Source organism: Cornus florida, unplaced genomic scaffold (genome assembly GCF_030987335.1).
Source record: "Cornus florida cultivar Cherokee Brave unplaced genomic scaffold, ASM3098733v1 CherokeeBrave_3.0.0_Hap2_Chr02, whole genome shotgun sequence".
Taxonomy (NCBI): domain Eukaryota; kingdom Viridiplantae; phylum Streptophyta; class Magnoliopsida; order Cornales; family Cornaceae; genus Cornus; species Cornus florida.
Window position 1 is genome coordinate 33,981,226 of NW_026775572.1, and position 144,179 is coordinate 34,125,404.

At 36.0% G+C, this 144,179-nt stretch overlaps 4 protein-coding genes, 2 long non-coding RNA genes and 1 pseudogene across 16 annotated transcripts in view; 5 read left to right on the forward strand and 2 right to left on the reverse strand.

Annotated features, from left to right (window-relative positions):
* The first annotated feature begins 37,674 nt into the window (after positions 1 to 37,674).
* LOC132294623 (uncharacterized) lies at positions 37,675 to 42,558 on the forward strand. Its single transcript, XR_009478129.1, has 2 exons — positions 37,675 to 39,563; positions 41,919 to 42,558. It is a non-coding gene; the product is annotated as an uncharacterized LOC132294623 (long non-coding RNA).
* Positions 42,559 to 42,700: 142 nt separating this feature from the next.
* On the reverse strand, positions 42,701 to 48,364 carry LOC132294622 (uncharacterized). Its single transcript, XR_009478128.1, has 3 exons — positions 48,108 to 48,364; positions 47,023 to 47,560; positions 42,701 to 46,938 (listed from the first exon to the last, which is right to left on the reverse strand). It is a non-coding gene; the product is annotated as an uncharacterized LOC132294622 (long non-coding RNA).
* A 1,563-nt stretch (positions 48,365 to 49,927) lies between these two features.
* LOC132294625 (cullin-1-like) lies at positions 49,928 to 60,703 on the forward strand. Of its 8 annotated transcripts, XR_009478130.1 has the most exons (11): positions 49,928 to 50,121; positions 50,502 to 50,573; positions 51,049 to 51,211; positions 52,695 to 52,794; positions 53,057 to 53,242; positions 53,386 to 53,433; positions 53,512 to 53,715; positions 53,822 to 53,899; positions 55,151 to 55,220; positions 56,097 to 56,562; positions 58,821 to 58,907. XR_009478130.1 is itself a non-coding variant. In XM_059792532.1 (10 exons), exons 3-10 carry the CDS (start codon positions 51,081 to 51,083, stop codon positions 60,482 to 60,484), a joined length of 888 nt encoding a protein of 295 aa, XP_059648515.1. In that variant the 5' UTR covers positions 49,932 to 50,121; positions 50,502 to 50,580; positions 51,049 to 51,080; the 3' UTR covers positions 60,485 to 60,703. The 8 variants fall into 8 exon arrangements, 7 of the variants coding, with proteins under 7 accessions (XP_059648517.1, XP_059648519.1, XP_059648515.1 ...); XM_059792532.1 differs by lacking the exons at positions 55,151 to 55,220; positions 56,097 to 56,562 and adding an exon at positions 60,431 to 60,703 and having other exon boundaries at positions 49,932 to 50,121; positions 50,502 to 50,580; XM_059792530.1 differs by lacking the exons at positions 55,151 to 55,220; positions 56,097 to 56,562 and adding an exon at positions 60,431 to 60,703 and having other exon boundaries at positions 49,932 to 50,121.
* Positions 60,704 to 72,346: 11,643 nt separating this feature from the next.
* Positions 72,347 to 74,185, forward strand: LOC132296021 (non-functional pseudokinase ZED1-like; annotated as a pseudogene).
* Positions 74,186 to 77,980: 3,795 nt separating this feature from the next.
* LOC132294626 (sucrose nonfermenting 4-like protein) lies at positions 77,981 to 99,574 on the forward strand. The gene is made up of 13 exons (XM_059792538.1): positions 77,981 to 78,948; positions 79,135 to 79,222; positions 84,895 to 85,077; positions 86,876 to 86,983; positions 87,098 to 87,157; positions 88,227 to 88,316; positions 89,759 to 89,893; positions 90,347 to 90,491; positions 90,588 to 90,761; positions 91,366 to 91,429; positions 91,808 to 91,877; positions 98,747 to 98,864; positions 99,033 to 99,574. Exons 1-13 carry the CDS (start codon positions 78,824 to 78,826, stop codon positions 99,122 to 99,124), a joined length of 1,452 nt encoding a protein of 483 aa, XP_059648521.1. The 5' UTR covers positions 77,981 to 78,823; the 3' UTR covers positions 99,125 to 99,574.
* Positions 99,575 to 103,277: 3,703 nt separating this feature from the next.
* Positions 103,278 to 132,291, reverse strand: LOC132294627 (DNA polymerase zeta catalytic subunit). 2 transcript variants are annotated; one of them, XM_059792539.1, is made up of 23 exons: positions 131,990 to 132,291; positions 131,631 to 131,713; positions 130,985 to 131,042; positions 129,770 to 129,819; positions 129,557 to 129,669; positions 128,362 to 128,404; positions 126,593 to 126,661; positions 123,046 to 123,169; positions 122,740 to 122,907; positions 122,565 to 122,656; positions 122,056 to 122,475; positions 118,051 to 119,806; positions 116,379 to 116,612; positions 115,847 to 116,190; positions 113,558 to 113,700; positions 111,501 to 112,092; positions 108,660 to 108,806; positions 107,593 to 107,868; positions 106,723 to 106,830; positions 105,977 to 106,182; positions 105,171 to 105,474; positions 104,147 to 104,764; positions 103,278 to 103,610 (listed from the first exon to the last, which is right to left on the reverse strand). In XM_059792539.1, the coding sequence occupies exons 1-23, from the start codon at positions 132,099 to 132,101 to the stop codon at positions 103,437 to 103,439; spliced, it is 6,234 nt and encodes a 2,077-aa protein (XP_059648522.1). In that variant the 5' UTR covers positions 132,102 to 132,291; the 3' UTR covers positions 103,278 to 103,436. The 2 variants fall into 2 exon arrangements, with proteins under 2 accessions (XP_059648522.1, XP_059648523.1); XM_059792540.1 differs by lacking the exons at positions 129,557 to 129,669; positions 129,770 to 129,819; positions 130,985 to 131,042; positions 131,631 to 131,713; positions 131,990 to 132,291 and having other exon boundaries at positions 122,740 to 122,911.
* A 6,609-nt stretch (positions 132,292 to 138,900) lies between these two features.
* Positions 138,901 to 144,179, forward strand: part of LOC132294628 (vacuole membrane protein KMS1-like) — a 7,252-nt gene continuing 1,973 nt past the window's right edge. Inside the window, exons 1-3 of one of the 3 annotated variants that reach the window (XM_059792542.1) lie at positions 138,901 to 139,205; positions 143,512 to 143,723; positions 143,886 to 143,955. In XM_059792542.1, the coding sequence (XP_059648525.1) occupies positions 139,121 to 139,205; positions 143,512 to 143,723; positions 143,886 to 143,955 (367 nt within the window). In that variant the 5' untranslated portion in view covers positions 138,901 to 139,120. Of the gene's footprint in view, positions 139,206 to 143,511; positions 143,724 to 143,876; positions 143,956 to 144,179 lie in introns of all 3 variants that reach the window. The other 2 variants (XR_009478131.1, XM_059792541.1) reach the window with 2 other exon arrangements.

Sequence of the window (144,179 nt, forward strand, 5' to 3'; positions counted from 1 at the left end):
AACCTGACAGTGATCCGTATATAACTGTGCAAAGAATTAGCAAATCAATTGGGGTTGGGAAGCATTGATATAACCAATATTTTTGGTGATTTGCCTAAAATTCAGGGGCTTACTTTCTATGCATTTTTCGTGAAGTTTTTTGCAGCAAGTATGGTACTAAGGAGGTTTCCAATTATGTTTAACCAGCTGAAGTATATTCAGTAACATAAATTGGGATTTAAAGACGTGGATCAGATTTCGTGCCTTATTTGCTTCATTAGAAGTTCACCAAATTTTCAGATACTTGAAATTTTAAGGGGTGCTGCAGTTACTGTCAAAACCGATGAGCTGGGTCTAGTTTTTGATGCCTTCACTTGAAGAAATGATAATTGAGCTTACTGGAAAATTAGATGCTACTGATAAATTTAAGATTGCAAGAGAATTGATGTGTTTCTCTCGAGCATCATCAAGAGCAGAAAAGATGTGGGTGGACTGAAGAGCCAATTAGTTGGCAATCCGAAGAGATCATACATTCGGTAATAAACCCCAAATCTGCCATGACGAAGTTGGAGACATGCTCGACCTCCGAGATGGAGTCGCTGGTGGTCCGGATCTCATTATCAGGTGTGTCGTCGTTCTCGGACGTGTTGGAACAGGTGGAGGCAAGGGAGGATCGGGCAGAGACCAATTCGAGATCCAAATGAACTTGGTTCATGGATAAGATCTGATAGAACTCCTTCTGGAGTCTTTTTATAATGATTTGCATGAGGTTTTGGGCTCGCACGAGCATGTCGAAGCTTGAGATCGGTCGATTTTTCATAACAACCGTCGCCCACAGTTACACAAGCCACCATCGCCACGGCGGCCTAGACTGTCACTACCAGCCAAGTCCGCCGGTGCACCGGTGATAGGTTACAGCCGCTTCCTCACGACCGGACCGGAGTTCATCCCAGCCGAACCAGCCGTCCGCCGCGGGTTCGCCGGCCATTTTCATTAGCGCCGGCTGCATCCTCACCAAGCTCGCAGATCTGTTTCATCGGCGGTTTTCACCTCACCAGCCGTCCATCTCTGCCGCGAGCTCGCCGGCCAACTTCATCCTGGTCAAGCCATCGCCCACAGGCAGCTCGCAGTCCATCACAGTTTCTCCTTGCTCGCCTCCTCTGTTAATTACTAACTTGTACCAATTATATATATATATATATGTGTGTGTGTGTGTGTGTGTGTGTATATAGCCTGGTCACTGTTTGGCTACAAATGCAAAGCTATTCTAGTTTTGGATTAGTCCAGAACTAAACCCGCTTGGTAACCTCATTTGAGAATTGGTTCTGTGGTAACCCAGTTCTGGAAAAAATAAAAAAAAAAAATAAAAAAATAAAAAAATAAAATTTATGTTGCCTATTCGAATTAGGGACTCATTTTGGAGCATTCAAAGCTTTGTCTTCCAAGATAGCTTGGTCTTCTAAGAACCAAAGAAGTTGGGCTCTCAGGTCGGCAAAGTTCTTCTCAGCAGTCCATTTTTTAAGACTAACGGCGAAATAAAGGCTTTCAAAAAAATTTTAAAGATGGGTTGCCGCTCAACGCCACAAACTTTAACAGATTCATCGGCCGGGCATTTCAAACATCCCAGGCCTTATCAGACACGAATCTCTCTAATCAGATAAGTTTCCAACTTTAATTTTTTACAGTTAGGGTTAAGCTTTTCGTTATAAAAATCTTTATTAAAAATTAAATTCATATTAAATATATATATACATATATATCAATATTATATGTATATTTACACATGATGCAATCATATTTTGTTATTCATGTAAACGCTCATTATACATAAAGATTTATGACTCAGTTTGAACCAAATTGCTTATTCAGCACACTCTATTGAGTAAAAATATAAAAAAAGAGGCCACCTGAACTTCTGTCTTTGTCAACACTCAACAGATTATTTAGTCTCTCCTTCTTCGGTTGTGATCAGTAATCACTTTTATTCACACTTAATTTGCATCTCTCCTCATATATATATACATATGTGTGTGTGTGACTGTCAATATTATAGTAGATCTATGAATTCATCCCTTTTTCTCTCATCGAGGATTTTTAGCATTGCAATTTCAGTCATATCCACTAGCTGTCTCGCTCATGATTGACTTTGATTAGACTTTTAGATTATATCCATTAGTTGTTCACTGAAGGTTGATAATTGATCAGAACCTTAGAACCACAACACTTTATATTGTTGGTTCAGACTCTTCAGAGGGATGCATCACTTCATCTATACTCAACTGAAAGAAGATTTTAACCCTCTACATTGACTTCTGAAATTTATAATTAAATAAAGATCCGAAGCCAAAGGCATTATTGAATGTACAAGTTGTGCTATTTGATCTATTACTTGAAGTCCTAAAATGTTTCATGCATTAAGTAACTTCAATGTACTTGATAAACAAGAACGAGTAAATACTTGTTGCTAATTAGAATTACAAATTCAATTGTGATACATAAGAGGTTCTTAAAATTCTTACTTTCCATCAATAAGTTGCTATATGCTACGTGTAATCATTTTTACATGCTTCTGATACTTTGCTTACGAATAACTTTGTATTTGCTCTGTGTTCGTAGGTTGGTTAATGTTTAGGTTTGATTTATGTGCATTGCAATAAAGATCGATCCCCAAGTGAAGTGGCAAATAGTCCAACTATACAATTATACTATATGTAGCGTCAGAGCGCCAGAAAGTGGAGGCAAGCTTAACCACAAAAAGTCTTGGACCTTAAGAGTCTGTAGATACCAGATACCAAAAAAAAAAAAATTTCCTCTAAAGCACAATGAGCTGCCAATGAAGAAAATTCATCTTCGGACCTCAAGAGTCCGAGGACTTCAAATTTTCTCTAAGGCACAACGAGCTGCCGAGGAAGAAAATTCATTTTCGGACCTCAAGAGTCCGAGGATTTCAAATTTCCTCTAAGGCACAATGAGCTGCCAAGGAAGAAAACTCATTTTGGGACCTCAAAAGTCTGAGGATTTCAAATTTCTTCTAAGGCACAACGAGCTGCCGAGGAAGAAAACTCATCTTCGGACCTCAAGAGTCCGAGGACTTCAAATTTCCTCTAAGGCACAATGTTTTCGGACCTCAAGAGTCCGAGGACTTCAAATTTCCTCTAAAGGCACAACGAGCTGCCAAGGAAGAAAATTCATCTTCGGACCTCAAGAGTCCGAAGACTTCAAAATTCCTTAATGCATAATGAGCTGCAACAGGAATAAAATTTCATGAAAATTACCTCAAATACATCAAAGGTTAAATTTTCATGAAAAAATTCTCTAAGGTACAAAACAGTGCCGATGAATAAAATTACATGAAAATCACCTCAAACTCAAATACGTCGAAGGTTAAATTTTCATGTAAACTCCTCCAAAGCACAAAGAGTGCCGATGCGTATAATTACATGAAAATTATCTACATCGCCGCCATCAAACGAGACATATTTTTCTTTCCTTCATGGGGGCAGTACCTTCCATGACGGGGGCAGTATAAGCAGCCCTAAAGAGATATTAAGAAAAGAAAGCATATTCTCTCTTTTTTAAGCCCAGACTATCTGGCATAAATACAGTTCCTCAGGCTCATGGCCGAGGAACTTACAACCTCGGACCTCAAGAGTCCAGTACATTACAGTTCCTCTCAGGCTCATAGCCGAGGAACTACATACCTCAGACTTCAAGAGTCTGGTACATTACAGTTCCTCTCAGGCTCATAGCCGAGGAACTACATACCTCGGACCTCAAGAGTCCGGTACATTACAGTTCCTCTCAGGCTCATAGCCGAGGAACTATATACCTCAGACTTCAAGAGTCTGGTACATTACAGTTCCTCTCAGGCTCATAGCCGAGGAACTACATACCTCGAACCTCAAGAGTCCGATACCTTACAGTTCCTCTCAGGCTCATGGCCGAGGAACTTACTACCTCGGACCTCAAGAGTCCGCTACATTACAGTTCCTCTCAGGCTCATAGCCGAGGAACTACATACCTCAGACTTCAAGACTCTAGTACATTACAGTTCCTCTCAGGCTCATAGCCGAAGAACTACATACTTCGGACCTCAAGAATCCGATACCTTACAATTCCTTTCAGGCTCATGGCCGAGGAACTTACTACCTCGGACCTCAAGAGTCCGGTACATTACAGTTTCTCTCAGGCTCATAGCCGAGGAACTACATACCTCAGACTCAAGAGTGCGATACCTTACAGTTCCTCTCAGGCTCATGGCCGAGGAACTTACTACCTCGGACCTCAAGAGTCCGGTATATTACAGTTCCTCTCAGGCTCATAGCCGAGGAACTACATACCTCAGACTTCAAGAGTCCGGTACATTACAGTCATAGTCGAGGAACTTACTACCTCGGACCTCCAGAGTCCAATACATTACAGCTTCCTCTCAGGCTCATCGCCGAGGAACTACATGCCTCGGCTCTCCAGGGTCCGTTCCATTACAGTTCTTCTAAGGCTCAGCACCGAAGAATACTTCGCTTCAGACCCAAAGTGTCCAGTTCAGCACGTTTCCTCTAAGGCTCAACGCCAAGGACTGATTCGCTTCTGATCCTAAGTGTCCGATTCAGCAGATTTCCTCTAAGGCTCAGCGCCGAGGAATACTTTGCTTAGGACTCTAAGTGTCCGGTTCAGTACATTTCCTTTCAGGCTCAGCGCCGAGGAACTGTACACTTCGGACCACAAAAAATATGAGGTCCTCAAACAAGTGTATTTTTTTGAGAAACAGGAGGACATTACTGTGCAACAAAGCGTATGCAATGTAAGGGCAGTCACAAATTCCCATAACAGAGTAGAGTCAAAAGTGTCCACCACAGTTGGACTTGGAGTTGGAGGAATCGAAGGGTTGAGAGCTGCAGGAACTGATGAGGTTGGAGCTAGATGATCATCCTGATGAGACTTCACCATTTCAGCAAAAAGCACTTCAGCTTCTTGGGCTTGTGGACCCTCAGGATAAGGGAAGGACACTTCCATGTCAGCATTAAAGGCCTCCGGATCGTTCAACTTGTCTCCCGAACCTTGTACAAAGCCAAACTGAAAGGCCTTAGCCCTGGACAAGCGCACCAAGGTAGAGTAACGACCTTGCATCTACTTCCCAGCAGTACCACGGGTGCCAATTGCATTTTTCAAACGCTGGGCCTCAGCTTCCAGTGTCTCCACCTTAGCTTCAGACACGGCCAAACACTTCTTATCTTATAAACATCCCTCGTTTCAGATGCAATCTTTGCATTCATGGCTGCATACGAGACCTTCTTTTCAGAATTGCCAAAGATCTTTCTCCAACTTCTTGATGGAGAGAAGACAAAAAGAAATGAAGAATGACGAACCTCAATGGCTCGAACATGAGCAGATGGAGGCAGTTATTCCAACTCCATATTACATTCCCCGAACAACTGCTAGTGCTACAGAGGGGTCGGTAATCATAGAATCACCAGAGTGAAGAACTGATTTATCAGCTCTAAATATAAATGGCTTCCAAGGTGCTCCAGTCTCTGCCATGACAAATGCTCTAACCTAGTGATGTGACAAAGTGAAGAACGTAAGGAATGAAATGAACGCAGTAAAAGCGGAAGTAACTCTTATGGAAACCCTTTGGTCAAAATATCAGTAATCACGCCTCAAATCCACTTCTTACGAAATTGGTAATCGTACAGCTTCAATTCCCTTCTTATTAAGAGTAGTACTCCAATTAAAAAAGGAATTGGGGGCTAAGTGTGGAGGGAAAAATCCCCTCCAATGAGAATAATCCACGTCATCATAAATATAAATATATCCTTGATAAGTTTATAAAGCCCACCTCGGTAAAACCCAAATTGAGTTTGATACTAGTCCAAGATCACTGTTCACAAGCCCAATACTATTGTTACTTGACCTTCAGCCCTGTTGAAGCCCGAATTAAGAGATTATCAGCCCAACATGTTAATATTAAACATCCGGCCCGTTATTCAAGCCCAGCTGGTTGAAGGTATATTCAGCCCAGTTTTTCAAGAATGCACAAGTCCTATTAGTTGAAGGATTTACCGTAGAAAGAAAATTCTGAGATAGGAAGTTCTGTACAAGGCAAGTTCTATGTATGAAAAATTAGACAACGGAAAGAACTCTATTAGTAAATAATGTTTATATAGAAAGAATTGGAGGGCAAGCAACGCGAATCCTACCATAATTTTACAATCTTTTGTATATAAATAGAGGCTTAGACCTCCAATAAAGGAATCAAGCAATTTTACGCTTCGAGATATATTGTTCTTGTTTATTTTTACTATTGATTGAGTGAGTTGTTTTATTTTTCTTAATCATTATTGGTTGAGCGAAATTTTGCACCTACATATACAAATTTATAAATACTCACCTCTTTTTAATAGTATATATAGAATTGCAAAGACTTGTTATTATAAAATAAAGACTTCAAAAAATGTCAAAAGATAAATATCTATCAGTTTTATTGATATTTAACGAATAAAGAGGAAAAAAAGTAATAGCTATCATGTAAATAACTTGGGTTTGTTGAATTAGCTTATTAGTCAACCAGAAAACAAATTGGAGGCCCAGGCCTAGTTTACTTGTACACTTTTTGGTTGGCTGACCAACAACTTGAGTACGATTAGTCAAGGGATCAGTTCATGTTCATTTGTTTAATAAACGGTCCAAACTTAGAAAAAAAATTTAGTGAAGCTCAAATATCTCAGTGTCCGATTTATTTGTTCATGAACATATTCGTTAAAGGCTGGTTTTAAACTCTAAATAAATAGATATATACACACACAAACACTTTTGAGTTCATTTAATATTTACTTAACCTACGTTAATAATGGCCAAGTTCAAATCCAATCCAATGCAGCCCAACTCAACTTTAACTTATAACACGACATCCATTTAAAAATTATGGATAATTTTACTCACCCCCATTTATATTTGGTCATTTTTCTTCTTCAAACATTTTTATTCAGAATCTCATTGAAGTTTCTACCTTTCACTGCTTCCGATGAAGTTGGATCTTCAATAAAAGAATAAAAAAATTTTGAAATGGAAAGAAAATAATCAGATCACAATATTGAACAAAACATGATTGAATTAAAAAGAAGAAAAATTTAATGCTAACTTTTGAGGGGTTGGTGTCTATTGTAAGTATGCAAGTTAACACCAATTGGTGTTAGGGTGGTCTACGTGAGCTGTCATTTAGCAAAACAGGAACCAAAAATACCATGCCTGCAAAATAAAGTGTTGTGGGTGAGGTATTAATATACACACAGACACATTGTTTGGTTGCACCTCAAACTCTGTAATTTGAAGTGGCTAATTGTATTGATAAGTAGTTATTAATATGAAAACTTATTTTTTGTAGGTTCACTTCTTGAGAAGGTGAAAGCTTACTGGAATGAGTGAAATCGAAAAAGGTAATTTAGTAATATATTATTATTTTGTTAACCAGTTTGCATGATAAAATTGGAAATTTTTTTTACACATAAAATTGGTGCAAATTTTAATTCACTAAGAATTTAGGAAGCAATTGTACGTATAACTTATCTATTATATATGTACACACATTGCTGGGAATTTTGCTGATCTCAGGTGTTTAGCTTCTAATTTGTATCAAATTCAAGTTTTTTTAGTATGTAGCTTATTTTGTTAAATCAATCACCACTTAACCTGAAAATGTTCTGCAACAAATTTACAGTGGGAAAAAATCCATAGTAATTAGGATACTCGGGTGGTGTTGACTACTTTGAAAAATTCATGTAATTTTACTTACTTTGTTGAATGTTTAAAATCAAATCCGTCACCATTACAATTGCAAGAATATAGTCTACAAATCATATTTTTTAATTAATTAGAAAGTCCAAGAATTATATAAAGTTATTTTACTTTTTATCATCCAATCAAGCCTAAGTAAACTCAGTCATCATACTAAAATAAAAGGCCTAAGTCAAATATATCTAAGTCAAATATATCTAGGCCGGTTCTGATGACGTGGCAGTCTATTATAATTTATTGTTAAGTAAAAAGTATTTTAAGGAAATAATAAATCTTATTCAATTATGGTTTTAACTTAGCTTAAACACCATAATGACATATAAACCGTGATAATATCTTGAATCAATAAGAATTGAACATTCAAGCTATAATCCGACTCATAACTCCAGGAGTCAATTTTAGCCGTCCACATTAGTTAAAAAAAACACAACTAGACAAATCTTCAACCATTCGATACTATTTCTAAAAAGCACACAGATAGTCATTTTCAACCGTCCGATTCACTTTTACTCCCTACACCTGCATGCTCTTATGTGATAGAAAATTAGGGCAAATCATTTCAACCCTCCCCAATCGCCTCCATCTCTATACTTGTTCTTCCCCCCCCCCCCCCCCAAAACTGCAAACTACAAAATCTACAAGAAGCAGAAGTTCAAAACCCATATATTTCAGTTTATCTATCCGTCTGCAAGAATCAAAAGTTCAAAACCCATATCAGCATATCGTTTCGATTGTTCAAAAAATCAAAACCGATATCTTTCATTTTCCATCACCCGCTGTTCCAGATCCGGTTCGCCGTTCGCAAGCTTCAGCCGCTGGCTCTCAACTCTCAAGCTTGGCCCCCTCTCTCTCTGCAACTGCTAACTTGTATGTATGGGTTTTGTTTTAATTCTTTTTTTTTTTTTTTTTTAAATCAACTAATCAAGGTCTCTAACTCTTGTTTTGCAAACTAAATCCGATTTGGTGAAATTTTTAAGATCTTTTTTTAAATATATATATTTTTTACAATATAAAGTAACAAAATTTGCGTTGCATTAATCTACATTTTATTTCAGCAAAACAATTATATTTTTTTATTACTATAACTTCTATTTATGTTTTTTCTTTGTTTTTTCTTTGTTGTTGTCAAATATATCTACAAGAAAATTTGAATTTGGGAATAAAAAAAGAAAAAAAAAAAAAAAAAAAAGAATCTCAATTGGATTAGAAATCTGCAGAGATTGAATCTGAAACAATTTTTATCAACATGCAAAGCTTTTTGAAGATGGAAGTCTTTTCAGAACTAAAATAAAAATAAATAAAAATGATACCAAGAACTTTGATCAGCAAGAGTACTTAATATGGGGTAAAGCTCTAAAGTTACTTCTTGAAAATTAAAATACGTACAAAAAGCATGCTTTTGAGTGAATTCCATGGTGTTGTTGGAAGAGGCTTGCCGTGAACTACCTCACACTCTGCTTCCGCTAGTAGATTCTCAAATAGGATGTGTAAATTGGTCAAAAGAAGATATAGGGTACTGAGTGGTGAATTGTTCAGAAATAAATTGGTAATTTTTTCTTATTAATTATCCAAATGAGATTTTCTATACCTTAATCAGTCAATTGTCTAAAGAAACATTGTTAGTTAACTAAAATTGAATTAAATAAATTGAATTGTCTGATACTAATAATGTTTTGTTTCACATAGAAATACAATACGTGTAATGCGCAAATGATATATTCAATCTTTCTGCCATATTTTTATTTTCAAATTTTAGTGGTTGATTTTCCTTTGTTATTAGAATGCAGAATATGAGGATATTGATCTATTATTTTGAAGATTATTTCTAAACTGATGCATTGTACTTTGTTATTGGATTAATTTAACATAAGAGCTGAATATAACATGTGCTAATCACACCTATCCGTGATAACACCTCTTTCTGCGAATAGGTGTCCAACATTTTGACTGAAAGCATGGTTTGGTTGGGTTGGGTTGGGTTGATACATGATACAGATAGCAGAATATGAGGATATTGATTTGGTAATTTTGAAGATTATTCTTAAACTGATGCATTGTACTTTGTTATTGGATTAATTTAACATAAGAGCTGAGTATAACATGTGCTAATCACACCTATCCGTAATCACACCTCTTTCTACGGATAGGTGTCCAGCATTTTGACTGAAAGCATGGTTTGGTTGGGTTGGGTTGATACATGATACATGATACAGATAATACTTAAATGGTGCTGTATTAATTGTTATGAGTGAGATTGTGAAACTTCTTCCTCACAACTTGAATGTTTTCTTATTTTCAGGATTAGCATCGGTCCTTAACATTTAGCATGAACAAGGTTCAAGAAAAATGCCTCATCGATCATCAGGTTACAAATTCTTATTTTTTCTAAAATTTTAATTGGCATTTTTAACTATTGGTTACGTTTATTTATTCATGTTTTACGTACTGATTTTTTTTTTTTTTTTTTTTTTGTTTCTACATACATATATATAATATTGTTATGATGTGATGCTCAAACAATTTATTAATGAGAATTAAAGATTTGGAAGTTTAACTTTCAATTTCAGAATATATGTTTTACAAGTTTATTAACGCTTTTAAAACATTTTCTCTTTTGTCCTAATAATATAGGTCTCTCTTTTGAAAAGTTGATGGGAATGAGTGGAGTAGGAGAAAAAAATACGCTTTGTAGTTGGAAAAGAAGTAGATGGAAAAGAAAAGTGTTACTTGACCCCAATTAATGCAACGCCCCCAATTTGCCATCTGATATGGCTGAGTTCTGTAATCTTCTTGATGATGGAAGGTTTGATGTGTAAGTTAATTTTGTGTTTGTTAACTTTTTAATTATTTTTATTTTTCTAAATAAGTTTTGTTAATTTATTTTTTGTAAACGAATGTTTTTTTTCAGGGATAAAATGTACCTTTTACCTCGCCATTTTTCTTTGATGAGTCATTTGAAGCGGATTGATTTCTGTTCGAGGGTTTTGTCTGAAATAGATTCTCTAGATTCTCTCGTTGCTGTCCATGTACAGAAAATTGTGTTGGCTATGAATGCATATGATTTCAAGATGGGGTCAAAAGCGTATGGTGTGTACAAGTTTAGAAATTATCATCCAGACAACTGTGGTCATTTGACATATTTAAGGAGTCACCACTTGGTTCGCCTGAACACTATGAGAGGGCGAATAATGCTACACGTCCGCGTATGTCTCCGTATTCTTACTTGAGGTTAAATTTTTTTATTTTTTTTGTTTTAAGTCTTAAATTTTTTTATTTTTAATCTAAAAGTACTATTTGTTTATATTAACAGCAACTGGATAAGAATGCAAAGTATGTTGATGATTTCATTTCAATGATTTTCCCTAAATCCATGGTGCTTGTGCAAGCCTTAATGAGGATAGAACAGGTACTCGAAACCTTCCTGTAAGGTTTTGACATCACGCTGATCAAGCTGACTTCCTCACCAATAATGCAATCCCTCATGAGGGTCGAACATGTTCTAGAAACCTTCCTGTAAGGTTTGACATCACGCGGATCAAGCTGACTTCCTCACCACATTGTTTTGATCTGAAGCTGACTTCCTCACCACATTGTGATAATGCAAGCCTTCATGAAGGGCGAACATGTACTAGAAACCTCCTTGTAACATCACACACTGATCAAGCTGACTTCCATTGTTTTGATCTGAAACTGACTTTTTAAGAGGAGTTCTTTATTTTTATTTTATTTTTTTTTTTTTTTTTTCCTTTAGAGATGAATATTTGAATATATATTGAGAAAGGATAAATTTGTTTTATTTTGGGAAGGATTATATGGTGATGTTGAATTGAATGATTTTTTTGATGTCCTTTCTTGGGTTATGGATAGTTCCTTACGGTTGCAGACCTGGAGTGAAAGCTTCATTGCACAATGCTAGTCTCTCTGATCATGTTCATTTCTTGATTGGATGTCATGTGTGTTTGTTTATACCATTTTCCTTTCCTAATATTTCCTTTCACGCAAAGCATAGCTAGCATTAGAGACGTATTATATCCATCTTATGGGTTGTAGTAGTGCATAACACGAGTCTTTCAGAGTTGTATTGTTCTTCTTGCATTCCTTATGTAATATATATACCTTGTGGGGGGAGAGTTATTTTGTTCCAAATGGTCATTTTACTTCAGCTTATTTCTTAAATATTATTTTATTATATTGATACAAGGTCGTTTTAGTCCTTTTGAACAGATAGGCCCTTGTTTGGGTGTTTTTACCACACAAAGGAGGTATATATATATATTTTTTTTAATTTTTTGTTGCACAGAACAAACGGGTTGGGACTTTTTCAATTCGTGTGGCTATAACTGACAGATAACAGTCCTTCAGCGGACTAAAGAATCTCAAAACAAGAACTGGGGATAAATTAAATTGAGTTGGAAGTAAAGTATGTTACATAATCCATAATAACATACAGCAGCTACAAATGACATTAAGAACATACAACAGCGACAAATGATTCAAATAAGTAATGAAGCAGGGTGCCGAGACCACCAAATCCCTCCCTTGATCAGCAAAAATATTATGCAATTCTATCCAAAGTTTCATTCCTCTTTCAATGTAGATAAAGAGGTTGATGAGCATTCCATTGCTACAACATTCATATGATCGATGATAGAGAGGTTGATGAGCATTCCATTGCTACAACATCCATATGATCGATGTGCCTAATCAAAATCATGAGAATTTATTAGTTCAGTTCAAGTTAAGGATTTTATAAATTGTGGCTGCGTGGATCCCCATGCGTGTATGAGAGGGGGAGGGTAAAACTATAATAATTCAACTAGATAAATAAGGACAATAATACTCAGCCCACTCAATTGTTCAATATAATTTAAACACATGTTCAAATTATTATTATTTTTGTTTTTAAACAATGGTCATTATTCAACTTCTTACTGATCCAATTCCAATTTTTTTTCTTTTCCTATATAAAATTTTTAGAATCCCTTAAACCTTCTTTTAACATGACACTCTTCTCTCCCTTTCCCCCCTCTCTCTCTTTCTCCACAAATCTATATACACAACCTCAATCTGAAATCCTAGTCTATCCACATCAATCAAACACAATTTCTATTCAATTTGTAAAACAATATACAAACCAATAGAAGCATCAAACACAACTTCTATTCAATTTGTAAAACAATATACAAACCAATAGAAGCTTGACACAAAACTGCACAAATCAGAATTTGCAGTATTCACAAACTTTTAATCTTTTTTTTCCTTTCTTTTTTTTTTCATATTTTCCACCAACTAGAGAAAGGGGGGAAAAAAATAATTATTAGCCCTATCAATTGAAGGTGTTGGGAACTTGGAAGGATGCAGAAGTATCGACTCTAACAAAAAATAGATTGACGATGCAAGATATTCATCATTTCTTTCTCTCTCTAGAATTCTTACATTTCAACCCCAAAAAAATTCCCCCTCGCTCTATCCATTACTTCTCCTATTTATAGATACTTACAAATATTGATGGACTGCTAGATCTAGGCCCGTTCCTCTGTGAGTTTTGGTCATCTTTGATGGGCTATTCGCATTCGGCCCATATGGCAGTGTCTTTCTATTGGCTTGACCCATCTGTACGGACCGGATGTCGCGTTTGCAGGTCATATCCGGCCCATGTCACTTCGGGCCTCCTCAATTGCCCCCATAATTACCCCTTGTTTAATAAGAGGGTAATTATTGAAGGCGTCTCATCATGATGTTGACGGCTCGAGAAACCCATATGGGGGAACAGACGGTCAAATCCGGAATCAATGTTCCGGGGCTCGATGAATTTCTCGCCTTCCTGACGCTTCGGCCCTCGAGTCCTCCTCGCCTTTATAAGGCTCTAGAATACCACTTCATGCCTTTTTACCGTCTCCATCATCAGTCAAATCTCTCGCTCATCTCTTTAAAACAGTGCTAAATTTCTTCCTGTGAAATTCTTCAAGAGTCATTCTTCCAGCGATCTTGCAGTGCTCTTTGTTGCTTTCTACCTCAGAAGTTAGTTTTGTTCTTTTTTACTTTCGGCAGACTTCTTTTTACCCTTTTAGATCCTTCAATCACTTCCACCATGGTTGTAGATCTAGATGTTCTTCGTATGAGACTTAGACTTCCTGACAACATCCAAGTTAGGGTTTGCCCTAAGGATGTTAATATTATGACCAGTGCCGGCCTTCTTCCCGGCGAAGTTTTATTTACAAACCTTCAACTGAATGTCGTTAGGTTCCATCTGCACCCCTTCTTTAATTATGTCTTCAGTAGACTGGGGATATCCCCACTGCAGGTAAACCCCAATTTCTTTAGAATCATATCCGTTATGCTACTGTTGATTCGTGACAGAAGTCTGGACCTTGACCTCATAGATCTTCTTCTGTGTTATAAGGTCAGTAAGATCCGAACTAACGAGCCATTCTACCACCTCTACCCGATCGACAAGATGTCCATATGTACGGATACAATCAAATCTGAAAAGGGTTAGAGGGATAACATTGTGGGCGTTAGTGGGGCCTGGTCTTCGCCGGCTGCAGAGGATTACCCAATCCCGAGCGCCTTTGGCGTCTGTTCTGTCTCCTCATATAAGAAATTCAAATCTCATAAAAATGATTGTCCCTGCGAAACATGTGTTCCTCGCTTTTGTACTTTCTTATGTCGCTCTTTAGGCATACCTTATGATGACTTGAGCTACAGTGTTTGCAGGGATAGGAGTAATTACTTGAAGAAATACGTTCTGAACGATATTCCTTCTTGCTCAGACCTCCTCACTTCAGACAACCTTCTAGCGCTCTCATCCCTCGGCTATACCATGAGCAGGCTTCAGATTCCATCCTTTGGTAGGAGGAAAAATACTCCCCCAGCCACCTCTGCTGCTGGAGCAACCTCTTCTCCTGCATCAGCCTCTTCCTCAGCCACCATCTCTGACACCATCCCGAGTACGGTGGCCATTGATCCTGTTGTCAGCACCCCTACTACCAACCCGAGCGCGTCTCCACAAATCACTACTACCCCTGCTGCCGCTGGGGGTGCTCGGGACAAAGAACGAGGCAAAAGGCCTCATCCTGACGGTGGAGTCAACCTTGAGGAGGAACCTCTTATAAGAAGGACCCGAGTCTCTGGGTCGAGTGCTCTCTTGCATCGCCCAGTCAGAGCTCCTGCCCCCTCCGGGCCTGTTGCAGCTGGTGCCTCTGCTTCTGCTTCAGCTTCTCCTTCTCTTCCTGTTTTACCACCATGGGCTCCTCGGTACACCCGAACGGATGGGACGTTCGTGAAGCCGAACGAGACCATGTTAAAGGATGGCCAGACCGCCATGGCGTATTATAAGAGCATGTGGACTCCGAAAGACCTTGAGACAGCGAAGGGTCTGTCCCAAAAGGATGTGTTCAGCCGCTTTCCCCAATCTGCCATGGAGGTGACTTTTATTTTCTAACTCATGAATTCTCTCATACTATTTGGTCTTGCCTTCGTCCGACCAGGCTATCGGTTTAACCAGTATTCATGTATATCTATGCAGACTTTGTTCGGTATGATGGCTATGCAAAAGCAGGTTGAAATGGGGAACGCCAGGGCCCGTAAGTTCTCTGATAGCCTGGAGGTGGCTAATAAGGAAAACGACCTTCTCGCCAGCAAGAATACCGAGGTATTGGCTCAGCTTAAAGAAACCGAAAAGAAAGAGATGTTCTGAAGAAGGAAAACGACTCTCTTCAGGATGAGAAGGATGCCCTCCAGCTTGAGAAGAGTGTCTGGCAGATTGAACGTGATTCAATCAGAGACGAAAAGGCAGAGCTCCAGCGCCTTCTGGCTGATGAACAGTCTGCTCGGATGGCTTTTGAGAAAAGAGCTCTGGACGAGCGCAACGCTCTGATTGATACCATCAGCAGAGTGAATGGTGGAATACTGGCTCTTCATGCTCGGTTCTCAAGAGTCGGAGCTCTTAGATATGCTCAGGGATTCCGAGATGGTTTCTCCGACCGAGTTCCGGCTGAGGGACAGACCAGCTCAACTCCGGATGAGATTGATAAGGATTTAGGGATTGATCCTCTGGGGGTCTATGTTGACCCAGAACCCACCGAAGCCGAGCACATATTTGATGAATGTCAGGAGATTGCTTCCTCTAGGATCACTACAGCTCCTCCTACCGTTCAGCCTCTAACCGCTCTTCATTCGTCAACTGTGGTATCTCCCATAGTCACTGCTGACGTTGGCCCCCAGCAGAATGACTCTGTTATTCATCTTGATTCCCCACCTCGTGAGGGTGAGATGGCTGACGGGACCGAGGAGGCAGATCGGCACAACCAGGAGGCTGTCGGTACTAAGGCAGCTAGCTAGGACTCCTCCAGACTCTTCGATTCCATACTTTTTTGTAACAATGTGACTTGAATATTTTATTTTTTGTAACTCCAATGCTTATCATGAATGAGATGACAGAACTCTTTTTTCTCTTTTTTCTTTGTGCTATGCTCTGTTTAAACCCATTTTCAATATATATATATATATATATATATATATATATATATATATATATATATATATTATATTAACTTTGTCGTGTGCGTGTTTTTGGCAAGTGCCTGGCGTTCGGCTTATAGTGCCAGCTGCCACTTATCTTGCTTAAGTGCCTGGCGCTCGGCTAGAATGCCACTTGCCACTTGGCTTTTCATTTTTTAGCAGGTGCCTGGCGTTCGGCTTATGGTGCCAGCTGCCACTTATCTTGCTTAAGTGCCTGGCGCTCGGCTAGAATGCCACTTGTCATTTGGCTTTTCATTTTTTTAAAACCCTTTGAAAAGGAAAGTTATTTTTATAAATTTCAGGAATTTGCACATTCATACGTACTTGATTGACAACAAGCAACACCCAATAAAGCCGAAACTTAGCTTTTATTGGTAGTACCTCTTCAGAGACGTGGCATTCCAAGGCTTGTTGACCAACCTTCCCGCCATGGTCTCTAACGTATATGCTCCCTTCCCTATGACTTCCGCAATTCTGTATGGGCCTTCCCAGGGTGGCATCATTTTTTTGACTATCCCCACCTTTCTTTTCAGAACCAGATCGCCAGGGGCAAAATCTCTGTGTTTCACTCTTTTATTGTGACTATTCGCCAATACTTGCTGGTATGATGCTAACCTTATTGCTGCAGCGTCCCTCTTTTCGTCTATCATATCGAGGTTCAATCTTAACATTCTGTCGTTCTGATCTCGACTCCATGCTAAGCTTCTGATAGTTAGGACCAAGTGCTCAACCGGTATAACCGCCTCGGTACCATATGCCATTGCAAACGGGCTCTCCCCAGTCGGCCGCCTTGGGGTGGTTCTGTAAGCCCATAAGACGTTCGGGAGCTCATCCAACCACTTCCCTTTATGGTCCTCCAGCTTCTTCTTAATGCAGGCGAAAATTGTTCTGTTTGTAATTTCTGCTTGTCCATTGGCCTGGGGATGACTTACTGCAGCCAACTTCTGATTAATTCCATACTCCTCCAGCAGCTCTCTTACTTGCTTGCTGTCGAGGTTCGTGCCATTATCCATGACTATTGACCTTGGAACGCCGAAACAGCAGATAATATTGCTCCAAATAAATCGTCTCACATGAGTCTGAGTCACGCTTGGATATGGTTCTGCTTCCACCCACTTAGTGAAGTAATCTGTGGCCAGTAGCACATACTTGTTCTGAGCTCTTGCCGTTGGCAGAGGACCGACCACATCCATCCCCCATTGCGCGAAAGGCCATGGCGAGGCCATTACGTGCAATTCCTTAGTTGGTTGGTGGATCAATGGTCCATATCGTTGGCATTTATCGCACCTTCGAGAGAACTCATCCGCATCTTTTGACATGTTTGGCCAGAAATACCCTTGTGTCATTGTTTTATGCGCTAACGATCTTCCCCCAGAATGATTGCCACATACGCCTTCATGAATAGCTCGCAACACCTGCTGCAACTCTGCGGGGGTGACACACTTCAAGTATGGGCCAGAGTAGGACCTTCTGTACAGCTGGTTATGCACGATGGCGTATTTTGCAGCATTCTTTTTTATTTTCCTAGCTTCATCCCTTTGCATAGGCAAAACGCCATCTCGAATATAAGTGATGATGGGGTCAATCCAACTCGGTTCATACGGTATGACATTGACTTGCCAAGGGTCAGAGTCCAAAGGTTCTTCGAAAATAGATGGCTGGGTCAATATTCCTATTGGAATCACCCTCGCCAATGTTTCACCAGAACTCGAAGCACTACATGCTAACCGGTCCACATCTGCATTCTGTTCCCTCGGTAACTGTATGAATTCAATCTTTGCAAAGTCCTTGGCTTTATGCAGAACGGCAGAACGATATGCCTCCATCGTGTCATCCTTGGTCGCGTACTCACCATTTACCTGCCGAACAATCAACTGTGAGTCACTATAAACAGTCAAACTTCTGACCTGTAGCTCTCTGGCCAACTTTAACCCATTCAGCAACGCCTCGTATTCCGCTTCATTATTGGTGGCTCGGAACTCAAGTCTGAGTGCTTAACTCAAAGAAGTACCCTCTGGGGTTTGCAGTTTAACCCCAATTCCTGCCCCCATCTGGTTAGAGGAGCCATCCATATAAAGCTTCCAAGAGCCGCACCTAAGGTCTTCTTCCGTATCCTCAGAGTCACATTCGAGCAGGAAATCGGCTACCGCTTGTCCTTTGACAGCTGTTCTCGGCTCATACGTTATGTCAAATGAACTTAACTCTATGGCCCACTTTATCATTCTGCCCGAGAGTTCTGGCTTGTGCATAAGCACTCTGATTGGAAAAGTTGTTAGAACAGCTATAGGGTGGGATTCGAAATAATGCCTCAACTTTCTTTTTGCGTTTACAAGTGAAAGTATCACCCGTTCGTCCTTCGAGTATCTTCGTTCTACCTCGGTCATCATTTTACTGACATAAAATACCGAGTGTTGCACCCCTTCCTTGCAACGAATCAGAATGGCACTTGTCGCAACACTAGATACTCCAAGATATAGAAATAACTTTTCTTCTGGATCCGGGGCTGACAGGACCGGTGGATTCTGCATATATTCCTTCAAATAGGTCAATGCTTGTCGCTGCTCATCTCCCCAGACCTGTCTTCCATGACTCCGAATCGTGTCAAAGAACGGCTTGCAGCGATCTGACAACTTAGAAATGAATCGACTTAATGCAGCTATTCGTCCTGTGAGGGCTCGCACCTCTCTGATCGTCTTTGGCTCGGCATTCTTAATCAAAGCATCTGCTTGAGCGGGGCTAACTTCGATGCCTCTGCGGTTGACCACGTGTGCCAAAAACTGACCGGAACTCACACCGAACGAGCACTTGGTTGGATTGAGCCTCATCCCATATCGCCTCAGCACATCAAATACATCTTGCAGATGTTTCAGATGATCATCCTTCTTCCTACTCTTTACCACCATATCATCAATATAGGCTTCCACAATCTTTCCTATTTGATCCTTGAAAATTTTGCTAACAAGTCTTTGATAAGTTGCTCCCGCGTTCTTTAGTCCGAAAGGCATAACTTTGTAGCAGTATGTCCCTCGCTCGGTTACAAAAGAAGTTTTTTCTTCATCTGCCGGGTCCATAGGGATCTGATTATAACCTGAATAAGCGTCCAGAAAGGTTAAAAGCTCATACCCGGTGGTGGCATCCACCATTTGATCAATCTTTGGCAGCGGGAAGCTATCCTTTGGACAGGCTTTGTTCAAATTGGTGAAATCAATGTATACTCGCCATTTCCCATTCTTCTTTTGCACGACAACGACGTTGGACAACCAATCAGGGTAGTGTACTTCTCTGATGAATCCCGCATCAAGCAGCCTATCAACTTCCTCGGCTATGATTTGGTTGCGTTCTGGAGCAAATCTTCGTTGCTTCTGTTTTACTGGTTTGAAATTGGGATTGACATTCAAGGAATGACAGGATACGGAGGGATTAATTCCAGGCATGTCTAGGTGACTCTATGCAAATACATCGGCATTGTGAGATAAGAAGTCAATTAGCTCTTGTTGCTCTTCCCTGGTCAGTCTTACTCCTACTCTGGTAGTTCGCTCTGGCCTGGACTGATCGATCTGCACATCCAGAAGGGGCTCTTCGGTCAAGTCAACTGACTCCTCCACCCTGTTCTGCTTGGGCGGAGGTTCCTGTAATTGCTATCTGGGGCTCGCCGATCGGACGGGCACCTTCCCTTTCCCAGCATACTTTAGTGTGACGGAATAACACTCTTTAGCTGCAACCTGATCCCCACGAATGTTTATCACCTTATTTCCATCGGGTCCGAGGCACCTCATGACCTGATGCAGAGTTGAGGGTACACCTTGGACTCCATCCTCTTCCCATCAGGAGATTGTACGAGGGGTGAATCTCCACAACCACAAAAGTTTCCATAAGAGCTCGTTCTGCAGCTTGAACTTATACTTCCACCATTCCGACGGGCTCCACCCTCTTGCCATCGAATCCTAACAGGGGATTTCCAGTGGGCTTGAGCCTCTCTGGTTTAATCTCGAGCCGATCAAATGTGTCCCTCGGCATGACATTCGCACTGCTCCCGGGATCGATCAGAACTCTGCGCACCAGGCAGTCCGCCACTATCAAACTGACTACCAACGGGTCTTCATGGGGGACTTGAACACGCTGCAGGTCTGTCCTGTCGAACTTTATCTGTATCGATATGATCTGTTGGTGTAGAGTATTCACACTGCTGACCCTTTTCTTCATCTGCGCCTGCCGTAGGCGCGCTCGGAGTAGCTCATCTGAATCTTTGCTGGGCTCGGGTCGACCGTGGATAGCATTGATTATACGAACTGGTTGTGAATTGTGGGAGCTTTGTTTATGACTCCTTTTTATTTATTCCATCGGTCGATTCTGCTCTGTCGCCGAGCCTTGAACATAACTCGCGAACTCTCCTCTAGCTATCAACATCTCCACTTGCCTTCTCAAATTCCTGCATTCGTTAGTCTGATGACCGAAATCGGAATGGAAAGCACAATGTTTAGTCTGATCCCTCTGTTCGAGGGGTTGCCTAATTGGCAGTGGTGGATGAAACTTATCTTTGTTCTCCTGATATAGCCTCGCCAGAGTGACCTTCAGCGGAGTGATCAGCTCTTCCTCCCTGGACCTCTTTTCTGCCTTCCAGGAGGTCTGACGTTGCGGCTGAGCCTGCTTCTGCCTGATCTTTGCCTTGGACTTTTCCTCGGTCGACACGAGCGACGCTGTCCGAGCATTGGCTGCCTCCTCTTCCTCTAGGCGCACAAAGCCATCGGCTCTTTCATTGAGTTCATCCATAGTCGTCAGCATGTTCACTACCAGACTGGTATGGAACGGAGTGCCACGTGTCATGGCTAACTTGAAGGCTTGAACCACTGTAGAAGGGTGGCATTCGATCACCATACTCTTAGTGAGATTAAACCTGGTGAGAAAAGCCTAGAGACGTTCATCTTTGTGCTGTCTCATTGTGAATAGGCTCGAGATGTCCTACGGCGGACGCTTGTTCCCATAGTACTGGCTTATGAACCGATCGCACAGGTTTCGGAAGCTACCAATGGAGCTCCTAGGCAAGTTCTTGAACCAGCTGAGCGCCGGTCCAGCTAGGCTTGTAGGGAAACATTTGCACATTAAAGCGTCGTTTTTCGTATTCAGGGCCATCTTCAACTGGATATGGTACACATGATCGATCGGATCAGTTGTTCCGTCAAACAGAATAAAGACTGGCATAGCAAACTTCCTTGGATGCGGGGCATTCAAGATCTCGTCAGTGAATGGTGAATCAACCGTCCGAGCCGCGGATTGGAGTGCTTCATTCTCTCTCTGGAACCCAGTGGTAGCTCTGTGAGCTATGGTTCTACTCTCCGAACCGCGATGAGTGATTGTAGCCATGGAGGGCCGGTAAGACGGATTGAATGACCGTTCCTCTATGAGCTCTCTTTGCCAAGGCGACACAACTCGGCGGCGATCAACCTCTATCACTTCTTCTCGGTTGAACCTTTCCCGATGCGGATCGAAGGTCATGGCTTCGTTCTATCTGATCTGCTCATGTCTCGGATCAACGTGAGTCGATCCTTCATGATCCTCAACTCGACGAGCATTTGGCGGCAAATCGTCCATCCTCCTTTCATCACGGTGGAGAACTGACTGATTGTTCTCGTCCTGCTCGCCTTGATGCGCGATATTAGATTGAACACCTCCTTCACCGACCGGAAGTGGACGCGAAACCGTGGGTATTTGCTGATGTTGCATTCCAGCTTTCAATTCTGCATTCTCTTTTTTGAGAGTCTCGATCAAGTTCATCAATTCCTCAAGCTTCGTTTGCTGGACAGCCTCCATCGGATTGGAGCTTTCACCTATCATTATTCCTGAACGGAGTAAAGGCATTAATCTCAAGTTCGTGAGTAGATCTGAGCTTCGTGAGTGCGAATTTTTTAGATCTGGTTTCGAATTCTCCGAATTATGCTTACGGTTGACGAGATCTGAATTGTCCGAATTCTAAATCCGTCAGATCCTGCCACAATTGAACAACTCGTTGTTACGTAGATCTGAAGCCACTTCCGCCAAAGCAACAGGAACTAAAATTCCTCCAGAGTAGGTCACAATGGCTCAGATCTAGATCCAACTCCCAAAGATCGAGTTTCGTCCCCACGAATTGGTCTGAATCCACGCGATATTGATCAATGATCAATCAATCTTCAACGTTTCCCACAGACGGCGCCAATTGACGATGCAAGATATTCATCCTTTCTTTCTCTCTCTAGAATTCTTACATTTCAACCCAAAAAATATCTCCCCCTCGCTCTATCCATTACTTCTCCTATTTATAGATACTTACAAATATTGATGGACTACTAGATCTAGGCCCGTTCCTCTGTGAGTTTTGGTCATCTTTGATGGGATATTCGCATTCGGCCCATATGGCAGTGTCTTTCTATAGGCTTGACCCATCTGTACGGACCGGATGTCGCGTTTGCAGGTCATATCCGGCCCATGTCACTTCGGGCCTCCTCATAGATCTACGAGAAAAATTAATTCTAAAAAAATAATAAAAAATATACAAGAAAAGCTCTATCCAAATATAAAATCAAAGTTTCATATAATATTTGAAGCTCCTACTCCTTTTTCTTTCCCTTTTCCTATTCAACACTTGATACAGTATATTCTTTAAATAAATTTAGTAATTTTCAATTTGGGTATAGAAACAATTATATTCTTTTTGAAAGAAAAAAAAAAAAAAAAAAAAAAAAAAAAAAAAAAAAAAAAAAAACTTTGGGACTCTATTTAACTTGTAAGAAAATGAGTAATGATTATTTTTAAAAAATTTTAAATTTTAAACACGTATCTAAATTCTATTCGCCACATCAGCTAGGGATAAACTTTATTTTATAGTTTATTATTTATCTAGTCTAATGAATAAAAAAAAATCATCCTTTCCAAGGAAACAGCACCAGATTCCATCTTAATGTGGCAAATCATTATCACTCAGCAGTCAGGTGGATGGATGCAACAATGATATAATTAATTTCCATGGAAGCTTATTTTTGTAATACCAAATGAAGAAGATAATCAATAGAATCATGATATTTAGCCAAAATTCACAAAACGTAGACTTTTTTATAGAAGTTTATCATTAAAATACACATCATGAAAAGTTTAAACACATGAGATTAACATCATAAAGATATGAAAATAATAATAATAATAAGTAAATATCGCAATTTATTATTTAAAATTCTAACTCTAATGATACTCCAAATATCACATTAAAACACATTTTGAAAATGACTACCACTCCTATTGCAAAAGTTTATTCCATCTTTCACTCACATCTCATCCCAGTTGTCGCCTGTAGAGCTTTGACACTATGTAAAATAACTTAAATACCCTTTAACTTTATCAAAATAACTCTATAACTTAAAGAATTAGATTAAAAGACTAAATTATCCCGAAATGCTTTGCAAATTTACCATTATCTAAGAGGGTAAAGGTTGGATGGTGCATAACTGCATACATGTATGAGTTTCTGTATATCTATATTCTACATATATTCCAAATTCCTCTCCTCTCATTCGTCAGAAGTCAAAACAGAAACTTAAGCATATTGTCACGAAGTAATTCCTAAGACGCTTAGAGGATGGAAGACACGCATGCTGGTTGGCAAAAAGCAGAGTTTGATTGGGAATGGTTCCAAGGAAGGGGCGTGCAGGAGCACAGGATGGTACCTCTTCAGAGTTTAGGCAAGTGAACTCGGTTGAGTGCGAGGAGTTTGTCGCTGGTCGTGGACTTGACTATGAAGAAGGGAGTTGGCTATCTCTGCATAAACTGGCTTGGAGCTGGAGCCGTTCCCCTAACGAGGCCAAGGCAGGCTGAAACCAGTCAGCATGTATCCTTGGGAGGGTAGGTCATGGTGGCTGACCAGGGCGCTTGCGCTAGCTGAAGCAACGCCTTAGTGCCGCAAGGGCCGTGCCGATGTGCCAAATCTCTAGGCTCGTGACAAATGGTATCAGAGCAGGACTTAGGGTAAAGCATGGTGGGGTGCCCTCTTGTCGATCCGGGGGGGGTCTGAGAATGAAGACGGTGCACTGAAGTTGCGTCGATGAGGAGGAATCAATGCAGTTGGGGGGAGAGCCTCCACTTCCCCAGGAAGAGGCGTTCGTTGAAGTTGCGCACTGGAGGGCCGGAGGGCCGCGCGCACCAAAGTTCGTGTGAGCTCCTTGGGTGATGAAAACCATGGTGAAGGGCGGGCATCAAGTCGGAAGGAGGCCATTTACTTGCTCGGGATGTCGCGGAGATGGCATGAAGGAGAAGAATCACGTCCTTGAAGAATGGAAGTCCCCTTGGTCCGAGGCCTATCATTGGGCGAGTGCAGTGCAGGGAGCTGCACAAGGAAGTGATGGTGGGAGGTGAGCATATTGCTTGGAGGCAGACTTTGGAAGGGAGTGGACGCAGTAGTGAAGCGCCGTACTACGACGAGGGCGTCACAGGATTTGGGTGGGGGAAAGTGTCACGAAGTGATTCCTAAGACGCTTGGAGGATGGAAGACACGCATGCTGGTTGGCAAAGAGCAGAGTTTTACTGGGAATGGTTCCAGGAAAGGGGCGTGCAGGAGCACAGGATGGTACCTTTTCAGAGTTCAGGCAGGTCGACTTAGTTGAGTGCGAGGAGCTTGTTGCTGGTCATGGACTTGACTATGAAGAAGGGAGTGGGCAATCCCTGCACAAACTGGTTGGGAGCTGGAGCCGTTCCCCAAACGAGGCCAAAGCAGGCTGAAACCAGTCAGCATGTATCCTTGGGAGGGCAGGTCATGGTGGCTGACCAGGGCGCTTGCGCGAGTTGAAGCAACGCCTTAGTGCCACACGGGCCGTGCCGCTGTAATACCCCTAGTTTTCAAAAGGATAAAATGGGAATTTAATTTGGATTTTTATAGCATTTTTTTTTTATTTGTGTGATTTATGTGGTTTATTTGCTTAGTTAATTTAGTGTAAATTTATTTTAAATTAATTGGTACATTCTAATTATTTAATTCATTTTATTTAATTGGTTAATTGAAGTTATTTATTGGTTTTAGTTAATTGTTTACTTGTGCTTAAATTTCCTTATTGGTTTTAAATAACGTATTTTATGTGATAGTTTATTTGATTTAATTGTGTTATTTACATAAGTGCTGAAGTGGATTAGTTTGTTAAATTGTGTGTGTCGTGTATATTAGGGTTTTATTCTTTATGTAACTTAGGGTTGTCGACTTGTGATTTAAAGGGTTTTAGAATTAAGGTTTAGTGGAAGCTATTATATATATACTGTATAATCCAACTTAGGATTTAGCCGTATATATATATGCTTAGTTTATGTCAGCTAGGGTTGAAAACCCTAGAGGAAAATAGAGAGGGTCTTGAGAGACAACCCGTGAGGCTAAATGAGAAAGAAAGGGTTGCTTCTGGATGGAACTAAGAGCAACGGAGGGGTTGAACGGCAGTTGGGAATCGTCAGAAAACGTAGAGTCGGTGGTTTAGGTTTCAAAGCTGCAACCGAAGGCAAGTTTCATTATATCTCTTTCCTGTAAACTTGTGTTCTGTGCATTCTAAATAGTCTCCAGGAACCTAATTAACTTTTAAAACAGACTTGTATACATATTAGATTAGGTTGTAATCTGTGTTATGCTTATAAAACTGGAACTGTATTTTCTTGCATAAATTGCTTTGTTTCGGTTTTAATTTTTGTCAAGCAATGCTAGATGAGAGTTTGGGGAGTTTCTAGGATTGAATGAACTTGAATTGAACCCTAGGAATGTAACAAAAATTCTGGAACAGAGGGTTGAACTTCGCCGGACGCAAAGAAAACAAACAGATGAAGCATGAATTGTTTCAATCATGGTTTAAGCTTTTGTCAAATAATTCGAACTGGAATGGGAGAAGTTTCTAGGATTGTTAGGACTTAATTTGAACCTTAAAAATCTTTAACAAAGTTGGGACAGAGGACTGAGACTTGGCCGGACGCGAAGAAAGCAACACAGAGGAAGCAGAGAAGGAAAAACGAAAGCTAGAAAAGTGGAGGCGGCTCCACCTTTCAATGGAGGCGGCTCCATTGAAGTGGAGCCGGCTCCACAAAGTGTTGAGGCAGTTCCAATGTGGGTGGAGCCAGCTCAACTTAAAACTGGAGGGGGCTCTAATTTTATAAATGCCCAGAACATGATTTTTGGACTGCAGGGGCTATAATGCAATACTGAAGTTTAGTTGGGGGTTTTAAAATAATATATATAATATATTTAAGGACCCATGAATATTGGTTTATAATCTGGAAAGGGGTATCATGAATTTTTAAAAGAAATCTAGGCATGCTACCAAGTAAGGAGGATGACTTAGTTCCCAGTTTGTTGAGCAAACTAAATGGACTAGAATGAGAGTTATGTTTTAGATTTTATATAAATGATGTTTATGTATAATTTAATGAAGCCCAGGAATGTTGGTTTTACGGTGTAAATGGAATCCATGAAATTTAAACAATAATTTACATGTCGTCAAATATGGAAGTTTGAGTATTAGTGGTTGTTTTAGCAAATTAAACGATCTAGTATTAAAAATACTATTAGGACTTCATATAATGTACTCCGTCTAGACTTCTGAGTGCCATTATACCAAGTGTAGGAATTATGATTGAGGATTTAATGGATGTCATGAGATTTAAACATTTATTTGCATGCCGTCCTGGATATAAGAGGATTTGTTTACTAGCCTTTGTTTTATAATAGTTCAAACGGGCTAGTATGGAAATATCGGCTGGAAATTCTAATATAATGTGATCAGTTTAAAATTATGAAAATCATTATATCATGTTATGGATGTTAATTGCTGAATTAATATATTTCTTGTTCTGTCAATTGTGGGGAATGGATAGTTTAAATTGTTTATTATTACTATAGTAATTTGAACGAATATTTCGTGATATTATTATATACTAGATGCATAATAGGATCTTAACAATATCTGTTTTCTATTATGCTGGTTTCTGGATATATTTGGTGTTCATTTGAATGTGCATTATCTATGGATCATATGCGTGTATGTACCGGTATGGGACGGTGACATACGTAGGGACGGATTAGAACAAAACGCTAATTCCAACCTATTCATACATAAGGAATGGATTAACTAAAACTGTTAAATCCTACATGGATGCATGTCCTGTCAACTAAAACAGTTGAACGACATAATGGATATTTGTTTTATCTTTCTGTAGTAGGAAGGATGGGAATTTTATTGAAACATTTAAATCCTAAGTAAATGTTGTGTCTTGGCAATGAACATTTGAGCGGTACTTCATTTGGTTTTGGTCGGAATTTATATATATATTTATGTTACCACGATATGAGCTTGACTCTCAAGATCGATAGTTAGGGAGCGTATATGCGTTGGGATGCATAACTGGCTATGATGGTTTGATGTATGCCCTGCTAGGTCTGCTAGTCAAGTTGAGACAGACCTGTAGTCCCGGGGAAGTCCTGTAATGTGGATATATTTATATATATGGACTATTTTAGATATTGCCGAGCTATCTATGATGTATCAGCGTATCGAGTTTATGTACGGATTGTAGTATGATGGGACTTGCATGTGGGCCTGACCCACTCTTATTTTTCAGGTGTTCGACAGTACCAGGCTTAGAACTTGATCGTGTTGATGCAGATACAGACACTCACTCTTCCGACTACACAGGATTTTCTTTCTTACTTTAGTTTTGGATTTTATTTCTGTAAACGTTTTATCAGTTGGAATTCTTAGGGGTCCACTAGATGGATTCCCGAGTTGTATGGATTTGAAGGATTTAAATGATATTAATTTATTATTTAAAGTTCGAGGATTTTTATTTTAAATTTCTTTCAGCGTATTATTAATTTATTCTTAATTCAGTTTTTATTCCTGCTTATTTACATATTAATTGTTTGGTATCCCTCGGATCTGTGCTCGGACTTGATCACCCGTGGCTATAGAATCGAGGGGTATCACAGTTGGTATCAGAGCACTCCAAGTTCTAGTGTCCTTAGGAGCGTCTTTCGTTAGAAGTCTTCCGCGTTGCGTCTATTAAAAATAAAAAAATAAAAAAATAAAAAAAAAACTTAGAGCCATTTTCGGATTCGTTGTACTCTTTTACGGTTCATTAGGAGGAGCAGCTGCTGTCAATTACATTTCATAATTATGGAATGATCAACACTAAGAGGAGGATGGGGTCCAAGGCGACAGCGATACAGACCCAAAGAGGTAGAGGAGTACGTTATCGAGTTCTCTATCAGAAGTAGAACTCGGGATCAAAGGTTTAGTTTCAGTTGGTGTTACTTTTGAAATATAAGTCAACGAAGTATTTAGGAGTGTGTTTTAGGTTACCGTATAAAGGGACCAACACGATTTTAGTTGTTCTCATAAACGAAACAAACGAGGATTAGGAGTCCGAAGAGGATTCTAGTGGAGGAGATTTTAGCATACCCAAGAAGGAGGGTATTGAATCCTTGAAAATCAAGGATCGCGCAAGGGTGATTTAGTTCGCTAATAGTATAGTGAACGATACTAGTAGAGTTGGCATGGATCGACCTACATATAATTAAAGTTTTGTGTTCCTTTAAACGAGGTAGAGAAAGAGAACTCTTCAAGAGTTTAGGATCGGATGGAGTTCTTATCGGAACGCAGCAAAAATTATATAGCATGTTCCGGGGAGTAGGGGGATTAGGTTGTGACGATCTAAGTTGCTTTATATAGCTACATTGACGGGTTGCATTCCGTGTATAAGGAGGTTGATGGTTAAGCCTTTGGAATTTTCTGAGGCAAATGGATGTTGTTTTGAGCTATGGTTTGAGCTTAGGTTTCGAGGTTGGATGATTACCTCTAGAACTGAAAAAGGAGATTGTGAACCAATCGGGTAAAGTTGATTTCTTAAAGAGATTTTCTTTGCTAGGAGGAACGATGTTTTACGTAGGGTTCTATTATGTTTTTTTTTGTATGTATTATGTGTTTCATTTTTCGTAAATTATTCAGGATCGGGAATGCGGTTTAGTTGGGGACACAAGTGTGTGATCAGCCAACTACCGTTTTTGAGGAATAACGTTAGTTACGCTAGGATTTTGAGCTTGTGGTCATAGGATTTGGTAAGTATACCTACCTTAAGCCAATCTAATGAACCTAGACATGTGTGGTTATGGTATGTTTTTAGGATGGGGTAAGTAGACCAGCAGTTCGAGTCAAATGATATAAATTCATTTGATAAACTATAAAGCCACGATAATTTATCGAAGGAGATAACTTTCCTGAATAGCTTCTCGGTAATTTTAAAAGGTATTCCTAAGTCAGCAGGAGGATCTTGTAATGGTTTAGGTATTTATTGGAACGCCACTGACTGAGGCTAGTAGACGGATTAACTACTCATCGGTTTATCCTTAATCAAGAATTTGGTTCATGAGGGCGTGTTGTTAGAAGGAGTTACTGGAGTTACACATTGAGGATGAAGTAAAGTTTCTTGATTGGCATAAATAATGTGAAAATTTTTTTTTAGGTCACAGTTCGCAACAAATAGTTGTTACTCGGAAACTATTGACTAATTGGAGGATGAAAAGTGTCCATATGCGTTTGAAGTTAGACAAATTGGAAGGAAGGTGTAAGGACTGAGGTTCACAACTCTTAGTTCCTCATGGGGCTTGGCGGAAACATGATGCTTCGCAAAAGGAAGCAGATGTTGGGACGGCAAGTAGGAAGAGGGACATAGTGATTTGTCTCATTGTCTGATATCTAGTAGGTAATCTACAGGGATCGTCAGAAATCATTAGATCCTTGGGGCAATTCTCATGCTAGCGCAGGACTGACAGAGTAGTTTCCATGGATCTAGATGAGAGATTACTTATTCTACGCAAGGGTTAGGATTCTGGTTGGGATATAGGTTAATTGATAAACTTATAACAGTTTCTTTTTGTCTATTTGGAACTGGTAAGATATCAGTTCATACAAATAACACGGCTTACGAGACGGCTTAGATGGATGGATGTGGTCATTCACACTTTGCATTAAATTTCGTCTGGTGGTTACTCATTATAGTAGATAAAAGGTGTTATGTCACAGGAATTTTCTGAAGATGTTAGAGCAACAACTATGCTTCGCATTTCTAGATGGGAACTTTGATCAAAATACTATCGTTGATTATGGAAGATATGTTTCGGATATTTCTCTTAAGTGTGAATGGGAAATTGAAAGTGTTACTTCGTTTTTCGGTTATTATCTGTGTTAATTTGGCACAGGGAGGTTAGTGTGACCACATTTGGGGTTTTGGATACTACGTAGTACAGCTCTCTCACTTGTTGGTCTAAAATGGAAGCAAGGTTATATAATAAGACCTTGACTTTATTTAAAGGATACATCGGAGAGAAATACTCTCTTTTGTAATAATTGCGCACGGTTTGGAGGCGGCAGTTGGATTTTGTAATTGGTTGAACTCGAGTATCTGAGTTTTCTATCAGGAAATGGTTGGTGGTGATGCTTTCTGTATAGGAAGTAATGTTTTTGGAGGACGGTCAGTTTTACGTATGGTACTGACTTTTCACGGATTTTGGTTATTGATTTAGGCATTCGTCTATTTCTTAGCGTTACCAATTTAGCTAGCACAGGATGCATAGAAATTTTATGCGTCTGTTCTATGGAACTTGGAAGAATAAGGATTGTTCCCATTCGCTAAATATTCGGTAAGATTGGGTCGTTGATAGATACAACCTAGAAGTTGTATATCTTTGCTATTTCTTACACATAGAAACTTGGTTTATTGTTTGGATATGTTGGAATTTGGTGGAGCCATATAAAGAGGCTGTGCCACACGAAAACGGAAATGAATTTTGAAAAGATATTAATTCAGAGTTTCGTGAAGTCCGAGGAAGGAATTCTTTTTGTTAGGGGGGAATAATGTAATACTCCTAGTTTTCAAAAGGATAAAATGGGAATTTAATTTGGATTTTTATAGCATTTTTTTGTTTATTTGTGTGATTTATGTAGTTTATTTGCTTAGTTGATTTAGTGTAAATTTATTTTAAATTAATTGGTTCATTGTAATTATTTAATTCGTTTTATTTAATTGGTTAATTGAAGTTATTTATTGGTTTTAGTTAATTGTTTACTTGTGCTTAAATTTCCTTATTGGTTTTAAATGACGTATTTTATTTGATAGTTTATTTGATTTAATTATGTTATTTACATAAGTGCTGAGGTGGATTAGTTTGTTAAATTGTGTGTGTCGTGTATATTAGGGTTTTATTCTTTATGTAACTTAGGGTCGCCGACTTGTGATTTAAAGGGTTTTAGAATTAGGGTTTAGTGGAAGCTATTATATATATACTGTATAATCCAACTTAGGGTTTAGCCGTATATATAGATGCTTGGTTTATGTCAGCCAAGGTTGAAAACCCTATTCACGTAGTAATTCTTGTGAGGAAAGCACGGAGGGAAACTTGAAAGGAAAACAAAGAGGGTCTTAAGAGATAACCCATGAGGCTAAAGGAGAAAGAAAAGGTTGCTTCTGGATAAAACTAAGAGCAATGGAGGGGTTGAACGGCAGTTGGGAATCTGTCGGAAAACGCAGAGTCAGTGGTTTAGGTTTCAAAGCTGAAACCGAAGACAAGTTTCATTCTATCTCTTTCCTGTAAACTTATGTTCTGTGCATTCTAAATATTCTCCAGGAACCTAATTAACTTTTAAAACAGACTTGTATGCATATTAGATTAGGCTGTAATATGTGTTATGCTTATAAAACTGGAATTGTATTTTCTTGCATAAACTGCTTTGTTTCGGTTTTAATTTTTGTCAAGCAATGCTAGATGAGAGTTTGAGGAGTTTCTAGAATTGAATGAACTTGAATTGAACCCTAGGAATGTAAGAAAAATTCTGCAACAGAGGGTTGAACTTCGTTGGACGCGAAGAAAATAAACAGAGGAAGCATGAACTGTTTCAATCATGGTTTAAGCTTTTGTCAAATAATTCGTACTGGAATGGGAGAAGTTTCTAGGATTGTTAGGACTTAATTTGAACCTTAAAAATCTTTAACAAAGTTGGGACAGAGGACTGAGACTTGGCCGGACGCGAAGAAAGCAACACAGAGGAAGCAGAGAAGGAAAAACGAAGGCTGGAGAAGTGGAGGCGGCTCCACCCTTCAATGGAGGCGGCTCCATTGAAGTAGAGCTGGCTCCACAAAGTGTTAAGGCGGCTCCAATGTGGGTGGAGCAGGCTCAACTTAAAATTGGAGGGGGCTCCAATTTTATAAATGCCCATAACGTGGTTTTTTGATGGTTTTTGGACTAAAGGAGCTATAATGCAATTTTATAAATGCCCATAACGTGGTTTTTTGATGGTTTTTGGACTAGAGGGGCTATAATGCAATACTGAAGTTTAGTTGGGGGTTTTAAAATAATATATATAACATATTTAAGGACCCATGAATATTGGTTTATAATCTGGAAAGGGGTATCATGAATTTTTAAACGAAATCTAGGCATGCTACCAAGTAAGGAGGATGACTTAGTTCCCAATTTGTTGAGCAAACTAAATGGACTAGAATGGGAGTTATGTTTTAGATTTTATATAAATAATGTTTATGTATAATTTAATGAAGACCAAGAATGTTGGTTTTACGGTGTTAATGGAATCCATGAAATTTAAACAATAATTTACATGTCGTCAAATATGGAAGTTTGAGTATTAGTGGTTGTTTTAGCAAATTAAACGATCTAGTATTAAAAATACTATTAGGACTTCATATAATGTACTCCGTCTAGACTTCTGAGTGCCATTATACCAAGTGTAGGAATTATGATTGAGGATTTAATGGATGTCATGAGATTTAAACATTTATTTGCATGCCGTCTCAGATATAAGAGGATTTGTTTACTAGCCTTTGTTTTATAGTAGTTTAAACGGGCTAGTATGGAAATATCGGTTGAAAATTCTAATATAATGTGATCAGTTTAAAATTCTGAAAATCATTATATCATGTTATGGATGTTAATTGCTGAATTAATATATTTCTTGTTTTGTCAATTATGGGGAATGGATGGTTTAAATTGTTTATCATTACTATAGCAATTTGAACGAATGTTTCGTGATATTAATCATATACTGGATGCATAATAGGATCTTAACAATACATGTTTTCTATTATGCTGGTTCTGGATATATTTGGTGTTCATTTGAATGTGCATCATCTGTGGATCATATACATGTATGTACCGGTATGGGACGGTGACATACGGAGGGACGGATTAGATCAAAATGCTAATTCCAACTCATTCATACATAAGGAATGGATTAACTAAAACTGTTAAATCCAACATGGATGCATGTCCTGTCAACTAAAACAGTTGAACGACATAATGGATATTTGTTTTATCTTTCTGCAGTAGGAAGGATAGGGGTTTAATTGAAACATTTAAATCCTAAGTAAATGTCGTGTCTTGGCAATGAACATTTGAGCGGCACTTCATTTGGTTTTGGATGGAATTTATATATATATTTATGTTACCACGATATGAGCTTGAGTTTCAGGATCGATAGTTAGGGAGCGTATATGTGTTGGGATGCATAACTGGTTATGATGGTTTGATGTGTGCCCTGCTAGTCAGGTTGAGATAGGCCTGTAGTCCAGGGGAAGTCTTGTAATGTGGATATGTTTATATATATGGACTATTTTAGATATTGCCAAGCTATCCAGAATGTATCTGCGTATCGAGTTTATGTACGGATTGTAATAGGATGGGACTTGCATGTAGGCCTGACCCAGTCTTATTTTTTAAGTGTTCAACAGTATCAGGCTTAGAGCTTGATCGTGTTGATGCAGATACAGACACTCACTCTTCCGACTACATAGGATTTTCTTTCTTACCTTTAGTTTTGGATTTTATTTTTGTAAATGTTTTATCAGTTAGAATTATTAGGGGCCCACTAGATAGATTCCCGAGTTGTATGGATTTGAAGGATTTAAATGATATTAATTTATTATTTAAAGTTCGATGATTTTTATTTTAGATTTCTTTCAGCGTATTATTAATTTATTCTTAATTCAGTTTTTATTCCTGCTTGTTTACATATTAATTGTTTGGTATCCCTCAGATCTGTGTTCGGAGTTGATCACCCGTGGCTATAGAATCGAGGAGTAGCACAGCCGCTGCGCCAAATCTCTAGGCCCTTGACAATATGGTGTCATCACAGCATACATGTATGAGTGTTTGTATATCTGTCTATATATATTCCCTATTCCTCTCATCTCACTCATCAAAAGTTAAAATACAAACTTAAGCACAATCCATATATATATATATTTACATGTATGATTAAATATATGCTCGCTGCCACTATTTTGGTATAACCTCTCCTCCATCTAATATAAATAATGCTAAATCTCATCCTAGCCGTCACCTGTAGAGCTTTGACACTGTATAAAATAACTTAAATATCCTTTAATTTTGGCAAAATAGCTCTATAACTTAAAGAATTAAATTAAAAGACTAAATTATCCCAAAATACTTTGCAAATTTACAATTATCTAAGAAGATAAAGGTTGAATGGCGCATACACGTATGAGTGTCTATATATGAACTTTTCCTTTCTTTTGGGTCATCAAAACAACTAAAGATTATTTCGTTCTAAGTTCAGATGCTCTTTTTAATTTTTGTGTTTAAATTTGATATAGGTTTTTCGAAAAAGCATCAACCAAGTGGAAGCCTAGAATCCAAAGACAAGAAATGGGTGATCGCTGGAATTGCCATTTTTGTTTTGTTTTTTTGTTTTTTTTGTTTTAGGGTTTCTCTATTTTAGTTGTTTAGATTTATATTAGATGAGTACAGTATATATTGGGTATTCTAGTTTAAATCAAGATATTTGCTTAATGGGTATTTTTTTTATTTTTAATTTCTTATGTTTTGTCTGTTGAATCTCGTCACCGGAAATAATGGAGTTTATGGAATTGGGACCACAATTGGACTTTCGGAAGAGACAATGGCATTTAGGATCATTAAAGATTTCTAGTAATTTCATTCAAATAATGCCAAAGGTTAATTTTTTATTTATTTTTACTTATATAAAAGAGAATGTACAAACTGGCTGGGCCAAATATGGACCAAACCACAATAGTGGGCAATCCCAGAACATAAAAACATTGTCAAACAAAACCAACCCAAGGCCCAAAATAGAAACGAAAAAGACATTTGTAATCTAGGAGCCCTAGGCCCACAATGGCCCAAAGCAGAAGTAAATTGACATTTGTAGTAAGCCCAAGGCCCACAATGGCCCAAAACATGGGCTTTCTCATTTGGTCGTCCGAAACTCTATATCCATATCCGTGTAAGATATGATTTTGTATTGATAAAAGTGAGAAAATAGGGAGCTAGAACTTTAATATTGTATAAGTGTGTCTATATATATAATATATATATATATATATCCGTGGTGTGCCTGCAAAAAGACATAGCAGCAGTGCAGCACACTGGCACATTGTAAAATTTTCCCTAATATAGCAAGTGATGTACAGAAAATGAAGCGCGGGAAAAGTAAAAACGTAAGAAAATTTTGAGAAATCATAATTATTAATAGGTGTAACATACGAAAGAGAGATTTGAAAAATTATACTCAGTACGTTACAATAGTACAATGATGGGTGAGATTATAATATCGTTTATGTAATCCTATTAAAAAACACAATTGAAAAATTAATGAAATAGTAAATGTAATTGTTGAAAAAGTTAAATATATAAAGTGGAATCTATTGTCAAGAGATAGAAAAAAATAAATAAAATAAATAAAGCTACACAGTTAACGAAATGGGAAACTATAACCTTTCAAAAAAAAAAAAAAAAAATTGGGAAACGGTTTTGTCCATTTATGCCTGGTTTGATGGGACGTTTTATTTGTTAGTGGAGTAAAAGAGAAAATATTTTAGAAAAAAAATATAAAAATTAAAAAAGCAAAACTGAAAGGTTAAAGTTTTGTAAACGTAAACAAAAGCCTAGTGTTAAAATATATAAAAAGTTTCAATCAGGGAGAAAAATAATGATCTAGAATATGATACCTTCAGTGTATGCACCACAAGCAAAGTCCAAATTCACTTTTTATTATGAACGGTCTTAATCCAATATACAAAATTATAAATACTCACCTTCTATTATGGATTCTTTTTAATTATGTATACAAATTTATAAATACCCACCTCTATTTAATAATATATATAGAATTGCAAAGACTTGCTATTATAAAGGAAAAATTTTAAAGAAAGTCAAAAGATAAATATCAATCAGTCCTATTGATATTTAACGAATGAGGAAAAAAAAAGTAATAGCTATCATACAAGTAACTTGGGTTTGTTGAGTTAGCTTATTAGTCAACCGGAAAACAAATTGGAGGCCCAGGCCTAATTCACTTCTACGCTTTTTGGTTAGCTGACCAACAACTTGAATATGATTTTGGCTGACCAACAACTTGAGTACGATTAGTTAAGGGATCAGTTCGTATTCAATTGTTTAATAAACGGTCCAAACTTAGACAAAATTCTTAGTGAAGCTCCTGTCCGATTTATTTGTTCATAAACATGTACGTGAACAAGTTCGTTTAAAGGTTGGTTTTGAACTCCAAATATATATATATGTATACACACATACACATACTTTTGAGTTCATTTAATACTTTTGAGTTCATTTAATATCTACTTAACCAACTTTAATAAAAGGCCAAGTTCAAATCCAATCCAATGTAGCCCAACTCAACTTTAACTCATAACACTATTCATTTAAAAATTATGGGTAATTTTACTCATACCCCTTTAAATTTGGTCATTTTTCACCTTCAAACTTCTTTACTCATAATCTCATTGAAGTTTCTACCTTTCATTGCCTTCCCATGAAGTTGGATCTTCAATAAAAGGAAAAAAAAAATTGAAATGGAAAGAAAATAATCAGATCACAATATTGAACAAAACATGATTGAATTAAAAAGAAGAAAAATTTAATGCTAACTTTCGAGGGGTTGGTGTCTATTGTAAGAATGCAAGTTAACACCAATTAGTGTTAGGGTGGTTGGCGTGAGCTGTCATTTAACAAAACAGGAACCAAAAATACCATGCCTGCAAAATAAAGTGTTGTGGGTGAGGTATTAACATGCGGAAAGTGCAGAAAACACCCTGTATACTTTTTATAACACTTTTACTCCTTATTTGAAAAAGTGTGCAGTAAATATACCTAATCTTTTAAAATTGTACAAAATTACTCCTTTGTCATAAATCTGACATAAATTAGTATTGTAATATCCATTTTACCCTTTTGTCCTTCCTAAAATGCCCATGCAATCATCCTCCGACATACCTTTTCATCGAAACTTCCTCCCTTGATGATTCTACGGCTACAAGAGAAAGAATTCCATAACCTTGGGCATAACAACATGATGAGACTATTGGTCCGAGCCATACATACGGATGAAAATGCCAGTCCCAAGCAGCTGCCGTCAATCCTTCCTCTCATCGCCGGTTTCTGCCAAGTCAGCCACCGCAGTTCGTTGCCGAGAGTCCCTCCAAGCTCGCCTGTTCCGCCGCCGCCAGTGTTAAGAACGGCGGCGGGGATTCGCCTTTTCCAGCGAGGAAGCGGTGTTGAGGATCGGCCGTGGAGAGTTCGGCCCACCATCAGTTCCGTGCGAGCTTCTCCTTGCTCGCCGGCCATCTTCAACCTCGCCGGTCCGTCACCGCCTTGCCAGCCGTTCAGACCCTCTGAGCGGCCGTCGGTCAGCCGAGCTCAGTCGATCCTTAATTTGATTTGGGCGATCGGGTTTAGCTCATTCGGTTCTCGATTAGGTCTTCGCAAACTGATCGAATCAATTTCAATATTCATATAAAGATACAAGTCATCTCCTTCGATTCTCAGCGGTTCGGTTTCTTCTCTACTCTCTTCACCAAGTTTGATTCTTTAATACTTCTCTAAAAAATTAATTTTATGCTAAATGTGTATGTGCATTTATTTATTTCTATATGTCGGCATATGAATAAATATGTTTTTTTTTTATGCATATGAATTTATATTTGTTTGATCTTCGTTGTTTTTTTGGTTTTTTTTCTTGGTATTTTCTATGTCTATTAAGCCTAGCTGAGCTCTCGTTTCCACTAGTTGACAATTTTTTGTCCTTTGTTCTCTGTTTAGTCAATTTACATGTATGTGCTTCATATATATAGATTATGTTATAACCTATTACCAAAGAATCAATTTTATATTGATATACATACATGCTCACAGTGTATGTAAAGGAAGCAGAGCACAAACCTAACCATATTAGCTACATGATGACAGGGACTATGGCGATGAGGAAGGATGACGATGATACTTCAGGTACTATGATAGTTACGGCAGTGGTGACATTACACGTCGATCTCGAAGGGTAGTACTTCGCGTTCATATCCGACGCGTCGGCGATCGTGGTGGATTGGTTGCTGGGGACGTCATCGGTGAAGACTTTCATCTTGCAGTTCTCAAATCTCTCTCTCAATCACCAATTTCTTGGTTCTGGCTCGGAATCATGGGTTTCATCATCAGTTCTGGCTCGTCATCGGCATCGTGGCTCAACGTCGTCTGGAGGAAGAGTAGGGGCGGCCTGAGGAATCGACAGTGCTATTCACGCACAACACTTTCCCCTCTTGCTCAGATGGGTTCATCGGGATTGGTTACTGCCGGCGACTGGTCCATCTTTTTGTTTTTCCAACTGGGCCGCCTCTTTCTCTCTCTCTCCCCTCTCTCACTCTAACAGTCGCCTACCATACACATATACACACCCTACACATATATGCATACAGTTTTTGGGTTTGAGTTACTTTTTTGTGGGTTTGTTAAAGGGGGTTTAGATGAGTTCATCGGGAAACATGGGGATTGGCTTCCACATCAAAGGCCCTCTACTGATGCAAATAGGTAGGGTGTGCAAGGTCCTTTTCAGTCTTTTTACAAAAAAAATTATTTTTATATATTTTATAAAATTATTCAATAAGGGTAATTTGGTCAATTTAGATTTTAAATGTGTCAAGGGACCTAATTGCACCAAATTGAAACTTGAGGGATGTGATATGCACTATAAACATACTACAAGGGTGTTTTCTGCACTTCACCCTATTAATATACACACAGACACATTGTTTGGTTGCATCTCAAGCTTTGTAATTTGAGGTGGCTAATTGTATTGATAAGTAGTTATTAATATGAAAACTTATTTTTTTGTAGGTTCAATTTTTGAGAAGGTGAAAGCTTACTGGAATGAGTGAAATCGAAAAAGGTAATTTAGTAATATATTATTATTTTGTTAACCAATTTGCATGATAAAATTGGAAATTTTGTTTACACATAAAATTGGTGCAAATTTTAATTCACTAGGAATTTATGAAGCAATTGTATGCATAATTTATCTATTATATATATATACACACATTGCTGGGAATTTTGCTGATCTCACGTGTTTAGCTTCTAATTTGTATCAAATTCAAGTTTTTTTAGTATGTAGCTTATTTTGTTAAATCAATCACCACTTAACCTGAAAATGTTCTACAACGAATTTATAGTGAGAAAAATCCTTAGTAATTGGGATACTTGGGTGGTGTTGACTACTTTGAAAAATTCATGTAATTTTACTTAATTTGTTGAATGTTTAAAATCAAATCCGTCACCATTACAATTTCAAGAATATAGTCTACAAATCATATTTTTTAATTAATTAGAAAGTCCAAGAATTATATAAAGTTATTTTACTTTTTATCTTCCAATCAAGCCTAAGTAAAAAGTATTTTAAAGAAATAATAAATCTTACCCAATTATGGTTTTAACTTAGCTTAAACACCATAACGGCACATAAACAGGAATAACATTTTGAATTAATAAGAATTGAACATTCAAGTTTCATGATCCGACCCATAATTTCAGGAGTCAATCCTAACTGTCCACACTAGTTAAGAAAACACAACTAGACAAATCTTTAACCGTTCAATACTATTCCTGAAAAGAAGACGATAGCCATTTCCAACCGTCCGATTCACTTTTCCTCCCCACACCTGCATGCTCTTATGTGATAGAAAAATAGGGCAAATCATTTTAGCCTCCCCAATCGCCTCCATCTCTGTATGTGTTCTCAACTCTGAACTTGCCCTCTCTCTCTCTCTCTCTCTCTCTCCGCAACTGCAAATTACAAAATCTACAAGAATCAGAAATTCAAAACCCATATATTTCGGTTTATCTATCTGTCTGCAAGAATCAAAAGTTCAAAACCCATATCGGCATATCATTTCAGATTGTTCAAAAAATCAAAACCCATATCTTTCATTTTCCATCGCCCGCTGTTCTAGATCGGGTTCGCTGTTCGCAAGCTTTAGCCGCTGGCTCTCAACTCTCAAGCTTGCCCCCCTCTCTCTGCAGCTGCTAACTTGAATGTATGGGATTTGTTTTTTTTTATTATTATTTTTTAAAATCAACTAATCAAGGTCTGTAACTCTTGTTTTGCAAACTAAATCCTATTTGGTGAAATTTTTAAGATCTTTTTTTAAATATATATATTTTTTTACACTATAAAGTAACAGAATTTGCATTGCATTAATCTACATTTTATTTCAGCAAAACAAATATTTTTTTTTTTATTTCTATAACTTCTATTTCTGGTTTTATTTTTATTATTATTATTTTTTCTTTGTTGTCAAATATATCTACAAGAAAATTTGAATCTGGGAATGAAAAAAGAAAAAAGAAAAAGAAAAAAAAGAATCTGAATTGGATTAGAATTCTGCAGAGATTGAATCTGAAACAGTTTTTATCAACATGCAAAGCTTTTTGAAGATGGAAGTCTTTTCAGAACTAAAAAAAAAAAAATCATAACAAGAACTTTGACAAGCAAAAGTACTTAATATGGGGTAAAGCTCTAAAGTTACTTCTTGAAAATTAAAATACGTACAAAAAGCATGCTTTTGAGTGAATTCCATAGTGTTGTGGGAAGAGGCTTGCCATGAACTACCTCACACTCTGCTTCCACTAGTAGATTCTCAAATAGGATTAGTAAATTGGTCAAAAGAAGAGATAGGGTACTGAGTGGTGAATTGTTCAGAAATAAATTGATAATTTTTTTTATTAAATTACCTAAATAGGATTTTTTATGCCTTAATCAGTCAATTGTCTAAAAAAACATTGTTAGTTAACTAAAATTGAATTAAACAACAGTTGATTATGGTTGATATATTTTGATTTAGCTGGATCCGGCCTTGTGATACTAATAATGTTTTGTTTCATATAGAAATACATATATTCAATCTTTCTGCCATATTTTTATTTTCAAATTTTGGTTGTTGATTTTCCTTTGTTATTAGAATACACAATATGAGGATATTAATTTGTTAATTTTGAAGAGTATTCCTAAATTGATGGATTGTACTTTGTTATTGGATTAATTTAACTTAAGAGCTGAGTATAACATGTGCTAATCACACCTATCCGTAATCACACCTCTTTCTATGGATAGGTGTCTAACATTCTGACTGAAAGCATAGTTGGGTTGATACATGATATAGATAGTACTTAAATGGTGGTGTTTTAATTGTTATAAGTGAAATTGTGAAACCTTTTCCTCACAACTTGAGTGTTTTTTTATTTTCAGGGTTAGCATCAGTCCTTAACATTTTGCAAGAATAAGGTTCAAGAAACATGCCTCCTTAATCATCAGGTAACAAACTCTTACTTTTTCTAAAATTTAAATTGGCATTTTTAGTTATTGGTTACGTTTATTTATTCATGTTTTACTTATTGATTTTTTGTTTTTATTTTTGTTTCTACATACATATATATAATATTGTTATAATGTGATACTCGAACAATTTATTAATTAGAATTAAAGAATTGGAAGTTTAGTTTTCAATTTCAGAATATATGTTTTACAAGTTTATTAACACTTTTTTAAAACTTTTTCTCTTTTATCCTTATTAGGTCTCTTTTCTGAAAGAAGAGAATTGATGGGAATGGGTGGAGTAGGCAAAAAGAATACCCTTTGTAGAGGGAAAAGAGAAGTGTTACTTGACCCCGTTTGGCATAAAAAAAATTGATGATCTGGAAGAACATGCAGCGCATGTATGTATTCTTACTTGAGGACTATGGTATGTTTTAAATTCTTTTTTTGTTTTGTTTCAAGTCTGAAATTTTTTTTCTTTTTAATCTAGAAGTACTATTTGTTTATATTAACAGCGGGTAAGAATGACTAATCAAAAAAAAAAAAAAAAACTGGGTAAGAATGCAAAGTATGTCGATGACTTCATTTCGATGTTTTTCTCTAAATCCATGGCGCTCGTGCAAGCCTTAATGAGTACAGAACAGATACTCGAAACCTTCCTGTAAGGTTTTGACATCGCGCTGATCAAGCTGACTTCCTCACCACATTGTTTTGATCTGAAACTGACTTCTCACCACATTGTGATAATTCAAGCCTTCGTGAGGGGCGAACATGTACTAGAAACCTTCCTGTAAGGTTTGACATCACGCGGATCAAGCTGACTTCCTCACCACATTGTTTTGATCAGAAGCTGACTTCCTCACCACATTGTGATAATGCAAGCCTTCATGAAGGGCGAACATGTACTAGAAACCTTCTTGTAACATCACGCTGACTTCTATTGTTTTGATCTGAAACTGACTTTTTAAGAGGAGTTATGAATATTTGAATATATATTGAGAAAGGATAAATTTGTTTTGTTTTGGGAAGGATTATATGGTGGTGTTGAATTGAATGATTTTTTTGATGTCCTTTCTTGGGTTATGGATAGTTCCTTATGGTTGCAGACCTGGAGTTAAAGCTTCATTGCACAATGCTAGGCTCTCTGATCATGTTCATTGCTTGATTGGATGTCATGTGTGTTTGTTTATACCATTTTCCTTTCCTAATATTTCCTTTCACGCAAAGCATAGCTAGCATTAGAGATGTATTATATCCATCTTCTGGGTTGTAGTAGTGCATAACACGAGTGTTTCAGAGTTGTATTGTTCTTCTTGCATTCCTTACGTAATATATATACCTTGTAGGGGGAGAGTTATTTTGTTCCAAATGGTCATTTTACTTCAGCTTATTGTTTAAATATTATTTTATTATATTGATACAAGGTCGTTTTAGTCCTTTTGAACAGATAGGCCCTTGTTTGGGTGTTTTTACCACACAAAGGAGGCATATTTTTTTTTTAATTTTTTGTTGCACAGAGCAAACGGGTTGGGACTTTTTCAATTCGTGTGGCTATAACCGACAGATAACAGTCCTTCAGCGGACTAAAGAACCTCAAAAGCCAATGTGACACATTTTTTGTGTTTTCCAAAGATGGAAGCACCTGAGATGGGAAAAAGAGAAAATTAAGATATGAGACCAACTCTTAACACAAGTATATATTTGTAAACAACATAAGATATAAAGAACAAAATGAGTAACAATTAATTTGTGGACAACATGAGATACAAGAAATGAATTTTAAAAAAGGAAAATATGGAATGGGATGAAAGTCGGCGAAAATTTAATTTTCAAAGTGTGGTATTTGACCTCGAAATGCTGCATAAGGAACAACTAATTCAATAATTCCAAAAATGAGCAAAGTTGACTATGAAGCAAGCCATCAAAAAAGCAGATCAAACAAATTGATCAACCCCACAGCCTGAATTAAGGTCCTATATATATATATTTCTAATAAATGTACGCACAAAATTTTGCATTGAATTTGCTTCTTTTCTTTTCTTTTTTTTTTTAGTTAAAAGGGTAAGCTTGTATAAAAAGGAAGATAATGTACATGGGGTCCCAAAGAGGACAACACAAAAAGCCAGGAGGCAACAAAGCACAAAACCAAACAGAGTGAACAAGTGCACAGATCAGAGGCATAGTCAACCACCATACAATGTAGTTCCAAAATCAGCTTAGGAGTGACTGGGCAGTTGCAAAGCTGCATCCCTGCATGAACAGAAGTTGGAGGTCCTCCCATTTGGTAATCTTCTTGAGGTCAGCAGAGCCTCGATCTGGTGCACTTCCTGATTTGCTCAATGATCTGATGTGAAGTGGATAACCTATTTCTAAAGGCCCTTCAATTCCTTTCCAACCAAATGAAATAAACAGCAGCTGAGACTGAGAGGAGTAACGTGTGGACCAAAAATCTTTTTGAACGCCAGATGGAGGTACACCAAGCAATCAGATCATGCCAGCTACTAGGCCTGATGTAGAACCCTTCACAATGTTGAATGTAACACCAAATATCCTTTGAAAACTTACACTTAAAGAAGAGGTGATCCATTGACTCCTCACTGGCTAGACAAAGGTAACAGGTATTAGTGTAGTTCTTATGTAACATTGGTTTAGAATCCAATGTATACAACCTTCCTCTGAGATCGAGCAAGCCAAGCAATGAAACCATGCTTGGGAACATGGTGCTTAAACCAGATGATATGCTGCCATGGAAATGTTGGTTAACAAGGTATTGGAGGGAATGTTGGGACAGACCGTAGTGGCGGGGTTCATCTATGTTTCCTACAATTTCAAAGTATGCGCCTTTTTGACACTTGCCTTTTCAGGAGCATGAAAAATCCTTTCTTTCTAAAATCAGCTCTAACTCATTTCTCTTCGATTAGCAGCACAAATTTGTTTGATTCTACTACTCCCTTTATATATAGAGGTAGAGAAATTGTACATGGATGAGAATTCAATAATCTATTGGAATCTTAGCAATTAACTACTAATTTCATTGGTCAAAAGGAATATCGAAAGGACCAGAAGGGCGTAGGTTGGAGGTGAGAAGTACTTGATGGTATGAGAGAGGGAGAATGAATTGGTTTGCGAGGGTAACCAGAGGACCTTATTTGATAGATTAGAGGGGAGAGGCGAGCTCTGTAACTGGGAGAGGAAGATATGGGATTGGAAGAATAACATGTGAGCTATTGAAGGTGGGACAACCCACTAAAAATTGGAAATTAGACTATCAACTTTGATAAATCTAACCAGTCGAAGGATTTCCACTTCAAAGAGGTTGATCTGAGAAGTGATAGGACCATTTGGTAACCGTAATGCATCCATAACATAGTGTCAGTGCCCTTCCTCACTATGTGCTTAATAATTCATCTGGCCATATCCCTCAACTTTAGAATTCTTCTCCAAAAACCTGAGCTCAGTGCAGAGGACCTAAGACTCCAGAAACTCCCAGCTTTGATCAAGTATCTGAAACACCAAGCCACCCATAACCTCTCTTTACTCCTATCAAAAAGCTTCCAAAATATACTTCAAATTTGTAATAATGTTCGACATTTCTAAATTTGGAAAACCAATTCCACCCTGAGCTTTAGTCCTACAAACCACATCCCAAGCTACCTTTGCACCTATCCTCTTCATTTCAACTCCAAACCACAGGAAACATCTCAAGATTCGGTTCACTTGATTAATCACCTTTTTGGGAAAGACAAAATTTTGAGCCCAGTGAAATTGGATTGAACATAAAATGGACTTAATGAGAATTGATCTACCTGCAAAAGATAAGAATCTTGATGTGCATCTATTCACCCTAGTAATTCTTTCAACAAGAGATTGACAGTCTGTAGAGTTGATGGCACTTGAGGTCAATCGCAGTCCTAGGTAAGTAACAGACGGTGTCCCAATCCCAAAATGAAGGAAAGCCATAGTATCAGTCTTGGTTTGGTTGTCAACCCCTGCAAAGAATACAAGGCTTTTGGAGGAGTTGATACTCAAGCTTGGCAATAGAAGAACTCAACAAGTTCTTTTGATGTCTTGTGTGCTGAATAGTTTGATCCACTGCAGACGCGTCCTTCTCTGCTTTAGTGGGACCCCAAGAGAAGCCAACCTTCTGATCGAACTATTCAGCACAAAAGACATCAAAAGAACTGAAAATTGATATCAGTCTCTGTTGAAACTGTGTAATCAACAAAAAGGCTTTGATGAGAATTGAAGTAATATTTATTGCTTGCTCAGACAAATCTTATTCTATAGCTTCGCGATATTAAGCTTAAGCATAAAGGTTGAGATATTAAGCTTAAGCATAAAGGTTGGAGCTTAAAATAAGGGAAAAGAAATCAACTGTTCTTTTATATTTTCAGCTCAAATATTAGAACACCTACTGAATAGTAAGGACTCAATTGTTTTTAAGAATTAAACAGATCAATGGACTCATAGAAATTCAAATAAGTGTAGTACCAAATGACCATTTCAATGTTTGAGTTTATAAATTTCTTAAAGATGGTCTGCATTTTGAAATTTCGGTCTAGGCCTCTACTAAATTGCAGAGAAGGAACCTATGTAATTAAATTTAAATGATCATAAGTACTCGATTTACCTGTTAAGGAAAAGTTTTGAAATTACCATAACCACATAAAACTCATGCCAACATGCGATTGCAGAATTCAAAAAATTAGAGACAACTGTATCTCAAAAAGACAACTGGATCTCAAAAAGCCTACGATGCTCAATATTTTGCAGTAGTCGAATGATGAAAAATATATATTTGAACAAAAATATATATTTGAACACTCTTGAGATCCATAGATGAAAATATCATTACTGGTGACAAGTGCAAGAGAGAAAACATTACCTATTCACGCAAAAGAACAGTAGTTGTTGCATTCACAAATGGACAGCAATTGTTGCATTATCTCAGTGCCTGCATAAAGTTTACACCAAAATAAGAATCACTTAACCAACTTCTAGAAGATAAAGAAAAGTATAAATCAAAAAGGCAGAATACCAGTCATTAAGATTCATCACTGACAATCTAAGCTTCGGAAAATCAACATCGGGTAAGAACACCAACTTTGTGAAACAAAACTGATCAGATTACTAGTTACAAGCTGAGTTCACATCAGTGTGTTTATGAGCAGCAGAATTTTGCTGAATTTTCCGCAATAAGAATCGTATAGAGTCATTTGACCCCTGTGGCAAACAATCCTGGTAGCTAAAATAGATAAAATGAAGGGTATTACTAAGACACATTCGAGAATACTCTGCATTAGTCCTCAGGACACTGGTTAAGGAAACTCAACAAGTTCTGATTTTTCTTTTGATAACAAAAAATAAAAATAAAAATAAAAAGGGGAAATTCAGCCAAATATGCACAACAAACCAGGATTTAGAAACCATGCCAAGCCAATGGTTATGTTATGACCTGCATTAAGTGTTGGTAGATCATGTCAATTGCAGGGCACTAAGCTTCCTTGGTGTATGCTTCTAACTTATCCCACATTCCGTTTAGAGGAGAAAAGGAGGCGAACTCCATGTACAAGATTCTGCACTAACAATAAGGAACCAGATTAGCCTCTTTCAGTGATTTTTATTTTTCTTTTAGCAAGGAAAGTTTTAGATACAAATACCAGTCTCTGTTTAATAAATGCAAGGCCCGAAATTTGCATCATCCATGAGTTCATGGTCTAACCACGTTCAGCATGGTATTTTTTTTCCTGCATCAGCTTAGGTGGTCGAAACCAAAACAACAAACACCTCCCTATTCTATTTTATACAACAACCCACGGGCGCGCACCACTTAAATGTTCCAAAATACAATTTTATATACTAGCATCCCGTTCGTCAAATCACAAATAAGTGGCCAAAAACATTAATTTTGACAAGCTCGGGCTCAGCTAGGCTCGAGCACGTGAATATATATACATATATATATATTAGGTATATTAGCTTCTCGGTATAGATAACGAAGGAATTTGCAACTGACAATGAGGTCTGGTAACCACGCCTTAAATGGATTTCCAACAAAATAAAATAAAATAAAATAAAATAAAAAATTTACCACCATCTCCATCATGTTCACCTATTACTCACCGAAGTTCTGTAGTCATCGTCATCTCCTTCTCCAACTTCAAAACCCAGCCATCAATCTCTCATCCATCAACAATATGACTCCGTATTAGCTTGGGATTGAGTGAGAGAGCTAACCTAAACGTGGGAGTTGACCGTGGATTCAAAGTGGGTGGGAGTCACCGGTGTAATTGAAGAACAATGAGGGTGGAATTATGGGGCAGGGGAAATGGACAGTGGCTTCTTGCGGTTGTGATTTGGTTAGGGCTTTTTTAGTAACCCTCAAAATGTAGTATATATTTTATCCAAGGGCTGAGATGAAAGATTATTTAAATTAATGAATTTTATTTTTTATTTGCCAGATGGACTTCCCAAATACATGTACTATTACTAATTGAGCCAACGTAAGTATGAATGAATTTGACTAAATTTGTATATATATATGGGTTAGGTTCTTATATAAAATAATTTATTGTCAAGTAATTTATATAAATTTTTTTTGATGGTTTGTTATAATTATACGAGACTCTTTTTTAATTTGAGAATTTATTCAGGACGTGTTCTAATAATGAAAATATCATATACAAGTTACTTTTCTATTATGGTTAACGTTAGTTAAGGATGAAATCTGTTGACGTATAAATTTTATTAAAATTCTTATAATATCCATGTCTCTATCCATTGATATATATATATGTGTGTTTGAAATATAAAGACTTTGTGAGATTTGTAATTCAAAACTTATTGTTTAGAACTAATGAAATTAAATTTTATAAGATTTGAAATCTCAAAACATACATCCTCAAATTATAAAAGAATTAGTGAAATTTGATGAAATTTATAATTTGGTTAATCACAACTTTATGAATCCAATCAATAAGGGTAAAATTGTAAAAATGTTTTTTTTCTTTCAATGATTGAATTATAACTTATGACCTCTCCTAAGGTTTGATATAATTGCAAATACATCTGAGGTTTGCATATTTTTTGCAATGCGTCCCATGAGGTTTGCTTCATCTTGCAAAGACTTCCTCTCCATACAAAAATTGATATTCTTTGTCAAAAAATTTAGTTGAATGGATCAAAATGCCCTTCAAATAAATAGCAAAGACCCTAACACCCTTATTGTGTTATTAAATTACAAAAAAAAATATTCGAAGAGACAAAATTGACCTTTTCTCTCTCCCTTTCCTTTCTCTCTCCATTCACCCACCACCACCACCACTAACTCCATTGCCATTTCCAAACCCGGACCCTTACAAGATTCAATTAAGCTTTTACAATTGTATGAAAATTCAATGTTCATCTCAAAATGCGTCGGTGTTGGTGGTGGCAAGTGTATTGGTGGTAACTCCAAATTTAATAGATTACTTTCCCTAAACTATATATATATATAACTTTAGATATACATATATACGCACTGGTAGGAAGTTGAAGGAACCCCACTTGTAGGACTCCTCATCGAATTGGGTGATTTCGTTGCATTCATCGTTAAAAGTAAGTTTCTTTTGGAGTCTATAATTGTTGATCAGCATTTGGCAGCAATTTGTGGAGGTAGGGAGAAGAAGAGAGATGGTGGCGTGGTGGTTGCTGCGGCGGCCATGGAGTGGGTGGAAAGAGAACAAAATCTGACATAAAAGAGAGAAAATTGTGGGATTGCAAGTGTAGAGGGCAAAATTGTCATTTGACTTACTCAAATATTTTGACATTGTTAATAATATAATAATGAGGGTAGATAAGTTAATTTACAACAAAATTTGACTTGGGGAGGTGTTTGCAAAAAAATGATACACCTCATGTTTAGTTGCTTATAGTCCAAACCTCACTGTAATTTGCCCTATTTTTTTTCTTTTCTTTTCCTTTCCGAGCTTCCAAACAAATTGTATAAAGAAGGTGCTTCTGTATTTTATATTATATCCCGAAACGCACGCGTTTTGTACAGAACACACATGTATATATAACCTTGCATCTCGCTTATTTCGCGCCCTGGTGGTACATTCATACAATCCCCAATCGCCCCTACCATAAACCCTAGAAAGTAAACACTAAATCCTTATCTCACTTCTTCTTCTTCGTCTTCTTTACTTCTCTCCCAATTTGTTATTCCAATTCATTCAATTCCATTACTGTTTTCACTTTTCACCATACATGTTAATATACATCCATACATACATACATCTAAATATATATATAAATTTATATCTGTAGTGGAATATCTTAACCAGTGTTGTTATACTATTAAGTCATAGGCTACTGGACACTGTCACTACAAAAACATCGGAAGGAACTAAAATTGCATCATATACAGGGCATATATATGTGTGCTTATGTATGTGCGCGCGCGCATATACTTGTATGTTTTTACTTGTACACAATGTTCAATTGATTGCTAGAATTCTTGTTTTTGGTGTTATCTAGGGTTGCATTGTCCTGGTATTTTGCAAAATTGAGGAATGAGGTACAGATATATTCGTGTGCGTGCATAAGCTTGTATGTGGTAACTCCTACTCAATGTTCAATTGATTGCTATAAATATTGTTTTTGCTGTTAAATTGGGTTGCATTGTCCAGGTATTTTGCAAAATTGAGAAAATAATACAAAGATATATGTGTGTGTGTGCATATGCTTGTATGTGTTAACTTATACACCATGTTCAATTGATTTGTAGAATTTTTGTTTCTGCTGTTAAATACGGTTGAGTTGTTCAGGTATTTTGCAAATTGAGAAAAGGTTACAAAGATATGTCTGTGTGTGCGTGTGTACTTGTATATGTTAACTTATACGCAATGATCATTGATTGCTAGAATTCTTGTTTTTGGTGTTAAATAGGGTTGCATTGTCCAGGTATTTTGCAACTTTGGGAAAAGAGTACAAAGATTTATGCGCGCGTGTGTGCATGTACACAATGGTCAATTGATTGCTAGAGTTATTTGTGTTTGGTGTTAAATAGGGTTGCATTGTCCAGGTATTTTGCAAAATTGAGAAAATAGTACAGAGATGTGGAAGCTCATAAAGCTGGAAGAAGGATTGAATGTATTGGAAGAGGCCATTGTGAAGGCTAGGCTGCTTCTTGATGGACACCCCACTAATACACTGTTCACACCTGAAGAATACATCAAGTTTTATGAGTATCCTTTATAAAATTATAATGATTTATTTTTTTTCAATCAAAGGAACATGGTCACTATACTGCAGTGACTAAGATGAAATAATTGGTCACTTGTATTGCTTTACAGTGACCATGTTCGTTGAACAACAATTAGTTTTAGGTTTAATTACTAAATTATACTCAATTGGTCATAATTGTATCTCAAGTTCTTGGATTGGCTGCAGAGACCCTTTTCTGCTATCTAACTTTATTGTCTAGGTGCATTTTGTAAGCTATATCATGGTTCATTATGTTTGTTGTTGTTGCCTCAACTTTAGTGCTTTTAACTTTCTGGGCTTTGATAATAGAACAATAGTTTTAATTATTTTTCATTCCATAAGGGATTAACACGGCACATGAAACTGTTCATCCATCCTAAATTCCTAATTTACTTTTATGGGGAATGCCCTTTCTATTGTTTGCTCGTTTCTGCATGATCTATCTAATTCCTAAATTGAGGTAGTAACCTGTAGGTATCTCTTGGCTACTATGAATTACTCATTCATTTCAATGACTGGATTTACTAAAGTTCATTCATTTTGTACACCAACCTGTAGATTCCAAAGCATAAGTATCCAATTCTTACTAAGGTTAACCAAAAGTATGTTGTCAGCAAACAACATACGTGATGGAACCTTTTTATTACCATCAATTAAGAAGGACAAAGGTTCAGTACTGACCCTCTATTTATGCTTATTATAACTGGAATTTCTTCTGGCCAGCAATACATCCTTGATCAAGTTGGTACATAACATGGTTATATGCTCTAAACCCACTATTCATGTCTTTGTAAACACATGTCATATGTTTATTCTGCCTTTAATGACTTTTTTGTTTCTGCCTATGTCTTTTCTTTAGACCTCTCTATCAATTGGTTGTGTTAAGGGATAGCTTCAATGATTGATTCCCCTTTATCTATTTGAACACACCTGAACACAAATATGTGCATGTTCTTGTTTCTTTTTGTAGTCATTACTCAACTGCTTTCCCAAATTTTGCAGTATGACACTATGAATACGTTGTATTTTATTCTTATATAGTTTCCCACGTGTTTATCCTCCATTTAAATGTTACTTTCTTTCATATTATACGTTGTTTTAACAACCAGGCCAAACCATTCTTCGGCTAAATGTTGCTGCAATTCTTGAGATGACCTCACACCATTGGTATAGAGTCCCAGAAGAAAACCATTATTAAAATTCTCACCCATCATAGGCAGTTATACTTCAAAGCCTTGTTTAGGCTTATTACTTAATCTTAAACCTTTGAAAAGGCTTAAGAAAATAAAACGATACATGAAATTGTTACCCACAATTTCAATTGATTTTTTCATGGAGTTTGGACGATACATACTCAACTCCGGATATATAGTTGGCTCATCCTTGTATACTACACGTGTAAATTAAGAGCATTTTGGGTCTTGATTTTTTTTGTGTAAAATGTAAATCCTTTACTCTTTTTAGCTGTGTTTATTTCATGTGTATTCAGCATGATCCTTATGACTATTCAATTCAGCTTTATGAAAGATTTAATAGAGCTTTGGAAGAGAGCATTTTTTCAAGGGTGAGATTTCAGGAACTGAGCTACTCGCATCATAGGTTTAACAAGGCTTAAAGACTGAATTTGTGTTTTTCTCGCTGAATTCGGCCAAGCACATCTAATGTGCTCTCATATGCTCAGATCACCTGTACTCTTTTGCGTTCCTACAATCTATAATTCTCTCAACTATCCAATTAAGCCGTTTCTAGCATCCAATATTTCTCTTTTTGTTGAACTTATAATATATATATATATATATATATATTTCTTTTTGTTGTGGTCTCAGGTTTTGCCATCTTTGGTGGACAAAAATGATGCCTCTCTGCTAATAGAACTCTTGCGCATGTGGACAAACTACAAGGTGATGACAAAGTGTCTAGGAGGATTATTTCTATACCTTGATCGCCACTTTCCAAATGGTAAAAATGCTGCATCACTCAATGATGTCTCGGTTCAGTGCTTTCGTGATCTGGTAAGTCTATTGTGACAATGTGCCTAGAGTAGTTTCCTCGTGTCTTTTCTGGTTATCATAAATTTTATTTTCCTTTATATTTTACCTTGCTCTTTTTAGATTGATTCTTTCTACAATATAATTAATTGGATTTTCTATTTCAGGTCTGCAATGAGTTTTATCAAAGATTTCAGAATGCTGCAGTATCCCTGGTAAGTTGAGGTGACATATTCTGTTTATAACTCCATTCTCTCCTCAATGACACAAGTCTGACTTGATTTTGCCTATAGATCGGGCAGGACCGTGATGGGAAATTGATTGATAGGGACTTACTGAAGAATACCATGACTTTTTTTATGGAAATTGGGGGCTGTGGAAACACAAGCTACTATGACAATTTTGAGAAGGTGATGCTTGCAGATAGTGCCGCCTACTACTCTCAGCTAGCTTCAAACTTGCTCATCTGTAATTCATCCGCTGATTATGTTATGAAGGTTGTTATTGCTAGAACTTCTGCACTTGACATAATTTTTACATGCCATATATGTACCAAACAATGATGATTACACATAATGATTTGTCTTTTTTTGAATGCTTTAGGTTGAATGGTGCTTGAATCAGGAGGAAGAAAGAGCTAGTCAATACTTGTGCCAAACCACAGTAGAGAGGCTACTACAGGTAGTATGGTTGTATATATAGTTTTTTGACTGTGCTTTCTGATTTCGTTTTGATAATATATATGTAATTGTAACAAGGTTATCATGATTGGGATCCTACATTGGATAAATGGAGGGTCCATACGATTGGATCGAGGATCGTAAGATCATAAAAATGAGGGGAAGAGAAAGGAAAAACTAAAATGATTTGAAACCTTAAAGAAGTCTTTAGGAACAGGGGAAAAGCATTTTTGAGTGAGAAATTCAGCTCTCTGTGTAATAGAGTTGTGAGCACCAACCAATACTCAGACAAATTGAGAGGACCACTGGTAGGATAAGCCTTTAGAATGACCAACTTATCTCCAAAACTGATTAATGGTTTGGGGTCTTAATTCTTAAGTCCCAAGTCAGAGGTCATGGTTTCGAGACTGGTAGAGAGAAAAGAAAAGAAAAAAGAAAAGAGAGGAGCACCGGTACACAACAGTCCAGCACTAGTACTTGCAGAAACCGAGAGTTTAGCACCAATACACAAAACTTGAGCACCGGTACCTCAATTTTTCTGTGTTCGCAAAACTAGTCTCTCTAATTTTCAGAATGTGTCAAATTTTCTAATTGTTCAAGAACATCTCCTAATCAGTTTTGGAAATAAGTTGGTCTTCCTAAAGGTTTTAAAGTAGTATATTATCACTTTTTAGGATATTTCTCATACACACACGCATAGACCTATATCAAATACATGGTTTTGAGAGATTTATTGACGTAGGACACATTTTCTGGTGCAGTTTCGATGAGACCATCTTAACCCGAGGAGACCCATTACCGATTGGAGTCAGGGCAACGATTAATCTCCACGAGCTTAGCTTGTGATGATATAGTTTTTTGGCCAAACTTTATCATTTAGGGCCTTGAAATTGCATTTTTAAGTTCTACAGGAAGTCTTTTGAATATATCAGAATTTTTGTTAATGGTCAAAATGGACTTGAATTGAGCTGATTTTTGGTATTTATTAGGTTTTATCTCATATTTTTTATTCATAATTTTTAGAAATAGTTTCATTTTGGGCTTCTAATTAGGTTTCCTTTTGCTGATAGGTTTTTTTGTACTAGTTAATCATTCATCACTATTAATAATAATTCATTTTATTTGTCTCTAAACTTTGTGGTTTCGAAGTTGTCTTATTGTTCCTTTGTGAACATTCAAAGCTTTTGCTTCATTAGTTGGTATCAAAGCCTTGATTCTACCTTGGTATGATGACAAATGATGGTAATGGCAGCAACTGCTTTGGCGACGAAGATCGCAGAGTGCAGGCCCTTTAGGCAGACATGCAAGCTCATGAACTGCAGGTTTATGCTTATGATAATTATAAATGATTAATCTGCTCTGCAATACATGCATTTAACTAGTATAGAACACCTATCAGCAAAAGGAAACATAAAAAAGGGATAAATTACACTGACCTCCCTGAGGTATGGGCAAATTACACACGAATAGAGCGCTTGGCCTTTATTACTTTTACCTCCCCTAAAAGTGCAAAATGTCTTTCACACCCTTATCTAATTTAATAATAGTTTAATAAAAAAAAATTATCCCTCTATCACCCTTTTATTTTTTTTCCTGCATCTTGTAAATACTATATTACCCTATCTAATTTTTTTGTTTAAAAAAAAAAAAAAATCAAATCTCATTAACAAAAAATATATATATTTTTGTAAAATTTATTATTTAATAATATAAAATTGGTATGAAATTGATAATTTGCATTTCAATGGCTATTTTTGTGATTTTCTATCAAAATCAAAGGTTATAGGGCTTTTTAACACAAGGAAAGGACAACTTAGTCATTTTTTAAATTTTCATTAACAGTAGGGGTGTCGTTGAGCACACTCGCCAAGTCTCAGGGGAGGTCAAAGTAATAAAAGCTATACACTCTACCTATGTGTAATTTGCCCAAACATTAGGGAAGGTTAGTGTAATTGACCCTAAAAAAAAGCCCCAAATGGCACTATCTCTAAAAATTACAGAAAAAAAAAGGAGATATAACCTAATCACACACACACACACACACACACACAAAAAAAACAAAAAACAAAAAAAACAAAAAAAAAAAAAAAAAAAAAACAAAAAACAGATAAATACCAAAAATCAGCCCAATTCGACCACTAATAAAAATTCTGAAATATTCAAGAGTCTTTTTATAGGTCTGAAAAATGTGATTTCAGGGCCCTAAATGATTGAATTTGGCAACAACAAAAATAGAAGAAGAAGAAAGACATGGGCCACAAGCAGAGCTAGTGGGTATAAATCAATGGCTCGATTCCGATCAGGAATGGGTTTTCTAGAGTTGAAATGGTCTCGTCGGAGCTGCAACGGAAAACGTGTCCTACATAATTTCTCGTATACTCTGATATATGCGTGAGACTTTTGCGAGTCTGATCAGTTTTTTCCATACTGCATTCACGGACGCGAATTTTGTTGTCTGTCGAGATCATTTCAGAAGCTGTGGTTACCAGAAAATGATCTGGAACAGATGCATCTGTCCTTGCATTCTGTAGTGTGAAGGTTTGGCAATCAATTGTTGTGGAAGAAGGTGGATCAGAGCTTGCCTTAATGGAAAATGAGGAGTAAACTTGGGAGAGCAGGCATAAGTCTGAGTTGCACAGCAACTAGGATCAAAAGCCCCGAGTGGTAAGCAGGCATGAGACTAAGACATCTGCCTCAACTGTATCTAATCTAGTTGGGTACAAGTCTGTCTCAAAGTATGAGGTTTTCTTCAATCCATTGTAGTTTAATTTGCCTGGGATGGAGGTCTCTATGTTTTTTTGCATATTTGTTTGATTGATTGATTTATTACAAGGTTTAAAATCTAATTGATTATGTAAAATAAAATTTAAAAAGCAACAGATACGTGTTACGCTCTCTAGGTTTTTATTCTAATAGTACATATAAGATTTCCACGTTCATGAAATCATAATCCTGAATAATAAGACATCGTTCTGAAGAAAGAAGGAAAAAACAGGACATTCTTCATGAAGAAAACAGAAAGCTGCACAACACTGTTCATGAAGAGTAAAAATAAATTGAAAGAAAAAAAGAAGGAAGAAGATGCTGGTTATAAAGAGGGACTTAACATCCTTCATGAAGAAGATAGAAATAATAGCAAGAGGACATTTGTTTATTTTTAACAACCATCTACTCTGAAAGCTTAAACTTTTAGAAATAATAGGAAGAGGACATTGTTTATTTAAACTTTTAATGTAGTTGGTTGTCAACATGGTATTAGAGTGGGAAGGTCCTGATTTCAAACCTCAGCATCAGCCTTATAATTAAAATTGAAAAAACTTGGACCAAAAGAAGGCCACATGTGAGGGGGCGTGTTAGGATTTAAATATTAAAGTTACACCCTCTTTAACTGCTTAAGCTTTTAGAGTAGTTGGTGGTTAACATGGTATCGGAGCCAAATGTCTCGAAGTTCAAACCTCATTGTCACCCTCATAATTAAAATTGAAAACACATGTTGGATCAAAAGAAAGCCACATGTATTTCAAATTTAATTATCAGGATGAAGGTGAGCTTTCAATTTTAAAGTTGATGGTTGTTAACATGGTATCAGGCAAGGTCCTATGCTTGCCTATGTTCAAACCTTATTGTCACTCTGACAATTATATTAAATTTTGGACCGTTGGCACAAATAGAATATAAAACCCACAGAAAATATAGAAAAGCCTTACAATATGGTTTGTAGGATCCTTAGTAACATCTTGAACAATCCTATGACAATTCAACCAAAGTCCTACTTTATGTGATTTTTTATACAATGAATCAATTTGAGAATTTTAGATTGTATATTCATCCGGATCAGGATCCTAATAACCATGAGTTAGACTAGACTAGTGGACCAACTGTATCGTTATCAATTTGTAAAAAAGTTGCCAATTTATATAATGTGAGAACTTTTTTGGTGATTTTTCTTTTTGTTTTGTTTTCTTTTATTTATTCTATTGTAAAATGTTCAAGGCATATTGAGGACTGAAGGGCTTTGTGCTCCTCTGAACCCTCACATGTAAATACTACTCTATGTTTGGCTTGGCAAATTTTTTCATTTTCTGTTTCCCCCACTTGGTCTTAGCAATTAAAGATATCTGATTTGGTACTTTTCCTTCCTTTTCTAGAGTTAAAATCATCAACTCACTTTGACTGGTGCTTTCTTGGAAAACCCAGTAAAATTGCAAATTGGAGGGACTTTGTATTCATGGAGGCAGTATCATTTATAACTTTTATATGCCTAATGGTTCAGGAGTTGCTAGCAAGGTGTCCAGATGTGCTCTTTTACCGGCCCTTTAGACATGCTGAAAATTATAGCTTTATTGATCTCATTGTGGTGGATTATCGGAATATGGTCATTCCCTGGGTTAAATGTGGAAAGTAGCGTGGTTACAGGAATTGCAATTAATGAGAACAGTTGGTGATCTGCCGGCAGCCACATGGGACTCAGTGGAGGCAGCCTCCACTGGTTCTTTTATTTTTAATTTTTTTGCATGCTATATAATAATTGTAATGTTAGCCCAATTACTCTTTTTTTGTGACCCTCAAAATTCTTGCGCATCTTTTTTGTAAATCAGCCCCTTGCCCTTTCTGTTTTCCCTCTTAAACTCTCTCTCTCACTATCCCCCTCTCTATGCATGTACAGGTTGACTTTCAAATGACTTTCTTGCCAACAATAAATGCATGACTTTTCTGGTTGACTTGCAATTCCAATTTTGTTTCTACTTAGTTGTAGTTGATATGGATTAACTTGCTTCTAGTTATATGCAGTTTGGACGGAATCGTTGTCCCTCTTTGTATTATCACTATTTTCGTTGATGCTAGAGTTGCCATTTTTTTTTCTTTGTATTATAAGATAATCTGCATTCTCCTTCTTCTTCTAACTCTTATTCCTTATGCAGGTTGTGCAATGGCAATTGATGGTTCAAACTGCAAGCACACTGATGGAAAAGCAGAAGGCTGAGAACAATGAACAAGCAACATATCAGGTTTACCTCGGTTTATATATTGAACTTCCTACCAATCCGTTTTTAGTCAATCAACTAGTTTATCATTTCCACAATGTTTATACTAGTAGGGAATGGAATTGTATTGCAAGATTATGGGCTAATCTAATTTTACGACATAAATAAACTTGGAATTTTACATCTGATGGATAATGGCACATTAAGAAATTGACACGTGCCCATATTTGCATAATACTAAAAAGAGAAATAAGAAATGGATCAACCATTTTTAAGGGAAAGCTGGGTCTAAGATCAAATTTATATCTATCGTAACTTCATCCTTCTTTAGCCATAGATGATAATGTTTTGTGGTTATCTGACTTGGCATTTTGCTGTTACGGATTCAATGTTAGAATCTCCTTCCATTACCAGGGACACTTTGGTGTCTTTGGAGAGAACAAGGATATATAGACCTCATCTGTCCAAATATTTTTTGCAATAATCAGTGACTTGATCTCCGATGAGGTCACCGCCGATCGGATCATGAAGAGTTGCAACTGTATGAGCTTTTTGTCGAAGAATACCTCATCCACTAGGAGCAACATGACAGAATCTTCAAATCTGAACTCGAAATACCCGATGTCCTTGCCGTAACTTTTGGATTCCACGTTTGATCTGGTGGATCTACTGCCTTTTTAGAAGGAGAGGAAGGCTGAATTGGCAATCTTTGAGATCTCCTCGTCGGCAAACTCGTGGCTAAATGCAATTTGAGGACTCAACCAACTGTCCGACGAGTTCAGTGTTGAACGAAAGTCCAAGAAATTTTCTGGTTCATAGTATAACAGAAGGCCAGAGATGATAGAGACAAATCTGAAATGCGTTTGATTTTGAGACCCGATAACCCATTAAAAATGAGTTTGACGCTTTCTTACTCATCCTTTTTAATATAAATCATTTGGGACACGTGTTAATTTCATATTTTGCCACCCCACCTATCAGGGGAGATTTCCTTCTGATGGGTTAGGAGGCAAGTATTGTCCACATATGATGATTCGCGAAGGTGCTCTGGCATCTCGTGTGCTATAACAGTATCTATGTGATATTGGTCTATGCCCATCTTTTATACCATAGGGATTTACATTGCGCAGACCAATTTAACAGCATCAGCAGTTCTATAATTGTTCTTCATAAAAGCTCTTTTTATATCTTTATTTTTACTGTAACCTCCCCATTACACTTATCAGCTTCGCTCATTGACCTTTATGGCATAAATCCAAGTTGGTTTTTTATGTTAGCTCAACAGGAGCCTAATGTTTTCCCGACTGATAAGCGTATTCATCATATTGGTTCTGGTGAATCGGCTAGTTCTTTAGGGTACTTTCATATTGAAGAATCTGATGACTGGTGCTTGCTTTACATTTTTGGCTATATTAACGATTGATACTGGATTTTACTCACTCAATTTTCTGTGTGTCGTGTCGTGTAGTTATTTATGCATGTGAGATTCTGAGGATTGCATTGATATTCGCTTGGATGTTACGGCTAAATATTTGAATTTCTTGTAGGAGCTGCTGTCCAGATGCGCTAGCTTGGAACTTGGAGATGGAAGCTCGGCATAACTATCATAGAAATAGTCCATCTTGTTGTAAATTCATGTCTTTTGGTAATTCGGAGGAATGTTATTGTTGGTGAAAAGGGCGGTGAAAGGGCAACAAACAGGATTAATGTAGATTTCTACACGATAGGCCTAGTAAAGAATTTAGTTAATTTTGGTTCGTTAAATACATTGAAAAAACAGACGGAAAAATCTCTATAATCCTAGTTGTTAGTAGAACAAAGTCTTGAGATGTTTTGTTGTGAAAATGTTGTTAACTCGTGTATTTGAAAACGCCTTAGCACCTGGTTTAACAGCTTCTGCTGCAACAAGCACCAGTATATCTTGTCGGGGTGATGATTTAGTAGCAGTGGGCGGTAAAGTGGCTGCAACAAGCACCAGTATATCTTGTCGGGGTGATGATTTAGTAGCAGTGGGCGGTAAAGTGGCTTTGTTTTCTATTATTCCGTTAGGAACTGCAGATTTTTTGGTACATCACATTCTTGCATTTACGATTCATGTGACGGTATTTATACTCCTGAAATGTGTTATATCTGCTTGTAGCTCCTGGACAAAGTTGCCTAAGGCAGCATCCGTCAACAGAAAAGACTTTTTAAAATCCGATCGGAAGATTCAACATTGTTACATAAATGTGGTACTGTTCCGTCATTGGCCTTTTCATTTTATCATATGTTATATGGTAAGTAAGAAGGAATTAATATCTCATTTATTAAAATATATTGTCAATAAAAAGTTAATTTATTAGGACACTAGAGAATGTAAATCATGCAACAGGAATTTATTTTCTATTAGCATGTCTACGCAAACTATTCTCAAGTATCGGAGAAGATATAAAATTTAAATTTATTTTCAAAGGTGGCAATTATTTTGGGACCATTATGAGACAGTAGTATATTTGCATCATTGTTTTGGGACCATTATGAGACGGAGTAATATATTTGCATCATTGAGTTTGTAGGTGTACAATACATGTGTATAAACCAATAAGGATTGGGGATGTGGAAAATTGGAAATATTTAATATTAAAATAATTCATACTTTTCGAAGTTATAATTGAAAATATTGAGAATTCCCTGAAAGAGGAATATTGGAAAAGCTTTCAAGTGAGAAAAAGTGTACACTAAGAATATTAAAATCACTTAGACATTATTTATAATTGTTATGTGATTCAATAATTTTTCAAGAAAAAACGGAAATTAAAATTTGGTATATCTGAAAATAATTCATGAATTGCACAATTTTTTTTTAGTATAACTCGGGGCATTTAGCAATTGGGACTCATCTGCTTGAGTAAAGAGTAAATAAATTCAATAATTCAATAAAAATTTTACCGTGCTGATTATTTATTCTATTTTTGGCATAAACACTAAACGATATTTATTCCTCCAACACCCAACTTTTCCTTTGAAAAAAATAAAATTATACCATTTAAGCTAATTTGCTAGCCTTGTTTGTATTGTTATTTGTTGCTACTGTTATAAGGGGAAACTTGTCCCACATCGAATTAGGATGGGAGAGTAATTGGGTATAAATAAATGGGTGTGTAACACTACCAAACAACTTAAGCTTTTGGATAAATGGGTAAGCCCCCACCCGTTACAATTGGTATCAGAATCAAACCCAATCTTTGATCCAATGCCACGCCAAGCATCGGGTCCGGAAGGCGTTTGGGTGAGTCACCGGGGTAGGCAGGGTGGCCCAACCGCAACGAGGGCATTGCGAGTTCGGGTTGGGGGAGATTTGTCCTGCATTGAATCCGGATAAAAGGGTAATTGGGTATAAAATATGTGAGTATACAACACTATTTAACAGTAGCACCCTACTGACATGATCTACTTTTTAATCTAGAAAATGGTTACATTGATTGACTGGTAAGCTAGTTAGTTATATTGACTGGTTGCACCCTTATTCTTCTTTTTCATCGCATTCTAATGCTTAATCCAAATGTTTTTCTGGTTGCCATACTGGTTTTCCCAATATTATTGGATGGAATTGCCTAGGTCTGGGGTTTGTTTATACGGTTCAGCAACTTAAACATTTGAAACTTCAGTATTCTTCGGATATTCTTGGTGTTCTTGAAACCAAAAATTTGCAGCGGACTTTATTTGTTCAAAAATTGTTGGGTTTTTCTAATGGTCGCTTGGTTGAGCCTGATGGGATTGCGGGTGGCCTTGCCCTTTGGTGGACTGATAATGTTCAGCTAAGAGTGGTTGATAAAACACATTTTTTTATTACCGTCGCTGTTCTATCCCCTACTCAACTCCCATGGTATTTTGCCATTCTCTATGCTAGTACAACGAATAAGGAACGAGCGTTGCAATTGGAATATTTTATTAAAAGCGCTCGCTATTGGTCTGGTAGGTGGGTCCTGATCGATGATTTTAATGATATTTTATGTGTTTCTTAAAAGCATGGGGGAAGAGTTAAGAAAGGGTGGCAGCTTTGATGATTTTAATGATCATTGTGCTATGATGGATATCAGTTATATGAGTTTTCCTTTTACCTGGTCTAACCAAAGAGATGGACCCGCTAATATTCAGGAGCGCTTGGATCGAGCTTTAGCGACTAAGGATTGGCTATCTGTTTTTCCTCGGGCTCAATTATCTCATCTTTCTGTGGTGGGATCCGATCACTTTGCCTTGCTTCTTGAACTTTTGCCTGTGGTCTGACCTCGGAAACGGCAATTTCACTTTGATGCTCGCTGGACTTTGTTGGACGATTATAGGCAAATTATTGATTCAGCTTGGTCTGTTCCGATAAGTGGTTCTTCTCAATTTCAGTGGGCTCAGAAATTATGTCACTGTAAAGCTGATCTTATTCATTGGGCTAAGCTCAGAAACCTTAATTCCAGAGCTCGTATTGATAGTATGGTTGCTCGACTTCGCGAGTTGAAAGCTATAGTTTCTAATTACTGTCATGCCGATGTGGTTCAATTAGAAAATTATTTAACTTCCTGTTGGTTAGAGGAAGAATTGTTTTGGAAGCAGAAATCTCGCCTCCCTGTGGTTGTGAGAGGGGGATCGTAATACAAATTTGTTATCATGTCACTGCTAAGCGGATGAGCACTCAGTTCAATCGGTGTTTTTGAGTTATTTTCAGAGTTTGTTTCAGTCTTCCTATCCTACAAATGTTGATCAGTTCTTACGATATGTTCCTGTACGGATTTTTGAGGAGATGAATGCCAATATTTTGTTGCCCCCTCGGAGATGGAAGTGAAGCAGGTAGTTTTTTTTATGCAACCGATGAAAGCCCGTGGACCGGATGGAATGACACCACTGTTCTATCTGAAATATTGGGAGGTAATTAAAAGGAATATTGTTGGTGTTGTTTCTAGCTTTTTTGCTACGGGGAATTTGTTATCCAGTTTTAATCATACTAATTTTGTTTTAATTCCTAAGACTCCCTCTTCGACGCAGGTTATTCATTACAGACCAATTCCTTTGTGTAATGTGTCTTATCGAATTATTGCAAAAATTATGACTAACCGCTTAAAAGGGATTATTGGCTCCCTTATCAGTGATTCCCAAAATGCGTTTGTTGCAGGTCGTCATATTACGGATAATATTTTAATTACTCATGAAATTTTGCATTATTTAAAAATAAGAGAAAGGGGAGTAAGGCGTGGTTGGCATTGAAACTTGACATGAGTAAAGCTTATGATAGGATTGAGTGGGAATTTTTATTGCACATGCTGTCTAGGCTGGGCTTGAATGATCATTGGATTCAAATGATCACAACTTGTATTTCCACGGTTTCTTACTCTTTAAAAATTATTGGGAGTTCGGTGGGTTTTTTCAAACTGTCAAGGGATTTGCGTCAAGGTGACTGTAATACCCTTAGTTTTCAAAAGGTTATAATTGGAATTTAATTAATTGTTTTAGGTGCATTTTAATTGATTAATTGATTATTTGTTTTATGTGCATTTAAATGTGATTATATGGCTATGTGTTTAATTGTAATTGTTTATTTATTTTAAATTAATTGTTTAGTTATATATTTTAAATTACTTGTTTAATTGTTAGTTAATTTACTTAGTTGACTAAGTGGTGTTTTATTGATGTGTTTTATTTTATGGCTTGTATAATTTATTTGTGTTATGCTATATGCTTAGTTGGACTTGATTGGTTTAAGTTTTATATGGGTCGTATATAGTTTAGGTTTAGGGTTTTACTTTATGAGGTTGGGGTAGCTGACGTGTAAGTTGATTGGAATTAGAAGTAGGGTTAATAGCAGCCTATTTGTATAGAACAATATACGTCTGCTAAGGTTAGAAAACCCTATGCACGTAATAGTTCTTGAGAGGGAAAAACATAGGGAGCTTGAGAGGAAACTGTGAGAACCACCAATTAGGATTTCAGTCGTGGACTGAAGGTCATATCAAAGAGGAAGGAATGAATGGCTTGTGGGATTGAACCGAGCAGTAGGAGGTTTACTAGTGGTAGGCAATCGTCAGAGAATTTAGAGACGATGTTGAAAGGTTTCAAACCGAAATCTAAAGGCAAGTTTCATTTTATCTCATTCCTGTAAACTTGTGTTCTGTGCATTTTCTATGGTCTCCAGGAAGTTAATTAAACTTTAAAATGGATGTGTTATGCATAATAAATTAAACTGTAATCCGTTGTATGCCTTTGTTTAAACTGTAACTGTTTTACATAAACTGTTTCGATAGGTTTTAAACTTTGGTAAATTAATTCTTAATGGAATATGAGGAGTTTCTAGGACTGTTTGGATTTAAATTAGACCCTAAGAAGTTTAAAAACAATTCGGACAGAGACTTGGAACTTCGCCGGAAGCGAAGAAGAAGAACAGAGGCGGAAAAGCTGGGCTCTCAAGGAGAGAGCCGGCTCCCTAGGTGAGAGAGCTGGCTCTCCATGAGGGAGAGCCTCATGGAGAGCCGGCTCCAAGGGTGCCAGAGCCGGCTCCCTTGCTAAAATACCCTTACAGGGTGTTTTCTGATTTTAGGGGCTTAAATGTAAATTCTAGAAATTGATGGGAGGTTTTAATTGTTTAGAATTAACCTGTTGAAACCTTAAAATAGTCAGTATATGCTAGTGTGTTAATATTAAGGGACATCATGATTTTTAAAGATTAATATGCATGCTGTCCAGGAAGGAGGAGGATTTAAATTGCTAGTTTGTTTTAGTAACTTAAACGGACTAATATGAAAGTTATTGTTAGGGTTTTATATCAATGATATATATAACATATTTCAGTTCTAGGAATGTTGGTTATGCTGTAGTTATGGACATCATGTAATTTTAACTAGTAAGTTGCATGCTGTCTGGAGTTGTAGAAGTTTTAGTTGCTAGTTTTGTGTTAGCGAACTAAATGGACTAGTATGAAAATATTATTAGGAATTCATATAAAATGTACTATGTCTAGACTTCTGAGTGTCATTATATCGTGTGCAGGATTTATAAATTGAGGATTAAAGGGACGTCGTGTGATTTAAATATTAATTTGCATGCCGTCAAGGATTGAGGAGGATTTAAGTACTAGTCTTTGTTTTAGTAATTTAAATAAACTAGTATGAAAGTATGGTTTGGGAATTCTAGTATAATATGCAGTTCATAATTCTGATAATCATTATACCAAGCTATGAATGTTAATTGATGAATTGTTTTAATTTTTGTTTTATCAATTATGTGGATATGGATAGTTTGAATTGTTTAATATTACTTTAGCAATTTAAATGTTCTATAATTATAATCATATATTGGATGCATGATAGGATCTTATCTATATATGATTTCTATTATATTGGTTTCTGGATATATTTGATGGTCATTTGAGTGTGCATCATTTATAGATCATATGCACTGATATGGGACGGTGGCATATCAGGGACGGATTAGATCAAAACGTTAAATCCTACCTGTTCATACATACGGAATGAATTAACTAAAACAGTTAAATCTTCCATGAATGCATATCCTGTCAACTAAAACAGTTGAACGACATAACGGATGTTTGTTTTATTTTTCTGTATTGGAAGGATTTATATATATACTTATGGTACTGTGATATGAGCTTGAGTATCAGGATTATGGTTAAGGTGCGTATATCGCAAAAGATGGTTAACTGGATATTGCTGATGTTCCCTGACAGGAGATGTACATGGCCACTCGAAAATGTAATTTACATGTTTCCTTCTATGCAGACTGAACTACACTATAGGCTAGTGAGCATCCTATAGTGTGTATCTATATCTATATGGACTATTTTAGTTATTGCCGAGCTGTCTAGGATGTATCTGCGTATCGGGTTTATGTATGGATTGTAGAAGAATGAAACTTGTATGTGAGCCTGACCCACTCTTATTTTTCAGGTATTCGTCAGTACCAGGCTTAGAACTTGATCGTGATGAAGCAGATATAGTCATTCACTCTTCCAACTACGTAGAATTTCCTTTCGTATTTAGTTTTGGATTTTGGTTATATAATTTATTTTCATTTGGAATTATTAGGGGTCCACTGGATGGATTCCCGAGTTGTAAGGATTGGGAAGATTAAATTATATTAATCTATTATTTTGGAGGATTTTATCTTTAGAATTCTTTTCAGAGTATTATTTTATTTTTAAATTCTTTTGTACTCTTACTTGTTTACATATTAATTGTCTGGTATTCCTCGGATCTGTGCTCAGACTTGATCACCCGTGGCTCTAGAATCGAGGGGTATCACAGTGACCCTCTATCTCCATATCTCTTTATTATTAGTGCTGAAACTCTTTCTCTTACTCTTTTACCAGCCCAACAAGCCCGGTTGTTATCTGATATTTATATTTGTTGGGGCGCTCCGTCTATTTCTCATCTTTTTCTTTTTTTTTTTGCTGATGATTCTATTGTGTTTGGTGCTGCAATTAAGGAAGAAGTTTATGTTCTAAAATGAATTTTGGCATATTATGAAAGGGTCTCTAGGCAGCAAGTGAATTTTAGTAAATCATCTATTTTTTTTTTCAACGAATACCCACGGCTCGGTGCGCCGTTTTCTTAGTCGATCTTTGGGATTGCGGATGCAAGGTTTGCATGGTCGGTATCTTGGAGTGCCGGCAATTTTGGGAAGATCCAAGTAGGATGTGTTTCAGTTTTTGCTGACCAAAATCCAGGACCGTTTATCTATTTGGAAGGCGAAGTATTTGTCAACGGGTGGGAAAGAGGTATTGATTAAGGCAGTGTTGAGTGTTTTACCTACGTATGTCATGTCCTCTTTTAAACTTCCCATCACATTGTGTCAAGATTTGATGAAGCATATTCGTTCCTTTTGGTGGTATAATAAGGATAAAAATTGGGCAATTCATTGGATTCATTGGGATCTTTTTTGCTGGAGTAAGAATTCGAGTGGTCTTGGGTTTCGCGATCTGGAGGCTTTCAACTTAGCTCTTTTGGAGAAGCATGCTTGGCATTTTCAGGTTACGAAGCAGGGGTTAGTGTATCAGTTTTTTAAGGCAAAGTATTTTCCTTCTTCGTCGTTTTTGGATGCTTTATTGGGGTCCAATCCTTCTTGGGGTTGGCATAGTGTTTGGTCTTCTCAAGCTTTGTTGCATCAGGGTTTACGATCGTTGATAGGGAATGGTAAATCCACGCATATTTGGGATGATCATTGGGTCCTTGCAATGCCGCAGAAACTTTCACCCCCCCTGTTTCTGTTCGTTTCTCTTATGTGGCAAATTTGATTGATCCTGCTACGTCGTTGTGGAAAGTGGATGTTTTGTCTTAGTTTTTCCCTCCTCTTATAGTGCATGAAATTATCAAAATTCACATCAGCCGGTGGGATAAACCGAATATTGTCATTTGGGCTCCGGAGAGGTCGGGTAAGTTTTCAGTTCAGTTTGCTTATAGATTGGTTATTTCAATGTCTAATTTTTCTGGGGTTGCTTCTATCAATTGTTCATGATCTTCCATTTGGTGGTGTTATACTCTGTCTAAGGTGCAACACTTTCTTTGGCGATGTTGTCTTCATGCTTTATCGGTTCATGTTGCTTTGTTGGCTCATGGTTGTGCTGTGTCTCCTTTTTGTCCTCGTTGTGGTTTACATGAGGAATCTGTCGTGCATCATATTTTTTCTTGCCCTCATTCTATCCAAGTATGGAAGTTATCTCTTTTGCGTCTTAATTTTTTGGATTATTCTTTTACTTCTTTCCGGGTTGGATGGAGATTTTTGGTGCATCGGGCTATGATCTCCTCGGAGTTTGAGAGTGCGCTTAGTTTGATTTCCTTTTGTGTTTGGGGGTATTTGGAAGGCGCGAAACCGGTTGGTCTTTAATTGGATTTTATAGCGGCCTGAGGTTGTTGTGCAGGAGGTGGTTGCCGATTTTTGGGAGTTTAAAAATGCTAGGTCCCTCTGTTCATCCTTAACTCCAGTGCATGGCAATACTTTGGTGGATTCTTGGAGTCCTTCTCCAGCTGGAACTGTTAAGTGTAATTTTGATGCTACGTTTTGTCGGCAGTCTTTGATGGGGGGTGGAAGAGCAGTTTCCGTGATTCTAGTGGTACTGTGCTTAAGGCGGTAATTTTTGTACCTTCTTCACTTCTTCTTCTTTGCAGGCGGAATCTTTGATGTGTCAACGTGCTATCTATTCTTTGTGCTTTGGAGTTGGGTTTTTCTTGCTTATGGTTTGAATCGGATGCCAAAGTTGTTGTGGATGGAATGTTGGGTGTGACGACTTGTCTATCGGAAATTGCTCCTATTTATTTTGATATTAATATGGATCTTCGGAGGTTTTCGTATGCCACTTTCACTCATGTGCGTCATCAAGGTAATAGGGTGGCTCATGCTTTGGCAAATCTTTCGAGAGACCTGGGCTTGGGACGGATCAGGTGTTGAAGATGCATGAAAATATTATCTCTCAATTTGGACAAAATAGCTTTACACTTCAAGAATTTTCCAATCCCTTTTCCCCCCTTTTCAATCTATTTATAGACTTACACATCATTCTAGAAGCTTCCTAACTCTCTCTTCACGCTGGACTATCCTTCTAGGCTTATTTAGGTTATGGGCCCATTTCATTTTCTTTTAGATTGGGCTTCCAAACTGTCTCACTAGTCCTAGCCTTGACAAGCGAAGGTTCGGTTCGGACCAAATACTCTTTTTTGACCCGTTTCTGGTAACTTGGATCGTACCCGGCCCAAGCCGTTTTCTCTTCCTCCTTCAGTTGTGCCTTTTGCTTTGACGGATGTTGGGCGCTAAATGTTTTTGGGTTTTTCTGGGCAAATAAATAAATAAATAAAGAGCTAGTTAGAAGGGTAGTTGTAATCTTGGACCCACATATACAGTACCACTGTACCATGATCGATCTCTCTCTCTCTCTCTCTCTCTCTCATAGCTAGAAAGTCTGGTTTCACATGAACTAATTGTGCATTGAACATCCACAGGTACTTTCTCTTCCTCACCCTAGTTGGAATTTCTTTTTCTTTTTTTATTGGCTTTATTAGGTTGAAATGAAGTTGAGAACAAATTCAACATTAACATAATCGGACACTATGGTTTTGGATTTAATTAAATTCCTTGTGCTTTTCTGATCGTAGAATTTATTGATACATGTAGTAAACTTGTTCAGCTCTTTACTTTACTTCTGATTATGATAAAGCATATTGTTTTTTATTCAGTTTCCTAGATGCTGCTTCTATAATATTGACATCGTAGGCTAATCAAAGCTAGGTCTAGTTAGTTAAGAACTTGGTTACTTCACCCAATCAGTCCTCTTCTGCAAAAATGTCATTGAATTATTTTTTTAGATAAAATATATTTTTTATTTTTATTTTTTAATATTTTTGTAAAGGTATATATTAAAGTTGAGGTCGAGTCCATCGAACGGGAGCATAAAATAACTTGTCGAAAATTGATCAATAAATTATTTTTATTAAAATTTAATATTTTTTTTCTTCGTAAATATTTTACGACAACCACACACCAAAGAATAAAATAAATTTTTTTTAAATATTTTACATCCAAACAAACAAACCTAAATGATTTTTGCTATTGACTCACTCAATGAAAAGCTCTCTTTTGGAGATGCAAAATCAACAGCTTTTGGAGATCCTCTACCCTTTTTCACCATCCTTTGGAAATAATAACCCCACATGGTTACTTGTCAAAGCCAAAAATGTCCAAGATGAGAATACCAACACAATTTTAAATTGAATTTAAAGTTTTAGATTTTCAATTTTTTTTTCCCCAACTTGAATGTGTAGATAATGGGGTTCTAGAGTTTTTCACATTTTTGTAAAGAATGGTTGAGTGTTGTAGGGAGATGATGATTCTAAAATTGATATAATTTGTAAATTTGAAAATATTTTAAAAGAATATACGGATTGTAAATATCTAGAGAATTAGATTGAAAGTTCTATAAAGTAAATCTTGATCATTGATTATAATGTATCATAAACGTTCATCTATGAAGGAGATGGTGTTGTGGTCTCATTTGAGGTATTAAATAGTGGGTGAGTAGTTTTGAACAATAATCTTTTTTTGACAAATACTTAGTAACCGAATGGTGGTAAAAATGAACGGTTGCTTTTTACAACCAAGTGCCTACATTATCCTCCCTAAGCATTTTCTATCAATATAGTTATTCTCCAAACACATGAAAAAATGTTTTTCAATTTTCTCTGCACCAAACTAAAGGATTCATCATTTGAAACACATGAAAAAATGTTTTCCAATTCTGTGAGGGCAAATCAATGAAAGAGATGTTGACGGCACACACAAATTTTGTATATCATATATTAAGTGAATAAAAAAGCATGGAAAAAAAAATTGCAATAGCAACTTATTTTGGTGTCTCACTGAAATTAATATCACGTGTTGCAAATAAATTACCCATTTCTATATCACATGCAACTAAAAATTTTGCTGTCTCACCAAAAATACCCATTTACATGTCATATCCAACTAAACCAACAAAAACATCCCAAGTAGATGGAGATAACTAAATTATAGTGAGGAAAATGTGGGTCCTAGACTCATACAAGGGTTATCACGTACCTCTCTATTCTTTTTAATAAGAGTTTTCTTAACCACCAAAAGAAATACTTAGAATATTTTTAACATACTAATATGGGATGATTGTGTTGCCTTGATCATTTTAATTGAGTTATTTTAGTAATTAACTGATTGTCTATATCTTCACTTTTTGAATGATATTTATGCTCACAATTAGAGGCGAAGTCAGGATTTAAATTCAAAGCGGCACAGTAGAGAAAAAAAAATTGAAGAATTTTAACAAATAGAAGGAAAAATCACAAATAAGAAGAAAAAGGGAAAGAAAAATGATAGGAGTTTGAAAGAAAAGAATTAGAGCATGAATGAATAAGGAAAATTTGGTTTTTTTTAAAAGGAAATTAAAGAAATTTAAAGAGTAAATGAAGAGAAAAAAGAAATATTTAAGAGAATTTTTGAAATTTAGGGGAGGCATAATATACAAATGTCTATATATGTATATGTACAAAAAATTATAAAATGCCATATATATTATATAGGGAGGGCCCAGGCAAGGGGGCATATGCCCCTAGGCATATACTGGCACACCAGTAAATGGCCAAGCTGGTACAACCTTTCCTCCCTCGAGACGAGAGAATTCGAGCTTGGCCAAGCAATTCGCAAAATCTTGAAAGGCTCTAGGGTGAGCTTTCAAATGCAAAGTCCTATACCCATAAGTTGTTTGGGCTCTTTAAGCTTGTTTGCGTTTTTTTTTTGGCCCATATCCTAAATTGGAGGCCCTAGGTTTTGAGCCCCATTGTCGCGTCTCACATCATTTGGGTTGGGATGATATTTATGCCCGACTTTCTTAACATTTTCTTTGGATCAGCTAGCAAAGGAACTTTCGACAAACCAGTTGGGTACCCAAGCTGTGGTTGCATTCAAGAATGAAGAAGAAAAGTAAAGCGAAAAGGGAGGCCTCTTTCTTGAAGAATGGAAGAATGTTATTGGAGCAGTTGATCGTCTCTTTTGGCGGCAAGTCTAATCTTATCCACAACTTCTCTGCCAATGAGCTCAAAAAAGCTACAAAGAACTACAATGAAGGCCTTGTTTCACAAGTGAGAGTGATTACAAAATGTACAAGTGCTCTCTCCAAGGCCAACCTGTACTCATCAAGAAATTCAACAAAAGCCAAGCAAAGCTCCAATTTGTTATCAATGACATTGCTATTGCATCACAGATGAGTGTCCAAAACAATGTACTAAAGCTCTTAGGATGTTGCCTCGAGGCTCAAATTCCCACTCTCGTGTTTGAATATGCAGAGAATGGAACTCTCATGGACAGTATCTGTCATCCCATTAAGACACATTCTCCGGTTTTACAGTGGAAGACGAGGCTAAGGATTGCCATGGAAATAGCCAATGCTATTGCATATGTTCACAATGCATTTTCGAAACCCATAGTGTATAGGGACATAAAGGCCTCGAATATATTCTTGAGTGAAGACAATGTAGCCAAACTATTCGACTTCTCGCATGCCGTGTCCATTCCTGAGGGCGAAACACAGGTGCAGGACTCGGTTGGATGGCCAATGGGACTCGTCGCACCAGAGTACTTGGCTACTGGTTTTTTGACTGAGAAGACGGACATTTTTAGTTTCGGGTGGTTACTACTTGTGCTTTTGACTGGACAAAGCAGTTTTGGCCTTGACCGTTCGAGCAATCATGGACATATTACACTAAAAGATTGTGTGAAGCGCCATGTTGAGAACAAAAGTTTTAATGAGATTATTGATCCCAATATACTGGGAGAGGGTTGTGGACTAGAGCAAGAGCTGCAAGTGCAAGCTTTTGCAGAACTTGCCTTTAGATGCTTAAGCAGAACAGCAGAAGATAGGACAACAATGATAGAAGTTGCAAAACAACTCAAGAAGGCTCAGCAATGTGTCTCCCCTCACTTGCTTTTACTCCATGTGAGCGTGTGTTTTTTTTTTTTTTGGGGGGGGGGGGTTGTTTAAATTTACTTTATTATACTTGTGATACAAAAGTCCTTGTGATTCTACCTCCTAGGCTAGGGGAGAAATTGTTTATTTCTTCCTTTTTATTGTCTATATATTTGATCAAATTTCTATTACGGTGGATTTGAATGTGAATAGAAATTAAATGGTTTTTATGAATCTACATATTAGTTGAGGTTCTAAATTATTATTATTATTTTATTTTATTTTTTAATTTTTTGTGGGAAAGGGGAAACACCATTGTCTCTTATGCTATCACTCAGTTCTAAGATTTTTGAAGTGCCATTTATGGCTTCCATTTCTTGTAAATTTGTAATGACTCGTAAATATAGGTTTGTGATGAACATTATATACATATAGTACATGGTTGGAGCAATTCAAATTACAGATTTTTTTTTTTTTTTTTTTTTTTTTTTTTTTTTTTTTTTGGGTTTTGATAGATACTGTGATCCATATTTCCCGCCTACGCTTACTGAGCTTCCCTTTCTTGCTCTCCCCCCAAAAAAGGGACTTATACGAACCTAATACATAATTCTTCTCAACGGATGCCCGCTCTTACCTCTCCACACTCCTGTTCCTGCTCCAGATCCCTCTCTATGACTCGTGCTCTATCTTGCTTCCGGTCTCATTCTGTGTGACTTGGGTACAAATATGAAACTTCTACATTATTAAGGCCTAAATTGGTACGTAGAATTTAGAATGTGAACACAGCGATAACTTGTTCTCGGAATCTGGACAGATGGGGTCATTGAGTAGTGAGGAGCACTAAAAATTTTCATGATTTCACAAGTGATCCGAATTGCGCGCTCTTTCCATTTGTGGGTAAAGAAGCTTTCATGGACAATGCTTGTACATAAATAGTACTATTAACATTCAGAGATGTGTTTGTATGTGATAAATTGGCTAATGGCCAAATTTGAAGTCAATATATGAAGCAGACAGATGAATGCAACTATAGTGTCAAGAAATGATTCAAAGTGCAGATCTTTAGATTTCCACTTTTTGGATGAAACTCTAGAATTCTCAGTTGGGATATGGATCCAAGAATCAATGACCAGAGATTGGCAATTTCGTTGAAAAAACACCCTAATAATTTTATCAGCTTTTAATCTTAGATTTTAGTCGCATCTCTCTAAGTATAGAACTCAATTTCAATCTTGACAATCCAAGTACATAGATCTCAATTCAAAATCCCTATTTGGTTTGTCACTTAAGAACTCAAAAAAGAAAAAATTGTTTTCCGAGAATTATAGTAGACATTTATTTGAAAATAGACTATTTTTTTAACCAAGTTTTCAGAAAACAGTTCTCCGAAACTCTCAACTAAACCGATTTGTGTACAGTTATTTTATTTTCAGTTTTCAAAAAAAGAAGACTATTATTAGAAAACTAAACCAAGCATTTACAGTGTCCCAATCTAATTCTAGATTCAATACTATATATCAAGACGATTCACACAGTTCACAGTTAATATCTATTTGATTCCAACTCAATGCAATCCAATTCCATTTAACTCTAAATCAATGCTATTTAATTCAAGTTCTAGTTAAAGTCCCTACTCAATTCCAAAACTAGTTTATTAAAAGCAAATCAGCTCCAGTTTGTTTAAGGTTCATAAATAGATTTCAATCCAAGTTCAATTTTTATAAATCAGTCTTGTTGATGATAATCAAATTCTGAATCAAATCCATTTCATAAACCAACTCAATTCAATTTCAACTTTAACTCCAAATCAATTATCAATTCAAATGTTGAATTTAGGAGCACTAAATCAACGCCTTAAATTTGAAAATAGATAAAATTTATCAACAATGTATTTCTAGTTCAAATTCTAAAAACTCAGTATCATAAGTCAAATAAAGTCCATAAATATAGAGTTTATAAATCAATTCAAGCTCATAAATCACGCACTGTGATCCAGAATCATCAATTCAAGCTCGATTTCCATTTAAATCAATCAAAACATTTAATTTTCTTGATAATAAAAACAAGTGTTTCATGTCATTCCTAAACAAAAATAGGGAATAAACTTGTCCATTGAATTTTTTTTTTCTTTCTAAAATTTAAACGTATAGTGGAGTCTCCATCAAAAGATATGTTCTGTGCAAATCTTTATAATCAATCAAGAAAGTACAATTTTTTTTTTACTGATTAGTACCGTTTTGACTTGTAATTGTTTCTAACCCATTGGTCCACAGTATCAAACAGTGCATATAAAAGATTCCGTGTAACAACCCATTTGGACCTCTAGGGAAAGAATATCAAACAGTGCGTATAAAAGATTCCGTGTAACAACCCATTTGGATCTATAGGGAAAGAAGTTATTCATTACAATGTTAATGTGGTGTAAAGGACATTACAAATCCTACATTAAATTAAAGAAGACTTATAATACAATCAAAAAGCTCAAAATCTGCTTTCATGAAGTGTTTGTACCCATCTTTAAAACCACATCTCCGTTGTAACCGTTGAAACGAATAATTTCACCTTCTATACAGGGACGTTAATGGAGCGGGTTCAGCTGAACATTCATTTTTTTATAATCGTCTCACGAATGAAGTTCTTTTTCTAAAGTTGCCATTGGAGTCGGGCCTAGTTCAAAGCAACTCGATGTATATATTTTTTAAGAAAATAATTCAAACTTGAAAAAATTTAAGATAAATTTTGGAAATTTTTTTTAGTATAGTTAAATATTTAACAATCATAATTACAGAAATGTTGTTAAAATTTAAATTATCATAAGAAATAAAGGAGGAAGAAAAATTATAGCTAATAAAAAAATATTTATCATTAATCGGATGGGTTCGGGCTTAATGAGTTTTAAATTCTCTTCCAAATCCACCCTTAAGCATATTAAGATGATCTCAAACGTGTCCCAATAGACGAGGCGGACGAGGCAGAGTCCCAACATGGGGAATTAGATTGACATCCCAATGACCCTATATGTCTACTCTCTCCTATGCCACGAGACTGTCTAGTGCATAAAAAAAAAGATCAAGTTCATGTAACTACAATCTTTTTAGTCCCAATTAATAATAGGTCAAGTTCCGTCCTCTTGGATTAAATATAGTGTTTTACAAATTGTATAAACATTTATGTCTAGTTTTATATTTTTATTTATTTATTAATTTTTTGGGGGGCAAAGATATAAATATTACAATCTGCTTGAACTTGAGCTCATGTTCAAAAACAATGGGCAGAGAGGTCCATTGGTTTTTATTTACTAATTATTTATTATTATTTTTTTGGAGGAGCAAAGATAGAAATAATACAATCTGCTTGAACTTGATCTCATGCTCAAAAACAATGGGCAGACAGGTCCATTGGTTTTTACTTTTTACTGAATGTTAAAACGTTAAACCTATAAGTGATGCACACCAACGCACAAGCGCATTTTCATATTTTTTATGTTGAATTATTCGAAAATAAATTTTGGTTACTAAATAAGATTTTAATTTCTATTCAAAATATTTTAAATACTAAAATAATTATTTCCGCATCGCCTAAAATTATAACACCTAAAATATATTGCATGCCAACCTGCCATTTAACTTATTACTACAAGAAGAAAAGACTAGGCCATCATATTCATGAAACCATTTAACTTATTACTACTACCACATGAAAAGACTAGGCCATCGTATTCATGAAAATCAACGGTGCCCATCTGCTTAGTTCCATCAACATCACACGCACAATAGTACTGGCACTACTCTATAATCTCCCCAATACAATACCCAACTGCTCAGCAAAACGACAAGTCATAATTAATGGCAGTTCAGTAACTTCACTCAAAAAGTGAGCAACGAAAAATAATAAAATACTGGAGATCACATAAACTTCTTTCAACACCCTTTTTTTCTGTGTACGGTATTGGTTAAACCCTCCAAAAGGCACAAAAGGCATCTCTTTCTCTCTCTACCCCCCTCTTTCTCTCTCCACACGGCCCCAACCAATCATTACAGAGTGTCCCAAGGGCCCCACCACAACGTCTCTCCATCACCGTCCGATGTAATAACACACACTTTTTTTTTCTTTTTCTCTCTCTACAAATAAAACAGTAGAATATTAGGTGATTTATGCACCTCTACGTTAATTGAATTCTTTGACCTTAGACACTAATAATTGTCGCATGTTATGAAAGAGAAATTATAAAAGGTTTTAAAATGAATTATTATGTATTTATTAATTACTTTTCTCGTATTTTAAGATTTAAAAATTTATATTCTTTTGAAGTTATTTAATAATTGTCTTTATAATTGCACACATAATACTTGTAATCTTACATACGTGCAATGGAGAAATTGTATGTATGTATGATAAATTATATAAGGGTAAAATTGTAAGTGCCACGGCTGCACTGTATGCGCTTTTGATGGTGAAGCACGGATGGCTCGAGGGTAAAAATTATATACCTGTAAACTGTCATCATGGACCCACAGATTATAGTCCACTCACCCAATTGGACCCACCACATGCCTCCTTTGTAACCGTCTGATCTGATTTAACTTTCCCAAATAAGTTGTTTCTCTCTCTAGAAAAAAGAAGCAGAAAAAGCTGCGAAAATAGTCCATTATTGAATATTATTATTATTATTATTCGCGTTTTCTTCTGCTTCTCCATATTTTCTCTCTCTGAAAATCTCTACACTCGCGAGATTGCCGGACTTGGAAGATCCAACATTGTCGACTCTGTGATTTCTGTACAAGATTAGGTTTTCTTTTGCATTTTAGGGCACGTTTTGGTACATTTCTTTACTGCGAATTCTGTTGAAATCCGTTCGATTTCGTTTTGTTTTCTCATAGGTTTTCGTAATTTAGGGTTTTTTATTAGATTTGGTTGGAAAATCTTGCGTTTGGTTCATCAGAGCTCGAATTGGATCGCTTTTTCTCAATAATTCATTTTTGATTGGTTGAATTTTGATGGTTTTTGAGTACCGTTCGATTTGGTAAAGAGTGGTTTGGAATTGTGAACCAGAGGAGCTGTGATTGATGGTTTGCGAGATTTGGAGGGTGTTATAGTGGGATCACTATAGAATTGGAGGATTGTTGAGGTGGTCATTGTTTCAGTGTATTATTATTTTTTTAATTTAGTGTTTGCTTCAAAGATCGTGGTGGATATAAAGGAGAGTTTGGTTGTTGATTTTGTAGGGTTTTGTTGGGTTGTTTGATTTGGTGGCTTTGCATGTGTAATTCTTAAGGGGTCCTCTGCTGTTTCGTGGAGGATCCCGAAGGTGGCAGTTTTAGCTGTTGGTTCTGTAGTGGGTGTATAAAGTTGAGATACAGTGTTGTTTAGCTTCTTATGGTGAACTAAGAAGTGGATTTTGGAGAGCAGATAAGTGGGAAGGCGTGGTAAAGAAATTGTTTTCTGAGGATTGGTTTCGGTTTTCGAAATAATCTTTGGGAAAATGTTTCCTTCTGGTGCGGACACTGGGCATGATGCCAGTGGGGTTTCAGGAACGGTATTGATGCCTACAAGGTTCGTCTGGCCTTACGGGGGAAGAAGGGTGTTCGTAAGTGGAACTTTTAACAGGCAAGTCACTTGAATGATTCGGATTTGATATTGATACTACAGTCCCTGTTATGTTGATATCTCTTTGGTCATCTGTACTTTTCTTTGTTGTATTTCATTAACTTATGGTTTTTTTTTTTTTTTTTTTGCACTTGATTATGGTTAATATGTGATGATGGGTTTGAATTGCAACTCTTAAATGCGCAGGTGGTCAGAACCTATAGCAATGTCTCCAATGGAGGGCTGCCCCACTGTATTTCAGGTTATATACAGCTTAACGCCAGGATATCACCAGGTCAATATACTATTATGATTAATAGCTATAATTTATCGAAAGAGCATTGTGATTTATATTCCTATAAATAATATTTATTGTGTGCTTACTGCCGATTGCAATCTGTTAAGCATAGAGGGGTACTCGATCAATCTTACTGTACAAATAGTTGTGTATGGTATTGTCATGGTTATATATATATATATATATATATATATATATATGTTTATATTTTGCTAGCCAATCAGCCCAATGAAAATAAGTTCCTATATAATTAGAAAATCTGGAATTTGTATTGGGGGCTGACAGATAGTTTTAGTTTGGAGTTACCAATAATGCTTGATACTTTTTAAATGTGTCGACTTTTATGGTTGATCCATATTTTAATTAAATTGGTGCTTTTATTTTGGAAAATTATTTAGATTCAGCTTAAACGTTTAATATCCTTTAGTGAATTGTCCCAGCTAACTTCAAACTATATATTTAGGGTGCACCCACATACAGGATTTTCTTTTGCATTGGCTATATAAGAAACATCTGAACTTCTCTTTTTTACCTTGGTTATGTAGAAAGTACAATGAGGGGACTTTTTTGGATGTGAAATGTAGTTCTATTTTTCCCTTACCTTAGCCTGCCATTATATGCATTTTCCATATCAGTGATCTTGCTTTATTTAACCACCAAATCATATTGTTACGAAGGATTCCTATCTATTCAGACATGCTTTCTAAGACAAAATTTTGATAGAGGTTTATCTAGATAGTTTTTTTAGTCACCGCATAAAGTAAGCACTCATGAAAGGGTATTTCCATCGAAGGTACACAGGAGATAATGAAAATTATCCGTTTTTTCTTTAGTATTAGAAATTTAAAATAGGCAATGTTTCCTGACATTTTTGCTAGCTAAATAGGCTTTTGCTGAAGTAGTACCAATCCTTGACATTGTCTCAAAGATCTTAAAAATGCACTTAAGATTGGCAGAGATATTAAGAGAAGCTTTTAGTTATAAGACGAATATTATGGTTTTGAAGAAGAAGGTTTATTTGGCAAATGAAGATGATAATTTTCTCTCTATATCCGTATGACCTAGGTCGCCTGAATTCAGGTATGGGTACGTATTGAAGTGTTTGGCTCACCTAATAATTAAATCCTAAGTTACGGTGACTTGGCTTGAGCCTAAAATCTGTGACGGTATTTTTAATAGTTATCCGCCAGGTCTCCTCGCCAAGAGCTCCCCGGTGATGACAGAGTGAAGCTCATCTTATGTAATACCCTGGGGATGAAGATCGGAATAACTGAAATTTTTAAGTAACATTATGTTTTTTTGAATGATGCAATAGAATCAGGGGTTAATTTATAAATGCAAAGAAGTTGGGTACAGAAAATTAGAAGGTTTTACAATTATAAAAGAATGATATTAATATAATTAAGGTTAATCTGAAAATACAAAATAGGTTGTGGAATAGAAATTTAGAAAGATTTTTATATTATATTGGAACATTGCTTGTGAATCGTGTTTTACTTTTCTTTTCTCTATGCAAGAATCTAAAATCGTCTAAGAACAAAAGTTCTTGAAGGGCTCCAGCAATGCGATCTCCATCTTCTTTGTGATCCTGTTGGATATTAGTTATCTCAAATTTTTGCTATGATTTTGGTGATCGTTGACCACCCTGCTCCACGGTGTACTTTGGCCATTGAAATCTCTAATTTTAAAGAGTTCTAGTAAGACACTATTATCTATCTGAGGCAAGTGGAGACTGGTGTGTGACACATATCTTGTGCTTGTATTAGTGCTTTGTTACGGCGATAGCTGCAAAACTATATTTTGGGTATGTAGGCAAGTATGGGTAACAGAGATTAAAACAACATGGGAGCTCAATCAATTTTCTCTTCGATAGTTATTATATTCTCTATGCTTTTTCGCCTTAGAAACAAGTCAATTGAGGACATCAGTGCAACTTGAATGACAATGGTGGCAGTGGTCCAAATCAGAGAATTCAGAGGTTACAAGCAGCTATCTATCATGCCATCAAAGAGAGCTGCATTTTTTGGGGTATGTAGTCAAGTATGGGTAAAACAGATTAAAACAACATGGGAGCTCAATCAATTTTCTCTTTGATGGTTATTGTAAGCTCCGTGCTCTTTCGCCTTAGAAACAAGTCAATTGAGGTCATCAGTTCAAGTTGAATGAAATGGTGTCAGAGGTCCAAATCAGAGTATTCAGAGGTTACAAGCAGCTATATATCATGCCATCAAAGAGTGCTGCATTTGATCCTTACCATATTCTTCTACCTTACTAACTCTTGCTTCCCTTTTGTAGAAGTTACTCTTCAAGCTTATGGTCATGGAGAATCTTTTGATGTAGAAAAAATCCAGATTTTTTTAAAACAAAGAAGTGGAAGTATTGTGTGGTATTTACTTAGTTGGATTCAAATGTTTGGGGAACTATCAAGATGTCTCCCTCAATTAGGCCTAATGTATATCATGTAATCCCTGAATTCTAGTGGTACACACAAATTAATTTAGTTGGGCTCCGAAGTAAATCAGAACTGAACCGATCTGAACAGTTCCACAGATTTTGGAACCAAACCGAACTATAGAAACCGGAGGAACCAAATCAAACTGGACTGAAACAAACTATAAAAAACCAGATTGGACATGTTCAATTGGGGAGAGAGAGAGAGAGCAATTGAAAGAATTAGCATACAACAACTTCACAAACCATATGAGAACAAAAAATGACCTTTAAAAAGATGAACAATTCCAGATCATAGATTGAAATAATCAAACTCGAGTCTACAAATCAAGCCATTAAACTGATGCAATTAGATCGGCAAAGATATGCATGTTCAAAGATATTTACATATATATCAGAAATTGTATATGGAAGAAATTCGGAGCTTACTGGAATGACATTGAACACTCCATGGATTAATATCCGTGACTTTGTTCACTCAAAAATTCAAGATAAAGTAGAAGTACTACGAGTACCAATCAATTAGGTCTTGAAGATATTAGCTTGGGGTCTAATCAAAATTCAGAAGAAATGGATACTAAACCCTATAAGTGATTTGGAAATGAGAGATATAGATAGAGATGGGGTGAGGTTTGAATTGGAGAAGAGAGAGAGAGAGAGAGAGAATTGAGGCACGTAGCAGCTATGCTACCTGGACTCCATCCATGTCGACAAGGGAACATGGACATGGGTGCGGCACGGCTATTTGTAGTACTGATGAAGAAGAAGAAGAAAACGAAGAAATTACTAAGCTCTTCTTGAGATTCAAATTTGTAGGAGTCAAAAGTGCAACCTCAATGTTTTATCAAAGGTCCTCTTGCCATTATCTTTGTCAAGAGTCAAAAAATATTGTCCGAACCATGTTGGAGGTGGTATCGTTGCCAATCGAGATGCTGGGCTTTCACCCTTTCGAGAATGCAGATTGGGCGATGCAAACGAAGAACTGCAAAAAACCTTTATTTGTGTTTTTAATGAATCATTGTTATAATTTTACCCTTAATTTTTCCTAATAACAAAATTACCTCGTTATTTTATTTTATTTTTTTTACAATTCCCAATGATTTTTTTTTTTCAATTATACCCTTCTCTTAATTTACGTTTAAATACTTACCCAGCTTTATTTCAAGTACTATTTGACGTGTTCACGTATCCTATATTTCAAGAATTAGAAGTGTCTGATGCTTAGACACGCACCTGTATCCCATATCACGGGGAATCAGTGAAAGGAAGAGAGAGCTGGGTTATACAGAGTAGAAATCGGAGGATAAGTCGCCAGAGAGATGGAGGTTAAGGGGCTTCGTGTGAAATGGAGAGATTAGGATAGGTTAGAGTATATGAGTAATCTGGTGTTTTGCGGTTTGAGTATTTGAGTAATTTGGTGTTTTGCGGCACATGGGGAACAAGATTTATTTACCAATTAGAATAGAACAAATGGACATGCATATATAAGTTACGGATCTTGCGGTTCAGTTCAGTTCAGTTTAGACTGTTTTTTCAATCCTGAACCGTGAACCGAAGCAAAGCTCATGGTTCCTTGGTTTTTGGAATGGGAATTGAACTATTAGCTCTCAGATCCTTTCACCAATTTTTATGGTTTTGTGTGCACTGCACCCCTACCTAATAAATCCACCAAAACCATGAGGGTTACCCTCATATTACTAGTGGATAAGCTACTTCTTGAAAATTCATTAATACATGTTTAGTTGTGCATGAATATTTTGGATTGTAATCATGAAATGTGGAGAATAATGTGGTCTGTAAATTGTTATTAATTAGGGTCATGGGCTACCAGGTGTGGTCCCCATTAATCGAGGGTGCTTGGAGGGGTGGACTGGATACAAACCTGACCTTTGGCTTTGTTTGCGCTAAAGCAGTTGCTCTCAGGATTCAGACCCACTTGAAAGCCCGAGAAAAGCCGTTCTTAATTATAGCACATAATTTTCCGTTGTAGTTTTATGAGTTTTAATTGTATATTTGATCCAATTAAAGTGTATATTGTGCTGATAAATATATTTCTATGCATGGTAGCATATTCGATAGATAATAATATCTTGAAATGTTTTCTTTGTACGAGTTCTGATCTTCTGCGATACCTTCTTCATTCTTATGTTGGGTACAATGGAGAGCCAAAGCCTTGTTCTGTATACCTGTATTAAGACGCTTTGACATGTGATGAATTGATTATTTGTCAGGTCTCTTGATGAGTAAAAATTTCCCGCTTAAAAGTGTCAAGTTATCTTGCATGTATGTGCAGCACATAGGTAGAAAAAAAATGCCATGTACTCAGATGTTTTCCAAAAGACCAACAATGGAAATAGTTCTCCAACAAGCCAAAAAAGTAGTACTTGAGGCCAACTTCTTCAATTCCAAGGCTGGTATTTGTACCCATGTTGGACGTACCATGCTGCATTCCAGCCAAATACACCACCAAAGAAGAAAGGTGACACCACCTGCACCTCTAACGCCTATCTTTTCTTTCCCCTCATTATGCTCTTTTCTGACCTCACATCATAAAAAGTTTAATATCATTCACAACACACAACCATTACCCTTTATGCTTCAATGTTTTCTTTCCAGTACCCATCTTTACAAGTAGGATTTACTTTAAGCATATTTCTACAAGCATCTTGCTTAAGGCTTCCATCACTACTCAATTAAGATAAGGAGAGTGGATTTTCTTGGCTGAGTCTCCTCAAACTTAAAAAAGCCTAATGGACTGTCATTGATCTTTGAGATAGAAAGTCCCATCCATCCATTGGCCTTTCCTTAATATTGGCTAAAAAACCCTATGTACATGATTGTAGGTCTTCTCTTTATCTTGGTTTGTGTTAAGGCTGCCTGGGAAGCACTACATCATATTTGCGTTTATGTAAACCTTTTGGGGACTGCCAATTATTTTGTTCTATATGAAAATAACTATTGGATAAATAAACTCACCACGATTTCATATTTGCTCTTAGGTACATGCAAATAAAATGCAATTTATATGATTGAAGTTGGTATATAACAAGAATGATACCTATAAACTTTGTTTGTGCGTAAGATGAATTCTGCAGGGTTGTTACATCAAGCATGCTATGCACAGTGTTCAATTTAAGAACTCTTCTACTACATTTATTGACTTGTAACTTTATCCCTAGTAATAATGTGTAGGTGTGTTGTTTTTTATTTACATGCAGTTTAAGTTTTTGGTTGATGGAGAATGGCGGCATGATGAGCACCAACCCGTTGCAACCGGAAGTTATGGGGTAGTCAACACCATTTTCCTAGCCAGGGAACCTGATATGGTTCCTGCAATTTTTAGTCCGGAGACACCTGGTAGAGCTAATATGGATGTGGATGGCGATCCCTTCCTTCGTCTGGTATGAGACTTTTTTAACTCATACGACTATAATTTTTTGCTAGCTAATGTATTCTCGCAGTGGCATCATCGTAGCTGGGGCTATTTTCCTTGTGTTTGGCATTTTCCTTTTTGTGAAAGGAACTTATAGGGAGTTTACTTCAACATGCTGAAGGAATCACACTTCTAAGTTTCTCATCAAGATTCCTTGTGTGAAAGATAACACTTTTAATGATGCAGATTACCTCACCTTGTACAGGTGTAACTTTCCCAGCACCCACACAACGCGCACCCCCCCCCCCCCCCCCCCCCCCCCAACCCCAACCCCAACCCCCCCCAACCCAACACACACACAACAACAACCCTCAATGGATACAACTGATAAGTAGAATAAGATCAAAGCCCAATCCCCAATAAATAGATTAACACCCAATCAAAAAATATACCCTAATCGGAAATATTAAGCTCTAGAAATTGAAGAGCCGCTATGCAAGTATCTGAAGCAATCACATTAGCAGTCCTTTATGTACCTCCATGCAATCTAGCATTTCTTTCCCTTCAATTTCAAAGAAAACTCTAGCCAATTTCCTCTTCAATTTCAAAGCTGGGTCATAATTAATGAACCAATTTGCTGCCAGCTGGAAAGAAACTGTTTGAAGCTGACCATGCCATTGACACAATGAAGCAAACCAACTCCAAATAGATCTAGCCAAAGGACAACTCCAAAATAAGTGATCCAAAGAATCTTTATCCCCATAACAATTATGACAATAAGCTGTAAGTGTTAAACCCCGTTTCTGCAAATTACCAAAAAATGGAATAGCATTCTGCATAATCAGCACAGCAGGGTCTACAATGGCACCATACCAACTGTTTCCAATCTTCCCTTTGTCCAAGGTCTTTACAAACATTCCAAACATTCTTAAAAGAATACTGCCCATGTTTCCATCTGATGATGTCCTCACCTCCCGTGAATCTGTAAGTTCTAAAGAAATTTATAACAAAAACAGGCCATGTGGAGGGAACTGACCATTGATCATCAACCGACAAGGCTGCAATAAGAGCATTCCTTAAGATGCCATGACCACTGAACGGTCTGAATCCATATAACTCAATAAGTGATCTGCCATTGAACCAAGGATCTTGGAACAAATTAAAATTCAAGCCATTTCTGGAACTCAATGTTAGCAAGCAACAAATTCAGCCCAAAAGAATGCTCTTTTCAAGTACTTTATCCCTGAACCAAGAGACCCATAACTCCTCCTTGGACTGGATAAAATTACAAGCAAGCATACATTTAGAGGCTAAATCAATACTGTGAAAGCTTCTAATACCAAACCCTCCCTCATTTTTCTGGCGAGTTACGTTTTTCCGTCTACGCAAATTAATAGGGTTGTCTGAAGAACAACGCCAAATAAATTTTTTAACTTTCCTATCTTTAACAGTGTCTGGAATAGAAAAAACTGAAGCCCAAAAATAATAATAAGAAGAAATGACAGACTTAATCAGCTCCACTCTGCCAACCAATGATTGGTTAAAAGCATTCTTTGCATAGAAGTGCAACTTTTTTTTACCTCATTTTAGAATTTATGTCAAAACAATGAATCTAAGATATGTGGTAGGTATATATATGTGGGTTTTGCTGGAACTTATTATTACGTCTAGTTCTTTTAAAGGAAACTCACCTCTTTGTCATGATGCATAGAACAAAGTAGAGAATTGATTGCATTCATGTGTCATCATCAGTATTTTATTTCAATAGAGTTTGTATGTTATTTTGCTGCATGGAGTAAATCACATTGTTGGATGATAACTTGCAGGAAGCACTTCCAAGGATATCAGAGGCTGATATAGAGATTTCTCGCAATCGTGTATCTGTCTTTTTGTCCAGGCATACTGCTTATGAGTTGCTTCCTGAGTCTGGCAAGGTTAGGATACTCTATCAAGCTTTTTGAGCCTTTTGTTTGATAGTTCTTTGTGTTTGATCACTTTCATTAGGTTGGATTTATGGCTTTCTGGCTCAATTTTGTCAAACACTGCAGGTCATTGCGTTGGACGTGAATTTACCTGTGAAGCAAGCATTTCACATTCTCTATGAACAGGTATTTATTTATTATTATTATTATTATTATTTTATACTCAAACAAAAATTAAGTTTCATATACTCTGGATTAGTGATCTCTTGTCTGGAGTCCGGACTTTGCAAATATTGTCAGCAAAAGTTATCTCAAAAATTTTTATGTGATGATGAGAATGCATATTTGTATATGATGGAAAGACCCATATGAGGAAGACTGGGTTTCATATGCAGTGGTGCCTGATATAATGTGTACACCCATTATCTTTTCATATAGACAATAGGAATTGACCGATAATCCATATCTCCCTTTTAGTAGCCATGCTAGCACTTCATTAGTATATTATAGGGGCGCAACTTGAACGGGTCAATCCAAACCAACCTGATCATTACTTGGTCTTTGTTGGGGCATGGAGATCTCTTTTTGTTGTTTGGGATGGGGTTAGGTGGAAAATTTTCAACCAGGCCTCAATTTAGGTTGGGCTGGGCAAAGGTGCCCACAACTGAACCCGACCTATATTAATATTAGCAATAATATTTGTTTCATTGCAATATTAGTAACCTGAGTCAAACCTTGGACTAACCTGACTATATTATTTGTTTCATTGCAATATTATTAACCCGAGTCAAACCTTGGACTAACCTGACTATGCCGGTCAACCGGAGCCTAATTCAAGCTTAACCCAATTTTAGGAAAATATACTCAGGTTGGCTTGGGATAAACTTGTATGGTAAAACGTTGGGTTGTGCTGGGGCTTTGTTTGAGGGTTTCTACCTCGAGTTTGGCTGAATTTGACCCCTCAACCCCCAACCCTCCCAAATCACACTCCTACTATATTACAACGGCTTTGGCAAGTCATTGACTCTATATGCAGCCCATATGCCACACATATCAGGTTAAATCAGCATCATTTATATGAGTGTACTGGACTTATATGATTCCTACACATTTCATCTTGGCCTTCCTGTCAATTGCCCATCACTGCCCCCCCACCCTGTTTTCTCGTATGCAAGGTTCTGAAGCAGTAATTTATTTCTGATTAATGGCTTGGATTTCATCTTATTTCTGATTAATGGATTGAAGCTATTTCTAGGGAATTCCTGTGGCTCCTCTCTGGGATATTTGCAAGGGTCATTTTGTTGGAGTTCTTAGTGCGCTGGACTTCATCTTAATTCTAAGAGAGGTAGATATACATTTTGGGTATTTTTCTGTCCGTGAACTGATTGGTCTGTGGTTTTCTTGATTGAATTTATTGCCTAAATTGATTAATATACCTTGAAAGCTATTCTGTATTTTGTATGGACAAGACCCGGAAACTCTTTTAAATACTTTTTTGTGGCTGTACTTTTCTTTTATAGAAATGCCCATTGTTTAACGTTTCTGTCCATGGGGATTATTGATTGCAGTGGAATAATTCTTTTAAATTCCACCGGAAGGAGATGTCTCTTGTAAATATTGTTGTCCATTGTTGCTATTTTAAAGTGCAGGTTCCAAGTAGAAGTGTTGCAGTCATTTTGAAGTCTTGTGAATTCTTATATTTTAATGTTGATTAGCATTACAAATTGTGATTGTTAAACAGGACTGTACTATGGTGAATATATATCTCATGATGTGGAGTATGCGAACGTTATTGTTCTGTCACATTGTTAAGCAATGAATCTTCATTGACACAAATTTTAGATGAGAACTTTTTTTATACATTGATACATGTGTGTGTGTGTGATCATCCTGAAGTTCAACATCAATTCTGGTTAAGTTACTGTCTAAATTTTGATGGTGCTGTAGACCCAGTTTTTTTTTTTTAACTGAAAATAATTTCGTGTGATAGTTAGTTGTTGACAACGGTACTGCAAAATATTAAAGTTCACGAAGGATGTTGGGTACCTTTGAGCCTTGAGGTGAAAAATGCTTGGAGTTTCAGCGAAGGCCTCTGAATGAGTTCTCATATTCTCATCAAATCATGACTTTGAAATCTTAAACCATTTTCACGAGGACCCTTCCTGCAAATGTCTCTAAACTTAATTGTCCCCCACGCCCCCACCCCAACACAATACAGACTTCAATAGAGAAAGGAGAACAAACAACTTTTTCAAGAGAAGTGTTTTTTTTTTTTTTTTTTTTTTTTTTTTTTTTTCAGAAGCATCCATAGCTCGTTAATTTTCACTGATTCCCCTCATTCAACACTTGGCCACCATAAACTTGCAACCCTTTGCAAAATCTTATATGATGACCAAATCTAATTATGTATCCCCTGTTATATTCTTGTGTAGAATGTATGTGTGCATGTTTTCCATGATCTGTGAAGTTTATATACTGTCTTTGATTATTCATTTACCTCGACTTTTTCGTTTCGAAGCTCAATATTATATATTTTTGCAGCATCCAATACATTTTTTCTCCGTAGAATATAAAGATAGTTGTTTGCATCTTTTACATGTTTAGATTTCAATTTTGGAAGCGGTAACTAAATACTGTGGCTGCATTTTAGCCAAGCATCATGCTATTTCTGTTTTTCTTAGTTCAGTGTTTGTATTCATGAGCTTTTTCATCTTCTTGTTCCTCGAGTCCATTTACATTTATTAAATGATTTGGGAGAAGAATGCTGTCTGATTGTTTAAATTTCAGCTTGGGAATCATGGATCAAACTTGACAGAGGAAGAGCTTGAGACACACACTATATTAGCTTGGAAAGAGGGAAAGATAAATCTCAACAGACAAATTGATGGCAATGTCGGATCGTATCCTAGACATCTTATACAAGTAAGTTTTCTCATAAGGTGCGCTAACTTTAATATGGGAATAAGGCAAGGATGATGATGATGATGATATGCTAACTTCTCCAGCAGTGAATGGATGCTGACCTTTGATTTTTATGTTGTGGATAACTAGAACATCATGTGATATTTAGCTGAGGTTCCTCAATTCATTATATATATTTCAACTTATAATCTAATTTATTCAATTTTGGTCTGGCGTAAAAGTCACAGAGAGAAGAAATAAAATCTCAAATTCTATATGTATATATGTGGCTTCAGTATCAGCTGACTTTAAATTTACTTTGAAAGAGTGGGAAAATAAAAATAAAAAATCCTCAAATTCTATACATGTACATGTGACCTCAATATCAACTGACTTCACATTTTCTTTATGGAAAATTTCAAATTTAAAATTCTTATTTAAAATTTTAATAGCCAATACTTCTGCTATGTGCAGGGTGGGCCTTATGATTCTTTAAAGGATGTTGCCATAAAGATTTTGCAAAACAAGGTGGCTACAGTTCCCATTATCCATTCTTCTTCACAGGATGGTTCATATCCACAGCTTTTACATCTGGCTTCACTCTCTGGAATCCTTAAATGTAAGCTGTTCTTGGTGTATGGTTCTGGCTTCCCTCTCTGAATTTTGAAAATATAAAGCATATTATTCTTTAACTAACAGATGACTTAATTTTCAGGTATATGCAGGCATTTTAGACATTCTCCTAGCTCTTTGCCCATTCTTCAACAGCCAATCTGTTCACTTCCTTTAGGTACTTGGGTTCCTAGAATTGGTGAATCAAATGGACAGGCATTTGCAATGTTGAGATCAAATGCCTCTCTTAGTGCTGCCCTATCCTTATTAGTTCAAGGTAACTTCCTTCTCTTTCCCAAAAGTATGTGGACGCAGAAGAACATCCTTATCCTTCCCCTTTTCGGAAGAAAAGGAGGATCTGGACAAGATTAATGAATTTCTAAAATAAAATAAAGTTTTTTTAATCACAAATTTCTGTTTAGCTGAAGTTTTTACATTCATTCCTTGCATTTTGTTTGTAGCTTATTGGCTAGCTCTTTAGGTTATGCAACTGTCATGTTTTACGGTCTGTATGGGTATCTTTTGCCCGAAGCATAAAAATGGATAAGTTTAATGATTTCTTTTTTCCTTGTGTACCTTAAAAAGTGTGCCAGTGATATTTTTTGGTGCAAAGATACATTTTATCTCTACTTACCCATAGATGATTTTGTAGATTTGTTATTCTCATTAGATGAACGAAGAATTGATAAATAGGAACTTTTGTGCATTAGGTTACATAAATTGTTTGGGTTTTTTTTTTTTTTTTTGCCCTGTATGACTCTTAGTTCATTACCGTGTGAAGTGAAAGTTAAAGCTGAATTGAACTAGTAACTATCAAGTTGTTCTTTTTTTGCCCTACCCCTTATGTATTGTCTTATGCAATTACATTGTTCTAATTGCAGCTGAAGTTAGTTCAATACCAATTGTGGATGAAAATGACTCATTGTTGGATATATATTGTAGAAGGTAATCTTCTCTCTTACTGCAGTATAGGTTTTCCATGTGCTGCAAGTACTATTATCCATTTGAACTCTTTAATGAATATATTTCCATTCCTTAGTGAAAGGCATATTTGTTTTTCTTTATTTTTATCTTTTTCTTTAGACGTATGAGAGGGATGAATGTTTGTTTTTTAGTAGAGTTGTTGCATAGCTTTGTAGACACCGTGCTTACATTGGCTGGCTGAGCCTCTGTTTTTTACGCTTTTAGTGGTTCTTTCTTTACTGATAAAAAATTATTTGTATTTTGGGTAGTAAGATCACTGTTATGGCAAAAGACAGCCTATGCAGTATGCACAGATTCGTTCTTTCTTTACTGATAAAAAAATATTTGTTTTTTGAATAGTGATATCACTGCTTTGGCAAAAGACAGAGCCTATGCACAGATTCGCCTTGAGGAAATGAGTATTCAGCAGGTAACTGTTTAGAGATTAACTGTATTGACTTTATTTGTAAATCTTTCCATTAGTTTTGAAAGTGGCTTATGCTATGGGGACAAAGGAGAAACTCTGTAGGCATGTAATATAAAGAATAAAAAGGGAATGTAAGCTTGTCTTACATGGTAGTTACTAGCCCCCCCCCCCCCAAAAAAAAAAAAAAAAAAAAAAATTGAAGAATTTGGTGTGTGTGTGTGAGAGAGAGAGAGAGAGATGGATAGAAAGATTGGAAAATGAGTATATTTGTGCCCATGCATCAAAGGTTTATAAGAACTTTTAAGTGGATATAGAGATGATTCTCAATAGTTGTACTTTTATTGCTTAGTTGAGGCTCACTTGGCAATTATTCAGGCTACTTCTGATGCTTCTTTGGGAGTAGTTGAGTTCAAATGTTATAATACTTGGTTGTCCTTTTTATGTGGTTATCCTTTAAAATGATTTTATGTCCCCTTCTAATTTTACCTCATTATTCTTTGCTCTTGCTATATCTTTGTAAACTCGTTATTTTTGTTCGGTAAATAATGCTAGTGATATGTCTCCATAGCAGTGTAATAATTGATAAATGGCTGAAAAAGTTGTATTTCTTTCATATATCTCAAGGATATTTATACAAAATACACAGACCTATTCAAGGTAAGTCAACTATACAATTAATTTGACAGCTAATACATTAACAGCTAATAGATAATATCAGCTAATAGATAACAACAACTAATAGATATCAACTGTACACGCTAACTCTCTCCCTCAAGTTGGTGCATAGATATCGCACATGCCCAACTTGGATAGTGATGTATGAAACGAGCCACTAGTAACACCATGAGTCATCTTATCAGCCAGCTGGTTCGCACTCTTAATGTAAGGAACCTCTATCACACTAGAATCCAGGTTATCCTTGATGTAGTTTCGGTCAAGTTCAATATGCTTAGTTCGATCGTGTTGCACTGGATTATTAGCAATATCAATAGCTGCCGTATTATCACAAAAAATCAATATAGGTTTCTTTGGACCAAATCCAAGCTCACTTAAGAGAATCTTCAACCATGTAAGCTCCGTAATTGCATGATGAAGAGCACGGTATTCAGCTTCTGCACTAGGCAACGATACCACATTCTATTTCTTACTCCTCCAGGTCACCAAATTGCCTCCAACGAATGACACATACCCTGAAGTAGACTTCCTATCCAACTTGGCTCCCGCAAAATCAGAATCTGAATAACCCACAATGTCTAGCTGTCCATGCCTGGAGAACATAATACCTTTACCTGGAGAGGACTTTAGATAAGCCAAAATACGATTCACTGCATTCATGTGTCGGTCACTCGGATTGTGCATGAATTGACTCACAACACTAACTGCATACGATAAGTCAGGCCTAGTGGGAGTCAGATAGATCAACTTCCCCACTAGTCTCTGATCTCTCTCCTTGTTTGTCGGAATCTGATCAGGATAGATAGCTAAGCCACGATTTACTTTCAATAGGAGTGTCTATAAGAACACACGCAGAGTTACCAGTTTCAGCCAAGAGATCTAATGTATACTTTTGTTGAGAGAGAAAAAGTCCCTGCTTGGACCGAGACACTTCAATGCCCAGAAAGTATTCAGAACCCCCAAGTCCTTCATTTCAAATTCCTTGGCCAAATAGCTCTGAAGCTTCTCTATCTCATTGGTGTTGCTACCTGTAACAATTATGTCATCCACATAAACGATAAGCAAAGTAATATCATCACCATTCCTCTTATAAAAGAGAGTGTGATCTACCAAAGCTTGCTTAAAACCATACTTCTTCATTGAGTAGCTCAACCTGCCAAACCATGCTCTTGGTGATTGTTTCAACCCTTATAAAGCCTTCTTTAGCTTGCATACCTTACCTCCTTCAGGTGTAAACCCCGGGGGAGGATCCATATTCACCTCCTTTATCAAATCACCATGAAGGAAGGCATTCTGCACATCAAACTGTTGTAATGGCCAGTCCAAGTTAACTGCGAGAGAGAGTATAACTCGAACAGTGTTCATCTTGGCCACAGGAGCGAAGGTCTCTTGATAATCAATCCCATTGTATCCCTTGGCAACTAGTCTAGCCTTGTACCTCTCAACTGTCCCATCTGACTTATACTTCACTGTAAACACCCACTTACATCCCACTGTCTTCTTTTCCCGAGGCAACTCGACCAACTCCCAAGTAGAGTTCTTCTGGAGAGCCTTCATTTCCTTTACCATAGCAGCCTTCCACTTAGGATCTCCAAGGGCATCCTGAAAATGACTAGGAACAGACACAGAAGACAACTGAAGGGCAAAAGCTAGGTGAGTCTTAGACAGACGGTGATAGGAAACAAAATCAGAGATATGATAGACAACATTAGAAGAAAATTTGGAGAAACCCAACCTATCAGGTTCTTTACGATCACGAAAAGGATACCGCCTACCCTGATCACCAACCTGTGGATTCAAGGCAGCAGTCTCCACAGAAGTTATAGGGTTAGAATTAATATCTGAAGTTGAAGTTAAAGGAGAAGAAACATGTACCTCAGAGTTAATCCTAGAAGATTCATCCGATGGCATGGTAGTATCATCAAGAGGGGTACTAGAGTTAGAAGGAGGCGGCATGACAGTGGCATCCTTGTTCCTTCTCACATATACTTCTTTGAACAAGTGGGTTGGTCTTTTACCTATTTTTTCATCGAACTCAATCTCCACATGATCAAGAGTATCTAAAGGTTCTCCTTTTTTCATAACAGCTGAATCCTCCTCCTTACCTGAAATCCACAACCTCTTTTCTTCTAGCCATAACCATTCCTCTTCCTTACTACTAATCTCCCCTTGAAGAGGAATCAGAGATACATCCCCAGAAAAATAAGACTCTCTTTCACAAAACTGAACATCCATGGACACATAGTATTTACTTGTAGGAGGATGAAAACATTTATAGCCCTTTTTTGAACGAACCAAGGAACTCACACTTAAGAGCAAGAGGGTCAAGCTTATCCCTATGAAGAAAATGTATATGAACATAAAACACAACCAAAAACCTTAGGACAAAGATTAAGTGTAGAAGGAATAGAGTGAAATCGGGATAGCATTCTTAATGGAGTTTGATATTTAATTATACGAGAAGGCATTCGATTGATAAGAAAAACAGCAGTCATGACAGCCTCGGCCCAGAAATACTTAGTAACATTCATAGTAAAGCATAAGGTACGAGCCACCTCTAAGAGATGACGATTCTTACGCTCTGTTATGCCGTTTTGTTGTGGCGTGTAGGCGCACGTTGTCTGGGGGAGGATGCCATGTTGTTTGAAGAAATCAGTAAGAGATTGATTCACATACTCACCACCGTTGTCAGAATGGAAAACCTGAACCTGAGTATGAAATTTGGTGACAATCATTTCGTAAAACTGAGGAATAACATGTATAACATCACTCTTAGATTTTAGCAAATAAACCCAACTCACTCCAGTACAGTCATCAATAAAAGATACAAAGTATTTATGGCCCGAAGCGAAAGGAATAGAAAAAGGACCCCACACATCTGTGTAAACACATGAAAAAGGAATAGGACTTTTATTGAAACTCACTTTAAAAGGAACAGAATGGTTTTTAGCATAAATGCATTGTTCACACCCTAAACTAGAAGCAGAAATATTGCAAAATAAGTTGGGAAATAAACGTTCTAAATAAGAGAAAGATGGATGTCCCAAACGACAATGTCATAAAAATATCTTCTCTCTGTCAGACTCTCTCTTTACTTGAAAACCACGGCTAGGTTCAGATTTTAACTCCCTTACCCCCTTCTCCAAGTAGTAAAGACCTCCTCTCTCCTTACTAATGCCAATCGTCATCTTCGTAAGATTGTCCTGAAAGTAGAATGAAAAGTTACAGAATAATTAAGATTTTTGGTAATTTTGCTAATGGAAGGAAGGTTGTTAGATAGATTAGGTGCAAGTAAAACTGAAGACATGGAGAATGTAGGAGAAAGTGAGACATTCCCAGCCCCTGTAATTGGCATAGGAGTCCCGTTAGCAACCTGAACAGACTTAACGGGTGAAGGTATTAGAGAGTCAAGTATGGAAGAGTTACTAGTCATATGATCAGTGGCCTCTGAATCAATAACCAAAGTGTTAGAAGCAGTAGAAATAAGGGCCAAACCAAAATTACCTCCTTGAGAAGACACTCGAGATACATGAGAAGCAGAAGATGGAGAAGTGTCGACGATAGCAACCTGAGCAAATTTCTTGTTCTTCTTCTCAGCTTGCTTAAGCTTGAACCACTCCGGATAACCATGTTTCTTCTAGCAAATATCAACCGTATGTTTCGTACTATTGCAGTGAGTACAGAGACGAGAAGAGAGTCGGTAGAAGGAGGAGCTGGTCAGGAACTCTGTTGGACAGCAAGAGCTGAGGCCTCTTAGTGATCCTTTATTGCTATGGTGACCTGTCTCTGTGCTTCATGACGAACTAGAGAATATGCTTCTTCCAAGCTTGGTAAAGGAGAGGTAGCTACAACACGACTACTAACTTGATCCAAACTGTGATCCAAACCTGCAAGAAACATATAGACCCGATCCTGAGAAATACGCTTGTTTCTCAATATCAGTTGCATACGTCATATCATTTGGTCTTCGATAATCAAGTTCCTTGAAGATTGAGTTCAGCTCATGTAGTACTCTACAAGAGGCCGACCATCCTAACGCAATTGAAAGGACTTCTTCATCAGTTCATAAACCTGAGAAGAATTAGAGACATTAAGATAGCTTCTTTTTACCGCATCCCAAACCTCCCTGGCTGTTCCACACTGCACAAAGTGGGACATCAAATTAACCATCATGGAATTGATAAGCCAAGACTTGACTAGGGCATCTTCAGCCTCCCATTCATCATAGCTTGGATCATCCTCTGCAGGTGCAACCTTTCTCCCTGTGATATACCCCTTTTTCTGTCTACCAGCAATATGCATCTCCAAAATCTGAGACCAAACACGATAATTAGCACCATCCAATTTAATAGGAATGGGAGAAGTAGTTTCGTGAATAGTCATCGTGGAGGACTTCTTGCTGTCAGATGAATATTCGGTTAGAGAGGAAGAATCAGTGATTGTTTTGGCTGCCATGGATCGTGGCTAAGAGGTATTGAAGACAAGCAACAGCAGCACAAAGAAGATAGCTGACGGCTGTTGCAGGTCTTTAGAAGTAAGGTTAAAATAGAAAAGAAAAGAAAAGAAAGCAGCAGAAATTCCTTCTTTTTGCTCTGATACCAAATTGATAAATGGCTGAAAAAGTTGTATTTCTTTCATATATCTCAAGGATATTTATACAGAATACACAGACCTATTGAAGGTAAGTCAACTATACAATTAATTTGACAGCTAATACATTAACAGCTAATAGATAACAGCTAATAGATAATAGCAGCTAATAGATAACAGCTGTACACGCTAACTGTAATATGTTGGTTCTGTGGCGGATAAATTGGTTAAGTTGTTTTACTACATAAATTGTTCACAGAGAACCCTTATTGTTGGATGCTGCCAATCTAAATTAAAACCATTAAAACAGTGTGTACATATTTGCTATAGTGTATATGTGTGTGTGAGCCTGTGTATGTGTGTATATATTGTGAAAATTTGGTATTATGTTTACAAAAGAGTGCATCTTTAGAGGAATTGGACAATATCGATACATACAGCCTTTTACAAATTTCACATTATGAGATGAATTTGGAGAGGAGCTAGTTGGGTTTTGAGCAGGTTTCTGTAAGAAAGCAAAACCTGAGTTGTGTCCTGGATGCAATTGGGTCTATGGAGAACCTCCGTGCCCCGTTCCAGTTACACTGCTATTATAAATATTACCCTTATATACGGCCCTAGGATTTTCATAATCAGACTATCGATCTCCTTCTCAAATTTGCTGTCATCTCCCTTGTCGAACCTCATTGTCATTGCCACCACTGTGATAACTATCGCTTCAATTGTCGACATGGTATACATATTTCCAAGGTGATATTGGTCATCATATCTAGATATGTTATTGAGTTCTGCTGCTTCTTCGTCGAAGGCATTCTCATCACCGTCATCATCTCTTTCTTCTCATGGGCATCTTGTATTATTGTCACAGGTTCATCTCTTATGTGTGTGTGTACATTTATATATTATTTATTGTCAAACAAAGTGGGATGGGGCCGTGGTCGGAGAGACTAATCGGAAGTGGGGTTGGGGGGTAGTGATTTCTGCTGACAGGGATATGGTGCCCCATTCAATCCATCCTCAGTTGCAAGCCCTAATTACAAGTTACTACTTTACGGTCATATATGCAACTTAAATTGACCTTAATATGCCCACTTTTAACTTTCCTCTGAAGCTCTGTTTTGCATGTACAAATTGGCCAGACCAGTATTATAAATGATACATAGCGGTGGTGATGATGACGATGATGCTTATGAAGATGAAGCATTGCACCTGACTGAGATTTTCCTTCCTACACCCTACCCACGCACCCACCTTCGCACACTTTTATCTCTTGTTTATTTTTAGGCTGAGCAACTATTTGATTGTTTTATCCTTTTAACAATTGTATTCTTATTCTTTTTCTAGTATCAAACATCCCTTCTTGCAAATTAAAGAATCAGTATTTAAGTGAAATTCATTTATGCTCTGTTTGGTTGTTTGGAATTCCCGCGCATAATTGGAATTGGAAAAAAAATAGTTTAAAGCTTAAAACTAGTTCAGTTCTCAATTCCAATTCCAAAGCGTCCGTTGATGCCCTCCAAAAACAGCATTATAGAAAACTAGTTATTGATAGTGACCACCTACAGAGAACTCATCATACTTGTTTTCTTCTTATGTCTAACCTGTAGGCCTTACAGTTGGGACAAGATGCAAGTTCTCCTTATGGTTTTTTCAATGGACAGAGATGTCAAATGTGTTTGCGATCTGATCCTTTGCACAAGGTGATGGAACGGCTAGCAAATCCTGGTAATTTTTTCTTTTCTGTTCGTTTTGTATATTCAATTTTTTATTCACCATTCTAGTATAGTGCCAGCTTGGCCGTTCAAATTCTTCCACCAACTTGCTCCTTTTTTTTTCCTTAATTGTTTGGGATAGAACTTTTTACATACTTGAGCCATTCCTGGCATATTCCAGGGGTTAGGAGACTTGTAATTGTGGAGGCTGGCAGCAAGCGTGTAGAAGGCATTATTTCATTAAGTGATGTGTTCAGATTCTTGCTTGGTTAGCTGGAACTGCTGTTCACTTTTTCACATGAATTGGGTTCTCATTATGGCAATGGAAAAGATCCACGTGTTCGTCGACGTTCATGTTCTCTCTGCTATGCCTTTCCCCTTCTTGTAAGGTGAATGTTCTCAAAATGTCTTCCTGATCCTTTGGTGAGATGAGCTCTTTCTTCTGAGCCCCACCTATTTTTAGGATACAAGTTTAGAAGGATGAAAAAGAAAAATGTAAATTGAGAGGTTTCAGCTTTCCCCCATCTTGTCCTTATAACCCCATTTATTATCAACTCAAGTCATGCTGCTGGTACAGCTGCCATGTTTGTTTCTTACTGTTTACAGAAAAGCAGCAAGGAGTTGGGGATATTGTTTGTTGATTGGCTGTCTTAGAAGACGGGTCGATAATTCATCTTAAGTTACTTATTGTCACTTAATTTTATTTTTTTTTCGTTTTTTTAATCCCTGGTTAGCATGTTTCTTTTTGTATGCCGGTTTTTCTTTATAAATCCACGATTTAGTTTATAGGATTTATTCGTGTATCCTATTCAGATGGCTTGGTTTTTCGTTTGAAGTACTTTTTTACCCCTTATTTTTTGGGTTCCCTAATATAGGATATAATTAGCTCCTGTTACCTGTAGGTATGATCTGCAATGAGCTTTATCTATTTCCAAGAATTAAAGAGAAGCGAAAATGTGCCTAATGAGATAGTTTGGACATCAAGTTAGGATCTGAAATACCTAAGGTCTTGCGGCCTAGTGTCTTCCTCCCAAAGTGGATGTCCCAAAGTGAATGGTGAGGGTTCAAGTCGGGGCAAAGTGGGGCGTGTGGGTTGTGTTTATGTTTCTTGCCATTAAAAAAAAAAACTACGATCTGAATTTGGTCAATATAAAAAGAATTAAGTTCAAATCCTCCGAGGATAAAGGCAAACATGCGTATTTGTATCTTCCTCCAAATGGTACTGTGTGTAGGAAAATGGAGAAGAAATTTAACATATTTAAGTATTGTGGGAGTGTTTTGTTTCTTTTATCCTCATTTCCTTTTTTTAATCTATGCTTGGATGTGCGTATACTAAAAGCTAGTTAGTGTTTAATTTGAGTGAACATTTTTCAGGTACTAGCAATCTTTTTTAGTTGAGTTCATATTTGTTGAGATTATGGTCAAAGTGGATTGTTCGAATGGTAAAAGTCAGTTAAAATAGGTTACACTTGTTTTCGGATTAATAGAAATAAGGATAAAGTACAGTCACATCCTCTGAAGTTTAACAAAAGGATAACTTACCTGTTTTTTTGACAAAGACACCTCCTGAAGGTTCAAAAATGGGCAAAGATATCCCTTTACATGAAAAATTGACCAAATTACCTTTTGACCGTTTAGGAGACTTTCTCAACTTTACAATTTAATAAATTGGACCAATCTATCCTCGTAAACAATTTATGCATAAATAAAAAAATAAAAAAACTTTATATTGTTCACTTTTCTTTTTTTGTTATTTATTTTATAAATGTCCCATCTTCTTAAAATTATAGACATCTAAAATGATTTTTTGATCCAATACATATATTTCAAATAAATTATATTTTGTTATTACTTTTTTTTTTTTTCTTTTTCATTTTTAAATTAAGATACTTAATTCTTTAATCTAAAAAAATTAAACCTATCTCTTTTCCTTAAAAATAAAAAATATGGTACCACAAATTTAATTATATATTAAATATTATACATTCTGAATATAAAAGGGGAAAATAATAATAATAAAACAAAGGAAAAAAAAAAAAAACAAAGCGTACATAAAGTTAAGATGCATAAAGTTATATTGTACCTATTTTCTTTTATGTTAGGAAATGCATAACATTTGATATATAATTTAAGGTGCATGGTTATAATGGTACGATATTTTTTATTTTTAAGGAAAAGAGAATGGCTTAATTTTTTTAGACGAAAGAATTAAGCATCTTAATTTAAAAATAAAAAATAAAAAAGAAAAAGAAAAAAGTAATAACAAAATATAATTTATTTGAAATATATGTATTGAATAAAAAAATCATTTTAGACGTCTATATTTTTAATAAGTTGAGACATTTATAAAGTAAAAAAAAAAATGTGAACAGTATAAAGTTTTTTTTTTACTTTTTTTTATGCATAAATTATTTATGAGGGTAGATTGGTCTAATTTATTAAATAGTAAAGTTAAAAAAGTCTCCTAACCGGTCAAAGGGTAATTTGGTAATTTTTTCATGTAAAGGGGTGTCTTTGTCCATTTTTGAACCTTCAGGGGTATCTTTGTCCAAAAACAAATAAGTTTCATCTGAATGTCCTTTTGCCAAATCTCATGGGGTGTGACTGTATTTTACCCTAGAAATAAAATGGATTTGCATTCCATCGATTTGAGATTAAAGTTTATTTATGGGCTCCAATGTAATGAATATTTCAAATTAATTTATTAATTCAGATTGCAAAACACCGGAGGATGGATTATTCATCGGTTTGGAGCTAAAGAGAACAAAATGCTTAAATGCAGGTTTCCTATGCCCCACAACATTCCTTTTTTTGCCAATAAATTTGCTGTGATAAACAAAAAGTGGGCCTTCATCAAATGACAAATAATGTTTGTATTACCATAGGCCTTGGTAACTCAAGTACATAATATACCCCCAGGAGTACTTCCTACGTGTCACCCCGGTCAATGGACACTCATTAAAACTCCTAGGCTTCGTTTGGTTAAGTAGAATCAACCGGAAAAGAAAGGAAATAGAAAATTTTAAAAAAAAATTTATAGTTTGGTTAGATAGAAAAGGAAAAGTTCTAAAAAATTAGGATTCTTGTAACCCTTTATTTTTTTCAAAATGTTTTCTTTACAAAACACAGAGAAATTTTATTTTCCCGTGAAAGCAACGTTTTTTTATTTAGTGTTCCTATTTTATCCCACAGCTTCATTGATATTATTTTACCCAACAACTTCATTTTATATTTGGAAACAATAACAAATTTTGACTAGGTTCAAAGAATTGGAGTCAGCGGGCTGAGGGCTTTTTGGAGAGGGTCCGTCTCTGGTGGGAAAGGTATGGTGTGGTTGGCACCCCTAGTCATGTGCTAGTAGGCAGATTGCGTCTTTTAAAGAACAAAAAGTGTAACAATCTCATTCGAGTCAACTTTAGATCGAAGGAAATGTGTTTAGTCAACTTTAGATCGAATGAAAACCATCTTTAGATCGAATAGATGTCAAATATTTGGCTCAAGTGTTTGGAGAAAAAAAGAGACAAGAATTCTCCAAACTAATGAGCTGGCTTGTGAGGAGTTCATATCTATTAAAGATGGTTTTAACCCTCCTGACCTTCAGGTCCCGAGCCCAACTAAAAATAAGGACTAACAACTTTATCATTAATAAATTTTTAATTAACTTGACTTCTATTCCTAATTGTTTTTCATCCTATATATAAATAATGGTAATCCAAAAGGTCTTAAATTGATTGAAAACTTTATCATTTTTTTAATATATTTTATTATTAATTCTTTATTATTTTATAAAATAAGGGTAATTTAGACTTCCAAACTATAACATGATATTTTCCTACAATTTAACTATAACATGATATTTTCTTACAATTTTATTGAAGAAATTTTCATCCTAACCAAATACATATTAAAAAATAAATTTTCTTTGCATTCACTTCACTTTTCTTTTCATTTTCCATTCCGTTTCGTTTCATTTCATTTCATTTCATGCTATTTCCATCTAACCAAATGAGCCCTAATTTCTTCATTATCAAGGAAAATGGAGTTTTTTTTAATTTTTTTTATTTTTTATTTTTACTTCTTAATCGGTACTCATAAACACATGCTTCCACCGAGACTCAAATCCCTAATCTCCCTTTGAAAAATAAGAGTCTGGTATCGCTAGACCACTGGTCTATTGGTAAGGAAAATGGAGAGTTTCCGTAGGTGTACCAACCGTCTGAATCATCGTCAAACCATGTGTCTTTCATCCTATCGCTTTTGGAAGATCCCTATTCTGCATCATCATCTAATTCGATCAGTTGCAGAACAAAACTATGGAGCTGTTTCCTGGCTTACTTAGTTCAGATAAAAGCCATAGAATATGATTACATAATCACAAAACAACAGAACTATAAATATACACTCTTCAAATCTCAATAGTTCAAACTTCTAAAAATCACAAAATAAGATGCAACAATTACATACATAAATCACATAATATACAACTATATTACACCGCCGAACCAAATAGGTAAAAATAACACATTGTAGAGAGTACATTCCTAGATTCGTGATCTAGTAAGACCGGACAGGAGCATCCCGACATTTAAAACCATTCAACCATACACCTTGGATATAAACCTGCCTCCGTAGCTACAGTGGATAGGGCCTGCAGTTCTTTCTGAACTTTCCGCCTCTCATAGAACACTGAGCATGCCAGCGATGTGCACTTTATTCCACTTTCCATCAGCCCATCACCACCTCCACAATGCCGGCACATCTGCGAGAGAAACCACCACCATTAAACAGTCAACTAGCTATTTTATGTCCCACAACGTCACAAACTCAAAGTGCGCACACAGTAACAATTCAAAACTCAGCAACTACATGGCACATTAAATACATGATCAGAATTTTCTTGGAAAAAAACAATATTGCTGGCAACTCAGAGGCAACAACATATTACAGGAGAACGCAATGATTCGAGGAGAAGGAGATCATGAAATTATTCAATCAAAAATATTGAAATTCCGCAGATAAATTTCAGAATTCAAGACAGTATTCATGTGTGAATTTTAGAATAACTAATATGTTATGATCCCTATTAGAAAGCCTCCTGTAACTTCAGTTTGTTCGAATTAGAATTTGTTACTAAAATAAATAAATATAGCAGATTCATAACAAGTAAATTAACCATGAAAGAAGTATATAAAAATAGATGGACTTTATGCAAGTAGGCAAATTATCAGATGAATGCGCTGCACAAAATAACCAAAATGTTCCACTGAAATTGATGCAAAAGATCACGACACTCACTGCAACAAGGTGTTGAGTCTCTCTCTCCAATTTTGAAGTTCTTCCGGTCAAAGCTGTTGCAACAGCAGCTTCATTCTTTAGACATTTACCACATATATGGGCTGAAGCTTGGACCAGCTCACCACACAGGATACAATGTTTTGACAAATAGTAATAATCAATTCTGGTTCGATGCGAATTTGGAGCGTAAGAGTTGAATTTCGTGATAGCTTCCCGTCCTGGGCGAGGCATGTCCGAAAACCACTGGTTTAAGTCAGCTCCAACCAGGCCAAATACCCTCTGTAAAGCTGGGATTATCTGTTTATTGATGTAATATAAATCATTTAACCTGAAGGGGGCATCTATTGCCAGAAGATCTAGTGGATCTACTACCATATCAACCAGGCGAGACCCAGGCTCGCCATGGACTACGACATAAGGTATTCTCTCTGCATACCGTGGCTCCGCCCTGCGGTCTGCTCTCATTGCTTTAGTTGCCACAATTGCTGCTGGTGGGAGTGACGAAGATGCCCTTGTACTATAGGTACCTAAGCGAACCTCCTTTGCAAAAACAAAATCCTGAAGAGAAACCCTGCCGGATAATATCCGAGTCCATTGACGCTGCAAGTAAGCTTTGATCTGTGCAGATAAATGGAAACTCACACTGGGTGAAAAAAATTAGATGTTTATAAACTTGTTTTTGTGGTATATGATGGAAATTTCCAGTATGGTTTACAAATAATACATCAAAAATTTTGCACAGTATGACATTATTTCCTTATTTCTTCATTTAAAATTTCATAATTTTCTAGTCAATTCATATTCTCTTGTTTCACAGAATATCACCTGACACAGAATTGTAACTAAGCCCAAACTATTCACTCAACTGATACTAAAGTTAAGTCCTTAGTTTTGCGAAACTAAAAAGTTTGTCACAAGCCTGCCTTATAAAACCACATCCATCAAACCATCCCTAGTGTGACTCGTTAGCTTTGGTTCAGTGGAAAAAATAAATAAATACATAAAATAAAAATTGTGTTTCTACCTTATTATTATCCTGGTGCTCAAAAAAAAGTCGCAACGACTGCTCCATTGTTTTGGCCACAGCCCCACAAGTATCTCTGCGTACTGTCTCAATACCTTTAGCATCAAAAGTAGGTTTGATTTGGTTGGGGCTCTCAAAACTGTAACCAACATAGCGTTTCTTAGTAAGGAGGAAGCATGGATGATAGACCTTCTCCATTTTCAGTGTGACAGGATGTGGATTCATTGCAGTTATTGTAGAAGCAATCTCATGTCCAATCTGGAAAGATTCTTTAACAGTTCGCCCTTTAAGGAGGACAAACATACTGCATAAAGTAATTATGGGCAAAAACTTAACATTTGCAGAATAAATGATAAATAAGTAGAAGCAATGATCTAGTTCGAACAGCAAAGGCCATAACGAAATCCAGCGACAAGTACAAAAAGAAGGTTCACCATAACTTGAAAAAGTTCATGACCATTTAAAATTAAGCTCAGATCATTTGAAGAGGTGAAAAAAATAAGCTGGAAAATGATTTTCACAGAAGTAAAGCCCATTGGAAAAATGATCTAATCTGTTGAATCTAACTAACCAAGATTGAGAATCATGGAAGTTCACAACATTTTGCAAACTATCAAAAAGAACACTATAGTTCAACTTTTAAGCAGCAGCGATTTCAACATTGAAGAATATAAAATTGCAAGCAATGGAAAAGTGGTTCTGCCACTCTCCAAGTTAGCCACATATTAAATAATGTAGATTATATAAACTGTTTAAGATTGGATAGTTCTTGAATCTTTAACCATTAGTAAAGGTTGAGAGCATACCTATCAGTATCACCATAAATTACTTTAGCCTTCCACTTATCATGTGCATTTACAAATGAAATAGCACTTTCTAGTGTTCTACGGCCGCACTGAACAATACTATCGGCAAGTTCTGCACAAGGCATCCGACCACTAAATCCAGCAGCTGTATAGCCGTACGTTACATTCGATATTAGCTTCAGAGCAAGCTGTCTTGCATTAAATATCTGAAAGAAAGTAACAAAATAAGCAGGAACAACCTTAGTGAATCATACTTAAACCACACTTTTCAGAAGAGAAAACAATAAAATAAAATAAATAAAAGGAAAACACTTCTAGTAATGTTAAATTATACAATCCACAATTAAAAAATAAAATGATACTTAATAACTTCAAAATGTATGATTACATATATGTCAATACGTGCACTTAACTGTAAAGACAATTTCAATTAGTGCATTGGATGATTAAATATTTAAATACAAAGACAATTGACATGGGAAAAATAAGGAGAAAGAAAAGGGAAAGCTTCAAATCTACTGTCATTCACATTTTCAAGCCTTTTCACCTTTTAATTTCATATTTCTAATCATCCTCTAAACAAAAACATATGTGTATCACAGTTGAAGTCAAGTTACAATTAATCTTCAGACTAATAAGACAATCTTGATTAAGCATCTAGTGTAAGCTTTGAATCCTTTGAAATTCCGTCTTAGATTGATAGTTCTGGGAAATATACTGCAAATTAACTTGAATTAGATTCTAACCCTGTAAAGAACTTGCTGTGAAGGAGCCAACTCCTTCATTCCTTTTTTCACCATAATTCTAGTTGATAATATTTCCTCCAGTAAGCGAGGTAGTATACCTTTACGAACCTGTAGAAAGCATATAATAAGATGGAACAACTCTTAAAGACGAGAAAAATCTAAAGACAATGCAAAAACAGTAAATTTACAAGAATGAACTGACAAACAAACATTATTGAAACACCTTGAAACAAATGAAACTTGATCATCCATACAAACACCCCCCCCCCCCAGCGGGCGGCGGGCGATGGAAAGTAAGAACAAATTTCATTTCCCATCATAGCAATAGAAACTTCGTCTCCACGTTACAAATTTATGCATCAATTGTCATTTAACCTCTAATATCTAGATGTAGTACCTTCATCTCCATCACCCAACCCGGATTACTCTATAGTTACAGCATCCACCACAATTTTTTTAGCCTACAACTGTTCCCATTGCTGATTAAGAGCACAAGTAAACAACACTTTCTTGAATATAACTATCAAAAAACCTGGTGTCCAGTTCAATTATAGCTTCCCTTTACAACAGAGACATTTTCCCACCTAAAGAAGAAGCATTATGTATCTACAAATATGAACTAAGCTCACTACTGAAGAATTCCAATACCATATAAGGGATGAAATACACAACAGCATACAAGGAAAATAGATACGTATCCCTTAATACATAAGAAATCACATGGAATGTCATGCATGATCAACTTATTGATAACAAACTATTATTGTGCCCATTATATTTCTTATGGCATTCAACTACAGTCTACGGACAATGATCACATGCAAGAGTGCATTTACTGGCAGACATAGAACTTTCAAAAGAAAGCATCACCTTTGAAGTAACATACATAACACCATTTGGAGTAAGCAGAATTTCATTTTTTAAATCCCGCAAAACACGTGCATCTAGTGAGAATGAACTAACACCAAGTGTGTTTGCCTTCGAAGGCGTAACATTTCCGAGGCATGTACAAAAGCAGAGGTTGTATGCAATTATCATTGATGGATAAAGCGACTGAAAATCCAAAACAACAACTGGATCTGCATAAAAACCAGATTCTGGCTCCATCACAAGAGGTAGGCACTCCATTGCGGGTTGCGAAGCAACCTAATAATGACAATTGCATCAGTATTCAGTCAAAGACAATCAAAGTGTTGCATAACGAGAGAGAGAGAGAGAGAGAGAGAGAGCATAAACATCAGCCAATGCTTTAAAAGCCCACCAATAGACAGACAAAGACAGTATCACAGAACCACCACATCAAATCTTCAGCCAACTTGTATTAGTAATTTATGAATTCCTAATAGTCATTAGGATTAATAGGAGGGAAAGGAAAGGAGAGGAGAACAGTAACTGTGACCTGTGAGAGGAAAGAGAGGAAAGGAGAGGGTAGCGTTGACTTCTCATCGTGTTTGAACAATTAAGGAAGAAAAAAGAAAAGATAGTGGCATGTGGCAACCTTTCATCACCTTTGGAAAAGATATGGAGAGAAAAGAATGAAAACTATTATTTTATTGTGTAAGGGCAAAACAAGAATTCACTTGTTATGGAAAATAGGGATAAAACAGCTTAGGACTTACTCTCCATGCTACGTAAACATTTCATGCGACGTGAACATTTCATGCATTTTTGTTACTACAAGACATATTAGCAGCTGTGATCATTTTAATCAGAATCGAAATTTGGAATCATTACACCTTGCGATAAGAAAATATACTTAGTGTGGATCACAAAGGTTACAGCACAGTAGAGAAGCTTCAAACAGTTTACGCAAAAGGACTATTCTCAATATTGCAGCGAAATATCCTCAGAATAAATGGTTAAGTAACACGCCATAACACTGCAATTATAATAATGTGATGCACCATTAGATATTAAACAGGAGAAAATAGCAAAACCTGTAGGTTCCCAGGAGAGATGGCAAGATAGTTTTGTGAGTGTGCCAATCTCAGTAACATAGATTCCACACGATACTGTGAACCTCGAGAGAGAACAGAAAAAAAGTCTATGCCAAATACCCGGGCGAGTTCTGATGTTCGACTTATCTGCAAACGCACAGACATCAAAAGAGGCCACAATTGACATTGAAGTGGAAAAAGAAGGAAAGAAATTCAGTTTATAATTTCTTTCACATTTGCTGGACCGGAAAAAAAATCAGACATAATAATAATTGAAGGCTACAAATCTCAAAAGCACATATAGATACATTTTACACACCATTTGGTAAGACAGGACAGAAGATAAGACAAGTATTCAAAAACCTCTCATTTCCATGGTTTGGTTAGTTAATGAGCAGGGAAAAGAAAAGTAGTACAGCGCTTAAGAGGGAAAATGCTTCTTGCCATGCCCACAAAACATTGGGTGATTTGGAGTGCTTTAAGTACAAAGTGCAAGTACATAAAAGGACTAGGGGAAGCCTTATCATTTTTCTTATCTTACGTTCTCTCCACTTAAAAGGAGTAGGCAACAATGAAGGGATCGTTGCGACAATAAACTTCTGGAGCTAGTGATAGCTAGTTAAGATATGGCCAAACAATGAAGTTTTTGCTTAGTTCAAAAACCATAAGGCATGAATTGAACTTCTAAGTGCCAATGAGTGACTTATGAAGATCCCATGCAACATTAACTTTGTCAATATATCATGAGAAAATTCAGTTTCCTTTCTGCCTCAATAGATAAGTATTATCTACAGGACCTTGTGATATATTCTGTTGATCAAGTAATAATTCACAGTTCCGTATTGATCTGTGATCACTTAATTTTTGAAAGGGAAAATTACAAAAGCCAACAACAATGGCGATGCTTGATAATAGAAGTAATAGGCAGGTAAGAAATGAATCTCCAAAGCCTTCTTTTTAGAGCAAGATACAGATTTCTTCACTGTATATCTGAACCCTTCTCTTTTCCGAGCATGATACAAAAGCTTACATTTAGCACAGCCATAGGACCATCAAGAGTACACACATACTAAACACCAACCCTATTTATTTAATGGGCAATTAAAGTGTTTCAAGAAAATATTCTAGCCAGTAATTTTAGGACCTTTCAAATTATTTAAAGAAAACTGGACACATTTGAATCTGTTGCCATATGAGGATCCCATGTCCGGAAAACAAATAAAATTTATCCAATTCCACCTTTTAACTCCAAAGTCACTTCAATCCAAAAAATGATCCAGGAAGTTACAATACGGATATACCCCTTCAAAGTACTAAAACATATAAAACTACCTCTATAAAATGATGTGCAATAAAGCAAGGAAAATACTATGAGATTAAAACTAACTAACTAGTTTCTGATTTTCATGAAATGACAAGAGAGCAAGGTTCAGTTTTCTTGTATGATAAGCAATTCATACAAACACTTGCCCACTTTAATGCAGTACACCACACCACGAAAAGAAAACCAGAAGGCCTAATCTTCAAAAAGAAAAATATTCTTCATCAGTCTAGGCTTCACAAAGAAAAATATTCATCTTTCATCCCTTTTTTTCTTTTCCCCACTAATAAATTTACTTGGGGATGAAAAGAGGACGGAGTAAGATTGAGCACCCCAAAGCTAGTCCCACACAGCATTGCCCTACTATGGGTCCATCACTATCAGTGAATGCAAATCAATTACAGTCACACTCACTTATTCTTATGTTTATACAAAAAAGTTCATTACTCTCATTCCACTTCGATAAATAAAATTGAAGGTGGCCATGCGATCTCACCAACCCCCCTCCCATAACCTGAAAAATATAGAAAAGAAAAAAAAAATACTCAACTCAAGAAAGCCTTTTTCAAACTACTTGGGGCCGGCTACATGAATCCTATTTTTCAATCTAGTCTCACCGCCATACTCATACATTCGTAGGATTCGTGTTCATACCGGTCCTCGCAAAGTACTTGTGCAATAAAGCAAGGAAATTACTATGAGATTAAAACTAACTAGTTTCTGATTTTCATGAAATGACAAGAGAGCAAGGTTCAGTTTTCTTGTATGATAAGCAATACATACAAAAACTTGCCAACTTTGATGCAGTACACTACACCACAAAAAGAAAACCAGAAAGCCTAATCTTCAAAAAGAAAAATATTCTTCATCAGTCTAGGCTTCACAAGGAAAAATAGTCATCTTTCGTCCTTTTTTTCTTTTCCCCACTAAAAAATTTACTTGGGGGTGAAAAGAGGATGGAGTAAGATTGAGCACCCCAAAGCTAGTCCCACACAGCATTATCCTAATATGGGTCCATCACTATCAGTGAATGTAAATCAATTACAGTCACACTCACTTATTCTTATGTTTATACAAAAAAGTTCATTACTCTCATTCCACTTCGATAAATAAAATTGAAGGGGGCCATGCAATCTCACCAACCCCCTCCCATAACCCGAAAAATATAGGAAAGAAAAAAAATACTCAACTCAGGAAAGCTTTTTTTCCAACTACTTGGGGTCGGCTACATGAATCCTATTTTTCGATCCAGTCTCACCGCCATACTCATACATTCATAGGATTCATGTTCATACAGGTCCTAGCAAAGTTTTACGCTGGCTGTTATGCTACCTAATGCAACCATTTCCCCTTTTTCCAGACTTGGGACCAGCTGTGTAAAAACAAGGCTCTAAACTTGACAGAGACAAAGAGAAAAGAAAAAGAATAACAAATAAAATCTAAAAGAAACAATTAGGCAACAAAGGCAGCCTGCACAGACCCTCATGCAAATCCCAACTAGAAAAAGTTAGTGAACATACCATATCAAGTTGATTCATTATCTCGAGGTTCAACTTAGCTCTCTCCACAACATATTCAATACATCGATATCTTGCTCGTCCAGGACCACTAGAAAACCATTTTGTCAATACCTTGCAATGAATAGATGGAATTTTTCGCCTCAGAACATCCTCAGCTACAGCTTCAACTGTGTACATATTCAGCTTAATTTCACCACGCATCACTCGCCAAACGTTAAGAACAATCCTACCACCAACATGGACGCCACTGGCATGAGTTCGGCCCCATTCATCCTCAATTACTGCATTTTCAACTTGAACAGTATCCGAAATCAAAGGTTCAGGACGTAAAATATCTGATATTCCTCTCACAGGAACATCCAAATCAAGAGCAGCTACCTTCATATCAGATGGCGTCCGAGATATGCTATTTAGTAAACTAATGCCAAGATGTGAAGCCCTTTCAGCCAGAAATCCAAGGGAACCACCTTGAATATCCCAGCCAATTAATATATCCGGATCAAAAGTGGAAATAATATCTATAAATTGGTTGAGTAAGTGCTTCTCTTCAGAGGAAACCAACACCTCGCAACCAGATATCCCATCAAGATTTCTGTAAACAGGAAAGCACGAGGATTGAAGAAATTCCCATCCATTCCAAACAAACACAAAGCGAAAACCAATACCAATGAGGTTGGCATAAGCCAAAACAGTACACTTGAGCTCAATTTTTAGGGGAAAAAGTTCTCAAACCAGCAAATAAAATGTTGAAAATATGCAGGGTGTAGTATCTGAACAAAATTCTAATCATAATAGAAAGTGAATGCTTTATAACTACAAAATAGAACAATGGTAAATTTTAGAAAGTAAACAAACTACAGCCTCCTTAAAAGACAAAAGCAGCTAAAACGATATAATAAAAATAAATAGAAAGCAGGAGAAATTTTAACTGTCCCAAACATTAACTTGGGAGAATAACTGCAAACTATGTGGGAACATTACTGGGAATTTTCTCTTGTTAGTTGCTGAATTTGAGTTCTCTCCTTAAAAATTAAGAGGGTGCATTCATATCTTGCTAGATGATGTTCCAATCCATCAAGCATCTCAAAAAAGAAAAACATACTCGGGATCATGAATTTCATACTAATGTCCTTAATCGAGAAAAGACAATTCAGAAACACATATGAATGAGGGCGGAAGTGTTGAATTTGCAATAATCGCCATGAATAAAGTAGGCAGATTAATTAGAACACCACTGCATGGATCTACCAACTCATGACAAACCGCAAACAGCAGTTTTTTCTCATCTCCTGAATTAATTCCATAAAACCAATAGATAGTTATTCCATAAATCCATGTTTCATTGTGTTTCACTATGAAGTGGAAACATTGCAGTAGTTTTCACGGGAACAGAAGTTGTGACCCCTGGTTAAAATTGACTGAAAATGGCATAGGCTGTGAGGAAACCTATGTTGTTGTAATGTCAATCTTTTGGATACACGATGAAGTTACATTGCTTTGTTGCTGAATTTAATTCCACTCTCCAAACTTAAGGAAGCTGTAACAATTTCTTGTCTCCTCAATTAATTCCAAGAAATCAACTTGTGTGATGCTGATAGTCTTTGTTTCCTCCATCTCTCTCTTTCCATTACAACCATTTAAATATACTTCAGTAAACCATATTTATATTCTAACATAAAATATCACTTAATTGCAATCTCATCATGACTCCATGAAATTTCATAATCAATACTCTCTTGCGCAGAAAAGTCCCTAGTTTACAAATGCCAAGGTTATAAGGAGACGAGCATTTTACATACACAAAGTGAAGAGCATAAATTTCCAAAACTGACCCTCATGTCATATTAGTTAATACTTTCAGTTCCACTGAAATAAATATCAAAAATTTGTAAGTTCATTTTACTAAGCGGGCAGTTTACGTGGGACATTCAAAAAAACATGGACCAGTCTTTGAGACAAAGGGAGTATAATTTAGACACATGGAGTGAATATAAAAGGCAATATTGTTAAAAGATGAACAATATTGAATTTCAGCATCAGATAGAAACCACCATTACCTTTGAATATATTCGTTTTTACTTCGCATAAGAACATAAACATCATGGATATTATCGCTATCTTCCTGAGTAGCAAGAACTATGATATTGATGGCATCAAACAGGGGGTCAGGCAGTAAATCTCCTCTGGTTTCCACTTGAATCTGTCAATCAGTAATGCCCCAAACCACCCAAGTCAGAGCTGGAATTCAGAAGAAGTATCAAATTATTCAAGAAGTAGAGCTAGTTTTATCAAGGTTCCACATGTTCATTAGACCGATAGGCCAATATCCAAAAATGTTACATATGTTGAATTAGACTGACATGCCGATATCCAAAAATGGTAAGCATGTTGATGGAGACAATAATGCGAATTCTACAAAGAACATCAGTGTCAAAAAGAACGAAAAACTGATAGACAGACATTAAACAAGCAAGCACAAAAAACTGTAGAACAAAGTCATGTCTAACAAAAATTTTAGAAAACACATACAAGCACAAGTCACAACTCACAAGAAGTTCATGGAAGCACAATCATTCATATTCTATTATATTATTATTATGGCAGGAATAAATAAATAAATAAATAAGAAGTGGGAAAAAGTGGATTCCTCTATATAAATGAGCTCTGATGATCTTTTATAATGCATGCTTAAAATTCTAATAAAACTGTATTTAATTTTATTTAATACTTTCGACCTTCCCCTACTGTAGGAGCACAGATTTCAACAGCATCACTTGTGTCACAGAGCTCATAGAACTGGTAGATTTCTCGACTCTGGTAAACACATACAAGGTACCACAAACTCTTGTATAACATGTGAAAAGCCTTATAATTATCACAAAATTCTTAGGAATGTCTGTATCAAAATCAATAAAACTTTTCCCTCCATGGAAGAGAATAGCAATACTAATGCACTGAAATGCCAAATAGCCACTGCAACATTCACATAGGAACGACATAAAGAACTAAAAGTTCACAAATAAGAGCCTAACTCACAACCATTTCATGAACAACATCTCTATGATTGCTTCTACATTAGATCTAACCACCACAATCTATTTCTTGCAGATGTCGCAAGTCAGTTCTACTAAAGGTCAGCCACGGGTAGCAAGGTTTTAAATATCGATAATGACTGAAATCACATAATTATCACGGGGTGATGTGGACAAAGGACATAAACGGGCATAAAATTACGGACGTTACAAACGAAGTCATTAATTTTTTACCCTGCTGGGCAACTTCCAAAATGTATTGATAAGTGTGTTTTAGTTCCCACAATCCCGTCAATTTAGATTATTGATAATTTTAAACCAATTTTTTTAATCTATATACATAAAGCAATTACCTAGTTCTGGTCTTGCTATAACAGGGTCCTTGAGAGAGAGTACTCGAGACAAACCTAACCTTTGGATCACAAATTTTATACTGACTTTTAGCCAGCCAGAAAATCCTAAAAAAATGGAAAAGAGAAGAGAGAGAGAGAGAGAGAGAGAGAGTAAAAGAAATAAAAAGTTATTTACAATGTAAAAAAGAAAAGAACTCAAACATCCATGTGAAGATGCATTTCCACATTTCTCATACTAATCATATGAAGCACGAAATACTTATTGAAAAAATTTAGTCGTATATACTTTTTAAAAATTATAGAACTTACACATATGTGTCTCGAAATAAATTAAGATTCATGAAAATCACATGAAACCTTACATTGGAAATAGTTCTCACTTTCCACAACTTCCTCACAGTTACCAATTAGTTACATGTACAGGAATACACCATTATCTTGTCATAGTTCACGTAGACTCTACCACATTCAATTCTCCCTCCAACACCCTCAAACTATAGTTGAACGCAACCGTCAATCACTGCCTACTCTCCCCATTGTTGATTCTGTATTTCTTTAACAAAATCTACCACATTGTTGTTAGCCAGGGGATAGATTTCTTATCCCTTCTTCATGTCATCCATACCCTTAAATTCTAGGTCTTGTATCAAAAGCAACAAATAAAATAAACAAACAAAAACAAAGAGAGAGAAAGAGAGAGAGGGAGAACAAGGAAAAGTTTTAAAGTGGAACTTGTGCGAAGTGCTAACTCCTGAAACTCACTCTGGAACAAGAGAGACGTCCGAACACCCAAAAAATGCATGCCAGCAAATGATGGGCAATTCACAAGCTGAACAAGCTATTAATGGGGAAAATAGTCAAGCCAACCAAAATGCGCCATTGACAAGTTGAATACCATTCAAAATGTACTACCTCAATGTGCACAGATATTATGGCACAACCAAAAAGCTTTCGCCAGTACCTCTATACTTAACAATGTTAGCTGCTGCCCCCCACCAATACTTGCTGGATCTCTGAATCCAATTTGACTTAAAGGAGTAGATTTTGATTTCCCATCTGGTCCAGATATCTGAGAGAGATCTTGTGAGTGATCAGTGTGTTCTTTTACATCCATAATATTTCCGTCACATTTGGCTGTCACCCCATTATGAGAGGGCTTACCTTGAGCATTGGAGTTTCCATGGGTTTGCTGGTTTAGTTGATTAGGGATGGACTTCACGTCAGATACAGAACTAGATTGCGGTGGACACTTCTTACAAGTATCAGCCGGAGAACCTTGTGAACTGTACTGACTACCGGAGGAGCCTACAAGAAGTCATTAGTACTTAATACATGATTTCAGAATTTAAACTTCCACTCAAAAGCAACTAAATAATTTTACACTTCGGTGACGAACACTAAACTGATGCGGTATTAAGTTTATACATATATATAGCTGTAAAAGCTAACCCCAGAAAGTTCTGATAGGCTCATTTAAGAGTTCCAGTCGGTACCTGCATCATATTGCATAAGCCATCTACGAACACTTTCTACAGATGGGGGCGATAATGCAGATGTCAGAATGTATAAGTAAGAGCCATCATTTTGACAGTGAGTGGGAACACCCACAACAGTTTCTTGATGATGATCAGAATCATTATCTGTACAGCTATTACCCTGTATTTCTTTCTCTTCCAGGCTGTCCCCCCAAAAAAATGGGAGTAACTCATCTGTAACTTTTCCCCGAACTGCACAATGAAGGGGGAAAAAGATCAGATAGCCAGAGATAAGCGCAAATGCAATTGGATATTATTGATGCCAAAAATGGAACAAAATAAGGCCACCATCATCAATTGCAGATTCAGTCTTGTCCAAGTTTCTTCAACTGAAAATAAGGAGCAATTTTCACAAGCCCCATGAAAACATAAACATAACAATTAATCCATATAAATTGACATATCATTTGCCTGCGCAATGACAAGTAAAAACATTGATAAACAAATACCAAATAGATTCTAGCACTTTATCAAAGGAAAACTTGTGTAGGCTGCGTGTTTCAAAGTAAACATGAAAGCACAGAACGTTCATCTCTGTGCGTCAAACTGATAGTATAGAGGGACAAATCATCCTTCTCGACCTTTTCCATGTTTAGTCCTATTGCTTTGCTAAGAGGCATTTTTGTGCATGTATCGAATGCATTGGGATGAGAAATAGTATTTGCTATTTTACACCCATTGTCATCCCTTCAATCAACTCATAAGTACTTCTTATGTTTCTCTTGTTCCTTTTTCTAAAACAGTGGAATCCTAATTAATAATCGCAACTTCCTAATCATAGCACATAACATACAGAAAAAAACATACAACCGACCTTACAAAACAACACTTTTTGGAGATATAAATTCAGAAACTAAATAAAATTATCATACAGCTCGTTTTTCATTTGACCTGTAATCTATGAAATCATCTTTCAAAGCTATAAAATGATCATATCAGTAGATGACACTATAAACTTCTTTGACAACCTAATATGCGCATGCTATGTAAACAAAAATTTCAGCCAGAAATTTACATACAGCGTGATACGCCTTTTTAGTTTTCTATTATCTCAAAACGGAAGACCATTTATATTCACTATAATTTTAGAAATACTAAGAGTTTGGATGAGAGCTTGCTTAAAAACTCTGTTTGTAAAGCATTTTATCTCTACCAGTCTAGCTAGAGGAGTTAAACACACACTGCTCATGCTGCTCAAGTTAACCTACCTTTCTTCCCTTTCCCAAGACTGTGGCACTCAAGTTCACTGAAAGCACAGTCCAATACTCCAATCATGAACCACAGGTCAAGCTGCACCACCCTTTGACATGAGAAGGTAGACTGTTCTTAAAAAATGTCTGTCTCTAACACCAAATTGACTAGCACTGTATCTTCTAATTATGCCAAAAAAATCTTACATTCTTGATTTCCAGCAAATTCAAGATAATAACAAAAAAATAAAAATGTGGAATTAAATATATCATCTACATGAGAAAGAATCGTGTGTGTTTGTAAAAGCATGTTAGTGTATGTGAATTGACAATGTGGGATTGCAGGGAAGGACATCAAAACTGTATCAGCTTCTACATAACGTACATATAGAGCAAGATCAAATCATCTAAAAATATATTCATATAATTAGAATAGCAACCTGATAATCCTTCATTATTTTCCATGCCCGGTAGAGAAGCACGATTAGGTAAAGTCGAGGGCATTGAAGCATTTTCAGATGTCCCATCTGCCAAGTCTATTTTTGGCGGTTTCTTATAAAAAGTCATGCCGACAAGGTCTCCAGGTTTTGCTTCCATGTCAGAACATGATAAACCAGTAGCTCCACCATGTTGTTCACCACCACAATTTTCAAATTGTAAAAAAGTTGCAATGGTCACGGCCTCCATGCCTTCAAAATATTCAGGAGACATCTCATCTATTCTATGCGTCGAAGTTCTCCTCTCATAGGCATTTTTGCAGACGTAATCATCTCTAACTAAAACTTCGCTTTCAACAGATTTCGATAAACATCTTGTAGTAGTTGTATCTCTTTGCAGCAACCTCTCACTAGCCAAAAGATTATCATCAGTGTTAAACTTCAACATTGAAACAAATGGATTGGGATTGGAAATATATACATCAGAAGTTACAGGTTCTATACAATTTACAAGAGAGTCCGACTGTGTATGACTATCATTCTCACAATGGCCCAAGGATGCTAGAGAATTTCGACAATCAGTGTTAAGGAACTGTGGTAATTCTTTAGTTCCTGTATTCAATGGAGGGAGACCTGTAATTATGAAGTTCCCAGAACCGGCTTTTCTTTGTATGCCGGCCTCATCATCAACTCCACAAGAATCAACACATCCGTCTCTAGATGTATTAACCCATGAAGAGCCAGGATTGCTAGAGGAAAGAGGTAGTTTGTCATGTGCAGAATAACTAGAATAGGCAGCTTTGACATCACAAGCCTCGCCACACCCCTCCAGTGAAGAAGTTGTAACACGTGGATTCCACTCATTAAATTTGATAAGCTCACCAGCAAGTGAAGGACAGGAATAGGCACATTCAAGAGGCCTCTTGTCTTGGCCATCATTCCATGGTGTTGGAAATTCTAAACGTTTTTTTAAGGAAAATGGGACTTCTTTCTGTTCCTCTTCTGAAGAAGTCTTTTCAACTCTTCGAGACTTGGATTCAGGAGTCTCGATACGGTAGCATCGCTTTCTCCTCATCAAGTCCCGCACAGAGCATCCAACTAACGCACTTGCATCATTTGAATCAGGATTCCTGTCTGCATTGCTAACTGAATCATCACAACATTTGTCTGCCTCAGCCTGACAACTAGTAATTGAACCATCTTTGGTTTCACTGCCACTTCTATCACTCATGTTTGTACAGACAGGTTGAATATCATCATTACGCTTTTTGGTCAAGGAAAAGGGCAAGGAACCCCACAATGGTTTCTTCCTTTTGTGTTTATTTACAAAGCTTGAGCTGGTTTCTTTCTGCACCAGGTCTTGAGAAAGCCTCCCCAATTCAATGTTTATCTCCAGTTTAGGGGATCTACCAACATTAGTAACTGGATTTTGATCATTAGAAAAGCCATCCAGTTGTGCAATTGTTTTCATCGGTGAAGTTTGATAGGCATAGCTAGGATCTGTGGAACAAGAAGCTTTTTTATTTAACACTTCAAGGTTAGTTGAATCCTCGATTGAATCAAGAATGTCCTGACACTCTTGTTGTGATTCACTCTCATAATCCAGATTAGCTTTCTCCAACACCTTGTCAATGGTCGCTGCAGGCAACAAGGGACTCAAAATAGGCTCACAGACAAGTTCATCATCAGAGTTTATATCATCTGCAGCTTGAGAAGAGGCAAGCCACCTTAGAAGTCCCAAACCTTCCTTATCCGCAATCTAAACAAAAAGAAAATAATAGAACCAAGAATGAAAAAGAAAATTACAGAAAAACAGATGTATAGAGAGATAGCTACAACAGTATGCATAACTAAAACCTAAGGCCTAACAACTTCAAGAAGATCCCAATTCACCCAGTAGCAGATGAGGAATATAGAAACACTTTCATAATTGAACAAAGCTACAATGGTCCATAATACCCTCAAAGAAACAAAGGCATCTACTAACATTCATCAGATTCACTTTTGTGAAATTCAATTAGTAAAGGAAAAATGTAACTAATAAAAAACTTGCAAAACTACGTACGAGATGAAACATGCTTGCAGATTCGATATCTAACCATGCTTAACACGTATCTCACATACACATACAATGCTATATATGTCGAACAAGGATACTGCCCACATTCTGAAGAGTCCACGTGATATAGATCAAACATAAAGGGTAATTAACCAGTGTGGTCTCATTAATTGAGGGTGTTGAGATTTGAGACTTGGAGGGGTGGACTGGATACAGAGCTAACTTTTGGCATTATCTGCATAAAGTGACTGCTCTTAGGATTTGAACCCACATTATGACACTTTATAATGCAGGCATTTCACCAGTGCACTAAGCAATGGATGCACAATAAAATAGTTACTACTCTAGTCAATACCAAGGATAAAAATATCACCATTACAATAATTAATTAACAAATAACAACACTACTAAGGATAAAAATGTCACCCTTATAATAATTAATTAACAAATAACAACCAAAATGGACGCACAACAAAGTAGCACAGCTACAAAACTACAAGTAAGGCCAGTATCAGCTTCATAAAAGTCAGGCAAATGAACTACATCTACTGCCAACAGCTGGTAAATTGATATATTGTACAAAAATAGCTCCATGAAAGACCACAAAACAAAACTCTGGAACAGAAATATAATGTCTTGGCTAAAATAATAAGCATCATTCCGTAGAGGACAAAAATAGGTGGGGTACAAGAACCAAATATCGAGATACAATTCATTTCTATTAACACTGTTAAAAAACCTATCCCTTTTAAGATAAACCTTGATCTTACATATATCTGAACACCTTTTTTAAGAACTTGATATTTTGATGATTAAAAACTAAATCTTAGCTCAGCTTTGAAGTTACTGCAGCATGAAAATAGAAGAGCTATTCAGCGTGGAAATATAGTGTGCGTGTATATAGCAGAGCAGCCCTGAAATATCAAGCCTTTTCTTTTCTTCGATAAGTGAAACTTCAAGTCAATCTGCAGCAGGGGTATTCTCAATATGATAAATTATGTCGAGCTTAGCTCTTAAAGTTATTAAAAAAAAAAAATTATAAAATGGCTATCATGCAGCAACCGGATTAAAGTTAAACTGGCAAAACAAGAATACCAACCACAAGTGCAGGCAAAGAACTCCAGGTAATAGCTATCATATTTGATGGCAGATATTTGTAAATTGGCTATCCTACTACAGTGGGAAAAAAATTAAAATGGTAAAACGAGAATACCAACTCACAATTGCGAGCAAAGAACCCACGGAAAAAAAAAAAAAAAAAAAAAAAAAAAAAACACCCTAGTAGTAACAACCACTTATCATATAGATGGAAATCAAAACTTCAATATTAATTAACATATCAATGCTTATTCAGTAATCACATTATTTGACATTTGAAATATAAGCAATAATAGAAACATAAAGAATTAAAGATCGGTAATTACATTATTTGCCATTTGAAATATAAGCAATAATAGAAACATAAAGATAATATGCATTGCATCATATCTTAATTTACAGTTAGAGGGACATGTCAAAAGTGTGAAATAAAGATTTCTATTTGCAACCTTAGGTTCCTACTTCCGCAAGCGGTTCATCCAACATCTAGTAAGAAGTCACTAATAATATCCTCTCATAGGTTTTCACAATTTTCCATCACATATATGCATATTTCATTTAATAAATCTTGCAATTAATCAGAAATACAAATTATTGGAACCTCAATACACATTGATGCGTATAAAACCAAGGAACAACTAAACCACAAAATTGCTTTTGAACAATCATTTAGAGCAGACAAAACAAGTAACCTAGAGAAATTGAACATGCTACACAGAAGTTTTGATGTTCCAATACCCTACCAAGCACCCAGCCAAGCCACACAGACAAGGAAATAAAGTTCTTCTCAAAACCGAAAGGCAACATGAAGTAACAACTAGAAAGTTGCGTAAAACACCATGATGAATTACCTTCAAATTTGAACTTCTAATTTCCTCAGATGTTTGCATATCAGGAACAAGAATCTGTTCAAGACAAAAATTGCCCCCCTCATCAGATATCTCTTCACAAGCCAAACGTTGTGACAACATAGATGCTGTTCCAGAACTAACTTTGAAACCTTTTGAAGGTTCTCCACAGTCACTTTTAGAGTGCACAATCCCTAGTCCAAACATATTTCCTCCATCAGTTGAAGATCTTATTGATGGCACGGGACTAGCATCTTTCTCAAATGGGTTACAGGAAGAAGAATTTTCTGCTTCACTGCATAGTTCCGTAAGTTTATTCACAAATTCCAGCCCATGTGAGAAAGTCTTCAAAACATCTTGTGGATGTGGCTTTCCAGGGTCATAATGTATAGCTGCTTCATGTATCCCAGACCCTTCATATTCCTATGACATGGTAGGTAAAGTTACACCATAGAGATGCCAAAATCATTGAAGTGCACAAACAAAAGCATGTACATGGGATGAAAGCAAACCTCCCAAATTGGAATTAGTGACTGAACCATTTTGACGTCTGAACAGGTTTGTGAGAGGGATGAGTACATTTTAAACTGCTGATTAAGGATCTCTACAGAAATCACAAATGCACAATCAATTTAGCTACAAGACCATGGAGAAAGAAAAAACTTGCACAATAAACATCAAACCAACCGTCAACTGTAGTGTCTCCCTCAAGTTCACAAGTACTTTGACGTCTAACAAGGTGAATGTTCTGATCCGAAGAAGCATCAGGTTGAGTAGAAAAGTGCCACGCCCATCCATCTGGAATTGTTGATGATATCCAAACTGGTGAACCTAAACATGCATTGCCACTTGACTCTGCCTAATAAAAAGTTACAATCATATAACTTCCCATGATAAGCGTTAGGTATCATCTCTGGTTATTCTCCAAGATCTTAAATGAAAAAGAGAGAGAGAGACGACCTGACAAAATGTGCAGATATGGAAATAGTTTACCTGCACCCAGTCCCTGTTGTCCATTGTAAGTACCCTTCCTTCTGGAGAGAGCATTTGGCACTGGATGGCGGAACTTGATAGACGATGCATGCAGAAGACCCATCCCATACAAGTTATAGTCAACCTAATAATTTTAGCATCAGGAAAAGGACCGATCTTTCATGACATAAGAAAAGATAGGTTGACAGTTAAGCATACCATAAAAATTGGATGACTCAATAGTCAACGGTCACTTAGTAATTGAAGATGCACACTCATGACCAAAACAGAGTAAAAAATTGGAACCAGTAATTAATGGTATCATGTCAAACTTGGGAATTCCAAAATCCACGACTTCACATAACCACTTTCAACTGTAATCCTGGCAGATATCATGATTTCCACCATTGATATGATATTATTAACAATTTCTTCGTTCCTCTCAACAGGAGGCAACTAACAGGTCCTCCAACGTATATTCCATGTTGAGTTTAAAGGTGCTAGTGCATCACAACCAATTTGTATTAACATTTGACAACTATGATATCCTTTCACAGCAGATAAACTTTAAAAAAAAAAAAAACACACACACACATAACAAAAGAGGAAGAGGGGGGGGGGGGGGGGGGGGGGGAATGGGAATGAAGCTACAGTATCTTCAGTAGTCTCAAGCTGGATAAATATATTGATCATATATTTATCCATTAGCATTGCTAATAGCACAGTCTTTAAGGGGGGAAAAAAGTTTTACAAATATCATGTATTTTAGATTAAGAATTTCTTGGATGAATATTAGAATACTTTTCAAACGAGAAGTACTTAAATGAATGTAATTTTCCATCTGTCCTAATACACAAGGTAATTTTTACATGGATACTTGGTCCTTACAGCAAACTCTTACAGAAAAGTGCTCTTCCAGCACTAGCAGCGAGACATACTCAATACACAGCATTAAACCACCAAAAACAAATAAAAATGTGTTTTCCATGCCATTATTCATCCTTCCCCAATCAGCTTAACAAACCCCAGAAAAATGCCAACATTAACTTCCATATGCAGATTAAACTTAGGCACCCTGATAAAATTGACCCCCGACCTCATCCATGTTAACATGTCATGACAATACACAATGAATACCTTTCTTTTTAGTAAGTAAGAAGATCACTAAAGTGCCAAGGAAGGGCAACCGATGTACACATGTCATCTACAGTGTAATATTATAAGCCCCTACACATAAATCCAGAAAAGCCACAAGGAATAGCCCAGATCTGGGAAAACCATGACATGCCAAATATAGCCAACACTGAAATCCCGGCAACTACAATGAATAAAGCTAATTACAAATAGGTAGGGATGCAAACGAGCCAAGCTTTCAACAAGCAGCTCGGGGCCTCGGGCTCAGCTCATTAAGGGCTTGGTTCGTGTTCGTTTGTTTAATAAACGAACCAAGCCCAAACAAAATTTATGTGAATGATTAATAAATGAACCAATCTCAAACACCCCTATACTCAGCTCATTAATTCGTGAACGAGTTCGTGAAGAAGCTCGCTAATATGCTCGATTTAAACTCGTAAATATGTATATATGTATATACACACATATATATTATATCTTCATAAGTTTGGGCCTTACCTTTTCCTTTTCATTTAAAAGTTTTAGTTCATCCAAACCCAACCCAATCCAGCCCAATCCATATAAATGTAATGCCAACCATTCTAAAAATTAAATAGACCAAACCCAATCAAATTAAAACAACCCAAACCCCAGCCCATATCTTAAAGCCCATCTATATAAATGCTTTAACCCTCATCTCATCTCAACCCTAGCCCCTCATTTCATCCCAACCTAGCCGCCGCAGGGCAGCTGCTGCTCCTCTTTCCATCCCTTACGCTTCTCTCACTCAATCCTCTGCATAATCTCTGTGGCATGGGAGGACGACGAAAATGGTTATATGAACTTTAACCCTAATCTATTCATCTTCTATTCCGCTCAAGCATGGTCGTTACTTCCTAATCTGACTACCACCACAAATCTAATTTTCTACCAGGTTTCTCTCTCGTAATCACTTCCAGCAGAAAAGAATTGCAGGGACAATTTCACACCCACAAGAATTAGTCACTTACAAGCTAATTTTGAATACATCTGAGTTATTTGTAAATCTCTGTGGTCTGTAGTGACTCTTTACACCACAATATATATATATATAGATATATATATATATATATGATGCGTCAAATATATGCTTTAATCTTTAACAAGCTTCGAGCTCGGCACGAATAGGTCGTGAACCTCTTCGAGCCGAGCTCAAACACCCTACTCTAATAGCCGAGCTGAGCCCAAACAACCTACTACTCGGCTCGTTTACAGCCCTACAAATAGGCCTCCGGCCTCTTTATATATGCAACACAAAAAAGGATTCTAATCAACTTATCAATCATGACTCACAAGGATCTTTATGTATGCTACCATCCACATAATGCATGCATCCTTGCAAGGAATTCTAGCAATCCGGTCCCAAAAAAACATTCCAAAGGGAAGGAAGCACAAAAGAGCCAACAACCTCCAACACGTATTCACCTCAAGACACCCATTCTTCAGAGGAGGAATCTCATTCTCTCCTCGACTCAAGCTATCAACTCCATATTACATATCTAAAAACTTGAAACTATGCCCCAAATCATTCAACCAACGTTACCAACCATTCATATAACTTAATAATCCGCAAAATCAGTTGTATCTACCATAATTCCGTATATTAGGGAAAATATTATTGCAATTAGACTCCCACGCACTTTATCATGCCAAAATCTAACCCTAGCAATTGCTCTTGACAAGGTGGACATATTTAAATATCTAGCACAATTTTTTTCAAATAAATTTTCCAAATATCTACCCGTATACTAAGACATGAGCTATTCATCTCTGCCATAGTCTAATCACACCCAAGCCCCAAAATTCATAGTCCAACTCCCATCCAATACTTATCCAGCTCAATAGCAGATCTCCACAACCATTTCTTGAAGCAGAGATTGATTGAACACTCCTTGTCTTCTGACTCACAACTCCCCCACAAGGATCAGGAACACGCCATATCCGAATCAATTAAGTGTGATTGAACCCTTTGCCTATTCCTCCCCGAAGGGAAGACCGTCACCCTAGATCAGAGTACGCATGGTTCAAAATTAGAGCTATAGGGACTGAAAACGTCTTTGAAACCATAACTACCTAAATAGTTTTCAATTTTCAAAAAAAAAAATCCCCCCGAATGGGTATAATTTTATTAGTACAATAATAGAACATTAGTGTACAAGGATCAGAAGAAGGGCATCCCCTAACTGGACAACAAGAAATTCAATCTAAAAAAACAAGGGGGAGAGCATTGATTTCCAATCCCACCAACTGCGGCAGAAAAATGGATAGAATGGAGGTGGACATGACAAAATCATACGTAAATCATAAAAAATATTACATATTTATGACCAGAAATATAAAAAATATCTGTACTGCCTTTCAGTTTTAGTATCATAGGACACTAAATGAATCCCATTACAAACCAAAGTATACTAACCAGGAACTGGAGAAGAAAAGGAATATGTGATTCATGGGGCTGTAAACTTTTGTCTAGGATTTCACCTCCCTGCCAAACAAGTAAAAAATAAAAATAAAAGAACTGTAACAATCACCATTCTGGAAAGAACACAAAAAATAAGGCAAGAAAAAAGATCCATCTGTTGACTGACAAGTATTCAGCATGTTTAGGAGTCTAGATTGCAATATGTGTTTAAGTATGTAAATTTAAGGCACCAAATGTATAAAACGGTTATAAGAATAAAGAAAATTAACTAAACAGAATGTGGAGATTTTATCTAAACTAAAGGTGCAATTTCTGACACAAAACAGAGATATGCATCAAACAAGAATCAGATATCAAGGTATTAGATCGAGTTTAAACCGGTTCATGTCATAAACAAGACAAACCGATGAATAGAATTGACTTGTTTAGTAAAACATATCATGTAAACCTGCATAATCAAAAACCCACCCATCACACTCGTGCAAGGGTATTTTTGGTCAAATATGTGGCAGACATGCAAGGGTGTTTCAGGTTTCAATTTATATAATGTTCCCTTCTAAAAGATTATCACAGATAAGTATTTTATGGAAAGATCAAATATTATGTTTTCTTACTTGATTAAAAATCGCATGAAAAAGTTAACAGTTCGCATAAATTAGACTTTAAACTAAATTGGACATGAAAAATATATATCTCATTACATATCAACTTTAAAACCCTTGCTGTGTTTTTCCTAGCAATTATGCTATGATATTATACTAGAAATGCAGCATATTAGAGTTCACGATGTGACAAAACACAAACTCCAGAGTATTTAAAACACATTTCTAATATATATATATATATATATAAAATAAATAAATAACACATTTTTAATATATATATATAAAACAACAAAAAGAGTCAGTACCAGTTGGTTTATAAAAAAACATGTCCTAGCAAAGATACGCCACCCAGCTCAACTAGCATGGACCAAATATCGACAACTAAAACATGTCTCGGAAATTCACAAATAAGAACACCCCATCTTCTCCTCTTTGTTATGAAGCAGAGCAAACCCGTCATCCAAAGACATTCTCTAACCTACTATCACTCTTGAATGTTTGGGTAACAAAAAAGATCAATAAACAACAGTTGAATCAATATAACCTGCAAAGGGCACAGTAACCCAACTATTGCAGAGCCATATTCAGAGGTAAAAATTAATTTGGTGAGGGCGGGAAGTAAATGCCTGAACGGTCAAAATTGTGACTAATATTCCAAGGTATGCATACTAATGCCTCTTCTTCTCTAATATTTTATTTCAGAAGCGAGAACTAAGAAAGTAAAATAATACAAGCTGTTTGAGAATATTATAAGAGTAATTTTAGGCTATGATAGATTATTGATTGAAGTGATTTATGGGATTGATTTTAGGAATCCTCCATCAATGTATTTGCCATATTTATCACTTGTATTCTTTCACCTATAAATAGAGGTGCTCATTGTAAACAATCTTAAAAGAGTATATAATAAGAGTGGTGTAGCCCTTTGGGCTCTTTGTGCTGCGGATGTAAGCCCTAGTGGCTGAACCACGTTATATCCTTGTGTTCTTCATTTTCTATTTCTCTCTTCAATTTTTATATCTTTCAACACAAACAATGTATTTAAGAAAGTATTATCACCTTTATATTGCATTATATTTTATTAAAAAAAAAAAAAAGGTAACTACAAATTTATTTCAAACAACTGTTGACAATTGTGCGATAATAGAGAATGTGTACCAGTAGAAGATTGGCAGCACGAGAGACATCGTGAGGATGATAGCTTAAATTTCTGTTAAGGTTTTCTACAGCATATTTCCAGAACATTATAATTGCCAAAAAACAAAAGATGAAAATACTAATAACCAACCTCACATTATTAGCATACTATCTGCAGCCAAAATGAACTGTAGTAAAATGCAACAGATCTAAAACATCAACCAGCTTGGTACACATCCAACAAGCACTAATAAATGGAAAAGATAAACAAACTCTTCATAAATGGCCTATCGTTTCAAAGCAATTCCAGTGGAACAACAAAATTAAAAGCATGCATCAAAAAGAAAATCCAGAACTAGAGGATATGTAAGAACACATTACTCTTGCTAAAAATTTGCTCCGAAAATGTGTGAAGATATTTGAGACGCTTTCAAGGTAAAGAAGAGCAGAATTGCGTTGTACATATTTTGGCCAGCAGTACAGGAAAGATTTATCCTACAAATTGGCCCATAAAACAACATACAAGAAGTGGTGTAAAATCACAACTTTGCAGGCATCACTAGGGAAAAGAGTAAAACCGTTACTTCCACAACGATACATAAAGCTAATGCAATTGACAGAAAACTGTGGTACTTAAATATATAGTCTGCAAAACATATTTCCTTTTAGTTGAGCAGAGTCTCAACATGATTGCAGGCTTGAAACTGCTGTTGTTTCAAATTGCATTGAGGTAAAAAAAATTAAACAATCATGAACTTAAATTTATTGGAACTTAGACAATGAGAATCTAAATGCTAAGGCGCAGATAAATGCAATTCATTGCATGCTCAATTTCTTGGACTTCGTCAATAATGGATAAAGTGGATTCTGCTTGACAGTTGTCCATTTACAGATGAATTAGAAATGGGATTGTTGTAGAGAAATAAACTAGATTTCTATGGTAAAAAAATAATAACGTATGTCCACAGATAAAAATAACATGCACCAAGCCATCCTATATTAATTGTTTTAGTGTCGTCTTAAAGGATAATTTTAGTAAAAGGACAAATTTGTCATTGCAACAAACTTTCATTCTATCAACCATGAGAAATTGGTAAACCAAAATGGTATCTGCGGAAACATATCAAGTATACAAGATACCATGCCTCACACTGCCCCATCACCTTGTCCCCACCCTCAACAAACACATGCAAATAGAAGATCCAACATAGGATACAGGTATATCTTCGCAAAAAGCTCTTCTGATGAATGATAACCATAAATCTTCCTTGCCCGGACAAGACTGCAACCATGCACATGTTGTCGTTTTGAACCAGCATTTCCTTTAAGCTGTAAGAATTCAAAGGAAAAGTACAACCAGAAATATGCACATTTGCAGCCATGTACGAAAAAAAGACACCAAAAGTCAATTTTCATGAACCAAGCGCACCTTCAACGCTTTCTCAGCAGCAAGAGATATCAAATGTGTGCACCTATCACCTAATAAAAAATAAAAAATAAAAAGTGAATATAAACCAACAGCTAGGAAGGAAAACAGATGCAGGAAAATCAAGCAATATCAAACACTGTATGCATAATAACTACTAATAGAGACAGATGTAGCATGCAATAAAACAATGGTCAATTAACAAGCTATTAAAACAGTAGCACTTCTACATTCACAAAAAATAATAGATAAAGACCTTGTATGTCAAAAACAGTAAAGTAACTTCTTTGTGTCACCATTTCCAGCTTTGATAAAATGGAAGAACATGCCAAAATTTTGGCCAGTGAAATTCGAATGGGATCACACTGATAAAGCAGAGAAAGAATAATCATTCAAAATCTGAATGTCCAATCTCTTGATTACCCCTTTCCATAGCAGAATACATGAATCAAGAATTATATTACATATAGGTCATCCCAAACCGTTGTAGATTTAACAAGCAAATGCACCACATAAGAATCCATAAGCTTCACAAAAACGGAGGCAACATAATAGCATTGTAATCAGATATTGATTGACTTCACAAACAATCAGCCACGTCAAATTCAAAACTCCCAGATAAAAACTGCATCTAATAATAACGATACCGCTTGAAACATATTCTGGAACTTCAAAGATTATCATCAATTACTATTTAATTTAACTTTTTTTTCCTATTCATTTCACTTTATTTTAGGCAGTGCATATAATCAATGTTTGAAAAATAAGTTCAGACCAATGATAACCGATTCACAACATGTGAGTTCAACTAAGATTAGAAAACTGTGCAGCACAGGGACATAGGAAGAGGTTTGATGCACATAATTCAATCACACCTTTTACTAACTGCCATAATCCTACTCTTATTGAGAAGTACAAGAAACCGACGAAGGAAAAGTAAAATAAACTGCTTACTGTGACATGTCTGATAATTGAAATAAAATAATAACATCATATATCCCTTTTCATCCATTACAAAGACAAAAAGGACATTTTCCAGTTCTAGTCAATGTGATCTTGAGGAGGAATGACTCAAGACAGACCAAACCTTCGTTATTATCACAAAATGGATGCTCTGAGACTCAAACTCGTGCAAGTGGTCCTGAAACTCAATCACTGAACCAGGCAAAAATTATAAATATGAAATTACCAAGAAACTAATTCCAAAAATGTTGATACCTTCTTCATGTGGTTGAATCAATAAATCCTCACACGAAACGTATAAATAAGGTAAAGCCTACAAGACCAAGGAGAATCATTTTAGCTAAAAAACTTTCAAATAAAAATAAACCAAAGCAATTTTTTCTTCTCTCCCTCTCTCTCTCTCTCAAGGGGGGACAGGGGAGTGGGGGGCATTGCAATAAGCCGTGAAGCACGATAACAACATAGTAAGTCAGAAAATGAGTCTATAATCATCAATGACAAAGTAAAGGGTAATATTAGAAATGTGGTAATGGCCAAAATAACAGTAATACAAGTCCACCACTCGTTCACAATCTTAATGCAGTAGACAAAGTACTCCAACTTATTCATTTTCAACTGTTGAAATCGTAACAGTATACAAACCATAAATAGAACGATAATTCCAGACTTATAGTCAAGCATACCACAAAAATGTGCAGGAAACAATAACGGGCAATTTGTAGTTTAAAACATGGGGGAGAAAGGCCATTGCTAGATAAAATGGAGTAAATATATCTCAAATTCAATACATAGGTGAAGAAGTACAGAATTGACCATTCTAGATGGTAATCAACATCGGATAGGTTATAAATAAATAAAACCCTAACTTCGAGTAAATGAACTGAGCAACGAATGATCTTACTCGGTGAATATGCAAACAGGTCTTCTGGCCCGCCGGAGTTGAACCATATACTCTTATTACAGGAACCTCGTTCACCTTCCCACCTAATGAAGCAGAAATACGTGTGTGTGTGTACATATATAAAGAGAGAATACCCTTAGTTGAACTGACCAGACTCCTTTACAAACAATACATATTAACATGTACAAGCAATGTATGTGTGTCATAGAGAGAATACCCTAAGTTGAACTGATCAGACTCCTTCATCATAAATGAAAAATCAAAAGCAAGAGATGAGTTCTATAACACACAACACATGTTAACATGTATGTATGTGTGTATATATAGATATAGACTATTGATTTGAATTGTGAACATACCTTGAAAACTACTGTAACAAATATCGATGCCTGGAATTGGAGGGGACATGTAGTAATCGATCGAGACGATTCGAACACTGAAAACATTTGAATCGGGCTGTGTATCTGCCATTTACTCTTCTATCAATTTACAGACGTGTATTGATTGTATAAGAAGCTTTACAGAAATGAGACGATGATGAAGACATGAACTTAGAAGTTCAGAGAAACGAGTGTTCATTTGGCGCCGGTTTTAGGGCTTTATATATGAGAAGAAGTTTGAAACTTCCCCTGTACGCTTGAGTGGACAACTTTTCGAATTTACAAGGAAAGATAAGTTCCGTGCAATCTTTTAGGCTATGTTTGGTACAAAGGTAAAGAAAGGAAAGGATAACATTAATGAAAGGAAAAAAAAAATGTAAAAGAAATAATAATTTTTAACTTCTTATTGTATTTGATTGAATAATGAAAAAAAAGATAATAATCATGTTTGGAGAAATAAAGTAAAGAAATTTGTTTTAATGAATTTATTATTATACCCTTTTATATTTTAAAACATAAATTTATAAATTAAGTGTGTAATTTAAAAATAAATAATAAGTATTAACGACTTTGTTGTTCTTTTGAATTCATGTTTATATATAGGCAAAATAAAATGTCTCGTTTGTTTTTTATTTCAATAAATGAGTCAAATTAAATGCTATCTATAAAAGATGAACCGACTTAACATATTTTTTCAAAAAAACATGATCCAAATTAAATGTTTCATAAAATAAAAACGCTTGGCAAAATTATTTTGTGAATTGATTATTTACCAACAATTATTGTTTCCAAGCTCTCTATTTTCACATAAGAGAATTTGTGAAATGTCTATCTAAGAATGTTAAAACCAATTAAAGGATAACAATGTTGTCTCACAATATAAAGATGTTTATGTGTGGGAAATTTGATGAGCATGGCATGGTGGAATAGTATGATAAGATAGTGGACTAGAGCTTACAGCAAGAAGGGGAGTTTTTATTTGATGGTGGAATCAAACCCCAATAAAGATGATGAAGTAAAGCAAAAGAAAAAGAAAATTAAAGAGAGAAGGTACGTAGTAAGCTTTTTAGCTTGCTCAATATAATTTTATTTCCAGCATCGTATAATGTGTACTATTGACCGGTACTCCTCTTCAAAACAATATAGGAGAGATTTATAACTTGCTAAATTTCTTGCAGCCTCTTCCTCTTCATTAAATTTCTTGCAGCCTCTTCGTTCTCTTCTCTTTCAATTTTGTCTTAAGGATAAATTTGGTATTAAAAATATTACACCAGTCTCTCTTCTCCTTTCTTTCCATTTCCTCCCACGTTTGGGAGAATAGCAAAGTAACTGTTTAAAGTCTTGTTCAACCCTTCTAAAACCATCCATCTCCTTTCCTTTCCTTCCCACCACTTTTACCAAACACAATTTTTTTAACACCCCCATTACCTTTATTTTCTTTTTCTCCTAATTCCATTGCACCAAATTGAGCCTTAAGGTACATTTGGATAAGGTAGATTTGGAGGGAGAGAGAATAAAATAAAGAATAGTGGGAATGTGTTTAGTCCTTTAAAAATGAGAGAAAATAAAAGATAGAGATATGATAGCGTTTAAGTAGTATTTTTATGATTTTAAAAGTGTCCTCAACAATTAAAAGGAGTAAATTATTATTCCACGCATATATCATCTATTTAAAATGATAGGATAGTTTTTTTGTTATCATCTTTATTCTTTTTTCCCCTATATCATATTCAAATAAGAATAATATTATTATTATTTTTTTTTCTCTTCTATTTATCCAAACATAAATAGAGATTATTGATATCATTTTTTTTTTTTTTTCTCTGATAACTAATACCATAATTTCTTTTATTTTATCTCTTATGTATCCAAACAGAGTGCAAAATAACCCTTGAACTATGTTTGAATTTACAAACAACTCCCTAAAGTATATTTTGTGCATAATACTGGACTATCACATTTAGTTACAAAATGACCAAATACCTTGACTATTTTTCATTAAAGACTATAATGTCATTTCTTATTGAATTGCCCTTAATTTATTTTTCTTATTGAAATAAATTATCAAAAATTTCATATTAATTTGATAAATTCTCCATTAAATTTGCATTAATTTACCTTTAATTTTTAAAATTAATTATTTAAATAAAAATCTTAAGTAATTAAAAAAAAAAAACAATTTAAGTAGTTTCTTAATTTTTCATGAATATATTGCATAAAGAATGTATTTTTTATTTAAGCAATTTATAATTTTTCATGAATATATTGTGTCTAAAATAAGGTATTTTTTTCAATAATTTTTTTAAAATTGAGTATAATAATTTTTATTATAAATTGTAAAATTATAATAATAAGTTAATTATTTTTGAAAATGGTAGTTACAGATTTTTTTCTTTCCTTTCATTTTTATGATAAATTGATAATAATAATAAAATTAAGGTAAATGGTATAATTAATATTTAGATATGATAAATAAAATAATATAATATAATGACAAATTTAATGATAAAGGGTAAAATAGTCTTTTGTGATGAATTTGTCTTTAATTGCAACAAATTAATAATTCAGGGGATAATTTGTAATTCAGGGAGTTATTTGCAAAAGAGCAATAATTTAAGAAGCATTTTGCACTTTACCCATCTTTTTATTTTTAAAATTAGACCCAAATCATATTTGGATGGACCATAATGGTTTGAAACAGTGTCAACCCATCATGAATAACATGAATTATCAGTTTTTTTGAGTGGTCTTATTTACAGGCTTCATTTACTTTTCTATGTCAAGTTATAACTATGATGTAATATATTATATAAATCATAAAATTGTGTTTGATATTTGTATTATTCTTGTGCAAGTACAAATATCGAGGTGCATATCACTATTGATTTGATAAATCAAGAAAATTATTAACAATATTCTGCATTATATATATATATATATGTATTTTGTCTGAACTTAAAAAGTATTGTATCGATAAGAAGTAATATACAAAACATTATAGCTACAAAAGGCATGCCAATACAAAACAACCTAGTCTAATTATAGGCAAAAACTAAAGGCAAGTCCAAACAAGACAATAAGTCCCTTATATTCAATAACCCTGTACCTTGAACATTTCTCGTGCACTACAAAAGGAGATAAACCTTTTTGAATCCAAGTGATCCATCCTCAAGATAAAGTTGAAGTTATAATCAATGTAATGTGAGGAATTAGAAGAGATTTTATTGCGTGTGGTTGCGGGTCAATCATCTTCCAGAATTCAATCTATTTGGGTTGGTATTTTATTATTAGTTTCCTCAAATATTTCAAATAATATAATAAGAAAAATATTTCAAATAATATAATAAGAACGCTCAAATAAATTCATTAGATAGAAAATTCTATAGTATTCAAAATGATATTACAAAATAACTATTCTTTTACCCTCACATAATTTCTTATAATTTGTTGTTAATACTCTTGCTACAAAAGTCATTTCCTCTAATTTGGTATCAACATTCATTTCCGTAGTGTGGTTCTTCCACATGAATCATGTGTGAGTCCTACTGGTGTGCCAATCTTGCTCATTCATACATTCTTTTTACATTTTGACTGTTATGTTTGTCTAACTGGCATTTCATATGAATTCTATAGAAAGAAGATGTAATAAAACAAATAAAGAATTACTAGTATTTTTTATTTTTTAGTTTTTGTAATTTTAGCATGCAAAGATACAATGATATATCATTTGCTAAAAATAAATATATTCGTTTTAAAATTTCTTTATGCACGAGTCTACTGTAAAAGTCCAACTATTACCTCCACTTATATATGTGAAATAGTTGTGCAATGTCCAAGAAGTTATAGAACTACAAAAATTATTCCTTTCTTTTTGGATCATGCACAAGGTTTGTTAAGTTTAGTCATTACAACTTCAATTACCTTCACCTTTAAAAAAATAATAATAATAATAATTGCATAAACTCCCTTAACTTATTGCGATTTATAATAATTTATTTATTATTATTACTAAGCACAAATCCCCAAACGAGGGGTTGATCATTATAAGAAATAACTAATATATTCATGAACCTTCAACACTTGTCTTTGAAATAATACGAAAACTTGGCCTGTTTGATTTGTCACTCGTAAAATAATTTTTTGTTTGATTTGTCACTCGTAAAACAATAATTGAAAATCAGATAACTGTATAAAATTTCTGCTTGGTTCAATTTTTTTAAAACTGTTTTCTTAAAACTCAGTTGTAAAAAGTTTGTTTGCAGGCTCTAAAATATTAATTGTGAGATCCATATAACAATAACTCAAGCAACAATAATTTTATCGTATATCCTAATATTAGTTGTCACTTGTTAGATGGCAAATTATATACTTACTCCTTATATAAGTTAGTAAAGCACTTCTCAATTTTGTGTTTCGTTCAGATTGTGAAATTCTATGCGTTAAAATGCTACATTTTCTCGTGGGCTCCGATTGGTTAAATATAACTAACTAGAAAAGAAAGGAAAAACACTGAAAAATTAAAGGGTATGCTTGATTTGTAATTCTTAAAAAACTTTTAATAATTTAAAAAACATAAATTTGTTTTCAGAGAATTATAAAAGGTTGTTCTATGAAAACAGACCTTTCTATACCTGAGTTTTCAGAAAATTGAACCAAACGAGTTTTTTGTTCAAATTTTTTTCCCCAGTTATTTAAAAATATAAAATTGTTCTCAAAATTACAAACTAAGCAGGTCCTAAGATTTTCGCAACCCTCTATTTTCCTCAAAACGTTTTCAGCATAAAACACGGGAAATTTATATATTCACATGAAAGCAACATCTTTTTATTTTGTGTTACTGTGTTACCCAACAATTTCATTGCATTATTTTACACAACAATTTTATCGTAATTTTTTTACTAGGTTTCAAAGAATTACAGTCTAATAACAACTTTTTTAGTTGCTTTTTATCAAATGAAATAAATAGTAATTTACAAGGTTTAAATTAATTTTTTATTATTTTTCCATTTTTATAAAATAAGAACAATTTAGGTATCTAACTATAACATGATATTTTTATACAATTTTATTGGATAAATTTTAATCTTAACCAAATATATACTAGAAAATCAATTTTCTTTTCATTTACTTCACTTTTCATTTCAGTTTCCATTTCCATTATTTTCTTACTATTTCCATCTACCCAAACGGAACTAGCCTTAGGGTCCGTCTGTTTATGGAAAGTGAAATTGAAAGAAAGTCAAGTGAAAAAACATAAAATTAAGTTTTCCGTATACACTTGGTTAGCAGGAATTTTTTTTTAAAGAAAGTTGTGGACAAATATTATATTGTTAGTTTTAATAGCATGAAAGGAAAAAGAAAATGAGTTATTTATCAAAACTACCCATGATTTCAAATACTAAAAAATAAATAATTTGTGTGCTAGGTGAGTCCTCTTTATACCCAATTATTTATATTATTTTTAACAAATAAATAGTAAAATGATGGATTATTAAGAATACTTATTATTATTTATATTCATATTCAAATTAGAACAAATTAAGGATGACTGAATTTTAGTTACCAGATTCTTTTTATTTTGTCTTTTCAATAATAATTATTTATATTCATAGGTAAAATGTAGTTTACTTATCATAACATATTCATATTCTTATTCTTGCTGGAATGTTAAATATATTATTTTTTAAGCCTCGGGAGAAACACTAAAGGGCTATATACTCTGGACTAAAAATAATCGTGCAAAAGTAACATATTTTATTATTCATGCATAATACTTATCAATCCCTTTTTTACTATTTATTTATTTTATTTTTATTTTTTACTTTGAGCCACTTCTATGCAAAATTTTATTTACAAAAATCATTCATGGTTGGAGCATAAAATTCTATCCAGTTACAAAGCTATATAGATAATAAAAAATAGATATTATATTGATTCCATCCAAAAGAAATTTTTACATTTTATATATATAATACGGTTATTTCAATCTATCTTTGTTTTGTTCATATTTCTATTGAGATATTGGTGACAATATATCATTTAACATTCTACTGTTCAATTTTTACTTTATATTCGAAATGTTATACAAATTTAAAAGTTAACGAGGTAATTCAAGTTAAATGTTTGAACGGACATATGAATGGAAGTATAACTTATGATTATGATGTAGTAGAAAGGCTATAAGAGTCTGACTTAATCACAAAGAATCTGAGGGAAGATGGAATACTTTGTAGGAAACTTAGAAATAAAATGACAGTTTTTGCAACATACGTTTCATGCACGTAAAATAATAGTTTTTGTGGAGAAATATTTTGAAATTCTATTTTATTTTTCAAAATTTTTACTTTCCATCTAACCAAACTCTCAAAAAATTAAAAAACTCTTATTTCATTTTAGTAATACTGATGTATGTTTTGCAAAGTGGAATGAAAGTAATCGGAATTTTATTTTATTTTATTTTTAATTTTTGAAAAATTGAAACAATTCTCTTCTTTTAATTTATTGCTTCCTCTTATTTTTTTTATTTTTTCATAATAGTTTGCATCACTACTTATTTAGGTTGCTTTTTCATATTTTTTTGTATTTTATTTTCTCAATATATATACCAATAAAAATATTATAATAAACCAAAAATTAAAAAATAAAAATATTATACCAATAAAAATATTATAGTGTTAGCAACCCTTGTTTTAGTGGTGGGTACACAAAGGCTGCAAAGATGCTTGGGTTGAGAGATCAATGAAAAGAAGCCCATGCCCATTAACAATTGGACACTAATACGTTTGGGCTTGAACAGGTATAATAAACCAACCTAGTTACATAAAACCAAACCCAACTCTCTCAACCCATATCCGCGTTTCCCAGATCGTCACGCAAATTGTGCTCGCCCTCTCTCTCTCTCACACACACACACCCACCCACCCACCCAAACACACAAACCTGCAGATCCCAGAGTCTGCAATTATTACTTTCCGATTAGAATTCAAAAACTTTCGTTTTCGATTCCCGAGAAAGTCCAAATTCGCGACTTTCTAGGCCACTCTTCTTGACCAATACATTCACTACAAATTCAATCCGGAGACTCTGTGGTTTTTCGCAGAGTGATGTGCAATGGAGTCCCAAGGACACCAAATCTCTCCGTCTTCTTCCACTCATGCTCTTCATTCTCAAGCTCACGTTGATTCGTTTATTTCAGGTCAGTCACACAGTTCATATATATATATATATATATATATATAAATAATGTGTAGGTATATATTGGTGGTTGAATTTATATGAGGTGGTTTGTGATACTCGAGCGTTAGGGTTTGGGTTCAAATTGACTTACATGACGATTTACCGTATTATACTCTGTTTGGTTGGCAGAGAATTTGACATACTTTTGTTTCTTAGCTATATTATAGTAGTTGAATTTGCAATCTGTTTTTGATAGTTGAATGTCAGGCATAGATCATTCAATTTTGTTTCTAACATAGGATTATTATTGCCACTACTGAGTCTATCATGATAAGTTGAAAAATTAGCTATCCGTGGCCGCGTCCTCCTTACCCATCGGAATTCTTGTTCCCCGTTTCGAAGACCAGTCACCGTGGGATCTCTCAAAGGTTTCGAAGAGGGAGAGGTCGACCCAGCTGTTTGGAGCGGCGGGTGGTAGTCATCGTCAGCGACGGCGGTTTGAGGAAGGTCGTCGGCAGTTAACCTGTGGAGAAGAAAGGGGAAGTGTTTGCCTATCAACTTGTTTACGTTTTGGATTTGATGGAGGAAAGAGAGTAGAGAGTGAAAGAGATTGGAGATAAAATTTGAGGAGGGGAGAAATAATTATGAGGGTTCTGAAAAAAAAAAAAAAATTTGTTTACGTTTTGGTTTTGATTGAGAAAAGAGAGCAGAGAGAGAGATTGGAAAGAATTTGAGGAGAGGGGAGAAATAATTATGAGGGTATTGTAGACAATTTAGTTGCTTTATTTACATATCTTTGAGGGTAGAATGGAAATTTGATAATAAAAAATTGATGACATCATATTTTTTTTTGTTAGTAACAGTATTTTCGGTTAATGGAGGGGAGGTCCTTGTTGTACGTATACGAACCTTGAGGGAGGTCATTGTTATTTGGCAAACAAGGGGAGGTCAATGTAGCTTGACGAAACCTCATGGGAGGTTAGTGTAATTACTCCTTGTAGAAATATGCCTTTTTTAATCCAATAATTCTATAAATGTATAAATGTATGGTTTAATGATATTTAATGAATTTTGTTGCAATTATATCATGACTCATATGTATTTTAACTTTAAAGCCGTTGACAGCAAAGAAAAAATAAAAAAAGAAACTAATTATTTTCCTCTCTTATTACTTTTATGATTTCAAGTATGCTTAAAAACAAAAACTAACAAATTACTTTAAAGCCGCTGACAGCAAAGAAAAAATAAAAAAGAAACTAATTATTTTCCTCTCTTATTAGTTTTATGATTTCAAGTACGTTTAAAAACAAAAACTAACAAATTCAAATACACTCAAACTGGAGTGATGCTTCACCCCATAGTGGCGCGAGTTTGAGTCCTGGTATCTGCCTTTGTAAATAGGGTAACTGCCTAACCTCTCCCTGACTTTGCTGAATGCAGGAGCATTGTACACTGGGTGCAACTTTTTTGTCATTGTTTTAGTGCGACATGAGTATAAATGGAAATAGCTGCGTCAACAAATTTATGCAACTAACTTCAAACAAAACTTATAGGTCAGAGTTGTAATTAAGTTTAACACTTTAACCTAAATCATCCTGAAAACAAGGTTATAAAATATTGAGTGAATGACATTAAATCTCCCTTTTCTATCTGTGTTTTTCATTAAACCCCCTTTTTTTATTTTTTTTAGGGTAAATTACACCTAGATCCCCTGAGGTTAGGTCATATTTCAGCCAGATGAAGATTTTGGTTTTAACTTTCACTTACACCCCAATTTACTTTTTGACTTCTGATACATGTGAATAGACCATTTTACCCTCAATTTTTTAATACAATATATATATATAATCTTAAATGACAAAAAAGCCCATATATATATATATATATATATATATTCAACACCGGCAGCTCCACCAACGTCCCACCCTAACACCTCCCTACACCACCAACCCACCCAAAACCAAACTACACCTCCACCCAACACCTCATCACCACCACCCACCTAAAACCAAACCCAAAAATACACAAAATTCCATCCCACCCACTGCCGAAATGGACGTCGATGACAAAGAATCGAAGGTGAGTTGATGTCGGCGGCGGGTGTCAGATTACAACCTCTACGGTGGCCCAATCAATATATCTCGGCAGCGACACATCGGATTATGCTTACAGCCACGACGGCGTCGTAATTGGCGGCAAAAATCCTCATCTCGTGCTACAGTCGCGTATCTGTGTGTGAAGGTTTGTGTGTAGAGAGGTAGCTACAGTCGCGGCAGCAATGAAAGAGGTCATGGTGGAGGTGGTCGCGATGGCGGCGGGAGAGACAATGGGATCGATTCGCCGATGACGACGATTTGTCAAATCAAACGGCGACGACGGTGGAGAAGACGGCAATGATGTCGAAGCCTCCGGCGGCATTGAATCCTTGTCTTCTTTCTTCGATTTAGGATTTCTTTCCTATTTTCCACCAAATCACACACACATATATGTATATCACCCACACCATATACCACCCCCGTCGGCCCGCCGCATCACAGATCCACAAACCACAGCCACATCCGATGCCGTCATCGCTGATTGCTCTGACTAGACGCCCGTCGTTGCTTTGTCGTCGTTTGGGAACACGGCGATATGAACTGGGTCTTGCTACTTGGAGCTCGCCGGAATTGAGTTTTGTTTCGCCGACACTAGGAGCTCGCCGGAACTGGGTCAGTTCAGTTCTGTCGTTTGTCGCCGGAGAAGAACTGGGTTTCGTTAAGCCTGTAATCCGAATTGAGTTTGGTTTCGCCGACTACAACTGATTCCGACGGGAGGGAGAGAGAGAGGGGAAAAAGAGGGTAGAGATAGAGAGGGGGGAAGGTTCACAGAGAGGGGGGATGGGTAGTTTGGTCACAAAAATAATTAATATTAGGTCAAAGGATAGTATAGTCTTAAATTGATATTTGGGGTGCAAGTGAAATGCTAAATCACTAATTCATATACAAGTGAAATCTAAAACTAAAATGTTCATATAGGTGTAATATGACCTAACCACAGGGGGTCTAGGTGTAATTTACCATTTTTTTTAATCAAAAAAAGCCCCCTCAACTATTAGAGGAGGGGGTGATTTAACTAACTTCCGTTCACTAACTATTAGAGAGGGGTGATTTAATTCTCAAATATATATATATATATATATATAGCAAATAAATTTCAAGGAAAAAAAAAAAAAAAAAAACCTAGATTTATATTGGAAAAAAAAGTAGGCATTATTTTTGGTAGTGTCCCTTTAATAACTCTATATAAAATTAAAATTAATGAAAACCAAATAAATGAATGCATAATATAAATCTCAAATATATATATAGCAAATAAATTTCAAGAAAAAAAAATAACCTAGATTTTTTTCCTAAATAATAATATAAAAAAAACCTAGATTTATATTGGTCTGAAGGCTAGATGGAAATGAAAATATATTTAAATAATATTTAATGATACATATTATATATACCATTATATTATGATACAAATTATATATAATATTATAATGATAGGTAAATAAAAGAAGTTGAACAGGAAGAAGAGTACATATTGTTGCAATGGTTTTTTTTTCTAATATAAATCTAGGTTTTTTTTCTTGAAATTTATTTGCTATATATATATATATGTTTCAGAATTATATTGTGCATTCATTTATTTGGTTTTTATTTTATATAGATTTATTAAAGTGACACTACCAGAAATAATGCCTAATTTTTTATTTTCCAATATAAATCTAGGTTTTTTTTTTTTCTTGAAATTTATTTGCTATATATATATATATATATATATATATATTTGAGAATTAAATCGACCCTCTCTAATAGTTAGTTAACGGCAGTTAGTTAAATCACCCCCCTCTAATAGTTGAGGGGGGGTTTTTGACAAAAAAATAGAAAAAGGGGGGTTTAGTGAAAAACACAGATAGAAAAGAGGGGTTTAATGTAGTTTACCCTAATATATTTTTGATAAGTGGATTACAAGTTTATAATATACAAACAAGTTTGAAACTTAACACTAATATGGACTACCCGAAGTTCTTGCATAACTCGTAGATTGGCTATATTGACGGGAAATGTTGTAGTTGTATAATGTTATTCTAGCACCCTGATTCCTAAAGCTCAAACTCAAAAAGATTAAAAGACTGAAATAGGCTAGAAAAGTTCACGTCTTTTATGGCCTAGATGTGGATTACAATGGCAAAGTAATTACCGTTGTTAAATAGGCTCAAAAAGTTCACATCTTCTATGGCCTAGATAGGAATCCTTCTGATTTCTTTTAACTTATTGATTTGTTCATTTATGCAGAACTCCATGAGAAGCATCAGCAGGAGCTAGAGAATCTGTCATTGACAGCACAGCCCTTGAAGACGATAAAATTGTTCACTTTGGCTGTTATTCAATATCTTCAGCAACCACTATTTTGTATCTTTGAGAAGCGTGGTTGGCTTATGCTTCTAAGTGTTCTCTCTGGGGGTATTGGAATACTGATGACTATAGTCAGTGGGCCTCACAAAGAGGTATCGAAATTTTTGTCGTAGTTGTATAGTTGTGCATTTGCAGTTGATGTACTTGTACTTCCTGTAAGTGCTGAAGTATTGGCACATTATCATTATTCCATTTTCTCAATTTGAATATCCCTGAACCATGTATTTACTTCGCTAATATTGCAGCATTTTCAGGAGCTTCTTTATTATCTTCAATTTGGACTATGGTGGTTAGCCCTTGGTGTAGCATCATCAATTGGTTTGGGTAAGTGAAAAATATATATATAAATCTAAGTTCATTTGTATTTTTCTGTTGCACTCCACACCATGGACTCATAAAAAATAAGTGAAGTACCCACGTACGGTGTTTGGGCTGAGTGTGAATGTCTGTCCAACACATTTGGTTGGACATGCGCCTAAAAACCATACCCAATAACTCAATTTTATTACATTGTTACTTCAAAATGAGTGCAATGCCTATGTTGAACA

Excerpts from the sequence above, each read along its gene's own strand:
- LOC132294627 (XM_059792539.1), bottom strand. The coding sequence starts at position 132,101 with ATGGCAGATACACAGCCCGATTCAAATGTTTTCAGTGTTCGAATCGTC. Across the intron at positions 107,869-108,659 it reads TCTCTCCTGGGAACCTACAG|GTTGCTTCGCAACCCGCAAT; the intron begins GTTTTGCTATTT and ends TGTCATTATTAG. Across the intron at positions 106,183-106,722 it reads CACAGCAAGTTCTTTACAGG|ATATTTAATGCAAGACAGCT; the intron begins GTTAGAATCTAA and ends ACTTTCTTTCAG.
- LOC132294626 (XM_059792538.1), top strand. The coding sequence starts at position 78,824 with ATGTTTCCTTCTGGTGCGGACACTGGGCATGATGCCAGTGGGGTTTCA. Across the intron at positions 78,949-79,134 it reads GTAAGTGGAACTTTTAACAG|GTGGTCAGAACCTATAGCAA; the intron begins GCAAGTCACTTG and ends TTAAATGCGCAG. Across the intron at positions 87,158-88,226 it reads TTCACATTCTCTATGAACAG|GGAATTCCTGTGGCTCCTCT; the intron begins GTATTTATTTAT and ends AGCTATTTCTAG.
- LOC132294625 (XM_059792532.1), top strand. The coding sequence starts at position 51,081 with ATGTGGAAGCTCATAAAGCTGGAAGAAGGATTGAATGTATTGGAAGAG. Across the intron at positions 51,212-52,694 it reads GAATACATCAAGTTTTATGA|CTGTGTTTATTTCATGTGTA; the intron begins GTATCCTTTATA and ends TACTCTTTTTAG. Across the intron at positions 53,243-53,385 it reads TTCAGTGCTTTCGTGATCTG|GTCTGCAATGAGTTTTATCA; the intron begins GTAAGTCTATTG and ends TTTCTATTTCAG.